The sequence below is a fragment of the Hordeum vulgare genome, chromosome 5H (assembly GCF_904849725.1).
Source record: "Hordeum vulgare subsp. vulgare chromosome 5H, MorexV3_pseudomolecules_assembly, whole genome shotgun sequence".
Classification (NCBI taxonomy): domain Eukaryota; kingdom Viridiplantae; phylum Streptophyta; class Magnoliopsida; order Poales; family Poaceae; genus Hordeum; species Hordeum vulgare.
The window spans coordinates 387,572,547-387,716,725 of record NC_058522.1 but is presented as its reverse complement, the minus strand read 5'-3'; positions in this window follow the sequence as shown (position 1 = coordinate 387,716,725).

The following is a 144,179-nucleotide window of genomic DNA, read 5'->3' as shown; positions in this document are numbered from 1 at the left end:
TGAGAACTGATAAAATCCTTAAGCATGCTCTCTAATTCAGAAGTGGAGTTTCTGGTGCTAGGATAATTGTTATTGTTCCCATAGTTGTTGGATTGGAACGGTATAGGATTGCTACCAAAATTACTCCTACAAGCATTGTTGTTGAAGTTGTTCCTAGAAATAAAATTAACATCCACTTGGTCTCTTTCTTGAGCAACCAAATAAATTAAAGGAACATCATGAGGAGCAATAGGAGCTTGCTTAGTAAGTAGAGTCATGATCATGTCAACCTTATCATTAAGGGAGGAGATCTCCTCAACATAGTTTACCTTGCTACCTGTTGGAGTTCTCTCGGTGTGCCATTGAGAATAATTTGTCATCATTTCATCCAATAACTTTGTGGCAGCACCAAATGTAGTTCACATAAAGGTTCCTCCCGCGGCCGGGTCTAACAGATTCCGCGAGGTAAAGTTCAATCCTGCATAGAAAGTTTGGATAACTATCCAAGTAGTCAAACCATGAGTAGGGAAATTCTTAACAAGAGATTTCATACGTTCCCAAGCTTGAGCAACATGTTCATTATCCAGTTGCCTAAAATTCATAATGTTACTCCTCAACTGGATAATCTTAGCAGGCGGGTAATACTTCCCAATAAAAGCATATTTGCACTTATCCCAAGAATCTATGCTATTCCTAGGCAAAGATTGAAGCCACACTTTGGCTCCTCCTCTCAAGGAGAAAGGAAAAAAGCTTAAGTTTAATAATATCACCATCTACTTCTTTATATTTTTGCATATCACAGAGCTCAACAAAATTGTTCAAGTGCAAGGCAGTAGCATCTCCACCACAGGAGAATTAATCTTTCATAACAAGGTTCAGTAAAGCAGGTTTAATCTCATAGGATGTGGCCTCGGTGGCAGGAGCAGCAATAGGAGTGCAGATAAAATCATTCTTGTTGGTGTTTTCAGTGGAACCCGTAGCAGCAGCAATAAGCAAGAACAAAGCAACTAATATTTTTTTGGTTTTTGGTATAGGACTCTAAAGAAAAAACTAGAAAGCAAACTAACAAGACTAAAAAGCAAAAGGTAAAAGATGGAGTGCAACTCCCCTATCTTGAAGAGTGGAGTCCCCGGTAACGGTGCCAGAAATTCGCTTGATGACGAGTTCATAGATATACTTCTAGCCCCTCATTTGTTACCCCAAGTGGAAGTTGGAGATGTAGTCAACAACAAATGTCCTTTACACGGAGACTGTAAGGTTTATCAAACCAAGAGAACTCCTATGCTGGACAAGTAGGTGCCTCCCACCCTGGCACTAGCAAAAGACGTGGACCTACACACACAACAAATAACTTTGCTCCCAACGAGTACAGAGAGGTTGTCAATCTCTTTGGCCTTGTAGTTTGCAAAGGATCAAAACACAAGCTGGAAGGTAATAGTGATTGCAACGGAAAAGTAAATGAAAGCGGTAAATGATGGAGGTGTAAACAATGATGGTGATATGGACCGGAGTCCAATGATGTTCACTAGTGATGTCTCTCTCTCAAAAGACGATAAACAATTATGCTAGGGTAAACAAATCACAGTTGGGCAATTGACAGAATTATGATTGCACCGCAATGCTAATTATGCTCCTTGATAGTTAGAGGTTTAATAGTAATGGGCAGTACGCCAAGACAAGTAGACCATTTATTCATCAGCATCTACTTACTAATAATCCACCTTGAGATATATATCCGAAACATATCTCCAGTATTAAGTTGCGAGCCCCACCCAAAGGGTAAACTCAAAGCAACGGACAACTGCATTAACAAACTATGCGTAAGGTAAACAATCCTTGCAACCATGGTCACAAGCATCGTTGTTTTCTCCCTGGTGACATCAAGCACATCCCCTAGTCTCATGTTTCTGTCACTCAAGCTAGACATCGAGGGGCCCGAACCCACAATCATGCATGATGCTCCCTCTTGGAGTTGCAATCTACTACTTGGCCAAAGCAATAAAAAGCAACGGAGAACATGCATGAATCACTAAGGAACATAATATAAAAGGATAATCAAATATATAACTCATAACAATCTGAACATAATCTCATAATCCATCGGATCCCAACAAACCGAGCATAGCTAAAGCAAGAGAATTACAAAGATGCCTTGATCATGTAGGGCAGCTCACAAGGACTAAATGTTGGGGAACGTAGCACGGGAAACAAAATTTGCCTATGCACACGCAATATCTATCCATGGTGATGATCATCTACAAGAGGGGAGAGTGAATCTACATACCCTTGTAGATCACTAAGCAAAAGCGTATATAACGCGGTTGATATAGTGGAACATCTTTGCGATTCAAATTGCAGCCCGTCTCGCGATCTCATCACAATCCGTCCCGCGATCCCATCCCGATCTAGTGCCGAACGGACGACACCTCCCCGTTCAGCACATGTACAGCTCGATGACGACCTCCGCCTTCTTGATCCAGCAAGAGGGTCGAAGAGGTAGATGAGTTCTCCAGCACGTCGGCATGGTGGTGGTGGTGGTGGAGCTATTCCAGCAGGGCTTCGCCTAAGCACCACTAAAACTAGACTAGAGGAGAAACAAATCTAGAGAGAGAAGGCAACTCGTGGTTGTTTATCTGTGTCTCAAAAACCCTCAATACCTCTAGTATATATAGGAGGGAGGGAGGGAAGGAGGCAGCCTCAAACCCTCCAGGTTTGGCCGAAATTGGAGGTGGAGGAGTCCTACTCCAATCCTACTATGAGTAGGATTACTTGTTTCCACTTGGAAACCCTTTCCACCTTTTCCACCTTTGGGGTTTTTGCCTCTCAAACCTCATGGGCCTTAGTGGGAGCTTATGTCAGCCCACTAGGGGCTGGTTTGTATCCTCCCACAGCCCATAAGGCCCCTCGGGGCGTGACACCCCTCCCGATGGTCCCCGGTACCCTCCCGGCGCTCCCGGTACACTACCGATGAGCCCGAAACTTTTCCGGTGACCAAAACAGGACTTCCTATATATCAAATTTACCTCCGGACCATTTCGGAGCTCCTCGTGACGTCCGGGATCTCATACGGTACTCCAAACAACTTTCAGTTACCAACACCTATAACTCAACTATACCAAAACGTCACCGAACCTTAAGTGTGCACACCCTGCGGGTTCGAGAACTATGCAGACATGATCTGAGACACTCTCTGGTACATAACCAATAGCGAGACCTAGATGTCCATATTGGTTCCCACATATTCTATGAAGATCTCTATCGGTTCAACCTCTATGTAAAGGATTCAGTAAATCTTGTATGTTGTTCCCTTTATCCTTCGGTATGTTACTTGCCCGAGATTCGATCGTCGGTATCTCCATACCTAGTTCAATCTCGTTATCGGCAAGTCACTTTACTGGTTCTACAATACAATATCCCGTGACTAACTCCTTAGTCACATTGCTTGCAAGGCTTATTGTGATGTTGTATAACCGAGTGGGCCCCGAGATACCTCTCTGTCACACGGAGTGACAAATCTCAGTCTTGATCCATGGCAACCCAACAGACACCTTTGGAGATACCTGTAGTGCACCTTTATAGTCACCTAGTAACATTGCGACATTTCATACACACAAGGTATTCCTCCGGTGTCCGAGAGTTGCATGATCTCATGGTCATAGGAACAGATACATTGACATGCACAAAGCAGTAGCAATAAACTGACAGGATCATATGCTATGTTTATAGTTTGGGTCTTGTCCATCACATCATTCTCCTAATGATGTGATCCCGTTATCAAGTGACAACACTTGCCTATGGTCAGGAAAACTTGATCATCTTTGATCAACGAGCTAGTCAACTAGAGGCTCACTAGGGACAATGTGTTGTCTATGTATCCACACATGTATTTGAGTTTCCAATCAATACAATTCTAGCATGAATAATGAACGATTATCATGAACAAGGAAATATAAAAATAACCAATTTATCATTGCCTCAGGGCATATTTCCAACAGTCTCCCACTTGCACTAGAGTCAGTAATCTAGTTCACATCACTGTGTGATTGTAATGAATCTAACACCCATACAGTTCTGGGGTTCAGTCATGTCTTGCTTGTGAGAGAGGTTTTTAGTCAACGGATCTGAACCTTTCACATCCGTGTGTGCTTTACAAATCTCTATGTCATCCTATAGATGTTGCTACTACGCACCATTTGGGACTATTCCAAATGACTACTCACCTATATGAATCCGGTTTACTACTCAGAGTTATTCGGATTAGTGGCAAAGCTTGCATCGACGTAACCCTTTACGACGAACTCTTTAATCACCTCCATAATCGAGAAAAATTCCTTAGCCCACTATTTTAGATTCCTAGCTCACTCTTTGTACCCCTTGACTGACTCATGGCAAGGCACACATCAGGTGCTGTACACAGCATGGCATACTTTAGAGCCTACGGCTAAGGCATAGGGGACGACCTTCGTCCTTTCTCTTTCTTCTGCCGTGGTCGGGCTTTGAGTCTTACTCAAATTCACACCTTACAACACAGCCAAGAACTCCTTCTTTGCTGATCTATTTTGAACTCCTTCAAAAACTTGTCAAGGCATGCATTTCATTGAAATTTCTATTAAGCCTTTTGATCTATCTCTATAGATCTTGATGCTCAACGTTTCAAGTAGCTCTATCCAGGTTTTCCTTTGAAACACTCCTTTCAAACAACCCTTTATGCTTTCCAAAAATTCTACATTACTTCCGATCAACAATATGTCAACCACATATACTTATCAGAAGTTTTATAGTGCTCCCACTCACTTGTTTGGAAATACAAGTTTCTCATAAACCTTGTATAAACCCAAAAGCCTTGATAATTGATGGGGTTATAGTCCCAGGGTAGGGTCATAGGCCTGCCCTATAGGTCCTACCCAAGGACTAACCTTCATAGAGGGAAAGGCCCTTAGACAGTTCCGACTGAACTAAGGACCCCCATCATCCAGTCGGTGACGAGCATTCGGAGCATATTTATCGTACCGACTGAATTCCACTGTGTACATCGTAACCTCCCAGGAGGGCAACGGTCATACGTTTTCATACACCATTATTAGCATTTAAGGCATACGTTACCTGTAACGTAGGCATTTATTCGCCACTATTCCACCCCTGTCCACCGGGCCGTTGTGGAGGGCAGCGCACTCTATATAAGCCGCTCTTCCCCACTGGTGCAGGGGTTGGCATTTACTGTAATCCTCTATTCCACTCGACACTAAGCTCCCAAGAGCACTGAGACGTAGGGCTTTTACCTCCATCGTAGAGGGGCCTGAACTCATACAACCTCGCCGTAGCTAAGGCTCTGCCCATCCTTTCGTACCCTACACATCTACTGTCAGACTTATACCCACGACAGTTGGCGCCCACCTTGGGGCACGCGTCTAAGCGACTTCCGGCGAGTTTGCAACTTCATCTTTTCATCATGTCGTCCGGCGGAGATTTATGCATGGGTCGTGAGATCCTCTTCGGCGCACTCTCCTTCATCGTCGATGATTCGGCATGGCTTCAGGATGCGCCTCTCGACGTCGAGGCGCTCCCCAGTCGCGAGGCTACGCACTTCCGTGCCGGTTCCCGTGGCATCCTTCTTCTCCAGCAATCGGCCCCGGTGTCGATCTTCTCCCCCGTCACGCGCCACAACAAGCGGTCCTGCCGTCCGTGGCTTCAGCATTGGGTGCGACACGCCCAGGCACGACAGAGCGCGTCTTCTCAAGTGGTGGTCCTCGAGTCGGTTGTGGTCGCGTCGCCGTCCTAGTGCTTGGACTCAGTTCCGGCTGAGTTACCTTCCGAGTACTTGGGTCGCAGGCCTCCAGCCGAAGTTCTCATGGCAAATTCCCATGAAAGTCCCCACCGGACTGGTCGGAACGAGCACGAGGTGGGCGAATCGTCCGGCACTCGCCGTCAACACCACCGTTCTGCCAGTCGACGCACTCGTCAGAGCAACGTCAAGGTGTTCGGTACACCCGTCCTCAACCTAGCTGCCGCTGCCAAGATAGCCGATTCCCTCCAACCGACTGATTCGGAGGCTGGTAGAGGGATCGAGCAGATCCGTGCCCTTTTGCACACGGCGCAGCAGCAGAATTCGGCAGTCTCCTAGTCGCACAACAGGATCCACAACAGTTCTGTTCACGCGAACACGCATCAGTCAGTTTACAGCCCCCACTCTCATCAGCGATGCAGAGGGGGCAGCCGTTCCACGAATCCCGAAGATCGTCGCCGTTCACGCACCCCTCCGCGGGGTGGGCCTTACGGGCCCCGACATCATGATGATCGGCGTTCAGTCGGTGACACGTATGATCCAAGGCCCAACGCAAGAGGGTACATCGCCCAGAGGAAGGTCGACAGGAGTCGAGCCCACCATGATGGTCACGATAGAGACCGTCCGAGTGGAAGCAGGACCATCGTCTCTAGCCCCGAGTGCTTCAGTCGGGCCATCCGTTCAGCTGACATCCCTCCCAACTTCCGATTGGCGACGGGGATCAGCAAGTTCACAGGAGAATCCAAGCCAAAAACATGGCTGGACGATTACTGAGTGGCGGTCCAGATCTGTAGCGGAGATGACCAGGTCGCCATGAAACATCTCCCCCTGATGCTCGACGGCTCGGCATGAGCGTGGCTGAACCAGTTGGCTCCATCAAGCATCTACAGCTGGGCAGATCTGTCCCGAGTGTTCATCAGGACCTTCGAGGGCACGTGCAAACGCCCTGCTGGTCTCGTGGAGCTCCAGCACTGTGTCCATAAGCAGAATGAGCCCCTGCGCGATTTCATTCAGCGCTGGACGACCCTCCACCACACGGTGGAGAACGTCACAGAGCACCAAGCAGTCTGCGCCTTCAAGGCAGGCGTGCGGTACAGAGATCTGTACCTGAAGTTCGGTCGGAGAGGCGACATCTCCATGAGCAAGATGATGGAGATAGCCGCACGCTATGCAAATGGCAAAGAAGAGGACCGCATACGTAGCGGCAAGCACAAGGCAGTCGCTGAAGGAGATGGGAACAGCAATCGGAAGCAAAAGCAGAAAGCTCCGTCCACTCCGCAGGCAGAGGCAGCAGCCGTTACCAATGCCAAGTTCAAGGGCAAGGGGAAAGCTCAGTACTCCCCCAAGAAGAAGCAGTTTGGGAACTCCATCCTGGATCAGCCATGTCCAATCCACACAAAGATGGACGAGGAAGGCAACACCATATTCCCGAAGTACACCACTTGGCAATGTCGCCTCCTGATCCAAGGGTTCGGCGAAGGGCAGCCGAGTGAAAAGGACAATGAGCAGGATGATGAGGACAAGGAGGATCCGTTCCCCCAAGTCCATGCAACATTGATGATTTTTGCTGATGTAGAAAGCAAGAGTCGACTGAAGCTGGTGAACAGGGAGGTGAACGTGGCCACCCCAACCAACCCCACGTTCCTCAAATGGTCTCAGACTACGATCACCTTTGATCAGTCGGATCATCTAGCACACGTGCCCACCCCGGGGAGGCAGGCTCTGGTAGTCGACCCGGTGGTGGAAGGAGTCCGACTGCGCAAAGTCCTCATGGATGGCGGCAGCGGCTTGAACATCATGTACGCTGACACTCTCAAGGGGATGGGCATTCCGATGTCCAAACTTAGCGAGAGCAGCATGCAGTTCCACGGAGTCGTCCCAGGACGAAAAGCCAAGTCACTCGGCCAGATCACGTTGGACGTTGATTTCGGCTCCGACAAGAACTTCCGCAAGGAAAAGCTGATATTCGAGATGGTGGACTTCCAGAGTGCATACCATGCAATTCTGGGCCATCCGGCGTATGCACGTTTCATGGCCCGTCCATGTTACGTGTATTTGAAGGTGAAGATGCCGGGTCCCAAAGGTGTGATCACGATCACAAGCAATCGGCAGTGGGCCGAAGAGTGTCTGCAGCAGGGGTCGCGGATTGCCGATCAGCAGATGGCTATCCTCGAGCTGGATGAGTACAAGAAGACAGCCGACCCCGCTGACTCGATGCGTTCGAAGAAGCCAGCTTTGGAGTCCGCATTCCAGTCGGCGGGCGACACGAAGAAAGTCAGCATCCACCCGACGGACGACACCGCCGCCCCGACGAACATCTCCACCACCCTGGATCCAAAATAGGAAGCCGAGCTCATCCAATTCCTCCGTGAGAACTGGGACAATTTCGCATGGAAGCCCGCTGACATGCTAGGTGTACCCAGGGAGTTGGCTGAGCACCGACTGCATGTGGATCCTGCTGCTCGGTCCGTCCGAGAACGCCTGCGTCGGTCCGCCATGCACAAAAGGAAGGCAATCTGAGAGGAGGTGGCTAAACTTTTGGCAGCCAACTTCATTCGCGAGGTACACCACTCTGAGTGGCTCGCCAATGTTGTCATGATGCCCAAAAAGGACAAGTCCCTCCGTATGTGCATCGACTTCAAGCATCTCAATAAGGTCTACCCGAAAGATCATTTCCCGCTCCCCCGCATTGATCAAATTGTCGATTCGACTGCGGGTTGCGAGCGTTTATCATTCCTTGATGCCTATTCGGGCTATCATCAGATCCGTCTGTATGGTCCGGATGAATTAAAAACAGCCTTCATCACCCCATTCGGGTGTTTCTGCTACATCACTATGCCATTCGGTTTGAAGAATGCAGGAGCAACTTTTATGCGCATGATCCAGAAATGCCTCCTTGCGCATGATCCAGAAATGCCTCCTTGACCAGATCGGTCGAAATGTGGAGGCCTATATGGACGATATTGTAGTCAAGTCACACAAAGGTTCCGACCTGCTGACTGACTTGGCAGAAACATTCGCCAACCTTCGTAGGTACGATATCAAGCTCAACCCTGCCAAGTGTTCATTCGGTGTTCCGAGCGGAAAGTTACTCGGTTTCTTCGTTTCCGAACGAGGAATCGATGTCAACCCTGAAAAGATCGGGACCATCGTCCGAATGGAGCGGCCGGTCAGAATACATGATGTTCAAAGGCTCACAGGTTGCCTAGCGGCTTTGAGCAGGTTTATCGCTTGACTCGGCGAGAAGGCGTTACCTCTGTACCGACTCATGAAGAAATCAGATACTTTTGAGTGGACAGACGAAGCCCAGATTGCATTCGATGACCTCAAAGCCCTACTTTCCACCCAGCCGGTTCTTACTGCCCCGCTTAGTAAAGAACCCCTTCTTCTGTACATCGCGACTACAAATCAAGTCGTCAGCACTGTTCTCACAGTCGAACGTGAAGAAGAAGGCAAAGCGTACAAGGTTAAGCGGCCAATATATTACGTCTCCGAAGTCCTGACTCCTTCCAAGCAGAGGTATCCCCATTATCAAACGCTTATTTATGGGATCTACATGACTGCAAAGAAGGTGGCTCATTATTTCCAAGACCACTCGGTGTCTGTCGTTTCTGATGCTCCGTTGTCGTAAATCCTCCACAATCGAGACGCATCAGTCCGAGTGGCGAAATGGGCTATGGAGATGTTATACTGCGACATCAAGTTCGAAGCCAAGAAGGCTATAAAGTCTCAAGCTCTGGCTGACTTCATAGCAGAATGGGTAGAACAACACCAACCGACTCACATCTACTCGGCTCATTGGACTATGTTCTTCGATGGGTCCAAGATGTTGAATGGCTCCGGCGCTGGCATAGTGATCATATCGCCAAAAGGTGATAAGCTAAAGTATGTGTTGCAGATACATTTCGATTCCTCCAACAATGAGGCAGAGTATGAAGCTCTCCTTTACGGATTGCGCATGGCCATCACACTCGGCGTCCGTCGCCTGATGGTCTATGGCGATTCAGATTTGGTGGTTAATCAAGTGATGAAGGAGTGGGATGTCAGGAACCCCACCATGACTGCATACTGCAACACAGTAAGGAAGCTCGAGAAGAAGTTTGAAGGTATGGAACTTCACCATGTTCCGCGACTAAAGAACCAAGCAGTCGATGAGTTGGCAAAACTCGGATCCACTCGGAGACCAGTCCCGAGTGATGTCTGCCTCGAGCACCTAGATCTTCCTTCGATGAAAGAAGATCCTTTTACAAAGGAACTGGTACAACCGAAGAGTTCAACAGATCCGACTGAAGTCGAGGTCCCTGCTGTGGTTGATTTGATCATGGAGATTCTTGCTATCATCCCCGATTGGACAGTGCCGTTCATTGCGTACATCCTAAGGCAAGAATTACCAGAAGACAAAGTCCAAGCGAGGCAGATCGTCCGCAGGTCGAAGTCCTTCACCGTCATTGATGGCCAGTTGTACAAGGAAAGTGTTTCAAGAGTCCTTCAGCGATGCATCTCCCCTGAGGAGGGACAGTTAATCCTGGAAGAAATTCACTCGGGAACTTGCGGCCATCATGCCTCCTCAAGAGCAATCGCCGCCAAAGCATTCAGAGCTGGCTTCTTCTGGTTGCAGGCGAATGAAATGGCAAAGGATATGGTCGACCGATGCGAAGGCTGTCAGTTCGATTCAAACAAATCCCACAAGCCAACGTCTGCGCTGAAGACAATCCCTCTTGTTTGGCCATTCGCAGTGTGGGGATTGGATACCGTCGGTCCATTCAGAACAGGCCAAGGGGGGTTCATCTGTTGGTAGCAGTCGACAAGTTCACCAAGAGGATTGAAGCAAAGCCCATCAAGAAGCTCGACGCCCTTACGGCCATCAAGTTTGTGAGAGACATCATCGCCAGATTCGGGGTCCCGCACAGCATAATCACTGACAATGGCACATACTTTGACTTGGACAGATTCAAAGGTTTTTGCACAGGCCAAGGTATCCGAGTGGATTTTGCATCTGTGGTGCACCCCCAAACAAACGGGCAAGCAGAGCGGGCGAATGGACTTATTCTTCAAGGGTTGAAGCCTCGACTCCTGCGAGAAGTTGGACATGCCGTCGGTGCATGGGTCACCGAGCTGCCTTCGGTGCTGTGGGGTCTCCGCACAACTCCAAATAGATCTACAGGGCGATCCCCGTTCTTCCTCGTTTATGGAGCCGAGGCAGTCCTTCCGAGTGACTTGCTTCACAACTCTCCACGAGTCGAACTCTTCTCCGAAGCCGAAGCAGAGCAAGCCAGGCAAGACGGAGTGGATCTACTAGAAGAAGAGCGCGAGATGGCACTGACTCGCTCAACAATTTATCAACAAGATCTGCGGCGATTTCACGCGCGGCACGTCAGGAGTCGCACATTCCAAGCAAGCGACCTGGTGCTCCGAGTGGACCAGCAAAGACCTCACAAGTTGGCTCCCGCCTGGGAAGGACCCTTCATCATCTCTAAGGTGCTGAACAACGGAGCATATCGACTCTACAATCTCGACAGGGAGACAGACGAGCCGCGAACATGGAACGGAGATCTCCTGAAGTGCTTCTACACATGACCGCCGACGGAGGCAATGTAAAGAACAAGTATCATTGAAGTAATACAAAGCAGACTGATTTTTTGCGCTCTTCGAGTGTGCGCTAACTGCTGCGGTCCAGAATCGCCTAAGTACAAACTTGCTCCGAGTGTGCACTAACAACTGCACTCGGGGACTTAGCTGCGATTCAGAATCGCCTAAGTACAAAACTCGCTCCGAGTGTGCACTAAAAGCCGCACTCGGAGACTTAGCTGCGATCCAGAATCGCGTAAGTAAAAAGCTTCCTTCGAGTGTATCCTCGAGATCCACTCGGAGGCTTCGCAGACCCTCATTGAGGCTCATGTGGATGTGAGGACAACTGACAACTACATGAGTATCAACTCACTCCGAGTGCGCACGAGATGCCGCACTCGGGGACTTAGCAGCGATCCAGAATCGCCTAAGTAAAAAAGCTTCCTTCGAGTGTATCCTCGAGATCCACTCGGAGGCTTAGCAGACCCTCATTGAGGCTCATGTGGATGTGAAGAGAACTGACAACTACATGAGTATCAACTCACTCCGAGTGCGCACGAGATGCCGTACTCGGGGACTTAGCTGCGATCCAAAATCGCCTAAGTAAAAAAGCTTCCTTCGAGTGTATCCTCGAGATCCACTCGGAGGCTTAGCAGACCCTCATTGAGGCTCATCTAGATGTGAAGACAACTGACAATTGCATGCTCCGCATGTTTTCCATTGGCTTCACCAAGAAACGCCAAACAAAAACCACGAGCCAAAATCGTGTCAAAAACAACTTGGCGAAAGAAGAGCAAAATATTCGATTCGAATTCAAAGTTGGATCTACGATAGTCGGCTCGGTGTGGATCAAGCTTATCCACACCGAACCACGAATGTGACGGCCAACAGCAGTGGCCCAAGTTTGATACAGATACCACTCGTCATACCGAGGTAAAGTTTTTCAAGCGTCATCAGGACTGGCACCGGGACTGGCAGGCTCCACAAAGGTCTCAAGGTCGATCCCATCCGTGATACGAGTGGCTGTCTCCAGGAAGGTCTCCATGAAATCTTCGAATCGAAGCTTCTTGGTGTTGGCGACCTGCAACGCCTTCAGTTTTTCTTCGCGAGCTTCCTTGCAGTGCACTCAGACCAGCAATAGCGCCACGTCCGCACCACAACGAGCGGCAGAATTCTTCCATGCCTGCACTCTGTTCGGGACGTCCTCTAGCCGAGTCATCAACCCTTCTATTTCCTGCCGGGAAACATCTTCGGGCCACAGCTCCTTGTCGATCCGGCCGATGACTTCTCTCAGACGGCCGATGAAAGGTCCCACTTTGCCAAGGCGAATATATGCTCGGAGCATGTCCCGATTGGCTTCGTCGCCGAGTGGAACGTTCGGAACAATCAACCGTTCAATGTCGGCTGCTTCAGCCTCAGCGTCCAAACAAAAATCTGCAAAGAAAAGACGAGCAGAAAGTAAGCATGGAATGAATTACAAAGTCAAGAAGCACTTGGCAAAAAGCTTACCACCGAGCAGTGCAATCATCTTCCTTGCCCAGTCGTTGACATACTTCTCCTGCGAAATGCATCGACGGTTCATCACCTTCATCTGACCCATCAGTTCAGTTCTTTGCTTGCCCATTTTCTCAATTTTGGCCACCAATGCCTTGTTGGTCTCCCGGGACTCCTCCAAAGACTTCTCTCGGTCAGCAAGAGCCCCCTTCACACCAGCCAAGTCATTCACAGCCGCCTCCAATTCCGCAGCAAGCTGAACCTTTTCAGCCTTCAGAGCATTGTACGTGGATCCCATTTCACAAATATTCTGCCAAATCAGCACAAAGGGAAGCTCAGACACATTCAACAAGGAAAACAAACAAAGCTCAAAGTTCTTCAGACCCCTGCCGATGCCAGCACTCGACAGCGGTCTCGGGGACTACACCCAGTGGGTTCACTAAGAGTGACCCCACTGGCATGAAGCTCGAACAGGCCGACCCTATTGAGCTACATGACAAACAGACAAATCTACGAGAATGCTATTACCTGACCTGAGTAACACTACTCTCGGGGACTACATCTAGTGGATGCACTCCGAGTGCCCCCACTGGTAATATTCGGGTAGACCAGCTCTGATCTGCTCAAATAACGGGAAATACATATAAAGAAAACTGTCAGTGCAAGCACTCGACAGAAGTCTCGGGGACTACACCCACTGGGTTCACTCTGAGTGAACCCACTACAAAATAATCCTACTATATCCGAGTATATCACTTAAACCCCAGTGGGTTACAAGAGGAAAGTAAACATTTACTAGCGCACTTACTCGGATATCGTCTCGGAGCTCCAAGCTTCTCTTGTACAAAGACGCGATGGAGTCGTACGCTCCCTTCGCATCACCCACCATCAACTCCACCTGCACCATGGCCTCCTTGGCGGCTCCCACTTGGTCTTCCGGGAGGTGTCGGGCGTCGTACTGGACGTTCGATGGACCTGGCACGACAGAAGACTCCTTGGGCATCCCAAGTCCCACTCCAGTCGTTTCCGCACCGAGGCGTACCGCCTCAGTCGACGACATCGGCTCGGTCGGCGGCGCGTCCATGGTGGGAGCAGCAGCAGATGGAACAACCTCAAGGACAGGCGCAAAAGTTGGCCCTGATCCCCTTTGGTCGTCCTCCTCAGATGAATGACCTCCGAAGGAAGCCCGACTGAACAATATGAGGTTGGAGAAAAAGGGCAAGATTAAAGACAGCACTCGCGAAACAATAATGCAAACTCTCGGAGTCGTCACAACGTACCTTGCTGGGATGTGGCAGTGTTATCCATATCCATGGGATCATCGTCCTGGCGCGGAAGAGAGGTGGCGGTGGTAGCAGCTCTGTCGAGTAAAATCCACTTGACCGATAAGCATGAGTTCAACCAAATACTGAAAGAAGATGGGAGAGGCAACTGGAACAGCGATCCTCATCCGAGGCAAAGCTTTCCGAGGCTTGGACCCACTCGGTTTGGCCACCTTGGACGGTTGGTTCGTGGGCTCGGCACCAGCGTCCCTGGTCCTCTTCACGCTCTGAGCACTCGGAGCCATGGGTGGAGCTGGCAGAGCACTCGGAGCCACGGGAGAAGCAGGCGGAGCACTAGGAGCTGCTGGAGGAGCCGGTGGAGCCGCGGGTTCGTGGCGGCGCTTAGTTCGAGGCTCTGATGGTGGAGGTGGCGAGCTCTGCTCCCCAACCTCCCCCTCCTCCTCTTCAGTCTCCTCCTCCATCTCCCCACTGTCGGAGACGTACTCGGCGCTATCCACGCTGCCCTCCTGGCTGCCCTCCTCTTCCTTAGCGGGATTCCCGTTCGAGATGGGAGAATGCCAGTTGGTCCACTCCTGCACAAAACACAGTCGGCAACGTCGAACGTCAGGCGGTGATACAAGAAAACCGATAGATCTAAGAAGATTGAAGGCACTCGACAAGATGCACTCACCTCATTCGGAGGAGGATTGTCGGTGCGGAAGGGCCTCACTCGCCGGGCTCCTTGGGGGTTGTCGCATGCGCCTGTAATGCCGTGGACCCACGCTGTCACGGTAACCCCGGTCACGCACTCTAGATGAGTCCGAGTGGAATCCTCGGGCCCCACGTAGTGCCACATGGTGTGGTGTTGGGATTGCAGCGGCTGGATGCGCCGACCCAGAAAAGTCTGCAGAAAATCTGTGTCGGTGACTCCCTTGCGGACGACAGCTATCAGCGCGTCGACCAGAGGTTGGATAAGGATCTTTTCCAACTTTGAGAGCGCAAGCTGTCTGGGAGGGGCCGGACGGTCTAGGCTAAAGGGCGGCAACCCAGTCGCGGCATTCGGACAAGCTATGTCCTGGCAGTAGAAACAGGTCGACTGCCAGTTCCTAACTGACTCGGACAGCTGGAGAGGTGGGTAGCTACTCTTTGTTTTCTTTTGGAAGCCTAAGCCCCCGCAGAGCTAGAGGAGATGGGTTCTATCGTCCGACTGGCTAAGCTTTTTGACAGTCTGAGACCTAGCGGAGAAGATGTACTTAAAGAGCCCCCAATGGGGGGACATCCAATAAAGCACTCGCATAGTGTGACAAATGCGGCGAGAAGGGCTATCGCGTTGGGAGGAAAATGATGGAGCTGCGCCCCGAAGTGATTCATAATACCTCTCAAGAAGGGGTGGGGAGGCAAGGAGAAGCCCGTGTACATGTGGCTGAGCAGCAAGACGCGCTCTCCCTCCTGCTGCGCCGGCTCTGTCTCGCCCTCCACCGGCAGCCTCCACGACTTGTTGGCAATCATGACTTGCTCTACCAGCTCCAGCAGGTCGTCCGCCATCACCGTGGAGGGGAGGAAATCCCCCTGGATCCAACCCGCCGCTAGTGCTCGCTGTCGCCGCTGAGCAGGGGCCACCGCCTTCTTCTTCTTCTTCTGCGACTCGAGCTTGCTCGTCTGCCCCTTCGTCATGGTGAAGGAAGCAGATCCGCAGAGGAGGAGAGGAAGGAGGAGGCTTGGAATGCGCAGGGAGCTACGGGAGAACCGAGGCGAGTGCGAGTAACAAGGGCAGCGCAACAAGAAACCCCCGCCGGAGAGGCTTAAATAAGGTTCCGACTGGGTCACTAACAGGTGGCCCCGAAATCTTATCTCCCGACCGGCTGCTGCGATATTAGTGGAGAAGATAAAGGTGCGGTAATCGAGGTGGCAGAAACTACTCGATGACGATGTCGACATCCCCGCTGAGCGCGCGGCAACCGAAATTTGAAGATCCCAGAAAATCCGCCGTTGTCAGTTTGACCGGTCACATCGAAAGATTCCGCGGAAGCACTCGGTCCCTGACGGTTCGTTTCACTGGTATATTCACTCGGATCACTGGTCGAAAGGATAAAATGGATCGAGGCAAACAACGCCAAAGTCGCATCCATACCAGTCGGATCCGTACTCCAGGCACCACTTCGTCATTCCAACCCCGACCCATTCGGGAACTAATGATGGGGTTATAGTCCCAGGGTAGGGTCATAGGCCTGCCCTATAGGTCCTACCCAAGGACTACCCTTCATAGAGGGCAAGGCCCTTAGACAGTTCCGACTGAACTAAGGACCCCCATCATCTAGTCGGTGACGAGCATTCGGAGCATATTTATCGTACCGACTGAATTCCACTTTGTACATCGTAACCTCCCAGGAGGGCAACGGTCATACGTTTTCATACACCATTATTAGCATTTAAGGCATACGTTACCTGTAACGTAGGCATTTATTCGCCACTATTCCACCCCTGTCCACCGGGCCGTTGTGGAGGGCATTGCACTCTATATAAGTCGCTCTTCCCCACTGGTGCAGGGGTTGGCTTTTACTGTAATCCTCTATTCCACTCGACACTAAGCTCCCAAGAGCACTGAGACGTAGGGCTTTTACCTCCACCGTAGTGGGGCCTGAACTCATACAACCTTGCCGTAGCTAAGGCTCTGCCCATCCTTTCGTACCCTACACATCTACTGTCAGATTTATACCCACGACAATAATCTCATCAAAGCGTATATTCCAACTCCGAGATGCTTGCACCAGTCCATAGAAGGATCACTGGAGCTTGCATACATGTTAGCATCCTTACGATTGACAAAACCTTCTCTTTGTATCACATAAAACCTTTCCTCAAGGAAACCGTCGAGGAAACAATGTTCTGACATCCTATGTGCAATATTTCATAAATAATGCAGCAACTGCTAACATAATTCCAACAGACTTTTAGCATCGCTACGAGTGAGAAAGTCTCATCATAGTCAACTCTTTGAACTTGTCAGAAACATCTTTGTGACAAGTCGAGCTTTTCTTAATAGTGACTTGTCACCATTATCGTCTGTCTTCCTTTTAAAGATCCATCTGTACTTAATAGTCTGACGACCATCAAGTAGTTTTTCCAAAGTCTACACTTTGTTTTCATACATGGATACTCTCTCGGATTTCACGGCCTCTAGCCATTTGCTGGAATCCGGGCCCACCATTGCTTCTCCATAGCTCGTAGGTTCATTGTTCTTCAACAACATGACCTCCAAGATAGTGTTACTGTATCACTCTGGAGCAGTACGTGACCTTTTCGACCTACGAGGTTTGTAGTAACTTGATCTGAAGCTTCATGATCACTATCAACAGCTTCCGCTTCAATTGGTGTAGACGCCACAGGAACAACTTCCTGTGCCCTGCTACATACTCGCTGAAGCGACAGTTCAATAACCTCATCAAGTTTCCAGCATCCTCCCACTCAATTCTTTTGAGAGAAACTTTTCCTCGAGAAAGGACCCGTTTCTAGAAACAAACACTTAGCTTCCAGCTCTGAGATAGGAGACATATGTTGGAAATATGCCCTACAAGCAATAATAAATTAGTTATTATTATATTTCCTTGTTCATAATAATTGTTTATTATCCATGCTAGAATTGTATTAATTGGAAACTCAAATACATGTGTGGATACATAGACAACACACTGTCCCTAGTGAGCCTCTAGTTGACTAGTTCGTTGATCAAAGATGGTCAAGGTTTCCTGGGCATAGGCAAGTGTTGTCACTTGATAACGGGATCACATCATTAGGAGAATCATGTGATGGACAAGACCCAAACTATGAATGTAGCATATTGATCGTGTCGTTTTATTGCTATTGTTTTCTGCGTGTCAAGTATTTGTTCCTATGACCATGAGATCATATAACTCACTGGCACCGGAGGAATACCTTGTGTACATCAAACGTCGCAACGTAACTGGGTGACTATAAAGGTGCTCTAAAGGTATCTCCGAAGGTGTCAATTGAGTTAGTATGGATCAAGACTGGGATTTGTCACTCCGTGTGACAGAGAGGTATCTCGGGGGCCACTCGGTAATACAACATCACACACAAGCCTTGCAAGCAATGTGACTAAGTGTAAGTCACGGGATCTTGTATTACGGAACGAGTAAAGAGACTTGCCGGTAAAGAGATTGAAATAGGTATGCGGATACCGACGATCGAATCTCGGGAAAGTAACATACCGAAGGACAAAGGGAATGACATACAGGATTATATGAATCCTTGACACTGAGGTTCAACCAATAAGACCTTCGGAGAATATGTAGGATCCAATATGGGCATCCAGGTCCTGCTATTGGATATTGACCGAGGAGTGTCTCAGGTCATGTCTACATAGTTCTCGAACCTGCATGGTCTGCACACTTAAGGTTCGGTGACGTTTCGGTATAGTTGAGTTATAGGTGTTGGTAACAAAAAGTTGTTCGGAGTCCCAGATGAGATTCAGGACATCACGAGGAGCTCCGGAATGGTCTGGAGGTAAAGATTGATATATAGGAAGTCCTGTTTTGGTCACCGGAAAAGTTTCGGGCTCATCGGTAGTGTACCGATAGTGCCGGGAGGGGTGTCGGGGACCATCGGGAGCGATGTCACGCTCCAAGGGGTCTCATGGGCTATGGGAAGAGATAAACCAGCCCCTAGTGTGCTGGAATAAGTTCCCACTAAGGCCCATGTCGTGGGTATAAGTCTGACAGTAGATGTGTAGGGTACGAAAGGATGGGCAGAGCCTTAGCTACGGCGAGGTTGTATGAGTTCAGGCCCCTCTACGGTGGAGATAAAATCCATACGTCTCAGTGCTCTTGGGAGCTTAGTGTCGAGTGGAATAGAGGATTACAGTAAATGCCAACCCCTGCACCAGTAGGGAAGAGCGGCTTATATAGAGTGCGCTGCCCTCCACAACGGCCCGGTGGACAGGGGTGGAATAGTGGCGAATAAATGCCTACGTTACAGGTAACGTATGCCTTAAATGCTAATAATGGTGTATGAAAACGTATGACCGTTGCCCTCCTGGGAGGTTATGATGTACATAGTGGAATTCAGTCGGTACGATAAATATGCTCCGAATGCTCGTCACCGACTGGATGATGGGGGTCATTAAATCAGTTGGAACTTTCTAATGGCCTTGCCCTCTATGAAGGGTAGTCCTTGGGTAGGACCTATAGGGCAGGCCTATGACCCTACCCTGGGACTATAACCCCATCATTAGTCCCCGAATTGATCGGGGTTGGAATGACGAAGTGGTGCCTGGGGTACGGATCCGACTGGTATGGATGTGACTTTGGTGTTGTTTGCCTCGATCCATTTTATCCTTTCGACCAGTGATCCGAGTGAATATACCAGTGAAACGAACCGTCAGGGACCGAGTGCTTCCGTGGAATCTTTCGATGTGACCGGTCAAACTGACAGCAGCGGATTTTCTGGGATCTTCAAATTTCGGTTGCCGCACGCTCAGCGGGGATGTCGACATCGTCATCGAGTAGTTTCTGCCGCCTCGATTACCGTGCCTTTATCTTCTCCACTAATATCGCAGCAGTCGGTCGGGGGATAAGATTTCGGGGCCACCAGTTAGTGACCCAGTCGGAACCTTATTTAAGCCTCTCCGGCGGGGGTTTCTTGTTGCGCTGCCCTTGTTACTCGCACTCGCCTCGCTTCTCCTGTAGCTCCCTGCGCGTTCCAAGCCTCCTCCTTTCTCTCCTCCTCTGAGGATTTGCTGCCTTCACCATGACGAAGGGGCAGACGAGCAAGCTCGAGTTGCAGAAGAAGAAGAAGAAGGCGGCGGCCCCTGCTCAGTGGCGACAGTGAGCACTACCGGCGTGTTGGATCCACGGGGATTTCCTCCCCTCCACGGTGATGGCGGACGACCTGCTGGAGCTGGTGGAGCAAGGCATGATTGCCAACAAGTCGTGGAGGCTGCCGGCGGAGGGCCAGACGGAGCCGGCGCCGCAGGAGGGAGAGCGCGTCTTGCTGCTCAGCCATGTGTAAAGGAGCTTCTCCTTGCCTCCCCACCCCTTCTTTAGTGGTATTATGAATCACTTCGGGGCGCAGCTCCATCATTTTCCTCCCAACGCGATAGCCCATCTCGCCGCATTCGTCACTCTGTGCGACTGCTTTATTGGATGTCCCCCCATTGGGGGCTCTTTAAGTACATCTTCTCCGCTAGGTCTCAGACTGTCAAAAAGCTTAGCCAGTCAGACGATAAAACCCATCTCCTCCAGCTCTGCAGGGGCTTAGGCTTCCAAAAGAAAACAAACAGTAGCTACCATCTATCCAGTTGTCTGAGTCAGTTAGGAACTGGCAGTCGACCTGGTTCTACTGCCAGGACATAGCTTGTCCGAATGCCGCGACTGGGTTGCCGCCCTTTAGCCTAGACCGTCCGGCCCCTCCCAGGCAGCTTGCGCTCTCAAAGTTGGAAAAGATCCAGATCCAACCTCTGGTCGACGCGCTGATGGCTGTCGTCCGCAAGGGAGTCACCGGCACAGATTTGCTGGAGACTTTTCTGGGTCGGCGCATCCAGCCGCTACAAGGCCGACACCACGTCATGTGGCACTACGTGGGGCCCGAGGATTCCACTCGGACTCATCCAGAGTGCGTGACCGGGGAGACCGTGACAGCGTGGGTCCGCGGCATTACAGGCGCATGCGACAACCCCCAAGGAGCCCGGCGAGTGAGGCCCTTCCGCGCTGACAATCCTCCTCTGAATGAGGTGAGTGCATCTTGTCGAGTGCCTTCAATCTTCTTAGATCTATCGGTTTTCTTGTATCACCGCCTGACGTTCGACGTTGCCGAGTGTGTTTTGTGCAGGAATGGACCAACTGGCATTCTCCCGTCTCGAACGGGAATCCCGCTGAGGAAGAGGAGGGCAGCCAGGAGGGCAGCATGGATACCGCCGAGTACGTCTCCGACGGTGGGGAGACAGAGGAGGAGGGGGAGGTTGGGGAGCAGAGCTCGCCACCTCCACCATCAGAGCCTCGATCTAAGCGCCGCCACGAACCCGCGGCTCCACCGGATCCTCCAGCAGCTCCGAGTGCTCCGCCTGCTTCTCCCGTGGCTCCGAGTGCTCCGCCAGCTCCTCCCATGGCTCCGAGTGCTCGGAGCGTGAAGAGGACCTGGGACGTTGCTGCCGAGCCCACGGACCAACCGTCCAAGGTGGCCAAACCGAGTGGGTCCAAGCCTCCGAAAGCTTTGTCTCGGATGAGGATCGATGTTCCAGTTGCCTCAGCGTAAGTGTCTTGTTCTCCCATCTTCTTTCAATATTTGATTGAACTCATGCTTATCGGTCGAGTGGATTTTACTTGACAGAGCTGCTACCTCCGCCACCTCTCTGCCGCGCCAGGACGATGATCCCATGGATATGGATAACGCTACCACATCCCAGCAAGGTACATTGTGATGACTCCGAGAGTTTGCATTATTGTTTCGCGAGTGCTGTCTTTAATCTTGCCCTTTTCCTGCAACCTCATGTTGTTCAGTCAGGCTTCCTTCGGAGGTGATTCATCTGGAGGAGGACGACCAAAGGGGATCAGGGCCAACTTTGGCGCCTGTCCTTGAGGTTGTTCCATCTGCTGCTTCTCCCACCATGGATGCGCTGTCGACCGAGCCGATGCCGTAGACTGAGGCGGTGCCCCTCGTGGTGGAACAAACTGGAGCGGGACTTGGGAGGCCCAAGCAGTCTTCTGTCATGCCAAGTCCATCGACCATCCAGTACGACGCCCGACACCTCCCGGAAGACCAAGTGGGAGCCGCCAAGGAGGCCATGGTGCAGGTGGAGTTGATGGTGGGTGATGCCAAGGGAGCGTACGACTCCATCGCGTCTTTGTACAAGAGAAGCTTGGAGCTCCGAGACGATATCCGAGTAAGTGCACTAGTAAGTGTTTACTTTCCTCTTGTAACCCACTGGGGGTTTAAGTGATATACTCGGATATAGTAGGATTATTTTGCAGTGGGTTCACTCAGAGTGAACCCAGTGGGTGTAGTCCCCGAGACTTCTGTCGAGTGCTTGCACCGACAGTTTTCTTTATATGTATTTCCCGTTATCTCAGCACATCAGAGCTGGTCTGCCCGAATATTACCAGTGGGGGCACTCGGAGTGCATCCACTGGATGTAGTCCCCGAGAGTAGTGTTACTCACGTCGGGTAATAGCATTCTCGTAGATTTGTCTGTTTGTCATGTAGCTCAATAGGGCCGGCCTGTTCGAGCTTCATGCCAGTGGGGTCACTCTTAGTGAACCCACTGGGTGTAGTCCCCGAGACCGCTGTCGAGTGCTTGCATCGGCAGGGGTCTGAAGAACTTTGAGCTTTGTTTGTTTTCCTTGTTGAATGTGTCTAAGCTTCCCTTTGTGCTGATTTGGCAGAAGACTTGCGAAATGGGATCCGCGTACAATGCTGTGAAGGCTGAAAAGGTTCAGCTTGCTGCGGAATTGGAGGCGGCTGTGAATGACTTGGCTGGTGTGAAGGGGGCTCTTGCTGACCGAGAGAAGTCTTTGGAGGAGTCCCGGGAGACCAACAAGGCATTGGTGGCCGAAATTGAGAAAATGGGCAAGCAAAGAACTGAACTGATGGGTCAGATGAAGGTGATGAACCGTCGATGCATTTTGCAGGAGAAGTATGTCAACGACTGGGCAAGGAAGATGATTTCACTGCTCGGTGGTAAGCTTTTTGCCGAGTGCTTCTTGACTTTGTAATTCATTCTGCGCTTACTTTCTGCTCATCTTTTCTTTGCAGATTTTTGTCTGGACGCTGAGGCTGAAGCAGCCGACATTGAACGGTCGGTTGTTCCGAACGTTCCACTCGGCGACGAAGCCAATCGGGACATGCTCCGAGCACATATTTGCCTTGGCAGAGTGGGACCTTTCATCGGCCATCTGAGAGAAGTCATCGGCCGGATCGACAAGAAGTTGTGGCCCGAAGATGATTCCCGGCAGGAAATAGAAGGGTTGATGACTCGGCTAGAGGACGTCCCGAATAGAGTGCAGGCATGGAAGAAGTCTGCCGCTCGTTGTGGTGCGGACGTGGCACTATCGCTGGTTCGAGTGCACTGCAAGGAAGCTCGCGAAGAACAACTGAAGGCATTGCAGGTCGCCAACACCAAGAAGCTTCGATTCGAAGATTTCATGGAGACCTTCCTGGAGACAGCCACTCGTATCGCAGACGGGATCGACCTTGAGACCTTTGTGGATCCTGCCAGTCCCGGTGTCAGTCCTGATGACGCTTGAAAACTTTACCTCGGTATGCCGAGTGGTATCTGTATCAAACTTGGGCCACTGCTGTTGGCCTTCACATTCGTGGTTCGGTGTGGAGAAGCTTGATCCACACCGAGCCGACTATCGTACATCCAACTTTGAATTCAAATCGAATATTTTGCTCTTCTTTCGCCAAGTTTTTTTTTGACACAATTTTGGCTCGTGGTTTTTGTTTGGCGTTTCTTGGTGAAGCCAATGGCAAACATGCGGAGCATGTAATTGTCAGTTGTCTTCACATCCACAGGAGCCTCAATGAGGGTCTGCTAAGCCTCCGAGTGGATCTTGAGGATACACTCGAAGGAAGTTTTTGACTTAGGCGATTTTGGATCGCAGCTAAGTCCCCGAGTGCGGCATCTCGTGCGCACTCGGAGTGAGTTTATACTCATGTAGTTGTCAGTTGTCTTCACATCCACATGAGCCTCAATGAGGGTCTGTTAAGCCTCTGAGTGGATCTCGAGGATACACTCGAAGGAAGCTTTTTACTTAGGTGATTCTGGATCGCAGCTAAGTCCCCGAGTGCGGCATCTCGTGCGCACTCGGAGTGAGTTGATACTCATGTAGTTTTCAGTTGTCTTCACATCCACATGAGCCTCAATGAGGGTCTGCTAATCCTCCGAGTGGATCTCGAGGATACACTCGAAGGAAGCTTTTTACTTAGGCGATTCTGGATCGCAGCTAAGTCTCCGAGTGCGGCTTTTAGTGCACACTCAGAGCGAGTTTTGTATTTAGGCGATTCTGAATCGCAGCTAAGTCCCCGAGTGCGGCTGTTAGTGCACACTCGGAGCGAGTTTGCACTTAGGCGATTCTGGATCGCAGCTAAGTCTCCAAGTGCGGCTTTTGGTGTGCACTCGGAGCGAGTTTGTACTTAGGCGATTCTGGGTCGCAGCTAGGTCTCCGAGTGCGACTATTAGTACACACTCGGAGAGAGTTTTTTACTTAGACGACTCTTGGTCGCAGCTAAGTCTCCGAGTGCGACTGTTAGTGCACACTTGGAGAGAGTTTTTTACTTAGGCGACTCTGGGTCGCAGCTAAGTCCCCGAGTGCGGCTGTTAGTGCACACTCGGAGAGAGTTTTTTACTTGGGTGACTCTGGGTCGCAGCTAAGTCCCCGAGTGCGGCTTTTGGTGTGCACTCGGAGCGAGTTTGTAATTAGGCGATTCTGGATCGCAGCTAAGCCCCCGAGTGCGGCTTTTAGTGCACACTCGGAGAGAGTTTTTTACTTAAGCGACTCTGGGTCGGAGCTAAGTCCCCGAGTGCGGCTTTTTGTGCGCACTCGGAGCGAGTTTGTACTTAGGCAATTCTAGATCGCAGTTAAGTCCCCGAGTGCGGCTTTTAGTGCACACTCGGAGAGAGTTTTTTACTTAGGCGACTCTGGGTCGCAGCTAAGTCCCCGAGTGCGGCTGTTAGCGCACACTCGGAGAGAGTTTTTTACTTAGGCGACTCTGGGTCGCAGCTAAGTCCCCGAGTGCGGCTGTTAGCGCACACTCGGAGAGAGTTTTTTACTTAGGCGACTCTGGCTCGCAGTTAAGTCCCCGAGTGCGGCTGTTAGCACACACTCGGAGAGAGTTTTTTAGACCGGAGTCTGCAAATGCGGAAGAATTTTGGACCTTGAAAAAATAAGTCTACTTTTATTACTTCAATGATACTTTTTCTTTACATTGCCTTTGTCGGCGGTCACGTGTAGAAGCGCTTCAGGAGATCTCCGTTCCATGCTCGCAGCTCGTCTGTTTCCCTGTCGAGGTTGTAGAGTCGATAAGCTCTGTTTTTCAGCACCTTAGAGATGATGAAGGGTCCTTCCCAGGCGGGAGCCAACTTGTGAGGTCTTTGCTGATCCACTCGGAGCACCAGGTCGCTTGCTTGGAATGTGCGACTCCTGACGTGTTGCGCGTGAAATCGCCGCATATCTTGTTGATAAATTGTTGAGCGAGTCAGTGCCATCTCGCGCTCTTCTTCTAGTAGATCCACTCCGTCTTGCCTGGCTTGCTCTGCTTCGGCTTTGGAGAAGAGTTCGACTCGTGGAGAGTTGTGAAGCAAGTCACTTGGAAGGACTGCCTCGGCTCCATAAACGAGGAAGAACAGGGATCGCCCTGTAGATCTATTCGAAGTTGTGCGGAGACCCCACAGCACCGAAGGCAGCTCGGTGACCCATGCGCCGGCGGCATGTCCAACTTCTCGCAGGAGTCAAGGCTTCAACCCTTGAAGAATAAGTCCATTCGCCCGCTCTGCTTGCCTGTTTGTTTGGGGGTGCGCCACAGATGCAAAATCCACTCGGATACCTTGGCCTGTGCAAAAACCTTTGAATCTGTCCGAGTCAAAGTTTGTGCCATTGTCAGTGATTATGCTATGCGGGACCCCGAATCTGGCGATGATGTCTCTCACAAACTTGATGGCCGTAAGGGCGTCGAGCTTCTTGATGGGCTTGGCTTCAATCCACTTGGTGAACTTGTCGACTGCAACCAACAGATGAGTGACGGTATCCAATCCCCACACTGCGAACGGCCAAACAAGAGGGATTGTCTTCAGCGCAGACGTTGGCTTGTGGGATTTGTTCGAATAGAACTGATAGCCTTCGCATCGGTCGACCATATCCTTTGCCATTTCATTCGCCTGCAACCAGAAGAAGCCAGCTCTGAATGCTTTGGCGACGATTGCTCTTGAGGAGGCCTGATGGCCGCAAGTTCCCGAGTGAATTTCTTCCACGATTAACTGTCCCTCCTCAGGGGAGATGCATCGCTGAAGGACTCCTGAAACACTTTCCTTGTACAACTGGCCATCAATGATGGTGAAGGACTTCGACCTACGGATGATCTGCCTAGCTTGGACTTCGTCTTCTGGTAATTCTTGCCTTAGGATGTACACAATGAACGGCACTGTCCAATCGGGGATGATAGCAAGAATCTCCATGATCAAATCAACCACAGCGGGGACCTCGACTTCAGTCAGATCTGTTGAACTCTTCGGTTGTACCGGTTCCTATGTAAAAGGATCTTCTTTCACCGAAGAGAGATGTAGGTGCTCGAGGCAGACATCACTCGGGACTGGTTTCCGAGTGGATCCGAGTTTTGCCAACTCATCGGCTAGTTGGTTCTTCAGTCACGGAACATGGTGAAGTTCCAGACCTTCAAACTTCTTCTCGAGCTTCCTTACTGCGTTGCAATATGCAGTCATGGTGGGGTTCCTAACATCCCACTCCTTCATCACTTGATTAACCACCAAATCTGAATCGCCATAGACCATCAGGCGACGGACGCCGAGTGTGATGGCCATGCGCAATCCGTAAAGGAGAGCTTCATACTCTGCCTCATTGTTGGAGGAATCGAAATGTATCTGCAACACATACTTTAGCTTATCACCTTTTGGTGATATGATCACTACGCCTGCGCCGGAGCCATTCAACATCTTGGACCCATTGACGAACATAGTCCAATGAGCCGAGTAGATGTGAGTCGGTTGCTGTTGTTCTACCCATTCTGCTATGAAGTCAGCCAGAGCTTGAGACTTTATAGCCTTCTTGGCTTCGAACTTGATGTCGCAGTATAACATCTCCATAGCCCATTTCGCCACTCGGCCTGATGCGTCTCGATTGTGGAGGATTTCCGACAACGGAGCATCAGAAACGACAGACACCGAGTGGTCTTGGAAATAATGAGCCACCTTCATTGCAGTCATGTAGATCCCATAAATAAGCTTTCGATAATGGGATACCTCTGCTTGGAAGGAGTCAGGACTTCGGAGACGTAATATACTGGCCGCTGAAACTTGTACGCTTTGCCTTCTTCTACACGTTCGACTGTGAGAATAGTGCCGACGACTTAATTTGTAGCCGCGATGTACAGAAGAAGGGGTTCTTTACTGAGCGGGGCAGTAAGAACCGGCTGGGTGGAAAGCAGGGCTTTGAGGTCGTCGAATGCAATCTGGGCTTCGTCTATCCACTCGAAAGTATCTGATTTCTTCATGAGTCGGTACAGAGGTAACGCCTTCTCGCCGAGTCAAGCGATAAACCTGTGAGCCTTTGAACATCATGTATTCTGACTGGCCGCTCCATTCGGACGATGGTCCCGATTTTTTCGGGGTTGACATCGATTCCTCGTTCGGAAACAAAGAAACCGAGTAACTTTCCGCTCGGAACACCGAATGAACACTTGGCAGGGTTGAGCTTGATATCGTACCTACGAAGGTTGGCGAATGTTTTTGCCAAGTCAGTCAGCAGGTCGGAACCTTTGCGTGACTTGACTACGATATCGTCCATATAGGCCTCCACATTTCGACCGATCTGGTCAAGGAGGCATTTCTGGATCATGCGCATAAAAGTTGCTCCTGCATTCTTCGAACCGAATGGCATTGTGATGTAGCAGAAACACCCGAATGGGGTGATGAAGGCTGTTTTTAATTCATCCGGACCATACACACGGATCTGATGATAGCCCGAATAGGCATCAAGGAATGATAAACGCTCGCAACCCGCAGTCGAATCGACAATTTGATCAATGCGGGGGAGCGGGAAATGATCTTTCGGGCAGACCTTATTGAGATGCTTGAAGTCGATGCACATACGGAGGGACTTGTCCTTCTTGGGCACCATGACAACATTGGTGAGCCACTCGGAGTCGTGTACCTCGCGAATGAAGTTGGCTGCCAAAAATTTAGCCACCTCCTCTCCGATTGCCTTCCTTTTGTGCGCGGCGGACTGACGCAGGCGTTCTCAGATGGGCCGAGCAGCAGGATCCACATGCAGTCAGTGCTCAGCCAACTCCCTGGGTACACCTGGCATGTCAGCGGGCTTCCATGCGAGAATGTCCCAGTTCTCACGGAGGAATTGGATGAGCTCGACTTCCTATTTTGGATCCTGGGTGGTGGAGATGTTCGTCGGGGCTGCGGTGTCGTCCATCGGGTGGATGCTCACTTTCTTCATGTCGCCCACCGACTGGAATGCGAACTCCGAAGCTGGCTTCTTTGAACGCATCAAGTCAGCGGGGTCGGCTGTCTTCTTGTACTCATCCAGCTTGAGGATAGCCATCTGCTGATCGGCAATCCGCGACCCCTGCTGCAGACACTCTTCGGCCCGCTGCCGATTGCCTGTGATCCTTATCACACCTTTGGGACCTAGCATCTTCAGCTTCAAATACACGTAACATGGACGGGCAATGAAACGTGCATACGCCGGACGGCCCAGAATTGCATGGTATGCACTCTGGAAGTCCACCACCTCGAATGTCAGCTTTTCCTTGCGGAAGTTCTTGTCGGAGCCGAAAACGACGTCCAAAGCGATCTGGCCGAGTGACTTGGCCTTTCGTCCTGGGATGACTCCGTGGAACTGCATGCTGCTCTCGCTAAGTTTGAACATCGGAATGCCCATCCCCTTGAGAGTGTCAGCGTACATGATGTTCAAGCCGCTGCCGCCATCCATGAGGACTTTGCGCAGTCGGACTCCTTCCACCACCGGGTTGACGACCAGAGCCTGCCTCCCCGGGGTGGGCACGTGTGCTGGATGATCCGACTGATCAAAGGTGATCGCAGTCTGAGACCATTTGAGGAACGTGGGGTTGGTTGGGGTGGGCATGTTCACCTCCCTGTTCGCCAGCTTCAGTCGACTCTTGCTTTCTACGTCAGCAAAAATCATCAATGTTGCATGGACTTGGGGGAACGGATCCTCCTTGTCCTCATCATCCTTCCCATTGTCCTTTTCACTCGGCTGCCCTTCGCCGAACCCTTGAATCAGGAGGCGACATTGCCGAGTGGTGTGCTTCGGGAATACGGCGTTGCCTTCCTCGTCCATCTTCGTGTGGATTGGACATGGCTGATCCAGGATGGAGTTCCCGAACTGCTTCTTCTTGGGGGTGTACTGAGCTTTCCCCTTGGCCTTGAACTTGGCATTGGTAACGGCTGCTGCCTCTGCCTGCGGATTGGACGGAGCTTTCTCCTTTTGCTTCCGATTGTTGTTCCCATCTCCGTCGGCGACTGCCTTGTGCTTGCCGCTACGTATGCGGTCCTCTTCTTCGCCATTTGCATAGCGTGTGGCTATCTCCATCATCTTGCTCATGGAGATGTCGCATGTCCGACCGAACTTCAGGTACAGATCTATGTACCGCACGCCTACCTTGAAGGCGCAGACTGCTTGGTGCTCTGTGACGTTCTCCACTGTGTGGTACAGGGTCATCCAGCGCTGAATGAAATCGCGCAGGGGCTCATTCTGCTTCTGGACACAGTGCTGGAGCTCTACGAGACCAGCAGGGCGTTTGCACGTGCCCTCGAAGGTCCTGATGAACACTCGGGACAGATCTGCCCAGCTGTAGATGCTTGATGGAGCCAACTGGTTCAGCCACGCTCGTGCCGAGCCGTCGAGCATCAGGGGGAGATGTTTCATGGCGACCTAGTCATCTCCGCCACCGATCTGGACCGCCACTCGGTAATCGTCCAGCCACGTTTTTGGCTTGGATTCTCCTCTGAACTTGCTGATCCCGTCGCCAATCGGAAGTTGGGAGGGATGTCAGCTGAACGGATGGACCGACTGAAGCACTCGAGGCCAGAGACGATGGTCCTGCTTCCACTCGGACGGTCTCTATCGTGACCATCATGGTGGGCTCGACTCCTCTCGACCTTCCTCTGGGCGATGTACCCTCTTGCGTCGGGCCTTAGATCATACGTGTCACCGACTGAACGCTGATCATCATGATGTCGGGGCCCGTAAGGCCCACCCCGCGGAGGGGTGCGTGAACGGCGACGATCTTCCGGATTCGTGGAACGGCTGCCCCCTCTGCGTCACTGATGACAGTGGGGGCTGTAAACTGACCGATGCATGTTCGCGTGAACAGAACTGTTGTGGATCCTGTTGTGCGACTCGGAGACCGCCGAATTCTGCTACTGCACCATGTGCAATAGGGCACGGATCTGCTCGATTCCTCTACCACCTCCGAATCAGTCGGTTGGAGGGAATCGGCTATCTTGGCAGTGGCAGCCAGGTTGAGGACGGGTGTACGGAACACCTCGACGTTGCTCTGACGAGTGCGTCGACTGGTAGAACGGTGGTGTTGACGGCGAGTGCCGGACGATTCGCCGACCTCGTGCTCGTTCCGACCAGTCCAGTGGGGACTTTCATGGGAATTTTCCATGAGAACTTCGGCTGCAGGCCCGCGACCCAAGTACTCGGAAGGTAACTCGGTCGGAACTGAGTCCAAGAACTGGGACGGCGGCGCGACCACAACCAACTCAAGGACCTCCACTTGAGAAGACGCGCTCTGTCGCGCCTGGGCGTGCCGCACCCAACGCTGAACCGCGGACGGCGGGACCGCTTCTTGCGGCACATGACGGGGGCGAAGATCGACACCGGGGCCGATTGTTGGAGAAGAAGGATGCCGTGGGAACAGGCACGGAAGTGCGTAGCCCCGCGACTGGGAAGCGCCTCGACGTCGAGAGGCGCATCTTGAAGCCATGCCGAATCGTCGACGATGAAGGAGAGTGCGCCGAAGAGGATCTCACGACCCATGCTTAAATCTCCGCCGGACGACATGATGAAAAGATGAAGTTGCAAACTCGTCGGAAGTCGCTTAGACGCGTGCCCCACGGTGGGCGCCAACTGTCGTGGGTATAAGTCTGACAGTAGATGTGTAGGGTACGAAAGGATGGGCAGAGCCTTGGCTATGACGAGGTTGTATGAGTTCTGGCCCCTCTACGGTGGAGGTAAAAGCCCTACGTCTCATTGCTCTTGGGAGCTTACTGTCGAGTGGAATAGAGGATTACAGTAAATGCCAACCCCTGCACCAGTGGGGAAGAGCGGCTTATATAGAGTGCGTTGCCCTCCACAACGGCCCGGTGGACAGGGGTGGAATAGTGGCGAATAAATGCCTATGTTACAGGTAATGTATACCTTAAATGCTAATAATGGTGTATGAAAACGTATGACCGTTGCCCTCCTGGGAGGTTACGATGTACAGAGTGGAATTCAGTCGGTACGATAAATATGCTCCAAATGCTCGTCGCCGACTGGATGATGGCGGTCCTTAGTTCAGTCGGAACTGTCTAAGGGCCTTGCCCTCTATGAAGGGTAGTCCTTGGGTAGGACCTATAGGGCAGGCCTATGACCCTACCCTGGGACTATAACCCCATCAGCCCATAAGGTTTGAGAAGGAAAAAACACAAGGTGGAAAGAGTTTCCAAGTGGGAAGGTGTAATCCTACTCCAAGTAGGATTGGAGTAGGACTCCTCCACCTCCAATTTCGGCCAAACATTGAGGGTTTTAGGCTGCCTCCTCCCCTCCCTCCCTCCTATATATACTAGAGGTATTGAGGGTTTTTGAGACACAACTTTGCCACGTGCTGCTCCACACTATACCACGCAGTTTTTCCTCTCGATCGTATTTCTATGGAGCTTAGGCGAAGCCCTGCCGGAGTAGATCATCACCACCACCGGCGCGCCGTCACGCTGCCGGAGAACTCTTCTACCTCTCCACCCCTCTTCCTGGATCAAGAAGGTGGAGATCGTCATCGAGCTGTACGTGTGTTGAACGCGGAGGTGTCGTCCGTTCGGCACTAGATCGGATCGGTTCGTGCGACGGATCGCGGGACGTTTCGTGGGACGCTTCACGGGGCGGATCGAGGGACGTGAGGATGTTCCACTATGTCAACCGCGTTTCTTAACGCTTCCTGTTGTGCGATCTACAAGGGTACGTAGATCCAAATCTCCTCTCATAGATGGACATCACCATGATAGGTCTTCGTGCGTGTAGGAAAATTTTTGTTTCCCATGCGACGTTCCCCAACAGTGGTATCAGAGCTAGGTTCATGCGTAGATGTTATCTCGAGTAGAACACAAAAGTTTTTGTGGGCGGCGATGTGCGATTTGCTGCCCTCCTTAGTCTTTTCTTGATTCCGCGGTATTGTTGGATCGAAGCGGCTCGGACCGACATTACTCGTACGCTTATGAGAGACTGGTTTCATCGCTACGAGCAATCCCGTTGCTCAAAGATTACTGGCGAGTGTCGGTTTCTCCAACTTTAGTTGAATCGGATTTGACCGAGGAGGTCCTTGGAGAGAGGTTAAATAGCAATTCATACATCTTCGTTGTGGTGTTTGCGTAAGTAAGATGCGATCCTACTAGATACCCATGGCAACCACGTAAAACATGCAACAACAATTAGAGGACGTCTAACTTGTTTTTGCAGGGTATGCTTGTGATGTGATATGGCCAACGACGTGATGTGATATATTGGATGTATGAGATGATCATGTTGTAATAGTTAATATCGACTTCCACGTCGATGCTACGGCAACCGGCAGGAGCCATAGGGTTGTCTTTAAACTAACATTTGTGTGTGCAGATGCGTTTACTATATTGCTAGGACGTAGCTTTAGTAGTAATAGCATAGCATACACGACAACCTCGATGGCGGCACGATGATGGAGATCATGATGATGGGGATCATGGTGTGGCGCCGGTGACAAGAAGATCATACCGGTGCTTTGGTGATGGAGATCAAGGAGCACTTGATGATGACCATATCATGTCACTTATGAATTGCATGTGATGTTAATCCTTTATGCACCTTATCTTGCTTAGAACGACGGTAGCATTATGAGGTGATCTCTCACTAAAATTTCAAGACGAAATTGTGTTCTCCCCAACTGTGCACCGTTGCGACAGTTCGTCGTTTCGAAACACCACGTGATAATCGGGTGTGATAGACTCAACGTTCACATACAACGGGTGCAAAACAGTTACACATGCGGAACACTCGGGTTAAACTTATCGAGCCTAGCATGTGAAGACATGGCCTCGGAACACAAGAGACCGAAATGTCGAGAACGAATCGTATAGTTGATATGATTAGCATAAAGATGCTTACCACTGAAACTATTCTCGACTCACGTGATGATCGGACTTGAGATAGTGGATTTGGATCATGTACCACTCAAATGACTAGAGAGATGTATTTTTTGAGTGGAGTTCTTAAGTAATATGATTAATTGAACTAATTGTCTTGAACATAGTCTAATGGTCTTTACGAATTATGATGTGGCTTACGCTATAGCTCTACAGTTTTTTTTATGTTCCTAGAGAAAATTTAGTTGAAAGTTGATAGTAGCAACTTTGCGGACTGAGTCTGTAAAACTGAGGATTGACCTCGTTGCTGCGGAGAAGGCTTATGTCCATAACGCACCACTCGGTGTGCTGCACCTCGAGTGTTGTCTGTGGATGTTGTGAACATCTGACATACACGTTTCTGATGACTACGCGATAGTTCAGTACAAAATACTTAATGGCTTAGAAGCAAGGCGCCGAAGACGTTTTGAAACGTCACGGAACATAAGAGATGTTCTAAAGAGATGAAATTGTGATTCCATGCTCGTGCCCTTGTTAAGAGGTATGAGACCTCCGACAAGATTCTTTGTCCACGAAGTAAAGGAGAAAAGCTCAATCGTTGAGCGTATGCTCAGATTGTCTGAGTACGACAATCGCTTGAATCAAGTGGGAGTTAATCTTCCAGATGAGATAGTGATGGTTCTCCAAAGTCACTCCCACCAAGCTGTGAGAGCTTCGTGATGAACTATAACATATCAAGGATAGATACAATGATCCTGGAGCGATTCGTGATGTTTTGACACTGTGAAAGTAGAAATCAAGAAGGAGCATCAATAGTTGATGGTTAGTAAAACCAGTAAGTTTAAAGAAAAGGCAAGGGCTAGAAGGGATACTTCGTGAAACGGAAAAACAGTTGTTGCACTAATGAAGAGACCCAAGATTAAACCCAAACCCGAGACTAAGTGCTTCTGTTATGAGGGGAACGGTCACTGAGGCGGAGCTACCCTAGATACTTGGTAGATAAGAAGGCTCGCAAAGTCGACAGAAGTATATTTGATATACATGATATTGATGTGTACTTTACTAGTACTCCTAGTAGCACGAGGGTATTGGATGCCAGTTCGGTTGCTGAGTGATTAGTAACTCGAAATGAAAGCTACAGTATAAACGGAGACTAGCTAAAGGCGAGGTGACGATACGTGTTATAAGTGTTTCCAAAGTTGATGTGATCAAACATCGCACGCTCCCTCTATCATCGGGATTGGTGGTAAAACCTAAATAATTGTTATTTGGTGTTTGCGTTGAGCATGAACATGATTGGATCGTGTTTATTGCAATACGATTATTCATTTAAAGAGAATAATAGTTATTCTATTTGCTTGAATAATTACCCCCAATGGTTTATTGAATCTCGATCGTAGTGTTACACATGTTCATAATATTGGTGCCAAAAGATACAAAGTAATAATGATAGTACCACTTAGTTGTGGCACGGCCACTTGAGTCATGTTGGTATAAAATGCATGAAGAAGCTCCATGCTGATGGATCTTTGTACTCATTCATTTTGGAAACGTTGGAGACATGCAAACCATACATGTTGGTATAAATGCATGAAGAAGCTCCATGCTGATGGATCTTTGTACTCACTCATTTTTGAAACGTTTGACACATGCAAACTGTACCTGTTGGTATAAATGCATGAAGAAACTCCATAGAGATGGATCATTTGGACTCACTTGATTTTGAATCACTTGAGACATGCAAAACATGCCACATGAAACAAGAGAGTAACTTGTTGGGAGTAATGCATTTTTGATGTGTGCAGTCCAATGAGTGCTAAGGCACGCAGTGGATATCATTATGTTCTTACTTCACTGACGATTTGAGTAGATACAGGAGTATTTACTTGATGAATCACAAGTCTGAAATATTGAAAAGTTCAAAGCATTTCAGAGTGAAGATCGTCGTGACAAGAGGATAAACTGTCTACGATATGATCATAGAGAGAAATATCTGAGTTACGAGTTTTGGTACGCAGTTAAGACAATGTGGAAGTTGTTTCGCAGTTCATGCCACATGGATCACCATAGTGTGATGATGTGTCTGAACGTCATAGCCACGCCCTATTTGATATGGTGCATACTATGATGTCTCTTATCGAATTACCACTATCGTTTATGGGTTATGCATTAGAGACAACCGCATTCTCTTTAAATAGGGCACCATGTATTTCCGTTGAGATGACACAGTATAGACTGAGGTTTAGAGAAATCTAAACTGTCGTTTCTTTAAAGTTTGGGGCTGCGAAGCTTATGCAAAAAAGTTTTAGTCCGACAAGCTCGAACCCAAAGCGGATAAATGCATCTTCATAGGATATCCAAAACAATTGGATACATCTCCTATCTCAGTTCCGGAAGCAAAGTGTTTGTTTCTAGAAACGGGTCCTTTCTCGAGGAAAGGTTTCTCTCGAAAGAATTGAGTGGGAGGGTGGTGGAACTTGATGTGGTTAGTGTACCGTCACTTCAACCAGTGTGTAGCACGGCGCAGGAAGATGTTCATGTGGCGCCTACACCAATTGAAGTAGAAGCTGATGATGGTGATCATTAGAGCTTCGGATCAAGTTACTACAAACCTCGTAGGTCGACAAAGGTCACGTACTACTACATAGTGGTACGGTAACCCTGTCTTGGAGGTAATGTTGTTGAACAACAATGAACCTACGAGTTATGGAGAAGCAATGGTGGGCCCGGATTCCGACAAATGGCTGGAGGCCATGAAATCCGAGAGAGGATCCATGTATATAACAAAGTGTAGACTTTGGAAGAACTACTTGATGGTAGTAAGACTATTAAGAAAAGATGGATCTTTAAAAGGAAGACAGACGATGATGGTGATAAGTCAGTATTAAGAGAAGCTTGACTTGTCGCAAAGATGTTTTGGACAAGATCAAAGAGTTGACTATGATGTGACTTTGTCACTCGTAGCGATGTTAAAAGTCTGTTGGAATTATGTTAGTAGTTGCTGCATTATTTGTGAAATATTGCAAATAGGAAGTCAAAACATTGTTTCCTCTACGGTTTCCTCGAGGAAAGATTGTATGTGATACAATCAGAAGGTTTTGTCGATCCTAAAGATACTAACAAGTATGCAAACTCCAGCGATCCTTTTATGGACTGGTGCAAGCATCTCGGAGTTGGAATACACGCTTTGATGAGATGATCAAAGCTTTTGGGTTTGTGCAAGATTTATGAGAAACTTGTATTTCCAAAGAAGTGAGTGGGAGCACTATAGAATTTCTGATAAGTATATGTGGTTGACATATTGTTGATCGGAAGTAATGTAGAATTTCTGTAATGCATAAAGGTTGTTTGAAAGGGGGTTTTCAAAGGAAGACCTGGATAGAGCTACTTAAACATTGAGCATCAACATCTATGGAGATAGATAAAAAATGCTAAACAGAACTTTCAAATGAAATGCATGCCTTGACAAGTTTTTGAAGGAGTTCAAAATAGATCAGCAAAGAAGGAGTTCTTGGCTGTGTTGTAAGGTGTGAATATGAGTAAGACTCAAAAGCCCGACCACGACAGAAGAAAGAGAAAGGACGAAGGTCGTCCCCCATGCCTTAGCCATAGACTCTACAGTATGCCATGTTGTGTACCGCACCTGATATGTGCCTTGCCACAAGTCTATTAAGAGGTACAGAGAGTGATCCAGGATTAAATCATTGAACAACGGTCAAAGTTATCCTTAGTGACTAATGGACTAAGGAATTTTTCTCCATTATGGAGGTGGTTAAAGAGTTCTTCGCAAAGGGTTACGTCGATGCAAGCTTTGACACTAACCCGAATAAGTATGAGTAGTGAAACGGATTCGTATAGTAGAGTAGATATTTGGAGTATTTCTGAATAGCACGTAGTGGCAGCATCTATAAGATGACATAAAGATTTGTAAAGAACACATGGATCTGAAAGTTTCAGAACCATTGACTAAAACCTCTCTCACGAGCAAGACGTGATCAGACACCAAAACTATATGGGTGTTGGATTCGTTGAAATCACATGGTGATATGAACTAGATTATTGACTCTAGTGCAAGTGGGAGACTGTTTGAAATATGCCATAGAGGCAATAATAAATTAGTTATTATTATATTTCCTTGTTCATAATAATTGTTTATTATCCATGCTAGAATTGTATTGATTGGAAACTCAAATACATGTGTGGATACATAGACAACACACTGTCCCTAGTGAGCCTCTAGTTGACTAGTTCGTTGATCAAAGATGGTCAAGGTTTCCTGGCCATAGGTAAGTGTTGTAACTTGATAATGGGATCACATCATTAGGAGAATCATGTGATGGACAAGACCCAAACTATGAACGTAGCATATTGATCGTGTCATTTTATTGCTATTGTTTTCTGCGTGTCAAGTATTTGTTCCTATGATCATGAGATCATATAACTCATTGGCACCGGAGGAATACCTTGTGTGCATTAAACGTCGCAACGTAACTGGGTGACTATAAAGGTGCTCTACAGGTATCTCCGAAGGTGTCCATTGAGTTAGTATGGATCAACACTAGGATTTGGCACTCCATGTGACGGAGAGGTATCTCGGGGCCCACTCGGTAATACAACATCACACACAAGCCTTGCAAGCAATGTGACTAAGTTTAAGTCACGGGATCTTGTATTACGGAACGAGTAAAGGGACTTGCCGGTAACGAGATTGAAATAGGTATGCGGATACCGACGATCGAATCTCGGGCAAGTAACATACCGAAGGACAAAGGGAATGACATACGGGATTATATGAATCCTTGACACTGAGGTTCAACCGATAAGATCTTCGGAGAATATGTAGGATCCAATATGGGCATCCAGGTACGGCTATTGGATATTGACCGAGGAGTGTCTCGGGTCATGTCTACATAGTTCTCGAACCCGCAGGGTCTGCACACTTAAGGTTCGGTGACGTTTCGGTATAGTTGAGTTATAGGTATCGGTAACCGAAAGTTGTTCGGAGTCCCAGGTGAGATCCAGGACATCACGAGGACCTCCGGAATGGTCTGGAGGTAAAGATTGATATATAGGAAGTCTCCTGTATTGGTCACCGGAAAAGTTTTGGGCTCATCGGTAGTGTATCGGGAGTGCCGTGAGGGGTGCCGGGGACCATCGGGAGGGGTGTCACACCCCAAGGGGTCTCATGGGCTATGGGAAGATATAAACCAGCCCATAGTGGGCTGGAATAAGTTACCACTAAGGCCCATAAGGTTTGAGAAGGAAAAAACACAAGGTGGAAAGAGTTTCCAAGTGGGAAGGTGGAATCCTACTCCAAGTAGGATTGGAGTAGGACTCCTCCACCTCGAGTTTCGGCCAAACATTGAGGGTTTGAGGCTGCCTCCTCCCCTCCCTCCCTCCTATATATACTAGAGGTAGTGAGGGTTTTTAAGACACAACTTTGCCACGTGCTGCTCGACCCTATACCACGCAGTTTTTCCTCTAGATCGTATTTCTGCGGAGCTTAAGCGAAGCCCTCCGGAGTAGATCATCACTACCACCGGCGCGCCATCACGCTGTCGGAGAACTCTTCTACCTATCCGCCCCCTCTTGCTGGATCAAGAAGGTGGAGATCGTCATCGAGCTGTACGTGTGCTGAACGCGGAGGTGCCGTCCGTTCGGCACTAGATCGGAGTTGTTCGTGCGACAGATCGCGGGATGGTTCGTGGGACGGTTCGCGGGGTGGATCGTGGGACGTGACGACGTTCCACTACATCAACCGCGTTTCTTAACGCTTCCTGTTGTGCGATCTACAAGGGTACGTAGATCCAAATCTCCTCTCGTAGATGGACATCACCATGATAGGTCTTCGTGCATGTAGGAAATTTTTTGTTTCCCATGCGACGTTCCCCAACAACATACCCAACTGTTTTGGGTATCCTATGAAGATGCATTTATCCGCTTTGGGTTCGAGCTTACCAGACTTCAATTTTTTCACATAAGCATCATAGCCCCAAACTTTTAAGAAACGACAACTTAGGTTTCTCCAAAACATAGTTTATACGTTGTCATCTCAGCGGAATTTTGTGGTGCCCTATTTAAAGTGAATGCGGTTGTCTCTAATGCCTAACCCAAAATGAATGTGGTATTTCGATAAGAGGCAACAAATTATGTGCTATATCCAATAGGGCGCGGCTAGGACGTTTGGACACACCATCACACTATGGTGCTCCAGGTGGCATGAGTTGCGAAACAATTTCCACATTGTCTTAACTGTGTACCAAACTCGCAACTCAGATATTTGTCTCTATGATCATATCGTAGACACTTTATCTTCGTGTCACGACGATCTTCACTCTGAAATAGCTTGAACTTTTCAATATTTCAGTCTTGTGATTCATCAAGCAAATACTCATGTATCTACTCAAATTGTCAGTGAAGTAAGAACATAACGATATACACTGCGTGCCTCAGCACTCATTGGACTGCACACATCAAAATGTACTACTTCCAACAAGTTACTTTCTTGTTCCATCTCACTGGAAAACGAGGCCATCAGTCATCTTACCCATGTGGTATGATTTGCATGTCTCAAGTGATTCAAAATCAAGTGAGTCCAAACGATCCATCTGCATGGAGTTTCTTCACGCGTTTATACCAATAGGTATGGTTTGCATCTCTCAACGTTTCAAAAATGAGTGAGTACAAAGATCCATCAGCATGGAGCTTCTTCATGCATTTTATACCAACATGACTCAAGCGGCAGTGCCACAAGTAAGTGGTACTATCATTACTACTTTGTATCTTTTGGCATCAATATTATGAACATGTGTAGCAGTACGATCGAGATTCAATACACCATTGAAGGTATTTATTCAAGCAAATAGAATAACCATTATTCTCTTTAAATGAATAATGGTATTGCAATAAACACGATCTAATCATGTTCATGCTCAACGCAAACACCAAATAACAATTATTTAGGCTTAACACTAATCCCGATGGTAGAGGGAATGTGGGATGTTTGATCACATCAGACTTAGAATTACTTCCAACACACATCGTCACCTCACCCTTGCTAGTATCCATTTAATCCGTAGCAACTGAACCGGTATCTAATACCCTCGTGCTACTAGGAGTACTAGTAAGGTACACATCAATATCAGGTATATCCAATATACTTTTGTCTACTTTGCCAGCCTTCTCATCTACCAAGTATCTAGGGTAGTTCCGTCTCAGTGACCGTTCCCCTCATAACAGAAGCACTTAGTCTCGGGTTTGGGTTCAACCTTGGGTTTCTTCACTAGAGCAACAACTGGTTTGCCATTTCATGAAGTATCCCTTCTTGCCCTTCCCCTTCTTGAAACTAGTGGTTTTACTAACCATCAACAATTGATGCTCCTATTTGTTTTCTACTTTCGCGATGTCAAACATCGTGAATAGCTTAAGGATCATCATATCTATCCTTGATATCTTATAGTTCATCATGAAGCTCTAGTAGCTTGGTGGCAGTGACTTTGGAGAACCATCACTATCTCATCTGGAAGATTAATGATACGTCCATTTTGCATCATGCTATCATGTTGACATTTATTGCTTTTTGGTCTATTGTTTCACTTCACGGTACAATACTTATGCCTTTTCTCTCTTATTTTGCAAGGTTTACATGAAGAAGGAGAATGCCGGCAGCTGGAATTCTGACTTGAAAAAGGAGCAAGTTTGAGATGCCTATTCTGCGGAACTCCAAAAGCCATGAAAATCAACGTGGATTTTTTTGGGAATATACAAAAAATACTAGGTCGAAGAAGTGCCAGAGGAGCGCAACCAGGGGGCCACAAGCCTGGTAGGTGCGGCCACCCCCCTGGCCACGCCTAGGGGGCTTGTGGGCTCCCTGCTGGCCCGGTGGCTCCCCTCTTCTGCTATATGAAGGGTTTCGTTCCAAAAAAAATCAGGACGAGGCTTTTTCGAGGATTCACCGCCGCCACGAGGCGGAACTTGAGCAGAACCAATCTAGAGCTCCGGCAGGACGATCCTGCCGGGGAAACTTCCCACCCGGAGGGGGAAATTGTCGCCATCGTCATCACCAACACTCCTCTCATCGGAGGGGACTCATCACCATCAACATCTTCATCAACACCATCTCATCTCCAAACCCTGGTTCATCTCTTGTAACCAATCTCCATCTCGCGACTCCGATTGGTACTTGTGAGGTTGCTAGTAGTGTTAATTACTCTTTGTAGTTGATGCTAGTTGGATTATTTGGAGGAAGAGTTTATGTTCAGATACTTGATGCTACTCATTACCTCTTTGGTCATGAATATGATTATGCTTTATGAGTAGTTACTTTTGTTCCTGAGGACATGGGATAAGTCATGCTAATAGTAGTCATGTGAATTTGGTATTCGTTCGATATTTTGATGTGTTGTATGTTGTTTTTCCTCTAGTGGTGTTATGTGAATGTTGACTACATAACACTTCACCATTATTTGGGCCTAGAGGAAGGCATTGGGAAGTAGTAAGTAGACTATGGGTTGCTAGAGTGACAGAAGCTTAAACCCTAGTTTATGCGTTGCTTCGTAAGGGGTTGATTTGGATCCACTAGTTTAATGATATGGTTAGACTTTGTCTTCATTCATATTTCGTAGTTGCGGATGCTTGCGAGAGGGGTTAATCATAAGTTGGATGCTTGTCCAAGTAAGGGTAGTACCCAAGCACCGTTCCACCCACATATCAAACTATCAAAGTAACGAATGCGAATCATATGAACATGATGAAAACTAGCATGACAGAAATTCCCGTGTGTCCTCGGGAGCGTTTTTCCTCCTATAAGACTTTGTCCAGGCTTGTCCCTTGCTACAAAAGGGATTGGGCCACTTTGTTGCACCGTTGCTACTTTCGTTACTTGTTGCTTGCTACGAATCATCTCACCACACAACCACTTGTTACCGATAATTTCAGTGCCTGCAGATATTACCTTGCTGAAAACCAGTTGTGAGATCCTTCTGCTCCTCGTTGGGTTCGACACTCTTACTTATTGAAAGGACTACGATAGATCCCTTATACTTGTGAGTCATCAAGACTCTTTTCTGGCGCAGTTGCCGGGGAGTGAAGCGCATTTGGTAAGTGGAACTTGGTAAGGAAACATTCATATAGTGTGCTGAAATTTATTGTCACTTGTCACTATGGAAACTAATCCTTTGAGGGGCTTGTTTGGGGTATCTTCACCTCGAACGGAAGCACAAAGAGTTTCTCCTCAACCTGCTGCACCTACTCAAAATATTTGCTTTGAATTTCCTTCGGGTATGCTTGAGAAACTGCTGGCTAATCCTTTTACACGAGATGGAACATCACATCCAGACTTGCATCTAATCTATGTAGATGAAGTTTGTGGTTTATTTAAGCTTGCAGGTTTGCCCGAGGATGAGGTCAAGAAGAAGGTCCATCCCTTATCTTTGAGGGATAAGGCGTTGAGATGGTATAGGCTATGTGATGATACTGGATCATGGAAGTACAATCGGTTGAAATTGGAATTTCATCAAAAGTTTTATCCTATGCATCTAGTACATCGTGATCGGAATTATATTTATAATTTTTGGCCTTGTGACAGAGAAAGCAGCGCTCAAGCTTAGGGGAGGCTTAAATCAATGTTATATTCATGCCCCAACCATGAGCTCTTGAGAGAAATTATCATTCAGAACTTCTATGCTCGGCTTTCTCATGATGATCGCACCATGCTTGACACTTCTTGTACCGGTTCTTCTATGAAGAGAGATATTGATTTCAAATGGAATTTATTGGAGAGAATTAAACGCAACTCTGAAGATTGGGAGCTTGATGAAGGTAAGGAGTCAGGTATGAATTTCAAGTTTGATTGCGTTAAATCCTTTGTTGAAACAAATACTTTTTGTGATGCTAGCGCTAAGTATGGACTTGACTCTGAGATAGTAGCTTCATTGTGTGAATCTTTTGCTGCTCATATTGATATCCTCAAAGAGAAGTGGTTTAAATATCATCCTCGTTTAGAAGTCAATGTAGTTAAACCCAATCCAGTTGAAGAGAAAGTCATTGCCTATAAAGATCCTATTGTTCCTAGTGCTTACATTGAGAAACCACCTTTCCCTGTTAGGATAAAGGATCATTCTAAAGCTTCTACTGTGATACGTAGAGGCTACATTAGAACACCTACACCCCCTGAGAAAATTAGAGTTGAACCTAGCATTGCTATTATCAAAGATCTCCTGTCCGATGATGTTGAGGGACATAATATTCACTTCTCTGAAGATGCTACTAGAATTGCTAAACCTCACGCCAGAGACAAACATAGGCATGTTGTTGGCATGCCTGTTGTTTCTGTTAAGATAGGAGATCATTGTTATCATGTTTTATATGACGTGGGTGCTAGTGTTAGTGCAATACCTCAATCCTTGTATGATGAAATTAAAGACGAGATTGCACATGTTGAGATAGAGCCTATTGATGTCACTATTCAGCTTGCCAATAGAGATACTATCTGCCCTGTGGGAATTGTTAGGGATGTTGAAGTCTTGTGTGGTAAAATGAAGTATCCTGTTGATTTCCTCGTTCTTGCTACCACTCAAGATAGCTTTTGTCCCATCATATTTGGTAGACCTTTTCTCAATACCGTCAATGCTCATATTGACAGTTGGCTTTGAAGGTGTGTCACATGAGTTCAATTTCTCCAAGTTTGATAGACAACCTCATGAAAAAGAGTTGCCCAGTAAGGATGAAACTATTGCCTTGGCTTCTATTGTCGTGCCTCCTACTAACCCCTTAGAGCAATACTTGCTTGAGCATGAAAATGATATGCATATGGATGAAAGGGATGAGATAGATAGGGCTGTCTAAGAACAATATCCTATCCTTAAGAATAATTTGTGTGTTGAACTGCTTGGGGATCCACCCCCACTAAAGGGTCATCATGTGTTCGAGCTTAAACAGTTGCCTGATATAAGTATGCTTATCTTGATGAAAAAGAGATATATCATGTTATTATTAGTGCTAGTCTCTCAGAGCATGAAGAAAAGAAGTTACTAAAAACTCTGAGAAAGCACCGTGCTACTATTGGATATACTCTTGATGATCTTAAGGGCATTAGTCCCACTCTATGCCAGCACAAGATTAAAACTGATCCTGATTCCAAAGCAGTTGCTGATCATCAACGGAGATTAAATCCTAAGATGAAAGAAGTAGTGAGAAAAGAAATACTAAAGCTCCTGGAAGCAGGTATTATCTATCATGTTGCTCATAGTGATTGGTTGAGTCTGGTGCATTGCATCCCTAAGAAGGGAGGCATTACCGTTGTCCCTAATGATAAGGATGAATTGATCCCACAGAGGATTATTACTGGCTATAGGATGGTGATCGACTTTAGGAAGTTGAATAAAGCCACTAGGAAAGACCATTACCCTTTGCCTTTTATCGACCAAATGCTAGAAAGACTGTCTAAACACACACACTTCTGCTTTCTAGACGGTTATTCTGGTTTCTCCCAAATACCAGTTGCACAATCTAATCAGGAGAAAACCACTTTCACCTGCCCTTTCGGTACCTTTGCTTATAGACGTATGCCTTTTGGCTTATGTAATGCACCTTCCACCTGATATGTCTCCAACGTATCTATAATTTTTGATGGTTTCATGCTATTATCTTGTCAAACTTTGGATGTTTCGTATGCCTTTTATATCTTTTTTGGGACTAACTTATTAACTCAGTGCCAAGTGCCAGTTCCTGTTTTTTCCATGTTTTTGACCCCTTTCAGAGTAGTATTTTAAACGGAGTCCAAACGGAACGAAACTTCCAAAAATATTTTTCCCGAAACAGAAGATCGAGAAGCCTGAGAATCAGGGCAGGGGGCCAGTAGGGACCCCACAAGCCCCCTAGCCGCGGCCAGGGGGCCCGCGCCTCCCAGGCTTGTGGGCTCCCTGGGCCACCTCTGCCCTAGGCCTTTCGCTTATATATTCCCTAAAATCCCTGAAAAAATCAGGAGATCATCGAAAGTACTTTTCCGCCGCCTCAAGCTTCTGTCTCCGCAAGATCCCATCTGGGGCACGTTCTGGTGCCCTGCCGGAGGGGGATTCGAATACGGAGGGCTTCTTAATCAACACCATGACCTCTATGATGATGTGTGAGTAGTTCACCATAGACCTACGGGTCCATAGCTAGTAGCTAGATGGCTTCTTCTCTCTCTTGGATCTTCAATACAAAGTTCTCCATGATCTTCATGGAGATCTATCTGATGTAATCTTCTTTTGCTGTGTGTTTGTCGAGATCCGATGAATTGTGGATTTATGATCAGATTATCTGTGAATCTTATTTGAGTTTCTTCTGATCTCTCTTATGCATGATTTCATATCTTTGTAATTCTCTTCGAGTTGTGGGTTTTGTTTGGCCAACTAGATCTATGATTCTTGCAATGGGAGAAGTGCTTGGTTTTGGGTTCATACCGTGTGGTGACCTCACCCAGTGACAGAAGGGGTAGCGAGGCACGCATCGTGTTGTTGCCATCAAGGGTAAAAAGATGGGGTTTTCATCATTGGTTTGAGATTATCCCTCTACATCATGTCATCTTGCTAAAGGCGTTACTCTGTTCGTCATGCACTCAATACACTAGATGCATGTTGGATAGCGGTCGATGTGTGGAGTAATAGTAGTAGATGTCGAAAGTATCGGTCTACTTGTCTCAGACGTGATGCCTATATGTATTATCATTGCCTTAGATATCGTCATGACTTTCCGCGGTTCTATTAATTGCTCGATAGTAATTTGTTCACCCACCGTATTATTTGCTATTTCGAGAGAAGCCTCTAGTGAACACTATGGCCCCAGGGTCTACTCCACACCATATTTTCAGCCTTACTCTTTTTCTTCGTTGCACTTTCCGCCTTCAGATCTCACTTTGCAATCAATCTTGAAGGGATTGACAACCCCTTTATAGCGTTGGGTGCAAGCTCGTTTGTGTTTGTGCACGTACTCTGGACTTGACGAGATTATCCTACTGGATTGATACCTTGGTTCTCAAACTGAGGGAAATACTTACTGCTCCTGTGCTGTATCACCCTTACCTCTTCAAGGGGAAAACCAACGCAAGCAAGTCTCCGTCAACGTGTCAAATTTTGGCGCTGTTGTTTGAGAAGTAGAAGAAGGATTTCTAGCACCGTTGCCGAGGAGGATCAAGTCAAGAATTCATCCAAGTAAGTGTCGCAAACTCATCTCTTGCATTTACCTTTTTTGCCTCTCGTTTTCCTCTCCCCCACTTCTGAAAAACAAAAATTTACAAAAAAATATTTGCCTTTTTCGTTTGCCCTTTTCTCTCGCTTGCTCTTTGTTCGCTTGTGTGCTTGCTTGCTTGCTTGCCGAAGTCACCATGACTGAAAACATCAAACTTTGAGACTTCTCGAATACTAATAATAATGATTTTATTAGTACTCCGATTGCTCCCGCCACTAGTGTAGAGTCATACGAAATCAATGTCGCTTTGCTGAATCTTGTTATGAAAGAGCAATTTTCCGGCCTTCCTAGCGAAGATGCCGCATCCCATCTTAATACCTTCATAGAGCTTTGCGATATGCAAAATAAGATAGATGTGGATAATGATGTGATTAAATTGAAGCTTTTTTCCTTTCTCGTTGCGAGATCGAGCAAAAACTTGGTTTTCGTCTTTGCCCAAAAATAGTATCGATTCTTGGGATAAGTGCAAAGATGCTTATATATCCAAGTATTTTCTGCTAGCTAAGATTATCTCTCTCCGTAATGATATCATGAATTTTAAGCAACTTGATCATGAACATGTTTCACAATCTTGGAAGAGAATGAAATTGATGATTAGAAATTGTCCCGCTCATGGCTTGAGTCTTTGGATGATTATACAAATATTTTATGTTGGCTTGAATTTCGCTTCTAGAAATATCTTAGACTCCACCTCAGGTGGAACGTTCATGGAAATCACGTTAGGAGAAGCCACAAAACTCCTAGATAATATCATGACAAACTACTCTCAGTGGCACACTGAAAGGTCACCTACTAGTAAGAAGGTACACGCTATAGAAGAAATTAACTCGTTGAGTGCTAAGATGGATGAGTTAATGAATTTGGTTGCTAGTAGAAGTGCTCCTTTAGATCCTAATTATATGACCTTGTCTTCCTTGATTGAGAGTAGCAACTCTAACTTGGACGTTAATTTTGTTGGTAGGAATAATTTTGGCAACAACAATGCTTTTAGAGGAAACTATGTTCCTAAGCCTTTTCCTAGTAACTCCTCTAATAACTTTGGCAACTCCTACAACAATACTCATCGAAATTACAATAGATTACCCTCTGATCTAGAGAGTAATATCAAAGAGTTTATCAACTCGCAAAAGATTTTCAATGCGTCCATAGAGGAAAAACTACTCAAAATTGACGATTTGGCGAAGAGCGTTGATAGAATGTCTAGTGATATTGATGCTTCGAAAGTTAGATGTGCTCCTCCCAAGATCAATATGGATGAAACTTTAAAAGCTATGCGTGTTTCCATGAGGGAGAGCAAAGAAAGAACCGCCCAAATTCATGCTAGACATGAATGGCTAAAAAAGGCGTGTTCCCGTGATAAGAATCACGAAGATCTTAAAGTTCTTGGTGTGACTCCCATTGAATCTTTGTTTTCTTGTGTCAAACCTAATGATGATGGGGCTGGATATGAATCCACCTTGGTTGAAAAACGCCCCAATGATTCGGAGTCCATCTATCTTGATGCTAATAGCATTGAAAGTGGAGTAGAAAATATTAAAACTTTGAGTAGTAATGAAATTACTACTTTGGATTTCAAGGAATTCAATTATGATAGTTGCTCCTTTATTGAATGCATTTCCTTGATGCAATCCATGCTAAACTCTCCGCACGCTTATAGCCAAAACAAGGCCTTTACCGATCATATCGTCAAAGCTATGATAAAATCTCTTGAAGAGAAACTTGAATTGGAAGTCTCTATCCCTAGAAAGCTTCATGATGAGTGGGAACCTACTATCAAAATCAAAATCAAAAACTATGAATGCAATGCTTTCTGTGATTTGGGTGCTAGTGTTTCCGCGATTCCAAAGTCTTTATGTGATGTTCAGGGTTTTAATGAGATTGAAGAGTGTTCTCTTAATTTGCATCTTACGGATTCTACTGTCAAGAAACTCATGGGAAGGATCAATGATGTTCTTATTATTGCAAATAGGAACTATGTACCCGTGGATTTCATTGTGCTTGACATTGATTGCAATCCTACATGCCCTATTATTCTTGGTAGACCTTTCCTAAGGACTATCGGTGCTATCATCGATATGAAGGAAGGGAATATTAGATTTCAATTTCCTTTAAAGAAGAACATGGAACATTTTACTAGAAAGAAAATAAGATTGCCTTATTAATCCATGATGAGGGCTACTTATGGTTTGAGCACCAAAGACGACGATACGTGATTCTATCGCCTTATGCCTAGCTAAGGGCGTTAAACAATAGTGTCTTGTTGGGAGGCAACCCAACAAATTTATTTCTTTTTATTTCTGTTTTTTTGCATCCACACTATCATAATTCTGTTATGATTGTGTATTTTGTGTTTCTTTTTGTGTTTGAGCCAAGCAAAACCTTTATGACTAGTCTTGGTGATGGTTGTTTGATCCTACTGGAAAAAGACAGAAACATTTCTCTCACGGGATGATTTTTCATTTTTATTCAGAAAGAGCTTTTGAGTTGATTCTTCTTGCTGCTGGTTGATATGCCTTTTCCCAGGAAGTCACAATTTTTCAGAATTGTTTAGGTACCAGAAGTATACGAAGTATACAGATTGCTACAGACTGGTCTGTTTTTGATAGATTCTATTTTTGTTGAGTTGGTTGCTTGTTTTGATGAAACTATGGATAGTATCGGGGGGTACTAGCATTTGAAAAGTGAGAATACATTAGCCTAACACCTATATAAATAGAAATCAAGATTGCTACAGTACCTAAAGAAGTGGTAGTTTGTTTTCCTGTGCAAATGTTATCACGAGTTTGTGTCTAAGTTTTGTGTTGTGAAGTTTTCAAGTTTTGGGTGATGTTCTCATGGACAAAGAGATAAGGAGTGGAAAGAGCTCAATATTGGGGATTCCCAAGGCATCCCAAGCCAAATTAAGGACACCAAAAATCCTAAGCTTGGGGATACCCCGGGAAGGCATCCCATCTTTCGTCTGCAATCCATCGGTAACATTACTTGGAGCTATATTTTTATTCACCACATGATATGTGTTTTGCTTGGATTGTCTTGTATCGCAGGAGTCTTTTCTTTTTGTTGTGTCACAACCATCCTTGCTGCAAACCTTTAGAGAGAGACATGCTCTCATCGTGATTTTGCTAGAATGCTCATAGTGCTTCACTTATATCTTTTTGAGCTAGATAATTTTGCTCTCTGTGCTTCACTTAGATCTTTTAGAGCACGTCGGTGCGTGACTTGGTAGTTGACTTATGCTATGAAACTAGTCCCAAAGGTGATAGGTACCCAAAGAGGATACAAAAACCTCCATCTTCATGTGCATTGAGTAGAAAGAGAAGTCTCGATTCCTCTCAATTAGTTTTGAGACTTGGATTTGGTAATATTAAGAGTCATGTTAGTAGGGTGTTGTGAATCTAGAAATACTTGTGTTGAAGTTAGTGATTCCTCTAGCATGCACGTATGGTGAACCACTATGTTAGGAAGTCGGAGCATAATTGATCTATTGATTGTCATCCTTTGTGTTGAGGTCGGGATCGCGCGATGGTTAACACCTACCAACCCTTCCCCTAGGAGTATGCGTTTAGCACTTTGTTTCGGTTACTAATAAAAAACTTTGGGAACAAGTATGCGAGTTCTTCATGACTAATGTGAGTCCATGGTATAGATGTACTTTCACCTTCCACCTTTGCTAACCTCTCTAGTGCCACGCAATTCTCGCCGGTACACAAAACCCACCATATGCCTTCCTCAAAATAGCCACCATACCTACCTACTATGGCATTTTCATAGCCATTCCGAGATATATTGTCATGCAACTCCCACTGTTCCGTCTCATGACTTGTGTCGTCACTCTCATATTTCCATTGCATGATCGTAAGATAGCTAGCGAGATGTTTCAACGTCATACGCCAAGCTAGATCATTGCACATCTCGGTACACTGCCGGAGGCATTTCCTATAAAGTCATCATCGTTCTAAGCTTTGAGCTGTGAGTAAATAAAATGGTGATGATCATCATTATTAGAGCATTGTACCATGTGAGGAAAAAAAAGAGGCCAAGCCCAAATAAAAAAAGAGAAAAAAAAAGAGGCCCAAGAGCCCATAAAAAATAAAAAATAAAAAAGAGAGAAAAAGAGAGAAGGGACAATGCTACTATCTTTTTCCACACTTGTGCTTCATAATAGCACCATGTTCTTCATGATTGAGAGCCTCTCATTTCGTCACCACCATATGCTAGTGGGAATCTTCATTATATAACTTGGCTTGTATATTCCAATGATGGGCTTCGTCAAAATTGCCCTAGGTCTTCGTGAGCAAGCAAGTTGGATGCACACCCACTAGTTCTCCTTTTCAGCTTTCGCATACTTATAGCTCTAGTGCATCCTTTGTATGGCAATCCCTACTCATTCACATTCATATCTATTAATGGGCATCTCCATAGCCCTTTGATACGCCGAGTTAATGTGACCATCTCCTCCTTTTTGTCTCACAACCACCACCACACTCTATTCCACCTATAGTGTTATATCCATGGTTCACACTCATGTATTGTGTGATAGTTATAAAAAGTTTGAGAAAGTAAGAGTGTGAAAACAATTACTTTGCCAATACCGGGGTTGTGCATGATTTACATTAGTTGTGTGAGGATGATGGAGCACAGCCAGACTATATGATGTTGTAGGGATAACTTTCTTTGGCCTTGTTATTTTGAAAGTTCATGATCACCTTGCTAGTTTGCTTGAAGTATTATTCTTTTCATGTCAATAGCAAACTATTGTTTTGAATCTTACGGATCTGAACATTCATGTCACATGAAAGAATTTACAAAGGACAACTATGCTAGGTAGCATTCCACATCAAAAATTCAGTCTTTATCACTTCCCTACTCGAGGACGAGCAGGAGTTAAGCTTGGGGATGCTTAATACGTCTCCAATGTATCTATAATTTTTGATGGTTTCATGCTATTATCTTATCAAACTTTGGATGTTTTGTATGCCTTTTATATCTTTTTTGGGACTAACTTATTAACTCAGTGCCAAGTGCCAGTTCCTGTTTTTCCATGTTTTTGACCCCTTGAAGAGGAGGATTTTAAACGGAGTCCAAACGGAACGAAACTTCCAAAAAGATTTTTTCCGAAACAGAAGAAGACCGGGAAGCCTGAGAATCAGGGCAGGGGGCCAGCAGGGACCCCACAAGCTGTTGGAATTATGCCCTAGAGGCAATAATAAATATAGTTATTATTATAATTCCTGTATCAAGATAATCGTTTATTCTCCATGCTATAATTGTATTGAATGAAGACTCATTTACATGTGTGGATACATAGACAAAACACCGTCCCTAGCAAGCCTCTAGTTGGCTAGCCAGTTGATCAAAGATAGTCAGTGTCTTCTGATTATGAACAAGGTGTTGTTGCTTGATAACTGGATCATGTCATTAGGAGAATCACGTGATGGACTAGACCCAAACTAATAGACGTAGCATGTTGATCGTGTCATTTTGTTGCTACTGTTTTCTACGTGTCAAGTATTTATTCCTATGACCATGAGATCATATAACTCACTGACACCGGAGGAATACTTTGTGTGTATCAAACGTCGCAACGTACCTGGGTGACTATAAAGATGCTCTACAGGTATCTCCGAAGGTGTTAGTTGAGTTAGTATGGATCAAGACTGGGATTTGTCACTTCGTGTGACGGAGAGGTATCTCGGGGCCCACTCAGTAATACAACATCACACATAAGCCTTGCAAGCAATGTGACTTAGTGTAAGTTGCGGGATCTTGTATTACGGAACGAGTAAAGAGACTTGCCGGTAAACGAGATTGAAATAGGTATGCGGATACTGACGATCGAATCTCGGGAAAGTAACATACTGAAGGACAAAGGGAATGACATACGGGATTATATGAATCCTTGGCACTGAGGTTCAAAACGATAAGATCTTCGTAGAATATGTAGGATCCAATATGGGCATCCAGGTCCCGCTATTGGATATTGACCGAGGAGTCTCTCGGGTCATGTCTACATAGTTCTCGAACCCGCAGGGTCTGCACACTTAAGGTTCGACGTTGTTTTATGCGTATTAGAGTTATATGGTTGGTTACCGAATGTTGTTCGGAGTCCCGAATGAGATCACGGACGTCACGAGGGTTTCCGGAATGGTCCGGAAACGAAGATTGATATATAGGATGACCTCATTTGATTACCGGAAGGTTTTCGGAGTTACCGGGAATGTACCGGGAATGACGAATGGGTTCCGGGAGTTCACCGGGGGGGCAACCCACCCCGGGGAAGCCCATAGGCCTTGAGGGTGGCGCACCAGCCCTTAGTGGGCTGGTGGGACATCCCGAAAGGGCTCTATGCGCCAAGGAGAAAAAATCAAGAGAGAAAAGAAAAAAAAAGGGAGGAGGTGGGAAGGAAGGGGGACTCCCTCCCACCAAACCAAGTCCAACTCGGTTTGGGGGGGAGTCCTCCCCCCTTGGACTCGGCCGACCCCCTTGGGGCTCCTTGATCCCCAAGGCAAGGTCCCCTCCCTCCCACCTATATATACGGAGGTTTTAGGGCTGATTTGAGACGACTTTTCCACGGCAGCCCGACCACATACCTCCACGGTTTTTCCTCTAGATCGCGTTTCTGCGGAGCTCGGGCGGAGCCCTGCTGAGACAAGGTCATCACCAACCTCCGGAGCGTCGTCATGCTGCCGGAGAAATCTTCTACCTCTCCGTCTCTCTTGCTGGATCAAAAAGGCCGAGATCATCGTCGAGCTGTACGTGTGCTGAACGCGGAGGTGCCGTCCTTTCGGTACTAGATCGTGGGACTGATCGCGGGATTGTTCGCGGGGCGGATCAAGGGACGTGAGGACGTTCAACTACATCAACCGCATTCACTAACGTTTCTGCTTTACGATCTACAAGGGTACGTAGATCACTCATCCCCTCTCGTAGATGGACATCACCATGATAGGTCTTCGTGCGCGTAGGAAATTTTTTGTTTCCCTTGCGACGTTCCCCAACAGTGGCATCATGAGCTAGGTTCATGCGTAGATGTCTTCTCGAGTAGAACACAAAAGTTTTTGTGGGCGGTGATGTGCGTTTTGCTGCCCTCCTTAGTCTTTTCTTGATTCCGCGGTATTGTTGGATTGAAGCGGCTTGGACCGACATTACTCGTACGCTTACGAGAGACTGGTTTCATCGTTACGAGTAACCCCGTTGCTCAAAGATGACTGGCAAGTGTCGGTTTCTCCAACTTTAGTTGAATCGGAATTGACCGAGGAGGTCCTTGGATGAGGTTAAATAGCAACTCATATATCTCCGTTGTGGTGTTTGCGTAAGTAAGATGCGATCCTACTAGATACCCATGGTCACCACGTAAAACATGCAACAACAAAATTAGAGGACGTCTAACTTGTTTTTGCAGGGTATGCTTGTGATGTGATATGGCCAATGATGTGATGTGATATATTGGATGTATGAGATGATCATGTTGTAATAGAAATATCGACTTGCACGTCGATGGTACGGCAACCGGCAGGAGCCATAGGGTTGTCTTTATACTAACGTGTGTGCTTGCAGATGCGTTTACTATTTTGCTAGGATGTAGCTTTAGTAGTAATAGCATGTGTAGCACGACAACCCCGATGGCAACACGTTGATGGAGATCATGGCGTGGCGCCGGTGACAAGAAGATCGTGCCGGTGCTTTGGTGATGGAGATCAAGAAGCACGTGATGATGGCCATATCATGTCACTTATGAATTGCATGTGATGTTAATGCTTTTATGCACCTTATTTTGCTTAGAACGACGGTAGCATTATGAGGTGATCTCTCACTAAAATTTCAAGACGAAATTGTGTTCTCCCCGACTGTGCACCGTTGCTACAGTTCGTCGTTTCGAGACACCACGTGATGATCGGGTGTGATAGACTCAACGTTCACATACAACGGGTGCAAAACAGTTGCGCAACCGGAACACTCGGGTTAAGCTTGACGAGCCTAGCATGTGCAGACATGGCCTCGGAACACATGAGACCGAAAGGTCGATCATGAATCATATAGGTGATATGATTAGCATAGGGATGCTTACCACTGAAACTATACTCAACCCACGTGATGATCGGACTTGAGCTAGCGTAAGTGGATCATGAACCACTCAAATGACTAGAGAGATGTACTTTTTGAGTGGGAGTTTAGCGAATAATTTGATTAAGCTAAACTCTAATTATCTTGAACATAGTCTAAGTCCACTTTGAATATATTTGTGTTGTAGATCATGGCTCACGCGACAGTCATCCTGAATTTTAATACGTTCCTAGAGAAAGCTAAGTTGAAAGATGATGGAAGCAACTTTGTAGACTGGGCTCGTAATCTTAAGCTAATCTTACAAGCTGGGAAGAAGGATTATGTCCTTAATGCTGCGTTAGGAGATGAACCACCCGCTACGGCTGATCAGGATGTTAGGAACGCTTGGTTAGCACGTAAGGAGGACTACTCAATAGTTCAATGTGCAGTCTTGTATGGCTTAGAACCGGGACTTCAACGTCGCTTTGAGCGTCATGGAGCATTTGAGATGTTCCAGGAGTTGGAGTTTATCTTTCAGAAGAACGCCCGGATCGAGAGGTATGAGACCTCCGATAAATTCTATGCTTGCAAGATGGAGGAAAACTCGTCTGTCAGTGAACATGTGCTCAAAATGTCTGGGTACTCAAACCGTCTAGCTGAGCTGGGGATTGAACTCCCGCAAGAGGCTATCACTGACAGAATCCTTCAATCACTGCCGCCAAGCTATAAAGGCTTTGTGTTGAACTACAACATGCAAGGGATGAACAAGTCTCCCGGCGAGTTGTTTGCGATGCTGAAAGTCGCAGAGTGTGAACTCCGTAAAGAGCATCAAGTGTTGATGGTGAATAAGACCACTAGTTTCAAGAGAAACGGCAAAGGCAAGAAGGGTAATTCGAAGAAGAGCGGCAATCCTGTTGCCAATCCGCCGAAGGAACCCAAAGTTGGACCTAAGCCTGAAACGGAGTGTTACTATTGCAAGGGTATGGGTCACTGGAAGCGCAATTGCCCCAAGTATCTGGCAGATAAGAAGGCGGGCAAAGAAAAATCAGGTATATTTGATATACATGTTATTGATGTGTACTTAACCGGCTCTCGTAGTAGTGCCTGGGTATTCGATACCGGTTCTGTTGCTCATATTTGCAACTCGAAACAGGAACTGAGGAATATGCGAAGGCTGGCGAAAGATGAAGTGACGATGCGCGTAGGAAATGGTTCCAAGGTTGATGCAATCTCCATCGGCACAGTGTCACTTCAGCTACCGTCGGGATTAGTTATGAACTTGAATACTTGTTATTTAGTGCCTGCGTTGAGCATGAACATTATATCTGGATCTTGTTTATTGCGAGACGGTTACTCTTTTAAGTCAGAGAATAATGGTTGTTCTATTTCTATGAGTAACATCTTTTATGGTCATGCACCGAATGTGAGAGGATTGTTCATATTGAATCTTGATAGCGATACGCATATACATAACATTGAGACCAAAAGAGTTAGAGTAAACAATGATAGCGCCATATTTTTGTGGCACTGCCGCTTAGGTCATATTGGTGTAAAGCGCATGAAGAAACTCCATGCTGATGGACTTTTGGAGTCACTTGACTTTGATTCACTTGACACGTGCGAACCATGCCTCATGGGCAAGATGACTAAGACTCCGTTCTCCGGAACAATGGAGCGTGCAAGTGACTTGTTGGAAATCATACATACCGATGTGTGTAGTCCGATGAGCATGGAGGCACGCGGCGGATATCGTTATTTTCTCACCTTCACTGACGATTTGAGTAGATATGGTTATGTCTACTTGATGAAACACAAGTCTGAAACATTTGAAAAGTTCAAGCAATTTCAGAGTGAAGTGGAAAATCATCGTAACAAGAAGATCAAGTTCCTACGGTCTGATCGTGGGGGTGAATATGTGAGTTTCGAGTTTGGTGATCACTTAAGACAATGTGGAATTGTTTCACAGTTAACACCGCCTGGAACACCACAGCGTAATGGTGTGTCCGAACGTCGTAATCGTACTTTATTAGAGATGGTGCGATCTATGATGTCTCTTACTGATTTGCCGTTATCGTTTTGGGGCTATGCATTAGAAACAGCTGCATTCACTTTAAATAAGGCACCATCAAAATCCGTTGAGACGACACCATACGAACTGTGGTATGGCAAAAGGCCAAAGTTGTCGTTTCTTAAAGTTTGGGGATGTGATGCTTATGTCAAAAAGCTTCAGCCTGAAAAGCTGGAACCCAAAGCGGAGAAGTGCGTCTTCATAGGTTACCCAAAAGAGACAGTTGGGTACACCTTCTATCTCAAATCCGAGGGCAAAGTGTTTGTTGCTAAAAACGGAGCTTTTCTCGAGAAGGAGTTTCTCTCGAGAGAATTGAGTGGGAGGAAGATAGAACTTGACGAGGTTGTCGAACCTCTCATCCCTCTCGATGGTGGCGCAGGGCAAGGGGAAACCTCTGTCGTTGCGACGCCGGTTGAGGAGGAAGTTAATGATGATGATCATGAAACTCCAGTTCAAGTTTCTGTCGAACCACGCAGGTCGACGAGACCACGTGCTGCTCCAGAGTGGTACGGTAATCCCGTCTTATCAATCATGTTGTTAGACAACAATGAACCTGCAAATTATGAAGAAGCAATGGTGGGCCCAGATTCCAACAAATGTCTAGAAGCCATGAAGTCCGAGATAGGATCCATGTATGAGAACAAAGTGTGGACTTTGGAGGTACTACCTGAGGGCCGCAAGGCTATTCAGAACAAATGGATCTTTAAGAGGAAGACGGACGCTGACGGCAATGTGACCGTTTATAAAGCTCGACTTGTGGCAAAGGGTTTTTCACAAGTTCAAGGAGTTGACTACGATGAGACTTTCTCACCCGTAGCGATGCTTAAGTCCGTCAGAATCATGCTAGCAATAGCTGCATTTTTCGATTATGAAATCTGGCAGATGGATGTCAAAACGGCGTTCCTTAACGGTTTCCTTAAGGAAGAGTTGTATATGATACAACCCGAAGGTTTTGTTGATCCTAAGAGTGCTAACAAGGTGTGCAAGCTCCAGCGATCCATTTATGGACTGGTGCAAGCATCTCGGAGTTGGAACAAATGCTTTGATGAGGTGATCAAAGCATTTGGGTTTATACAAGTAGTTGGAGAATCTTGTATTTACAAGAAAGTGAGTGGGAGCTCTGTGGCGTTTCTAATATTATATGTGGATGACATATTGCTGATTGGAAACAACGTGGAGTTCTTAGAGAGCATAAAAGGTTACTTGAATAAAAGTTTCTCTATGAAGGACCTAGGAGAAGCTGCTTACATTCTAGGCATTAAGATCTATAGGGATAGATCAAAACACCTGATAGGACTTTCGCAAAGCACATACCTTGATAAAGTCTTGAAGAGGTACAAAATGGAACAGTCCAAGAAAGGGTTCTTGCCAGTTCTACAAGGTACGAGATTGAGTAAGACTCAGTGCCCAGCAACTGATGAAGATAGAGAGCATATGCGCTCCGTCCCCTATGCATCAGCCATAGGTTCTATCATGTATGCGATGCTGTGCACTAGACCGGATGTTAGCCTGGCCATAAGTATGGCAGGTAGGTTCCAGAGTAATCCAGGAGTGGATCACTGGACAGCGGTCAAGAATATCCTGAAGTACCTGAAAAGGACTAAGGAGATGTTTCTCGTGTATGGAGGTGACGAAGAGCTCGCCGTAAAAGGTTACGTCGATGCAAGCTTTGACACAGATCCGGACGACTCTAAGTCGCAAACCGGATACGTATTTATTCTTAATGGGGGTGCAGTAAGCTGGTGCAGTTCCAAGCAAAGCGTCGTAGCAGATTCTACATGTGAAGCGGAGTACATGGCTGCCTCGGAGGCGGCTAAGGAGGGTGTCTGGATGAAGCAGTTCATGACGGATCTTGGAGTGGTGCCAAGCGCACTGAATCCAATAACCTTGTTCTGTGACAACACTGGTGCCATTGCCTTAGCAAAGGAACCACTGTTTCACAAGAAGACCAGACACATCAAACGACGCTTCAACCTCATCCGCGACTACGTCGAGGGACAGGACGTGAATATATGCAAAGTGCACACGGATATGAATGTAGCAGACCCACTGACTAAACCTCTTCCACGGCCAAAGCATGATTAACACCAGAACTGTATGGGTGTTAGATTTATTACAATGTAATTCACATGGTGATGTGAGGGCTAGATTATTGACTCTAGTGCAAGTGGGAGACTGTTGGAATTATGCCCTAGAGGCAATAATAAATATAGTTATTATTATAATTCCTGTATCAAGATAATCGTTTATTCCCCATGCTATAATTGTATTGAATGAAGACTCATTTACATGTGTGGATACATAGACAAAACACCGTCCCTAGCAAGCCTCTAGTTGGCTAGCCAGTTGATCAAAGATAGTCAGTGTCTTCTGATTATGAACAAGGTGTTGTTGCTTGATAACTGGGTCATGTCATTAGGAGAATCACGTGATGGACTAGACCCAAACTAATAGACGTAGCATGTTGATCGTGTCATTTTGTTGCTACTGCTTTCTGCGTGTCAAGTATTTATTCCTATGACCATGAGATCATATAACTCACTGACACCGGAGGAATACTTTGTGTGTATCAAACGTCGCAACGTAACTGGGTGACTATAAAGATGCTCTACAGGTATCTAGGAAGGTGTTAGTTGAGTTAGTATGGATCAAGACTGGGATTTGTCACTCCGTGTGACGGAGAGGTATCTCGGGGCCCACTCGGTAATACAACATCACACATAAGCCTTGCAAGCAATGTGACTTAGTGTAAGTTGCGGGATCTTGTATTACGGAACGAGTAAAGAGACTTGCCGGTAAACGAGATTGAAATAGGTATGCGGATACTGACGATCGAATCTCGGGCAAGTAACATACCGAAGGACAAAGGGAATGACATACGGGATTATATGAATCCTTGGCACTGAGGTTCGAAGCGATAAGATCTTCGTAGAATATGTAGGATCCAATATGGGCATCCAGGTCCCGCTATTGGATATTGACCGAGGAGTCTCTCGGGTCATGTCTACATAGTTCTCGAACCCGCAGGGTCTGCACACTTAAGGTTCGACGTTGTTTTATGCGTATTAGAGTTATATGGTTGGTTACCGAATGTTGTTCGGAGTCCCGGATGAGATCACGGACGTCACAAGGGTTTCCGGAATGGTCCGGAAACGAAGATTGATATATAGGATGACCTCATTTGATTACCGGAAGGTTTTCGGAGTTACCGGGAATGTACCGGGAATGACGAATGGGTTCCGGGAGTTCACCGGGGGGGCAACCCACCCCGGGGAAGCCCATAGGCCTTGAGGGTGGCGCACCAGCCCTTAGTGGGCTGGTGGGACAGCCCAAAAGGGCTCTATGCGCCAAGGAGAAAAAATCAAGAGAGAAAAGAAAAAAAAAGGGAGGAGGTGGGAAGGAAGGGGGACTCCCTCCCACCAAACCAAGTCCAACTCGGTTTGGGGGGGGAGTCCTCCCCCCTTGGACTCGGCCGACCCCCTTGGGGCTCCTTGAGCCCCAAGGCAAGGTCCCCTCCCTCCCACCTATATATACGGAGGTTTTAGGGCTGATTTGAGACGACTTTTCCACGGCTGCCCGACCACATACCTGCACGGTTTTTCCTCTAGATCGCGTTTCTGCGGAGCTCGGGCGGAGCCCTGCTGAGACAAGGTCATCACCAACCTCCGGAGCGCCATCACGCTGCCGGAGAACTCTTCTACCTCTCCATCTCTCTTCCTGGATCAAGAAGGCCGAGATCATCGTCGAGCTGTACGTGTGCTGAACGCGGAGGTGCCGTCCGTTCGGTACTAGATCGTGGGACTGATCACGGGATTGTTCGCGGGGCGGATCGAGGGACGTGAGGACGTTCCACTACATCAACCGCGTTCACTAATGCTTCTGCTGTACGATCTACAAGGGTACGTAGATCACTCATCCCCTCTCGTAGATGGACATCACCATGATAGGTCTTCGTGCGCGTAGGAAAATTTTTGTTTCCCTTGCGACGTTCCCCAACACAAGCCCCCTAGCCGCGGCCAGGGGGGTCGCGCCTCCCAGTCTTGTGGGCTCCCTCGGCCGCCTCTGCCCTAGGTCTTTCGCCTATATATTCCCTAAAATCCCAGAAAAAATCAGGAGATCATCGAAAGTACATTTCCGCCGCCGCAAGCTTCTGTCTCCGCAAGATCCCATCTAGGGCACGTTCTAGTGCCGTGCCGGATGGTGGATTCGGATACGGAGGGCTTCTTCATCAACACCATGACCTCTCCGATGATGCGTGAGTAGTTCACCGTAGACCTATGGGTCCATAGCTAGTAGCTAGATGGCTTCTTCTCTCTCTTGGATCTTCAATACAAAGTTCTCCATGATCTTCATGGAGATCTATCCGATGTAATCTTCTTTTGTGGTGTGTTTGTCGAGATCCAATGAATTGTGGATTTATGATTAGATTATCTATGAATCTTATTTGAGTTTCTTCTGATCTCTCTTATGCATGATTTCATATCCTTGTAATTCTCTTCGAGTTGTGGGTTTTGTTTAACCAACTAGATCTATGATTTTTGCAATGGGAGAAGTGCTTGGTTTTGGGTTCATACCGTGCGGTGACCTCACCCAGTGACAGAAGGGGTAGCGAGGCACGCATCGTGTTCTTGCCATCAAGGGTAAAAAGATGGGGTTTTCATCATTGGTTTGAGATTATCCCTCTACATCATGTCATCTTGCTTAAGGCGTTACTCTGTTCGTCATGAACTCAATACACTAGATGCATGTTGGATAGCGGTCGATGTGTGGAGTAATAGTAGTAGATGCCGAAAGTATCGGTCTACTTGTCTCGGACGTGATGCCTATATGTATGATCATTGCCTTAGATATCGTCATGACTTTGCGTGGTTCTATCAATTGCTCGACGGTAATTTGTTCACCCATTGTATTATTTTCTATTTGCAATCAATCTTGAAGGGATTGGCAACCCCTTTATAGCGTTGGGTGCAAGATCGTTTGTATTTGTGCACGTACTCTGGACTTGATGAGATTCTCCTACTAGATTGATACCTTGGTTCTCAAACTGAGGGAAATACTTACTGCTCCTGTGCTGCATCACCCTTTCCTCTTTAAGGGAAAAACCAACGCAAGCAAGTCTCCGTCAACATGTCAAATTCTGGCGCTGTTGTTTGAGAAGTAGCACCACCTTTCAAAGATGTATGATGGCTATATTCTCTGACTTTTGTGAATAGATTGTTGAGGTTTTCATGGATGACTTCTCCGTTTATGGGTCTTCCTTTGATGATTACCTCAGCAACCTTGATCGAGTCTTGCAGAGATGTAAAGACACCAATCTTGTCTTGAATTGGGAGAAGTGCCACTTTATGGTTAATGAAGGCATCGTCTTAGGACATAAAATTTCTGAAAGAGGTATTGAAGTCGATAAGGCTAAAGTTGATGCAATCGAGAAAATGCCATACCCCACAGATATCAAAGGTATAAGAAGTTTCCTTGGACATGTTGGTTTCTATAGGAGGTTCATTAAAGACTTCTCTAAGATTTCTAGGCCTCTTACCAATCTCTTGCAAAAGGATATTCCTTTTGTTTTTGACGATGATTGTGAGGAAGCCTTCGAAATACTTAAGAAGGCTTTGATAACTGCACCTATTGTTCAAGATTGGAACTTACCTTTTGAGATCATGTGTGATGCTAGTGATTATGTTGTTGGTGCTGCCCTAGGGCAAAGAGTTGATAAGAAGTTGAATGTTATTCACTATGCTAGTAAAACTCTAGACAGTGCCCAAAGAAACTATGCTACTACGGAAAAGGAATTTTTAGCAGTCGTGTTTGCATGTGAAAATTTCAGGTCTTACATAGTTGATTCCAAAGTCATTATTCACACTCATCACGCTGCTATTAAGTACCTCATGGAGAAAAAGGATGCTAAACCTAGACTTATCAGATGGGTTCTCTTGCTACAGGAATTTGATTTGCACGTTGTCGACAGGAAGGGTGCTGATAACCCCGTAGCATATAATTTGTCTAGGTTAGAGAAGGTTCTTGATGACCCACAACATATTGATGATAGCTTTCCCGATGAGCAATTGAGTGTCATCAATGCTTCACGTAGTGCACCGTGGTATGCTGATTATGCAAACTATATTGTTGCCAAATATATACCACCTAGTTTCACATACCAGCAAAAGAAGAAATTCTTCTTTGACTTGAGACATTACTTCTGGGATGATACTCACCTTTATAAGGAAGGAGTAGATGGTGTTATTAGACGTTGTGTACCTGAACATGAACAGGGACAGATCCTACAGAAGTGTCACTCTGAGGCCTACGGAGGACACCATGCGGGAGACAGAACTGCACACAAGGTATTGCAATCAGGTTTCTATTGGCCCACTCTCTTCAAGGATGCCCGTAAGTTTGTCTTGTCTTGTGACGAATGTCAAAGAATAGGTAATATCGGTAAACGTCAGGAAATGCCTATGAACTATTCACTCGTCATTGAACTATTTGATGTCTGGGGCTTTGATTATATGGGACCAATTCCAAAATCCAACGGGTATACTCATATCCTAGTTGATGTTGATTACGTCACTAAGTGGGTAGAAGCTATCCCCAATAGTAGTGTTGATCACAACACCTCTATCAGGATGCTTAAAGAAGTTATTTTCCCTAGATTTGGAGTCCCTAGATATCTAATGACCAACGGTGGTTCACATTTCATTCATGGCGCTTTCCGTAAAACGCTTGCTAAGTACGATGTCAACCATAGAATTGTGTCTCCCTATCACCCTTAGTCAAGTGGTCAAGTAGAGCTAAGCAATAGAGAGATTAAATTGATTCTGCAAAAGACTGTCAACAGGTCTAGACAGAATTGGTCTAAGAAGCTCGATGATGCATTGTGGGCTTATAGAACTGCCTATAAGAATCCCATGGGCATGTCTCCATACAAAATAGTGTACCGTAAAGCATGTCATTTACCTCTTGAGCTAGAGCATAAAGCTTATTGGGCAATCAAAGAGCTCAACTTTGATTTCAAACTTGCTGGTGAGAAGAGGATATTAGACATTAGCTCGCTTGATGAATGGAGAGCTCAGGCATATGAAAATGCCAAGTTGTTCAAAGAAAAGGTTAAGAGGTGGCATGATAAGAGGATACAAAAGCGTGAGTTCAATGTAGGTGATTATGTCTTGCTATATAATTCTCATTTAAGATTTTTTGCACGCAAGCTTCTCTCTAAATGGGAAGGTCCCTATATTGTTGAGGAAGTATATCGTTCCGGTGCTATCAAGATCAACATCATGGAAGGTAATTGTACGAGAGTTGTAAATGGGCAGAGAATCAAGCATTATATCTCAGGTACGCCCAAAATGTTCAAAGCAATATCATCAATACCATAACTCCGAAAGAATACCGAAGGGATATTTATCAGGCTGTTTTAGACTCCGAAAACGAAGAGGTATGTGATTCGGTAAGAAAACAGACTCCAAAACTTTTCCAGTAGGAATTTTTATCCGTTTTGTAATATTTGAAAAAATAGAAAAATTGGAAGTAGTCCGTAAAGCGCGCGAGGAGGCGACAAGCCTGCCAGGCGCGTGCCCACCCCCTGGCCGCGCCTGCCTGGGGGGGCTTGTGGCCACCTCGTGTGCCTCCCGGACTCCGTTTTCTTGCGGAGTACTCCTTCTAGTCGAAAAAAATCATTATATATTCTCCTGTAAGGTCTGACCCTCGTATCACGCAAATTTCCTCTGTTTTCGTTTCGAGCTTGTTTTCTGCCGCAGATTTAGAGCAAGATGTCGTCCCAGGAATCTGTGGGGGAGAACAATCTCCCTCAAGTCTATGGAGAAGAAAATGCTGATCTGAAAAGAATGGAGGCCAAGGAAAGGCTACCTAAAGAAACCAAGGGCAAAAATAAAGGAAGACAACTAAGCATGGGTATGGGCAATCCCCTTGGCTTGTGCCAAGCTTGGGGGAGTTGCCCCGGTATCGTATCAGCATCACATCTTTTGCCTTTACCTTTGTTTTAGTTTGTTCTTTTTCAGTTTTCTCTTTCTCTAGTATAATAAAAGTCTTAGTGTTTTAGTCTTGAGTTTTTCTTTGTGTCACCCCCGATGTATTCGAGCTCGTGATCCATATAATAAAGAGTGTCTTAGTTGAGGGATTTGCCTCTTGCCATGATCAAAAGAGTGAGAAAAGAACAAAAGCATGAAAGATCATGTAATGATTTTATGGGAAGTGATGGCTTCACATATAAAAAGAATGTTGATTGAAACTTGTTGAGGGTAGACAAACGTAGACCTTGGTCATTGTTGCAATCAATAGGAAGTGATAAAGAAGGAGAGGTTCACATACAAATATATCATTTTTGACACCATCTATGATTGTGAACACTCACTAAACTATTGCATGCCTAGAAGTAGAAGTTGGACAAGGAAGACAACATAATGAATTTTGCTTGCTTCGTTCCGAACAATGTTATATGATTAGAGATCCCTTAGCATGTGACGATTGCTTCCACCTCATATTAGCCAAAACTCCCGCACCAAGTAGAGATACTACTTGTGCATCCTTAAACCATCAAATCAGTTTTGCCTTGAGAGTTCACCATACCTACCTATGGACTGAATAAGATCCCTCAAGTAAGTTATCATCGGTGCAAGCAATAAAAATTGCTCCCTTATATGTATGATCTATTAGTGTGTGGAAAATAAGCTTTGTACGAACCTGTGATGAGGAAGACATAAAAGCGACAGACTGCATAATAAAGTTCTTTATCACAGGAGGCAATATAAAGTGACGATCCTCCACACTAAGAGGACACGCATCCAAAACTCAAAAGCGCATGACAACCTCTGCTTCCCTCTGCGAAGGGCCTATCTTGTACCTTTACTTTTTACCCTTGAAAGAGTCATGGTGATCTTCACCAATTCCTTGTTTCGCCTTTATCTTGGCTAACGTCATATGCTTGGGAAATATCTATATTCATATGTCAACTTGGAAGTAAGTATTCATGAATTATTATTGTTGACATTACCCTTGAGGTAAGCAGTTGGGAGGCAAAACTATAAGCCCCTATCTTTCTGTGTGTTCAGTTGAAACTTTGATCTCATAAGTACCACGTGAGTTGTAGCAATTCTAGAGAATGAAAAGATGATTGAGTATGTGGATTTTCTTTACAAGCTCTTATCTGACTCTTTTTGATGTTGTGATAAATTGCAATTGCTTCAATGACTAAAGGCTATCGGTTGTTAATTCTCGGTAAGGTTCTTGATCCATACTTTACTTTGTGAAGGAATTATCACTTTAGCATGAGAGATTATATGTTGGTATTGTTGTTCTGATCATGATCATGATTCCTGCATGTTCGTATCTTGTTTTGTCGACACCTCTCTCCCTAAACATGTGGTCATATTTATTGAGCTCGGCTTTCACTTGAGGACAAGCGAGGTCTAAGCTTGGGGGAGTTGATACGTCCATTTTGCATCATGCTTTCATGTTGATATTTATTGCTTTTTGGGCTGTTATTTCACTTCACGGCACAATACTTATGCCTTTTCTCTCTTATTTTGCAAGGTTTACATGAAGAGGGAGAATGCCGGCAGCAGGAATTCTGGCCTGAAAAAGGAGCAAGTTTGAGATGCCTACTCTGCGCAACTCCAAAAGCCGTGAAAATCGACGTGGACTTTTTTGGGAATATATAAAAAATACTGGGCCGAATAAGTGCCAGAGGAGCGCAACCAGGGGGCCACAAGCCTGGTAGGCGCGGCCACCCCCCCTGGTCGCGCCTAGGGGGATTGTGGGCTCCCTGTTGGCCCACTGGCTCCCCTCTTCTGCTATATGAAGGGTTTCGTTCCAAAAAAAATCAGGAGGAGCCTTTTTTGAGGATTCGCCGCCGCCACGAGGCGGAACTTGAGCAGAACCAATCTAGAGCTCCGGCAGGACGATCCTGTCGGGGAAACTTCCCTCCCGAAGGGGGAAATCGTCGCCATCGTCACCACCAACACTCCTCTCATCGGAGGGGACTCATCACCATCAACATCTTCATCAGCACCATCTCATCTCCAAACCCTAGTTCATCTCTTGTAACCAATCTCCATCTCGCGACTCTGATTGGTACTTGTAAGGTTGCTAGTAGTGTTAATTACTCTTTGTAGTTGATGCTAGTTGGATTATTTGGTGGAAGAGTTTATGTTCAGATCCTTGATGCTACTCATTACCTCTCTGGTCATGAATATGATTATGCTTTGTGAGTAGTTACTTTTGTTCCTGAGGACATGGGATAAGTCATGCTAATAGTAGTCATGTGAATTTGGTATTCATTCGATATTTTGATGTGTTGTATGTTATTTTTCCTCTAGTGGTGTTATGTGAACGTCGACTACATAACACTTCACCATTATTTGGGCCTAGAGGAAGGCATTGGGAAGTAGTAAGTAGATGATGGGTTGCTAGAGTGACAGAAGCTTAAACCCTAGTTTATGCGTTGCTTCGTAAGAGGCTGATTTGGATCCACTAGTTTAATGCTATGGTTAGACTTTGTCTTAATTCTTCTTTCGTTGTTGCGGATGCTTGCGAGAGGGGTTAATAATAAGTGGGATGCTTGTCCAAGTAAGGATAGTACCCAAGCGCCGGTCCACCCACATATCAAACTATCAAAGTAACGAACGTGAATCATATGAACATGATGAAAACTAGCATGACAGAAATTCCCGTGTGTCCTCGGGAGCGTTTTTCCTCCTATAAGACTTTGTCCACGCTTGTCCCTTTGTCACACCCTGTTTTTGCTATCACCTGTCTGTGTTGTAAAATTCTGAGCTTGTTAAAACTTTTTCCAAACTAATGTTGTGAGTGCCATGATTAGCATTGTATGCATGTATGCTTGATCATGTGAGGTTTTAAAACCCTAAATTCCTTTTTGTATTTTACTGATTTCCAGAAACCTTTGATAACCAAAGTAAAACCACCTTGAGTTGCACTGCATGTATTTGATAAGAAGCAGAGCTAGTACTCATATTTGGTAATCTGATATTTACCTATCTTTATATTTCAAAACCACAAGAATAATTATTTTTGTGAGTATTTTCCTAATTAAATAAGCTATCCATTTCTAAGGCTAGAATTGGTATTCCAACATGGAAAAATACTTTTCTGCCTTGGAAAAATCTGATTAAATTTAGAGATGATCAGAAGGACATATATTTTCCATACATAAGATTTTAAACCCCATTTTATATTATATTTATTGATTAAAACTATAAAAGCTATTTCTGTCTGTTTTGGCATTTTGAAATATTTCCAAAGGAAGTATTCTCAATAAATTCCTAGAAAATTCCAGTGTTGTACCTAAGCCTTGTTTGGTGTCCACATAAAGTTTCACCTTGATCAAATGTGGATAAGGACCCCAAATAACCTAGTAACCCTGTCTGTTCACAATCAAGTTAGAGCAACTCTACATAGAAAAGTTTGTCCAATGAGGCTAAAACTTTGCAGGAGTGTCTAATACCTCAAATGAGGTTTCTACACCAAAATTGGGATTTGTGGGACTTAGTTTGCCCACACTCCCTTTGGAAGGAACAGATCTGGTCATATTGGAGTGATTTCAAGTTTACAAAGCTAAACTTGTCCTTTGGAACTCAAATTTGGTGGAACTCCATGGTTTACCACCAAAACCAAACCTGTTAAGTCTCAGCACGAGTGGTGGGGTGCAACCCCCTGTGCCCACTGTCGAACACCTTCTGACAGATAGGAAAAAGCCACCTTAGCCACAGTTAAACCAAACTCCTTTGCTTCAAACTCCTAGATTAAGTAGCCAGCACCTGTATCTAACCCCAGTCAACTGGCTCTTCACTGGTTCAAAGTGGAAAGGCCAAAAACCCCCATTTAGAGCTTAGTTAATGACTGACAGCACCAGTATTTCTTGCCTCCTTTGACCAGCTGTTGGGGATATTACCTTTGGTGTGACCCGCCCTAGTTGGGCCGGGTCACTAAGTGGGCGACTCATCCTTTGGCGAAGCAGGCTTTGGCCAGAAGGCCCAGGAGCTGGATGGTTGTTCCAAATCTACACAGAGGATAAGTCGTCGAGGAGGTTTCCAGTCTTGGAAAGCATGGCGACTTAGAGATAGAAAGAATCATGGTTTGTATTAAGGCATGGACTCTTGTAAACCCTAGGGTCTCGACCTGTATATAAAGGCGAGTCCCTGGAGAGGAGAGGCGGGTTAGAAATCATCGAGAGCTAGGTCAGGCGAGTTACGCCCTCCTTGTAATCAAAACATCATCAATACAACACAAAGCAGGACGTAGGCTTTTACCTCTTCACGAGGGGTCGAACTGGGTAAATCTGAGTCCCGCTCCTGCTCAACCCCTTTGAGTCGCCACCAAGGTGCGATGGCTCCATCATTAAGTCCTTTCACTAGGACATCTGCCGTGACAAAACCACGACAGTTGGCGCCCACCGTGGGGCTGACGCACGGTGGAGTTGAGTTCTCGAAGGGAGCCCTACCAGGGTGAGGGAGCTACGCGGCTGGGCTCATGACCCGGAGCCGCCGCGGAAAGTACTACATCGACAACTCGCTGTGGGGACCCGAGGCCGATTCAATCGAATCCGGCTACAGAGTCCCTTTTGGCAAGGTCAACATCTTCATCGGCATGGTCGGAGCACCCATGCCTGAGCCGGACATCTTCATCGACACCGTCAAGCCGGCCAGGTATGTCCATCTCGTCGCGCCGCCAAGCCTGACGCGCCCAGTTTTCGTCGGCTTCACGCCGGGATCTGATGAGCCAGAGCGATCGGCGACTCGGGAGGCCACACCGGTCAACTCTGACGACGAGTCATCCATGGGCGACACCGATTCAATCCAGTCCCTACATGAAGGCCGCCTCGGAGACCTATCGCTGGCGATGGATCCCGAAGTCCTCGACCGAACCCGTCGTCAGATCATTATATACATGGCGGGGGCAACACAGTCCTAGCAAAACCTTGCATGCAACAACGAGGTTGGCGAACCATCCAAAAGCCCAGCAGCGGTCCTGGTGGACCTGTCGGCAGAGATAACGAGGCTCATGGCGACCCCTGTGACGGCAGAAAACCAGGGAACAATAAACGCCGAGTTGGCAAAGCTACGAGATGAGATGGCGAAGGCCCAGCGAGATGCAGAGGCAGAAGCCGCTAGGATTGCGACCCGGCAAGCTCAGATCACCGCGGAGACGGCCCGCTTGAACACTGAGAACTGGCGACTTGAAAGACAGCAGTGCGCGTCCGACGTTGTCCATCAGAGGAGGCACCAGGGGCGTTTACCCCCTGATCTGAACCCTACCCGCCTTTTTGACACTCCGTGTACCCCCGGGGCGGGAACCGTTCCAGGGAGAGGGCCGGCTCAGCCGCCAAACCCGCCGCCTCAGCCAGCGGATGATCGCATTCCCCGTTTTCAGACGCCTCAGGGCCACTTCTCCAACCCCATGGACAACGTGCTCGCAGCGACTCGCCACGTGGAGTCCCTTCCGATTTATGGAAACACCCCGGCTGAAATAGAAGCGAGAAATGCCATTGAGATGTTGAAAACGGCGGTGGTCCAGAACGCGCAATTCTCACACAGCCTCGACCGGCTACACTCCACTCCCCAGGCGAGCCGCACCAGAAGCCGGCCGGAGGATCCACCCGCCGTAACCAGCGGACCGCGGCACCTACCTCGGGGTAACTCGCCCGACCATCGGGACCCTCCCACCTGCAACACTATTGGTGCGACGGTCTAGGATCATCAAGGCCACATCCAAACTCACCCAGCATCACTCGGCGGAGGTGGTAGGCACGTCGGGGTGTCGTGTCTGGCCCTTGCCCTGCGCAACGAGCGAATGCCGAAGGACTTCAAAGGACCAAGGAAGGTGCCCAACTATACCCCGGATCTTGAGCCGGCGTCATGGGTTTAGAGTTATGAACTCGCGATGGACATGCTCGACGTGAGTGAAGCGGTCTGTGCCATGTCCTTCACAATGATGCTCGAAGGGACGGCGCGCACTTGGTTGAAAAATCTGCCACCCAACTCCATCCAGACTTGGGCTGAACTAAAGGAGTGTTTCATCAAAAACTTTCGGGGAACTTGCAAACGCCCAATGGCGATCGTCGACTTACAGCATTGCATTCAGCGGCCTCACGAGTCGGCTCATCATTGGACGCAGCGGGTTGCAGAAATCATCCACTCGTCGGACGGCATCACGGTGGCCCAGGCCATGCTGATTCTGGAGCAAAACTGCCACTACGAGCCCCTGGTGCAGAAGCTCAGGAGACTCTAGCGCAAGGTCCAGGATATGGGCGAATTGATGGACACCCTCACTCGATACGCCGAAGCAGACAATAACAAAGATCCAGGAGAGGAGGGTAGCAAGGCCAACCCACAAGGAAAGGCGAGTCATCCAAGAATCACTCCCAGTTTCAAGGACGTGCCCACCATAATCATGGCGGAAATGGCAAGAGAAGGCAGCAGGAAGGACCCACGGACTTCGTCGCCAATACCAACGCCAACAATGATAACCAGCGCCAGAAGAAGAGGGGCTACAGTGGCAACAAGCCGCGCAATTATAACGAGATTCTTAAGGGCCCCTTCCGCATCACGCTACAGCGGAAGGACCGGTGACCCACTCTTGGGAAGACTGCTACGTGATGCAGGAATTCCGGGAGGAGGCGCTCAAGAAAGGCCAAGCCAGCAACCAGAGCCAACGGCAGGAACAGTTCGGTGCACCTAATCAACTTCAGAACCCATTCGGCGGCTTTCCCGAACCAGGACCCCAGGGCGGCTCGCAACCAAGCAGTGGCCAGTACCCTGTGCATAACCAGCAGCGGTATAACCCGCCCGGAGTGTTTCAGCAGCCGCCCCCGCAGGGGGCTCCCCAGGGGCAAGATGACAATGGCGGATTCCGCACCAATCCCAAGCAATTAAACAGCGGACAATACCATGTATTCACCACTAGTGCTTGTAAGCGAGACAAGAAGGTGAAGCACAGGACGTATAGCGTGTCCGAGTCGGTGCTCCCCAGGTACCTCCATTGGTCTAAGCAAACTATCTCTTGGAGCAGGGAGGACCACCCGCCCAGAATCGACAATCCCGATGACTTGGCCTTGGTCATGGCCCCCCAAGTCGGGGGATATACCCTCTCAAAGGTTCTTATGGACGGCGGCAGCAGCATCAACATATTATATTTCGACACCTTTCGAAGGATGAACCTCTTGGAGAAGGACCTAATGTCGTCAACCACGGTTTTCCATGGTATTGTTCTGGGTAAGTCGCATACCCAATTGGGCGAGTCAAACTTAACGTGGCTTTTGGTACAGCATCCAATTACAGGAGCGAGTCGCTTATATTTGAGCTGGTCAAGCTAAAGAGCCCTTATCATGCATTGTTCGGGCGACCGGCTTACGCCCGGTTCATGGCTCTCCCCTGCTATGTCTACCTTAAACTCAAGATGCCCGGCCCAAAGGGACCCATCACGGTCGATGGTGACAGGAGGATAGCAAAGGAGTGTGAGGAAGGAGATGCGGCTTATGCAGAAATCGCCTGTGCCGCGGAAGAGCTCAAGTATCAACAAGCCAATGTTGACCCAGCGGATATTTCGCCTCCCAAGAAGCCAACAACTGATGCTGAGCCACTCCTCAAGTTTAAACCGACGGATGACACTAAGATGGTGGACTTCACTCCTGGCGACTCGTCCAAGCAGTTCACTATCGGGGCGGGTCTGGACCCCAAATAGGAAAGCGCGCTCATCGAATTGATCCGTGAGAATCGGGACATCTTCGCATGGAAACCATCTGACATGCCTGGTGTACCGAGAGAATTCGCTGAGCACAATCTTAATGTTGACCCTAAAGCGAAGCCGATTCAGCAATATCTTTGCAGGTTTAATGAGGAGCGACGCAAGGCGATCGGCGAAGAAGTCGCCCGTCTTTTGGCCGCCGGATTCATCGTTGAGGTCTTCCACCCTAAATGGTTGGCTAACCCGGTCCTGGTGCTCAAGAAGAACGGCACTTTTCGCATGTGCATTGAGTACACCGACCTCAACAAAGCTTGCCCAAAAGATCATTTCGCCCTTCCCCGCATTGATCAAATCATTGACTCGGTTGCGGGATGCGAGCGTTTATATTTCTTGGACGCCTACTCCGGATATCACCAAATCAAGATGGATGTGGAAGATCAGGAGAAGACGGCCTTCATAACCCCGTTTGGGGCTTTTTGCTATGTATCCATGTCGTTTGGGCTCAAGAGCGTTGGGGCGACTTACCAGCGTTGTATTCAAAACTGTCTCCGCGGCCAAATCGGACGCAACGTCCATGCTTACGTTGATGACATCGTGGTTAAATCTTGCAAGAAGGAGACGCTCTTGGAGGATCTCAAGGAAATCTTTGACAATCTACGTGCGCATCAGATGAAGCTTAACCCACCAAATGTGTCTTTGGCGTTCCTGCAGGAAAGCTTTTGGGTTTTCTGGTGTCCGAACGCGGCATTGAGGCCAACCCGGACAAAATCGAGGCAATCACCTCGCTCGGGAAACCAGCGAATATTAATCAAGTTCAACGTATGGCGGGTCGTATTACGGCTTTGAGTCGCTTTATAAGCCGCCTGGGGGAGAAAGCCATTCCCCTCTATCAGTTGCTTAAAAAAGCTGATCAGTTTGTTTGGACGGACGAGGCCAACGAAGCTTTTGAAGCCCTAAAGCAGCAACTGGTCAACCCACCGGTTTTGGCCGCCCCAACTGAAAAAGAGCCTATGCTTTTGTACAACGCGGCGAATACCAAGGCAGTGAGTGTGGCAGTGGTTGTTGAACGGAAGGTAGAAGGAAAGGAATACTCGGTACAGTACCCGGTGTATGTTATCAGCAAGGTGCTAACCCTCTCCAAAAACGTTATCCACATTGGCAGAAGTTGGTTTATGGGGTGTTTATGGCGAGTCGGAAGCTAAAACATTATTTCCAAGAACATCCTATCACGATGGTTAGCTCCGCCCCTCTTGGGGACATCATCCAGAACAGAGAAGCAACGGGCCGAATCGCCAAATGGGCAATTGAGCTTGGGCCAGACCACGTGCGGTATACGCCTTGCACAGCTATCAAGTCCCAGGCATTGGTCGACTTCATCAATGATTGGACCGAGTTGCAGATTCCCGAAGACAGGCCTGATCTCACGTACTGGACCATCTACTTTGACGGGTCTAGGCAATTGGAGGGCTCGGGGGCTGGCGTGGTGCTGATTTCACCCCAGGGAGACAAGTTCTGTTTTGTTCTCCGACTCATGTTCCCGTGTACCAATAACGCTGCGGAGTATGAAGCCCTGCTTCATGGTTTGCGACTCGCCAAGGAGATGAACCTCACACGCGTCACGTGCTTGGGCGACTCCGATCTGGTGGCACAACAAGTTTCAGGTACATGGGATTCCCGGACCCCCTGATGGCGGCTTACAAAAGGGTTGAGTCTGAGGTAGCGCGTCATTTCCATGGTTATCAAGTCGATCATATCGACCGGCGACTCAACGAAGCAGCTGATGCCCTCTCGCGTCTCGGCTCGCAACGTAAGCCGGTTCCTCCTAATGTCTTTCTGGATATTCTACATAATCCTTCTGTGAGGTTGCCTTCAGAAGAGTAGTTGGCGATACCAGATCCTGAGTCTCAGTTTGTGGCGGCTCTGCGTGTTGCGCCGGATTGGTTTCTTCCTTACTTGGTGTACCTCACGCGAGGCGAGTTACCTTCGGATGAGGTGTTGGCCCGTCAAATCGTTCATCGGAGCAAATCCATGGTCGTCATCAATGGCGAGTTATACAAGCGAAGTGCTTCTAGGGTATTTCAAAGATGCGTTTCTTCTGATGAAGGGTACACGTTCCCTGGTTTCCAAGGCGTTCCGTCATGGGTTCTTTTGGTTAACGGCTCATGCGGATGCAGAAGAGATAGTTCGTCGATGTGATGGTTGTCAACGTTTTGGACGACAGGTTCATGTGTCGGCTCAAGAATTAAGGATGATTCCCATCACTTGGCCTTTTGCGGTCTGGGGGTTAGATCTGGTTGGTCCCTTTAAGATGTCATTCAATAAAAAGACTCATCTCCTGGTGGCGGTGGATAAATTCACCAAGTGGGTCGAAGCAGAGCCTCTTGGAAGCTATGACGCGGAAACGGCCGACAAATTCTTGAAAAAGTTTACATTCTGGTTTGGATACCCACACAGCATTATCACTGATAATGGTACCAACTTATCACAAGGGGCGATGCAGGAGTTTTGCAACCGGGAGCATATCCGGCTTGATGTGTCTGCGGTTGCTCATCAACAATCTAATGGGCAGGCAGAACGGGCGAATCAGGAAGTGCTGCGGGGAATCAAGCCCCGACTTATGGTTCCCCTAGAACGCACCCCAGGGTGTTGGGTTGAGGAGTTTCCTTTGGTATTATGGAGCATTTGAACCACCCCGAATCGTTCTACGGGTTTTACTCCTTTCTTCTTGGTGTACGGAGTAGAAGCCGTTCTTCCCAGTGACATTAGGCATGACTCGCCCCGAGTCGCTGCTTATGTGGAACAGGATAATGAGTTGGCACGTCAGGATTCTTTGGATGCTTTGGAGGAAGGACGCGATTTGTCTGCCTCCCGATCGGCTATTTATCCACGAATCTTGGGTCTTCCTGCCACTTCATCTTCTTGAAAGCATGGATCTTTATTGTTCTTCGACAAGTCGCCCAAGCATGGACGCTATCAATACCAGAGAGCATAAGTCGCCATGTTGCACTTATTACAACACTGGGTATCGATAAGCCAAAGAGGATCAAGTCGCTACAAGCGCACGATTCAAACATGGGCGCCTTATATGACTCTGAGGATTAGGCCGGCTTACTTGGGGGCTATCAGCTCCCAAGTCGTTTTGTGGTAAGAGCGTATACGCTTCTACAATCCTATGACCAGTCTTTCCCCTAATCGTAGGTCACTTGGCGGCTTCCTCTCACTGAGATCAGCCTAACTACCCATTTGGCTAACGAGAAATTACCGCACTACAAATGGTTATAGTAGACTGTGTGTTGGCCAAATCGCCATATGGACCCATGAACTCTTGGCGAGTCAATCCGCTATATGGACCCTGAACTCACCTTAGTTAAAACATGCATGGTACCGGCTAGTGCCCCACATGGAAAATAGAGAAACCATTGGTTCATTGAACCTGCTTCACTGAAGCTTGACTCGCGCCTGATCAGCCGGTCTAAATACTTGAGCTTTTTTACACAAAAAATCTCCTTTTGGGTAGCACTTGAGTTTTTCTAACTCGTCCTATCCTGTCGCGACTTGAACGAGCCGACCAAATTCTTATTATCACCTTCGTGACACTGCCACAAGGTTTTCATAGATTTATGAGACTCGTCGTGTCTCATTGAGTCGGGTTCTTCATATAATCCGCCAAGACACCTTAAGTCGGTTATTATTTATCAGCATCTATTACTCATTGAGATGGTTTGATATATGCTTTTGCTAGCCAAACAGGTTGGTGATTGAATCTTTACTGACATGGCGGGTCAGGCATCATGGCACCCCAAGGGCGGCACAAGGTTTTTTTTCAAAGATCACAAAGAGTTCCACAACAGACATAAGTTAAGGATTGTTCTCTACAATGACCTATTACATGGCTCAGATGGCCAAATCAGTAAGGTCTATTATGTTGGTTCCTCCGGGTCAACTTGCCTCGAGCTCGGGCCGACTTCAAGTTGCAAATCGCCCAGTACCCAATTACACTTGGATAGAGCGGCAAATTCGTCTTCATCGTTCAAAAATGCCGAGAGATCCGACTCCGAATCCAAAGGGTTCTTGGGCCGACGAGGAGTTAGGCTGGTTGTCACAAATGCAGGCGGGTTTACTTTCTTGTTCTTGTCATCATAAGCGGCTTGGTACTTTGATAAATCCAAGCTTGCTGCTAGCTGAGTCGTCGCCGAGCGTGATTCCCTGATGACACGCTGATAATCATCTTGAGTAAACTCTGACTCGTCATCCTTGAGCTATGGGAAGCCTGCTGCTACCTCTTCGGGCTTTAGTTCTGGAGCATACGCCAAACACCGACTCAACGTAGTCAGCGCCCCTTTCCGGGCGGCTGATCGGGTTAGCTCACCTATTTGAGGCGGAAGGGTGGATAAGCAGCCAAGCATCTTTTTGATTGATGTGATTGGTTCCTTGGTGCCCATTACTGCCTTCATAGTCAGCATGCTCCCAGTATACAGCTGCTGAGTGAGTGTGTAAATTGCCTTTAACTTCAAGATACAGTCGTCCTGAAGGTTGGCGGCTCTCGGGCCTGCGTAAGAAAGACAATAATGGTTAGTGCTTTGTTTTTTCCCAATAATTTTTTCTTTTAGAGATACAAAAACAGGAATTCATTCTTACCAAAGATGCATGTGTCATGCTGGAAATATGTTTCTTTAAACCAGCCAGCTCTTGTTGCACGGCTCCCAGTTTTGTTTCAGCCATTTCAGCTCGCTTTAGCGCGGTGGCTTGATCAGCTTGAGATTTTTTGTTGGCGGCTTTCAGCTTTTCCATATCAGCTAAGATCGCCTAGTATTTTTCTTCTACTTGAGCCTGCGCATCTTGCTGGTCGGCTAAACTTTTCTTTAAGTCGCCCAACGTCGACTCGGCTTGGGCCAGAGATTCCTGTCAACATATTTTAGAGAGACAAGTCTCAGAATTGTTGCAAGCAACATCCCTGACACTAGGGGGCTAATGTATAATTTTTTTTAAAAAACATACAAACTTATACCACAAGCAAGACCCGGCTCATCTTTCACAAGATGACCCGGCCCTTGGGGGTTATAGGTCGAAGATTTTTCTACATCAAGACCCGTCTCATCTTTCAAAAGATGACCCGACCCTTGGGGGTTACAGGTCAAAGATTTTTCTACATTAAGACCCGGCTCATCTTTCCAAAGATGACCCGGCCCTTGGGGGTTACAGGTCGAAGAGTTTTCTACATCAAGACCCGGCTCATCTTTCCAATGATGACCCGGCCCTTGGGGGTAGGGGTCGAAGATTTTTCTACATCAAGATCCGGCTCCTCTTTCAAAAGATGACCCGGCCCTTGGGGATTACAGGTCGAAGGATTTTTCTACATCAAGACCCGGCTCATCTTTCAAAAGATGACCCGGCCCTTGGGGGCTAATGAGGAGGGTATGCATTAAGGCGTACCTCATGTTTATTCTTCATCATATGGAGCAGGTTCTTCTCCATTTCATAACTTGTTTCCAGGCGACTTGCGAAACCAGAGCAGAGTTCATCAAACTCAAGTTTTTCATATTGAGGAAGTTTGGCCTTGGAAATTTCATGTCTGGTGGAAGGATGGGACGATGTTGATACATGCTTCGATAAGATTGCCGATGTCGGCTTAGAGAAGCCAGTACCAGTAATGACCACAGCATCAGGATCTTCAGCCGCCTTCAACGGACTTGGCGGGTTGGGCGCTTCCATGCCTTTCTTGGGAGAACTTGGAAGGTCAACTCGGTCATCAGGTATAACTTTTGCCGGGTCAGCACGAGTCGGTGTTGGGTTTTCCTTAAGTTCTGGAGCAGGAGTGGAAGTTGAGCCGCCGGTTTTCCTCTTCTTCGCTTGCGCTCTAAGAAAAAGAGGGTCATGTTTAAAGCAAGCATCATTATCATCAGGAAAAGACAAGTATTATAAGGACTTACCCTTGTACGCGAATCATTGGCGGAAGGGCCGACATCACTGAGTCGCCCGATGAAGGGGGAGAAGTCTGCAAAAGTAATATCTCAAAATGTGAGCGAGTTACAAGTGTGATCCAAAAGAAAACGAACGTAGAAATTGATAGAGGGTACCTAATTTTGCCGTTTCTTGGTAGGGGTTTTACTGGTAACCCGGACATCAAATCCCCTGAGTGGCTTCGAGTTTTTCGAAAGGAAGTGTGTTGCGCCTTCTTCAAGAGGAAATTAGGGTCCAGACAAGCATTCGGGTGAGACATGGGAACTTTCCCACAAACTCGCCTGGCCGGCTTAGGCGAGGCAGAAGTTGAGTCGGAAGAAATGGAAATTACCTCTACGACGTCATCCTGGCTTTCGTTATCATCATTCTATACATGGAAATGCAGAGATATAAGCACAAATTAGAGTAAAAGGGCGTCAAGACAGAAAGGATAAAAATTTACCTCTGAAGATGCTTCGCCGACTTGGGATTCGTCCACATCAGATGATTCGGCGATAGCGGTTTTGCTTTTACTCTTGGACTTCTTTTTTGGAGGCGGTTTGGTTTGCTTCAGGGCAATCTTTTTAGGCCTTCGTGACCCGAATCGATCACCTTTCTGAGGTGGAATTGTCATTATGCAAGTCAGAATTCCAATAAGTCGGAAAGAGTGAACCAAGGGCGGGTCAAATTATTTACCTTAGGAGCCGGGTTAATTTTGCAAAATGGCTTAAGCCCTATTTGGCTACACTTGGCCAAAGGCTCGCCGATTTGCTTTTTGATGATGCTCACAATGTCTTCCTCTATGAGTGTTGTGTGGAAGTAGCATTGGGGATGGTTCAAAGTACCATCAAATTTGCACATCAAGCTGTCTCGGTGACTCAAGGGAAGGATACGCCATTCCACCCAGCAGCGGATCAGATCAACTCCAGTAAGACCATTGTTTGTTAAAGATCGTAACTCGGATAGCACTGGAATGAAATCCGATTCTTCTTCTTCGGTGAGCTTGTCAGGAAGTTTGAAGTTTGTGAGCAGACGCTCCTTCCTGTAACCTAGGAGTTTGTTTTCACCCGGGGGAGAAGTGTCCCGACAATAAAACCAAGACTCGCCCCAGCCTTTGGGGTGGCTGGGCATGGCGAGTGATGGGAATGGGATGTCTCTGCATCATTGAACTTCAACCCCTCCCAGTTCTAAGCTAGGGCCATTGGAGAACTCTGTCTGGCGATTCAGGTGGAAGAAGTACCAAAACAAATTGACCAACAGTTCCATTCGTAGGTAAGCTTCACAGAATACCTAGAATTGTCACATGTTGCTAATCGAGTTGGGGCCCAGGTCTTGGAGGCGGACGTTCATGAAGGACATAGCAACTCTGAGGAACTTTGATCCTGGCGGCTTAAACCCTCGTTCGAGGTGTTCAGCAAAAACAACTATTTCCCCTTCGGCCGGGTTGGGAATTTGATCGCCTAGTCCAGATCGCCATCCGATAACTTCCTTTAGATCAAGGTTCCCTGTCTTTACGCAATCCTCGAGGAAGGCGTTGTCAACTTTGGTCGGGAGCCAGTCGGCCTTGAAGACGGTACCCATAGCTACAGAGGAAAAGGTCATGTGTAAGTTAACCCGCCAAAACGCTTATCGAGTGGCTGAGAGAATTTATTAACTCGCCAATAAGGGACCAGGTTTGGGCACGAGGGTGATTTAGGATTTTCTTGTTACCCAAAGGAGGTATCCCAGGGCATTCGATGATAAGCAGTGAAGTGTGGATCTACAAATAAACTTATACGCGACAAGTGGTGAGGTGTGGATCTACAAACAAATTTCTACGCGGCAAGCAGAGAGATATAGATCTACGAACAAAGCTAAAATGAGCAAAAAGAAGGCATGGATAAGGTGAAACAGGCCATGGCTAAAAGTAACTACGGCAAGGGTGATTAGACCAAAACCTTCTTGGTTCTTCAAACTGGAGTTGATTGATTGGGGATATGGCCAGTACTACCATGCTTGTTACCGCTATGAATCAATTGGCATGCAAAAAGAGGCGCTCGAGGAGTTCTAAGAAGCAGCAAATGACGAACACCGAGGAGTTGAGATATGTTTGTAATGGCGAAGGGCTAACCTGTTGATGGCGTCCGGAAGTAGGTGTGGGGGACCCACGGCAAGGATAGCATCCTCGTTTGGTTCGGAGATGCGTCGGGTGCGACGGCCGGTGGCGGCGTTCTTCGGGCGGCGACGGAGCTCCTCGGGCGGCGGCGGAGTTCTTCGCGTGGTCACGAGGAAGAAGGGACAGACGAAATGGGTAGGTGGAGATTCCTTTCACTCCCCTTCCCGAGCCTATTTAATGGGTCAGGTGCTGGAATCGAGGCGCCTCGCGCGGGAACCGAAAGGACAAGTTAAAGATTAACAATTATGGCTCCAAGATTTTCGGGATATCTGTGTCGCGGGATCCGTTGGAGATTGTGTCATCATTTTCCGAAATTAAAGGGATAAGGCGACGTCATCGGAAACGGTTCGGCGGCTTAGGTGTTTTCATGAGGAATGGCGGCTTAAGCATAAGGTGCATGAAAGGAGTGGAATGAGTCGCTCCTAAACTGAATAAAAGTTTATTGGCGTGAACAGGTTCAAGTCAATCTGGGGCCTAATGTTGGGGATATTACCTGCGGTGTGACCCGCCCTAGTTGGGCCGGGTCACTAAGTGGGCGACTCATCCTTTGGCGAAGCAGGCTTTGGCCAGAAGGCCCAGGAGCTACATGGCGGTTCCAAATCTACATAGAGGATAAGTCGTCAAGGAGGTTTCCAATCTTGGAAAGCACGGCGACTTAGAGATAGAAAGAATCATGGTTTGTATTAAGGCATGGACTCTTGTAAACCCTAGGGTCTCGACCTGTATATAAAGGCGAGTCCCTGGAGAGGAGAGGCGGGTTAGAAATCATCGAGAGCTAGGTCAGGCGAGTTACGCCCTCCTTGTAATCGAAACATCATCAATACAACACAAAGCAGGACGTAGGCTTTTACCTCTTCACGAGGGGTCGAACTGGGTAAATCTGAGTCCCGCTCCTGCTCAAACCCTTTGAGTCGCCACCAAGGTGCGATGGCTCCATCATTAAGTCCTTTCACTAGGACATCTGCCGTGACAAAACCACGACACCAGCCAAAGCTCCCACTAAAACCAAATGGCTAGCCACACCCCTCGGCAAGTGCCAGGACATGCTAGACACATCCAAAGTGCCTCAGACCGCACCAGCATGTCGTGGCATGCCAAAACTGTGCGGGCTACAGGGAGTCACCGAGGTGGGGGCGACGCCCTCGGCCAGTTCCGGCCTCCCCTCAGATAGCTTCGCCGCATCCGCTAGCACCTCCCTAGCCACCCCAGCAAACCAGCAGAGCCCCAGTGCTCGAGATCGGCCGAGGCCCCTCCTCCTCGGAGCTCCGGTTGATCTCCGGCTACACGACGGCTCCTGCACCCCTCGACCCACCAAACTGACCCCCTTGACCCTAGGAAGCTTTCCCCCAACTCGCCTGAGCTTTTACGTTTCTCTAGCCACCCCCTCGACCACTTCCCGAAACCCCTCCGCCACGGCCTCCTCGTCGCCGGCGAACCCCTGCCTCCCCGTCATTGTTTCGACCACCAGCAGGTAGGCGACGGTCAGGTGGACCCATTCCCGTGTTCATTAGGGCTTGAGCACGTCGGCAACCTCGTCGGTGTCCTCCTCCTCCTCTCTGGCTGGAGGTAGGAGACGACCCCGACAGGTGTGCCCCACCTGTCGGTGGCCCAACCTCTGACCGCAGGGCTCCGCGCGTCAGGTTCAAACCTGACGGCGTGCGCGCCTGGGCAGGCCGTCGTTTGGCCATGGGCCAGCCCAGCTCTGGGCCGAGCCAGGCCAGGAGCTGGCATGTTTTTCTTTTTATTTAAAAACCTGGATTTCTAAGATTTTTATAAAAACATTTAACCAGTGTAAAAATATAATTTTCCACTATTATTTTTCTGAAAATGTGTAGTATTTAATGGTATGCTTAGATGATTTTTTCCATCAACTATTCTATTTTACAATATTAAAAGGGGCTAAAATGGAATAGTTTTGCTTCTGCTTGGTTGTTTTCAAAAATATTCCTTCAAGGAAAATTAAGGCAAGTATTTTTAAAATGATATCTTAGATTTATCAGTAATAGGGAACATTTTAAAAATGACTTTGTGGACTATTTCTGTGTGAGCTATTCCTTATTTATAGTTTTATCGACGATAGAAAATCCGTGTGACGAGGGAATCGGAGCGGAAGACCTTGAAGACCCCGAATACTTAGCTGACCAAGGCAAGCAGCTCTTTGACCATGACTGAGCATATGTTACTTTGCATGTTATAATAACAAGTATTCCTGTTGCATATGATCATAAGTGTCGGTAATCATTTGATGTGATTTTACCGAAGGCTCCCCCGGAGCACATGCATTGAGCTTGACTCTACCCCTTAGGGTCATGCTAGTACCATGTTGACAAGTAAAGATAGAAGTAGTATTATTCATGCGCATGTGATGTTGTCATAAAGCAAGAGTTTATGAAAACCCCGTCGGGTGCCACTAATGCCCGAGGGTGATGATGAGTTAGGTGGTCATTTTTGGTGAAGTGATGCACCCGGTATTTGTTGAGTAAGGTTTCAGAAATGGGATTAGATTTACTATATGTCGACCGTCCCAACCTTACCAGTACGACCACATTACCCCTTATGGGGCGGGGCTATGTTAATTACTCTGGTCGGTGCTAGGAAAGAGCCACATTACTAGTGCCGGGTAGGACGACTATGGCATTTTTATGAGTTCCAGTCACACTGTTGATCCCCGCATGGTTGGTACTGTCCAGAGTTGGTGCTCGTAAGACGTACAACATGTGGGCTGGGTACCAATCGAGTGGACCTCTTTGTCTAGTATCGCCAGGGGAAAGGCATTGATCGGGGTACTTACCTCGGGTATGTGATATACCGCGAGTCGTGGATGACACAGAAGTTTCCCGGATCTCGTGGGTCCAGCGTACTACCTCTGCAGAGTGTAAACTATTCGAATAGCCGTGTCCACGATCAAGAACAGTTGGGTAATCCTGCATAAACTACGTCCTGATATTTCCGCATAAACCAAGTGTGCGTGAGTTGTGTGTGGTGATAAGAAAAGTACTGCTATGATAGCAATGCTATGACCAAGTTTGGTGACTTGGCATATAGGGTGAACTCGGATGGTTCAGCCCTCAACAGATATGTTGATATCTGTAACCTGTTCTTCAAGAGTAATTCTTTAACTTGATGCATATTCATGATCATTCCACCCCGATGAGTTATACTAGAAATGCATGATATTGTTATCCTTCACTTTCATTGTTCATATCATGGGTTGTTTGCGAGTACATTCAAAGTACCCATTGGCTTGCCACTGGTTAGGTTATTGACCAGACATGGAAGGACCTGAGTTTGGAGATGAGTATGTCTTCGGCGACACCCCTGCGAACTAGGACGCTTCCGAGTCAGAATGCCTGTCACTGTAGGTTGATGGCATGGGCACCCGCTTAGCCCCTTTGTTTTCCGCTATTAGTGTACTCGTGTGATTTGGCAGTAGGCCCTGTCTTGTAAACTTGACCCTTCGGTCACGTGTTGTAATAATAATCGTTACTCGGATGTAAGACTCTTTATTCAGTATCTCTGTTCGGTGAGCATTGATCTCTGGGATCACTGAGCACGGCGATTCTTGACTAGTAAGTCGGGGTCCCCACAGAGCTGGTATCAGAGCCATCCTGACTATAGGAAGCCTTAGGTAGCATGGGCGATAGCCAGACAATTAGTGCACATAGATTGACCGAGAACCGCACCCACTATATATTTCTAACCCTCTCCTCTACACCTTGTAGATGGCCGCCATACCCGAGACGCTTCTGGAAACGAGCTTTGCTCTGCTTTTGAGTGATAGCCTCGAGAAGTGTCAAGTGTGTCGTACGCCCGTCTTTCTCTACCACGAACACTGGGTCAACGCCGACACCAAGGAGTATCACGTGGACGTGATAGTGAAGGCTAATGACTCCCCAACTAGCTGGTTCTTTGAAGGTCCACAAATGGAGGATCTGATGTTGGCCGTGGAGACTGCAGCACGAGAAGCACTCGTGCGAATCTGCGACATCCTTCGTGAGATGGAAAACGAACCCGCTACTCGTCACCTACCTTTTGTTAAGGATAAGATAGACGGAAGCTGGACACTCAACCCCTCATCTGAGTACGGGATGCCATTAAGGTTTCAGACCTACTTCAGCCTCTCCTCAGACACCTTGACGCATCTTTTGATCAAGGAGTCAACTAGGATTTGCCAAGAGCTGCACCAAGTTAAGGACCTATTTCATATGGAGAAGATGAAGAATAGCAAGGTGAAGAAAGAAGGAGCACCTGTGATATCACCTCGCTTTGCTTTCGGAGGAGGAATACCACCGCTTCTGGTTGTTCCTCTTCAGAGTCGATGTTTAACCGTAGAAGAGTACATCGAGCTTTTTGCTACCTCACCAACCAAGAGACGTCGGGATGGTCTACTTCCTTCCCCTACTCCTTCGAGGAAGGGAAGCACTAATGAAGATGAAGACAGAGATGAAGATGAAGACGAAGATCCCACAGATCCGGCTTATGAGACCGCACAGTCGATCGCTTAGCAGCGTAGGATGTACCAAATGTAGGAGTTCTTGTATCAGGATTTTATGACCTGGATGTTGTGTGAACCTGTTGGATGCAAGTCGCATTCTGCCTTGTGCAGCTTGTGAGAGACTGCATCGCTTGCTTTTAAACTAATGCGGTAGTTCTTTTCAAAAACCTTTGTCATAAAACCTTGCACACTAGCACACACCAGACCCCCTCTTTACTAGAACGTCGTCCCTTTCGAGTACAACCGGTTCAGCAGAATTTGACATGTCTACTCCCCTGACAGGATGGTGAATGCAACTCGCAACAGCACTTTCGGCAACCCCGGCTCTGCCTCTTCAGGACAGCAGCAGGGAACCGGAGGGGAAGCTCAAGCTGGAGATCACCATGAGCAGCAAGACGATGTTCCTCCGCCGCCACCTCCCCCTGAAAGCTTGACCATAGCTCAGTTCCTTCAAGCTCAACTCACTCTGAGTTTATGCGGACTACGCCGCAGAACTTTGGTGAACCACCCACCGCAGAACGGGAATGGCAATGGTCGCTCAACTCACTCTAAGTTTATGCGGACTACGCCGCCCATATTCACGGAGATGACTGAGCCCTTGGATGCCGATGACTGGATCCGCACTATCGAAGACCTTCTTGCGTTGATCAAGTGCACTGATGACAACGAGAAAGTTCTCTATGCAACCCACTGTCTCGGAGGCACAGCCAGAGCCTGGTGGGACGGATTTCAGATCATGCGAGTCGGGCAAGTCATCACTTGGGTCGTGTTCAAGGATGGATTCCGCGCCGCTCACATCCCTCCGAGAATGATGACCATTAAGAAGCGGGAATTCCGAGCCTTAAGGCAAGGTAGTGGATCAGTCAAGGAGTATTTGCAGAAGTTCAACCTTCTATCAAGGTATGCACCTGAAGATGTCAGCACTGAGGCTGCCAAAGTGGACCGCTTTATGGAAGTACTGCAGCAATCACTCCAGTATCAACTTGTCGTTTATGAATGTCGGACCTTCAGTGACCTGGTTAATAAGGCTCTTATGTTGGAAGACAAGCGTCGTGCAATGGACGACACCCGTAAGCGCAAGCTAATAAGTAGTGGAGGACCGATCAACTCGAAACCACGACCATGGCAGTCAGCCCCAGCAAGACCCAACTATCAGCAGCAGCAGTACAAGCATCCAACATTCTACCAGAATTACCAACCTCAGCAAGTCAGCGTCAAGCCAGCAAGCACTCCGCCAAACAACGGTGGGAGCAAGACCAACCTTCCAGCGCAAGTTACATGTTTCGGGTGTGGACAACCAGGGCACTATTCCAGGCAGTGCCCCAATAAGAAACCCGATGTTCCGCACCCCAATGTGCCAAATCCAGGCCAAGGAGCACCAGGTAGGAACCAGGCTCCCCGCAATCAGCAGTATCACAGAAAGGGCGGATTAATCATATTTCCACGGAAGAGGCACAGGAAGACCCGGACTGCATTCTGGTACGTTCCTCATCAACTCTACCCCAGCAACAGTATTGTTTGATTGTGGTGCTTCGCATTCCTTTGTTATGCAAAAGTTTGCGGAAAAGTGTGGACTAGAACCTACCTTGCTTCGTGGGCATATGGAAATTCAAACCTCGGGGGCAGTTTTGAAAACCAACCTAGGGTGTAGAAAGGTTGGGATAGTTATCAATGGGACGAGCTTCTCAGCAGATCTCATTGTGCTTAAGTCGCAAGGCCTAGAAGTAATCCTTGGTATGGACTGGTTGGCCAAGCATCAGAGTATCTTGGACTGTGCTAATAGGGCCATTACCATGACAAGTGACCAAGGGGTCAAAGTCAAGTATCTCTCTGAGCCAGTACCCACTCGAGTGCCACGAGTTAATAGCCTATCAGAGGAAGGGCTCGACCGAGTGCCAATAGTCTGTGAGTACCCCGGATGTCTTTCCTGATGAGCTACCAGGGATGCCTCCTGACCGAGACATCGAGTTCATCATCGAACTCATGCCCGGATCAAGTGCTATCTATAAGAAGCCTTACAGGATGGGATCCGAATAGCTAGCGGAGTTGAAGAAGCAACTGGATGAGCAGCTGAGGAAAGGTTTTATTCGTCCAAGTGCGTCACCTTGGGGATCGCGTGTTCTCTTCGTGTCCAAGAAGGATGGGACAATCCGACTTTGTGTCGATTACCGTTCATTCAATGAGGTCACGATCAAGAACAAGTATCCACTCCCCAAGATTGAAGACTTGTTCGACCAGCTTAATGGAGCAAGGGTATTCTCCAAGATCGACCTCCGATCTGGATATTACCAACTAAAGATTCGACCCGAAGACATTCCGAAGACAGCATTTGTGACCCGGTACGATCTGTACGAATGCACTGTCATGTCCTTCGGATTGGCGAATGCCCCAGCTTACTTCATGTACCTCATGAATAAGGTCTTCATGGAATATTTGGACAAGTTTGTTGTCGTATTCACTGACGACATATTAATCTTTTCCAAGTCTGAAGAAGAGCATGAGCAACACTTTAGGTTAGTATTGGAAAAGCTTCGAGAGCACCAACTATATGCCAAGTTCAGCAAATGCCAGTTTTGGCTGAACGAAGTTGGATTCCTAGGTCATACCATGACGGCAAGTGGATTGGCAGTTGATCCCTCTAAGATTACCACGGTAACCAACTGGGAATCGCCAATCAACGTGAAGGAAATCATGAGCTTCCTCGGACTCGCGGGATACTACCACAAGTTCGTAGAAGGATTCTCCCGCATCACGCGACCTATGACTCAGATCTTGAAGAAAGGCAAGAAGTTCGAATGGACGCCAGAATGTGAGGCAAGCTTCCAAGAGTTGAAGAAGAGGTTAACCATCGCCCCGGTATTGGCCACTCCAGATATCAGCAAGGAGTTCGTGATATATTGCGATGCCTCAAGGACCGGGCTAGGTGGGGTTCTAATGCAGGATGGCAGGGTCGTGGCATACTTGTCGCGGCAACTGCGCCCGCATGAGGAGAATTATGCCACCCATGATCTCGAGTTGGCAGCATTAGTGCATGCCTTGAAGACATGGCGACATTACCTTCTGGGGAAGCGATGTGAAATATACACCGACCACAAGAGTCTGAAGTATATCTTCACCCAAAGGGAATTGAATATGAGGCAACGGAGATGGTTGGAGTTGATCAAAGACTACGACCTCAGCATTCAATATCACCCCGGTAAGGCAAATGTGGTGGAAAATAAGCTTTGTACGAACCTGTGATGAGGAAGACATAAAAGCGACAGACTGCATAATAAAGTTCTTTATCACAGGAGGCAATATAAAGTGACGATCCTCCACACTAAGAGGACACGCATCCAAACCTCAAAAGTGCATGACAACCTCTGCTTCCCTCTGCGAAGGGCCTATCTTGTACCTTTACTTTTTACCCTTGAAAGAGTCATGGTGATCTTCACCAATTCCTTGTTTCGCCTTTATCTTGGCTAACGTCATATGCTTGGGAAATATCTATATTCATATGTCAACTTGGAAGTAAGTATTCATGAATTATTATTGTTGACATTACCCTTGAGGTAAGCAGTTGGGAGGCAAAACTATAAGCCCCTATCTTTCTGTGTGTTCAGTTGAAACTTTGATCTCATAAGTACCACGTGAGTTGTAGCAATTCTAGAGAATGAAAAGATGATTGAGTATGTGGATTTTCTTTACAAGCTCTTATCTGACTCTTTTTGATGCTGTGATAAATTGCAATTGCTTCAATGACTAAAGGCTATCGGTTGTTAATTCTCGATAAGGTTCTTGATCCATACTTTACTTTGTGAAGGAATTGTCACTTTAGCATGAGAGATTATATGTTGGTATTGTTGTTCTGATCATGATCATGATTCCTGCATGTTCGTATCTTGTTTTGTCGACACCTCTCTCCCTAAACATGTGGTCATATTTATTGAGCTCGGCTTTCACTTGAGGACAAGCGAGGTCTAAGCTTGGGGGAGTTGATACGTCCATTTTGCATCATGCTTTCATGTTGATATTTATTGCTTTTTGGGCTGTTATTTCACTTCACGGTACAATACTTATGCCTTTTCTCTCTTATTTTGCAAGGTTTACATGAAGAGGGAGAATGCCGGCAGCAGGAATTCTGGCCTGAAAAAGGAGCAAGTTTGAGATGCCTACTCTGCGCAACTCCAAAAGCCGTGAAAATCAACGTGGATTTTTTTGGGAATATATAAAAAAATACTGGGCCGAAGAAGTGCCAGAGGAGCGCAACCAGGGGGCCACAAGCCTGGTAGGCGCGGCCACCCCCCTGGTCGCGCCTAGGGGGGTTGTGGGCTCCCTGTTGGCCCACTGGCTCCCCTCTTCTGCTATATGAAGGGTTTCGTTCCAAAAAAAATCAGGAGGAGCCTTTTTCGAGGATTCGCCGCCGCCACGAGGCGGAACTTGAGAAGAACCAATCTAGAGCTCCGGCAGGAAGATCCTGTCGGGGAAACTTCCCTCCCGAAGGGGGAAATCGTCGCCATCGTCACCACCAACACTCCTCTCATGGTGTGTCAGCAAGTTAAGGCTGAGCATCAGCGACCCGCAGGACTGTTGGAAATATGCCCTAGAGGCAATAATAAAATAGTTATTATCATATTTCCTTGTTCATGATAATCGTCTATTGTTCATGCTATAATTGTATTAACAGGAAACATTAATACATGTGTGAATAAATAGATCACAATGTGTCCCTAGCAAGCCTCTAGTTGGCTAGCTCGTTAGTCAGTAGATGATCATGGTTTCCTGATCATGGGCATTAGATATCATTGATGACGGGATCACATCATTGGGAGAATGATGTGATGGACAAGACCCAATCCTAAGCATAGCACTAGATCGTATTGTTCGTATGCTAAAGCTTTTCTAATGTCAAGTATCTTTTCCTTTGACCGTGAGATTATGCAACTCCCGGATACCGTAGGAGTGCTTTGGCTGTATCAAACGTCACAACGTAACTGGGTGACTATAAAGGTGCACTACAGGTACCTCCGAAAGGGTCTGTTGGGTTGGTACGAATCGAGATCGGGATTTGTCACTCCGTGTGACGGAGAGGTATCTCTGGGCCCACTCGGTAGAACATCATCATGAGCTCAATGTGACTAAGGAGTTAGTCACACGATGACGCGCTACGGAACGAGTAAAGAGACTTACCAGTAACGAGATTGAACAAGGTATTGGTATACCGACGATCGAATCTCGGGCAAGTTCTATACCGACAGACAAAGGGAATTGTATACGGGATTGATTGAATCCTTGACATCGTGGTTCATCTGATGAGATCATCATGGAGCAAGTGGGAGCCACCGTGGGTATCCAGACCCCGCTGATGGTTATTGGCCAGAGAGGTGTCTCGGTCATGTCTGCCTGTCTCCCGAACCCGTAGGGTCTACACACTTAAGGTTCGATGACGCTAGGGTTATAGGGAATTGTTATATGAGGTTACCGAAAGTTGTTCGGAGTCTCGGATGAGATCCCGGACGTCACGAGGAGCTCCGGAATGGTCCGGAGGTAAAGATTGATATATAGGACGGATGGTTTTGGACACCGGAAGTGTTTCGGGCGTCACCAGTAACGTATCGGGACCACCGGGACCACCGGAGGTGGCCCCGGGGTCCAACGAAGGGGAGAAACGACCCCAAGAGGCTATATGGGCCAATTGCGGGAGGGAACCAGCCCCTAGGTGGGCTGGTGCGCCTCCCACACCCAGCCTAATGCGCAAGTGGTGGGGAGAGGGGGCAACCCTAGGCGCAGGTGGGCCTTAGGCCCACCAGGTGGTGCACCACCCCCTCCCACCCTAGCCGCCCCCCCCCCCCCATCCCATCTGGTGGCCGCCGGCCCCTAGGGGTGGCGCAGCCCCTCCCCCTCCTCCTATAAATAGAGAGGGGTTTTTGCCCTTGGGAGACAGACTTCTCCCTCTCCCTCGGCGCAGCCCTGCCCTTCTTTCTCCTCCTCTCTGTCGGTGCTTGGCGAAGCCCTGCCGGGAGACCTCGTCTCTCCATCGACACCACGCCGTCGTGCTGCTGGAGTTCTTCCCCAACCTCTCCCTCCTCCTTGCTGGATCAAGGTGTAGGAGACGTCAACGGGCTGCACGTGTGTTGAACGCGGAGGTGCCGTAGTTCGGCACTAGATCGGAATCACACCGCGATCTGAATCACTGCGAGTACGACTCCATCAACCGCGTTCTAGTAACGCTTCCGCTTAGCGATCTTCAAAGGTATGAAGATGCTCTTACACCTCTCTCGTTGCTGGTCTCTCCATAGGAAGATCTGAATATGCGTAGGAAAATTTTGAATTTATGCTACGTTTCCCAACAATGGTATCAGAGCCAGGTTTTCTATGCGTAGATTCTATGCACGAGTAGAACACAAAAGTTGTGGGCGATGATTTGTCAATTTGCTTGCCGCTACTAGTCTTATTCTTTTCCGGCCGTATTGTGGGATGAAGCGGCCCGGACCGACTTTACACGTATGCTTACGTGAGACTGGTTCCACCGACAGACATGCACACCGTGCATAAAGGTGGCTAGCGGGTGTCTGTCTCTCCTACTCTAGTCGGATTGGATTTGATGAAAAGGGTCCTTATGAAGGGTAAATAGCTTTGGCATATCATCGTTGTGGCTGTCACGTAGGTAAGAAAGCGTTCTTGCTAAAACCCAAATCAGCCACGTAAAACTTGCAACAACAATTAGAGGACGTCTAACTTGTTTTTGCAGGGTTTGACATGTGATGTGATATGGCCAAAGTTGTGATCTTGCATGTATGATGTATGAGATGATCATGTTATTGTAATAGGTTTCACGACTTGCATGTCGATGAGTATGACAACGGCAAGAGCCATAGGAGTTGTCTTAAGTTATTGTATGAGATGCAACGCCATGTGCTTACTACTTTTACTTCATTGCTAACGGTTAGCTATAGTAGTAGTGATAGTAGTAGTTGGCGTGACGACTTCACGGAGACACGATGATGGAGATCATGATGATGTTGATCATGGTGTCACGCCGGTGACGATGATGATCATGAGATGCCTGAAGATGGAGATAGAAAGGGCAAAGATGATAATGGCCATATCATGTCACTATATGATTTCATTGTGATGTTTATCATGTTTTTCATCTTATTGCTTAGAACGACGGTAGCATAATAAGATGATCCCTCTTAAAATTTCGAGAATGTATTCCCCTAAGTGTGCACCGTTGCGAAGGTTCGTTGTCTCGAAGCACCACGTGATGATCGGGTGTGATAGATTCTAACGTTCGCATACAACGGTGTAAGCCAGATTTACACACGCGAAACACCTAGGTTGAATCGACGAGCTTAGCATGTACAGACATGACCTCGAATACAAGAGACCGAAAGGTCGAACATGAGTCGTATGGTTGAATACGATCAGCATGAAGTTGCTCACCATGGTGACTAGTCTGTCTCACGTGATGATCGGACATGGGTTAGTCAACATGGATCATGTATCACTTAGATGACTAGAGGGATGTCGATTTAAGTGGGAGTTCATACTTAATTTGATTAAATGAACTTAGTCTAAAAGTTGTCTTTATAAATATTGTAGATGGCCAACGTCAACCTCAATTTCAACGCATTCCTAGAGAAAAATAAGCTGAAAGATGATGGTAGCAACTATGCGGACTGGGTTCCCAACTTGAAGCTCATCCTTGAAGCAGCTAAAAAGGCTTATGTCCTTGATGCGCCGCTAGGTGACCCTCCCACTCCCGTAGCAGCCCAGGACATTCTGAACGTCTGGCAAATGTGGAGTGATGACTACTCTCTGGTTAGGTGTGGCATGTTATACAGTTTAGAAACGGGGCTCCAAAGGCGTTTTGAGCAACACGGAGCATATGAGATGTTCCAGGAGCTGAAGCTAGTTTTTCAAGCTCATGCCTATGTCGAGAGATATGAAGTCTCCAACAAGTTCTTTAGCTGTAAGATGGAGGAGAATAGTTCTGTCAGTGAGAACATACTCAAAATGTCTGGGTTACACGGTCGTCTGACTTCACTTGGAGTCGAACTTCCGGATGATGCTATAATCGACAGAATCCTCCAGTCTCTCCCACCAAGCTACAAAGGCTTTGTGCTTAACTACAACATGCAAGGGATGGAAAAGACCATTCCCGAGTTGTACTCGATGCTCAAGTCTGAAGAATTAGAAATCAAGAAAGAGCATCAAGTGTTGATGGTCAACAAGACCACTAATTTCAAGAAAGGCAAGGGCAAGAAGAACTTCAAGAAAGACGGCAAAGTTGTTGCCACGCCCGATAAGCCAGATGCCGGGAAGAAGAAAAGGAATGGACCCAAGCCTGAGACTGAGTGCTTCTATTGCAAGGGAAAAGGTCACTGGAAGCGGAACTGCCACAAATACTTAGCGGACAAGAAGGCCGGCAACGTTAAAGGTATATGTGATATACATGTTATTGATGTGTACCTTACCAGTGCTCGTAGTAGCTCCTGGGTATTTGATACCGGTGTTGTTGCTCACATTTGCAACTCAAAGCAGGAATTGAAGAATAAGCGGAGACTGGACAAGGACGAGGTGACGATGCGCGTCGGGAATGGTTCAAAGGTCGATGTGATCGCCGTCGGCACGCTACCTCTACATATACCGTCGGGATTAGTCTTAAACCTTAATAATTGTTATTTAGATCATCTTTAAGCATGAACATTGTATCAGGGTCTTGCTTAATGCGAGACGGCTACTCATTTAAGTCAGAGAATAATGGTTGTTCTATTTATATGAGTGATATGTTTTATGGTCATGCTCCGCTGGTGAATGGTTTATTCTTGATGAATCTCGATCGTGATGTTACACATATTCATAGTGTGAGTACCAAAAGATGTACAGTTGATAATGATAGTCCCACATACTTGTGGCACTGCAGCCTTGGTCATATCGGCGTTAAGCGCATGACGAAGCTCCATACTGATGGACTATTAGAGTCTCTTGACTTTGAATCATTTGACACATGCGAACCGTGCCTCATGGGCAAGATGACTAAGACTCCATTCTCAGGAATAATGGAGAGAGCAACCGACTTATTGGAAATAATACATACTGATGTGTGTGGTCCAATGAACGTTGAAGCTCGCGGTGGCTATCGTTATGTTCTCACTCTCACCGATGATTTGAGTAGGTATGGGTATATCTACTTGATGAAGCACAAATCTGAGACATTTGAAAAGTTCAAGGCATTTCAGAGTAAGGTCGAGAATCAACGTGACAGAAAAATCAAGTGTCTACGATCTGATCGTGGAGGAGAATATTTGAGTCACGAGTTTGGCACACACCTAAGAAAGTGTGGAATCGTTTCACAACTGACGCCGCCTGGCACACCGCAACGCAACAGAGTGTCTGAACGTCGTAATCGCACTTTATTAGATATGGTACGATCTATGATGTCTCTTACCGACCTACCGCTATCATTTTGGGGATACACATTAGAAACTGCAGCATTCACGTTAAATAGGGCACCGTCTAAATCCATTGAGACGACACCGTATGAACTATGGTTTGGCAAGAAACCTAAGTTGTCGTTTCTTAAAGTTTGGGGCTGCGATGCTTATGTGAGGAAACTTCAACCAGAAAAGCTCGAACCCAAAGCAGATAAATGCGTATTCATAGGATACCCTAAAGAAACTATTGGGTATACCTTCTACCTTAGATCCGAAGGTAAAACCTTTGTTGCCAAGAACGGATCCTTTCTAGAGAAAGAGTTTCTCTCGAAAGAAGTAAGTGGGAGGAAGGTAGAACTTGATGAGGTAATTACACCCCCTCTCGAACAGGATAGTAGCGCAGCGCGGGAAGTTGTTCATGTGGCGCCTACACCAACTGAAATGGAAGTTAATAATGATGATCATGAACCTTCGGATCAAGTTACTACTGAACCACGAAGGTTCACAAGGGCACGCTCCGCACCAGAGTGGTACGGCAACCCTGTGATGGAAATCATGTTGTTAGACAACGGTGAACCTTCGAACTATGAAGAAGCGATGGCGGGCCCGGATTCCAACAAATGGCTTGAGGCTATGAAATCCGAGATAGGATCCATGTATGAGAACAAAGTATGGACTTTGGTGGACTTGCCCGATGACCGGCGATCCATAGAAAATAAATGGATCTTCAAGAAGAAGACTGATGCAAACGGTAATGTAACCGTTTACGAAGCTCGACTTGTCGCAAAGGGTTTCCGACAAATTCAAGGAGTTGACTACGAAGAGACTTTCTCTCCCGTAGCGAAGCTAAAATCAGTCCGAGTCATGTTAGCAATTGCCGACTTTTATGATTATGAAATTTGGCAAATGGACATCAAAACAGCGTTCCTTAACGGGAACCTTAAGGAAGAGTTGTATATGATGCAACCAGAAGGTTTTGTCGACCCTAAGGGTGCTAACAAAGTGTGCAAGCTCCAGCGCTCGGGTGCAAGCATCTCGGAGTTGGAACATTCGCTTTAATGAGGTGATTAAAGCGTTTGGGTTCATACAGGCTTACGGAGAAGCCTGTCTGTACAAGAAAGTGAGTGGGAGCTCTTTAGCTTTCCTCATACTGTATGTGGATGACATATTATTGATGGGGAATAATATAGAGATGTTGGAGAGCATAAAGGCCTATTTGAACAAAAGTTTTTCAATGAAGGACCTTGGAGAAGCTGCATACATATTAGGCATCAAGATCTATAGAGATAGATCAAGACGCCTCATAGGTCTTTCGCAAAGTACATACCTTGACAAGATATTGAAGAAGTTCAATATGGAAAACTCAAAGAAAGGGTTCATGCCAGTTTTGCAAGGTATGAGATTGAGTAAGACTCAGTCGCCGACCACGGCAGCAGATAGAGAGAAGATGAGTTCTGTCCCCTACGCATCAGCCGTGGGCTCTCTAATGTATGCCATGATGTGTACCAGACCTGTTATAAACCTTGCCATAAGCTTGGTAGGGAGGTACCAAAATGATCCCGGTATGGAACACTGGACAACGGTCAAGAATATCCCTAAGTACCTGAAAAGGACTAAGGAAATGTTTCTCGTTTATGGAGGTGACGAAGAGCTCGTTGTAAAGGGTTACGTCGACGCTAGCTTCGACACAGATCCGGATGATTCTAAGTCATAGACCGGATACGTATATGTGTTGAATGGTGGGGCAGTGAGCTGGTGCAGCAAGCAAGAAAGAAGTCGTGGCAGCATCTACATGTGAAGCGGAGTACATAGCTGCTTCAGAAGTAGCTCATGAAGGAATTTGGATGAATGAGCTCATCACCGGCCTTGGAGTGGTTCCAAGCGCGTCGGGTCCAATGACACTCTTCTGTGATAACACTGGGGCCATTGCCATAGCCAAGGAGCCCAGGTTTCACCGGAAGACGAAGCACATCAAACGCCGCTACAACTCCATCCAGGACCATGTCCAGAGTGGAGTGATAGATATTTGTAAAGTACACACGGATCTAAATATTGCAGACCCGTTGACTAAACCTCTTCCACGAGCAAAACATGATCAACACCATAATTCTATGGGTGTTCGATACATCACAATGTAACTAGATTATTGACTCTAGTGCAAGTGGGAGAATGTTGGAAATATGCCCTAGAGGCAATAATAAAATGGTTATTATCATATTTCCTTGTTCATGATAATCGTCTATTGTTCATGCTATAATTTTATTAACAGGAAACAGTAATACATGTGTGAATAAATAGATCACAATGTCTCCCTAGCAAGCCTCTAGTTGGCTAGCTCGTTAGTTAATAGATGATCATGGTTTCCTGATCATGGTCATTAGATGTCATTGATGACGGGATCACATCATTGGGAGAATGATGTGATGGACAAGACCCAATCCTAAGCATAGCACTAGATCGTATTGTTCGTATGCTAAAGCTTTTCTAATGTCAAGTATCTTTTCCTTCGACCGTGAGATTGTGCAACTCCCGGATACCGTAGGAGTGCTTTGGGTGTATCAAACGTCACAACGTAACTGAGTGACTATAAAGGTGCACTACGGGTACCTCCGAAAGTGTCTGTTGGGTTGGTATGAATCGAGATCGGGATTTGTCACTCCGTGTGACGGAGAGGTATCTCTGGGCCCACTCGGTAGAACATCATCATGACCTCAATGTGACTAAGGAGTTAGTCACACGATGACGTGCTACGGAACGAGTAAAGAGACTTACCAGTAACGAGATTGAACAAGGTATTGGTATACCGACGATCGAATGTCGGGCAAGTTCTATACCGACAGACAAAGGGAATTGTATACGGGATTGATTGAATCCTTGACATCATGGTTCATCTGATGAGATCATCATGGAGCAAGTGGGAGCCACCATCGGTATCCAGACCCCGCTGATGGTTATTGGCCGATCTGAATTCCCAGACCTTTTTAGCACCTAGCTTAGGAATCTCGGGGACGAGATTCTTGCAAGGGGGATAGGTCTGTCACACCCTGTTTTTGCTATCACCTGTGTGTGTTGTAAAATTCTGAGCTTGTTAAAACTTTTACAAACTAATGTTGTGAGTGCCATGATTGGCATTGTATGCTTGTATGCTTGATCATGTGAGGTTTTAAAACCCTAAATTCCTTTTTGTATTTTACTGATTTCCAAAAACCTTTGATAACCAAAGTAAAACCACCTTGAGTTGCAGTGCATGTCTTTGATAACAAGCAGAGCTACTACTCATATTTGATAATCTGATTTTTACATATCTTTATATTTCAAAACCACAAAAATAATTATTTATTTGATTATTTTCCTAATTAAATAACCTGTCCATTTCTAAGGTCAGAATTGGTATTCCAACATGGAATAATACTTTTCTGCCTTGGAAAAATCTGATTAAATTTAGAGATGATCACAAGGACATATATTTCCCATACATAAGATTTTAAACCCCATTTTATATTATATTTATTGATTAAAACTATAAAAGCTATTTCTGTCTGTTTTGGCATTTTGAAATATTTCCAAAGGAAGTATTCTCAATAAATTCCTAGAAAATTCCAGTGTTGTCCCTAAGCCTTGTTTGGTGTCCACATAAAGTTTCACCTTGATCAAAGGTGGATAAGGACTCCAAATAACCCAAAAACCCTGTCTGTCCATAATCAAGTTAGAGCAACTCTACATAGCAAAGTTTGTCCAATGAGGCTAAAACTTTGCAGGAGTGCCTAATACCTCAAATGAGGGTTCTACACCAAAATTGGGATTTGTGGGACTTAGTTTGCCCACACTCACTTTGGAAGGAACAGATCTGGTCATATTGGAGTGATTTCAAGTTTACAAAGCTAAACTTGTCCTTTGGAACTCAAATTTGGTGGAACTCCATGGTTTACAGCAAGATCCCGAGATGAACAACCTCCTCCCCGACAGCCCCTCTGCGTCGGGCAAGCCTCAAGGCCCCTCCTCTCTCGCGCTAGAGCTCGCGAGACGCGTGCCCGCGCACTCCAGAATCGGCCAAGCTTGCGCGGCCACGAATGCTCGCCTTCTCTCTCCCTCACTCTGCTGCAGATGGTTCGGGCAGTCCAATACCACGTCCTGAGACCGTGGTTTCAACCCCGACCTCTCTCTGCACCCCCATGTGCGCCACGGTGAGTCATCGGCGCTCCCGAATCTACTCACCGTCGCAGGCCTATAAATAGCCCTCCCCCTCGCTCCAGCACCCCTCAGATAGCTTCGTCGCATCCACTAGCACCTCCCTAGCCACCCCAGCAAACCAGCAGAGCCCCGGTGCTCGAGATCGACCGAGGCCCCTCCGCCTCGGAGCTCCGGTCGATCTCCGGCTACACGACGGCTCCTGCGCCCCTCGACCCACCAAACTGACCCCCTTGACCCCAGGAAGCTTTCCCCCAACTCGCCCGAGCTTTTCCGTGTCTCTAGCCATCCCCTCAACCACTTCTCGAAACCCCTCTGCCACAGCCTCCTCGTCGCCGTCGAACCCCTGCCTCTCCGTCATTGTTTCGACCACCAGCAGGTAGGCGACGGTCAGGCGGACCCATTCCCGTGTTCATTAGGGCTTGAGCACGTCGGCAACCTCGTCGGCGTCCTCCTCCTCCTCTCTGGCTGGAGGTAGGAGACGACCACGGCAGGTGTGCCCCACCTGTCGGTGGCCTAGCCTCCTCCCCCGCGCTGGCCTCGAGCACTGACCGCAGGGCCCCACGCGTCAGGTTCAAACCTGACGGCGCGCGCGCTTGGGCAGGACGTCGGCTGGCCATGGGCTAGCCCAGCTCTGGGCCGAGCCAGGCCAGGAGCTGGCCTGTTTTTTGTTTTTATTTGAAAACCTGGATTTCTAAGATTTTTATATAAACATTTAACCAGTGTAAAAATATAATTTGAATAACCGTGTACTACCTCTACAGAGTGTAAACTATTCGAATAGCCGTGTCCACAGTCAAGGACAGTTGGGTAATCCTGCTTAAACTACGTCCTGATATTTCCGCATAAACCAAGTGTGCGTGAGTTGTGTGTGGTGATAAGAAAAGTGTTGCTATGATAGCAATGCTATGACCAAGTTTGGTGACTTGGCATATAGGGTGAACTCGGATGGTTCAGCCCTCAACGGATATGTTGATATATGTAACCTGTTCTTCAAGAGTAATTCTTTAACTTGATGCATATTCATGATCATTCCACCCCGATGAGTTATACTAGAAATGCATGATATTGTTATCCTTCACTTTCATTGTTCATATCATGGGTTGTTTGCGAGTACATTCAAAGTACTCATTGCCTTGCCATTGGTTATGTTATTGACCAGACATGGAAGGACCGGAGTTTGGAGATGAGTATGTCTTCGGCGACACCCCTGCGAACTAGGACGCTTCCGAGTCAGAATGTCTGTCGGTGTAGGTTGATGGCATGGGCATCGGCTTAGCCCCTTTGTTTTCCGCTATTAGTGTACTCGTGTGATTTGGCCTTAGGCCCTGTCTTGTGAACTTGACCCTTCGGTCACATGTTGTAATAATAATCGGTACTCGGATATAAGACTCTTTATTCAGTATCTGTGTTCGGTGAGCATTGATCTCTGGGATCACTGAGCACGTTGATTCTCGCCTAGTAAGTCAGGGTCCCCACACCCTTCTACAAAAGGGATTGGGCCACTTTGCTACACCGTTGCTACTTTTGTTACTTGTTGCTTGCTACGAATCATTTCACCACACAACCACTTGTTACCGATAATTTCAGTGCCTGCAGATATTACCTTGCTGAAAACCACTTGTCAGATCCTTCAGCTCCTCGTTGGGTTCGACACTCTTACTTATTGAAAGGACTGCGATAGATCCCCTATACTTGTGGGTCATCAATTAAGTCCCACTCGATTCCATTGATTGTAGCACTCAAACAATCTGAGCACATGCTCAACGATTGAGGTTTTCTCCCTTACTTTGTAGACAAAGGATCTTGTCGGAGGTCTCATACCTCTCAACAAGGGCACGAGCATGAAATCCCAATTTCATATCTTGGAACATCTTGCATGTTCCATGACGTTCAACACGTCTTCGGTGCCTCAATTCTAAGTCATTTAAGCATTACACACTGAGCTATCATGTAGTTATCAAAAAACGTGTATGTCAGATGTTCGCAACATCCACATACGACGCTCGAGGTTCAGCACACCGAGCGGTGCATTAAGGGCATAAGCCTTTTGCGCAGCAATGAGGACAATCCTTAGTTTACGGACCCAGTCCGCATAATTGCTACTATCATCTTTGAACTAAATTTTCTCTAGGAACATATCAAAAACAGTAGAGCTACACCACAAGCTACAACATAATTTGCAAAGACTTTTGACTATGTTCATGATAATTGAGTTTAGCTAATCATATTACTAATAACTCCCACCCAAAATAGACATCCCTCTAGTCATTCAAGTGGCGCATGATCCAAATCCACTAACTCAAGTCCGATCATCACGTGAGTTGAGTATAGTTTTAGTGTTGAACATCTCCACGTTGATCATATCAACTATATGATTCATGCTCGACCTTTCGGTCTCTTGTGTTCCAAGGCCATGTCTGTACATGCTAGGCTCGTCAAGTTTCACCCGAGTGTTCCGTGTGTGCAACTGTTTTGGACACGTTGTATGTGAACGTTGAGTCTATCACACCCGATCATCACGTGGTGTCTCGAAACGGCGAACTGTCACAACGGTAAACAGTCGGAGAGAACACAATTTTATCTTGAAATTTTAGTGAGGGATCACCTTATAATGCTACCGTCATTCTAAGAAAAATAAGGTGCATAAAAGGATTAACATCACCTGCAAATCATAAGTGACATGATATGGCCATGATCTTGTGCTTCTTGATCTCCATCACCAAAGCACTGGCATGATCTCCATCATCACCGGCGCCACACCATGATCTCCATCATCATGATCACCATCATTGTGCTGCCATCGAGGTTGTCGTGCTACCTATGCTATTACTACTAAAGCTACTACCTAGCAATATAGTAAACGCATCTCCAAGCACAAACGTTAGTTTAAAGACAACCCTATGGCTCTTGCCGGTTGCCGTAGCATCGACGTGCAAGTCGATATTTAACTTACAACATGATCATCTCATACATCATATCATGTCTTTGGCCATATCACATCACATGCATACCCTGCAAAAACAAGTTAGACGTCCTCTAATTTGTTGTTGCATGTTTTACGTGGCTGTTATGGTTATCTAGTATGATCGCATCTTACTTACGCAAAGCCACAACGGTGATATACAATTTGCTATTTAACCTTCTCCACGGACCGCCTCGGTCAAATCCGATTCAACTAAAGTTGAAGAAATAGACACCCGCCAGTCATCTTTATGCAACATGTTGCATGTTAGTCGTGTTGGGTAACGTAGCATAAATTCAAAATTTTCCTACGCCATATTCAGATCTTCCTATGGAGAGACCAGCAACGAGAGAGGGGAGAGTGCATCTTCATACCTTTGAAGATCGCTAAGCATAAGCGTTGCTAGAAAGCGGTTGATGGAGTCGTACTCGCGGCGATTCAGATCGCGGTGTGATTCCGATCTAGTGCCGAACCACGGCACCTCCGCGTTCAACACACGTGCAGCCCGGTGACGTCTCCCGCACCTTGAACCAGCAAGGAGGAGGGAGAGGTTGGGGAAGATCTACGGAAGCACGACGGCGTGGTATCGATGCAGAGACGAGGTCTCTCGGCTGGGCTTCGCCAAGCACCGTGGGAGAGGAGGAAGAAGAAGAGCAGGGTTGCGCCAAGAGAGAGATGGAAAACCGTATCTCCAATGGCCAAGACCCCCGCTATATATAGGGGGAAGGGAGGGTGGCGCCCAATTTAGGGTTTCCCCCTTGAAGGGGGGCGGCAGCACTAGATGGGGGATCGGTGGCGGACAGGAGGAGAGGAGGGGGTGGCGCAACCCCTGGTGGGCCATAGGCCCACCTGCGCTAGGGTTCCCCCCCCCCTTCCCCCTCTTAGGCGCCATGGGCTGGGTGTGGGGGCGCACCAGCCCACCCAAGGGCTAGTTCCCTCTCACACTTGGCCCATGTAGCCTTCTAGGGCTTGTGTCGTCTCCCGGTGGGCCTCCGGAACCCTTCCGGTGGTCCCGGCACTTTGCCGGTGGTGCCCGAAACATTTCCGGCGTCCAAACCCATCCAACCTATATATCAATCTTTACCTCTAGACCATGCCGGAGCTCCTCGTGACGTCTGAGATCTCATCCGGGACTCCGAACAACCTTCGGTAACCTCGTATAACAATTCCCTATAACCGTAGCGTCATCGAACCTTAAGTGTGTAGACCCTACGGGTTTGGGAGGCATGCAAACATGACCGAGACATCTCTCCGGCCAATAACCATCAGCGGGGTATGGACATCCATGGTGGCTCCCACATGTTCCACGATGATCTCATCGGATGAACCACGATGTCAAGGATTCAATCAATGTCGTATACAATTCCCTTTGTCTATCGGTATAGAACTTGCCCGAGATTCGATCATCGATATACCTATACCTTGTTCAATCTCGTTACTGGTAAGTCTCTTTTACTCGTTTCGTAGCACATCATCCCATGACTAACTCCTTAGTCACACTGAGTTCATTATGATGATGTTCTACCGAGTGGGCCCAGAGATACCTCTCCGTCACACGGAGTGACAAATCCCAATCTCGATTCGTACCAACCCAATAGACGCTTTCGGAGATACCCGTAGTGTACCTTTATAATCACCAAGTTACGTTGTGACGTTTGATACACCCAAAGCACTCCTACGGTATCCGGGAGTTGCACAATCTCACGGTCGAAGGAAAAGATACTTGACATTAGAAAAGCTTTAGTATACGAACAACACGATATAGTGTTATGCTTAGGATTGGGTCTTGTCCATCACATCATTCTCCCAATGATGTGATCCCGTTATCAATGACATCTAATGTCCATAATCAGGAAACCATGATCATTTATTGATCAACAAGCTAGCTAACTAGAGGCTTGCTAGGGACACATTGTGATCTATTTATTCACACATGTATTACTGTTTCCTGTTAATACAATTATAGCATGAAGACAATTATCATGAACAAGGAAATATGATAATAACCATTTTATTATTGCCTCTAGGGCATATTTCCAGCAGTCTCCCACTTGCACTAGAGTCAATAATCTAGTTACAGTGTGATGTATCGAACACCCATAGCATTGTGGTGTTGATCATGTTTTGCTCGAGGAAGAGGTTTAGTCAACGGGTCTGCAATATTCAGATCTGTGTGCACTTTACAAATATCTATTACTCCTCTCTGGATGTGGTCCCGGATGGAGTTGTAGCGGCGTTGGATGTGCTTGGTCTTCCGGTGAAATCTGGGCTCCTTGGCTATGGCAATGGCTCCAGTGTTATCACAGAACAGTGTCATCGGACCCGACGTGCTTGGAACCACTCCAAGGTTGGTGATGAGCTCCTTCATCCAAATCCCTTCATGAGCTGCTTCTGAAGCAGCTATGTACTCTGCTTCACATCTAGATGCTGCCATGACATCTTGCTTGCTGCTGCACCAGCTCACTACCCGGCCATTCACAACATACACGTATCTGGTCTGTGACTTAGAGTCATCCTGATGTGTTTGAAGCGAGCATCGGTGTAACCCTTTACGATGAGCTCTTTGTCACCTCCATAAATGAGAAACATCTCCTTAGTCCTTTTCAGGTACTTAAGGATATTCTTGCCGTTGTCCAGTGTTCCATACCGGGATCACTTTGGTACCTCCCTACCAAACTTATGGCAAGGTTTATATCAGGTCTGGTACACAGCATGTCATACAATAGAGAGCCTATGGCTGAAGCGTAGGGGACAATACTCATCTTCTCTCTATCTGTTGCCGTGGTCGGTGACTGAGTCTTACTCAATATCATACCTTGCAAAACTGGCAAGAACCCCTTCTTTGAGTTTTCCATATTGAACTTCTTCAATATCTTGTCAAGGTATGTACTTTGCGAAAGACCTATGAGGCGTCTCGATCTATCTCTATATATCTTGATGCCTAATATGTATGCAGCTTCTCCAAGGTCCTTCATTGAAAAACTCTTGTTCAAGTAGGCCTTTATGCTCTCCAGTAACTCTATATTATTCCCCATCAATAACATGTCATCCACATATAGTATGAGGAAAGCTACAAAGCTCTCACTCACTTTCTTGTACAGACAAGCTTCTCCATAAACCTGTATGAACCCAAACGCTTTAATCACCTCATTAAAGCGAATGTTCCAACTCCAAGATGCTTGCACCAGCCCATAGATGGAGCGCTGGAGCTTGCATACCTTGTTAGTACTCTTAGGATCACCAAAACCTTTTGGTTGCATCATATACAACTCGTCCTTAAGATACCCGTTAAGGAACGCTGTTTTGACGTCCATTTGCCAAATTTCATAGTCATGAAAAGCGGCAATTGCTAACATGATTCAAACTGACTTCAGCTTCGCTACGGGAGAGAAAGTCTCATCGTAATCAACTACTTGAATTTGTCGAAAACCCTTTGCGACAAGTCAAGCTTTGTAAACGGTCACATTACCGTTTGCGTCAGTCTTCTTCTTGAAGATCCATTTATTTTCTATGGCTCGCCGATCATCCGGCAAGTCCACCAAAGCCCATACTTTGTTCTCATACATGGATCCTATCTCAGATTTCATAACCTCAAGCCATTTGTTGGAATCCGGGCCCGCCATTGCTTCTTCATAGTTCGAAGGTTCACCGTTGTCTAAGAACATGATTTCCATCACAGGGTTGCCGTACCACTCTGGTGCGGATCGTACCCTTGTGGACCTTCGTGGTTCAGTAGAAACTTGATCCGAAGCTTCATGATCGTCATCATTAACTTCCTCTCCAGTTGGCGTAGGCACCATAGGAACAATTTCCCGTGCTGCGCTACTCTCCGGTTCGAGAGGGGGTGTAATTACCTCATCAAGTTCTACTTTCCTCCCACTTACTTCTGTCGAGAGAAACTCTTTCTCTAGAAAGGATCCGTTCTTGGCAACAAAGGTTTTACCTTCGGATCTAAGATATAAGGTATACCCAATAGTTTCCTTAGGGTATCCTATGAATACGCATTTCTCCGCTTTGGGTTCGAACTTTTCTAGTTGAAGTTTCTTCACATAAGCGTTGCAGCCCCAAACTTTTAGAAACGACAGCTTAGGTTTCTTGCCAAACCAAAGTTCATACGGTGTCGCCTCAATGGATTTATACGGTGCCCTATTTAAAGTGAATGCTGCAGTTTCCAATGTGTATCCCCAAAATGATAGCGGTAAGTCGGTAAGAGACATCATAGATCGTACCATATCCAATAAAGTGCGATTACGGCGTTCAGACACTCCGTTGCGTTGCGGTGTGTTGGGCGGCGTCAGTTGTGAAACAATTCCACACTTCCTTAGGTGTGTGCCAAACTCGTGACTCAAATATTCTCCTCCACGATCAGATCGTAGACACTTTATTTTTCTGTCATGTTGATTCTCAACCTCACTCTGAAATTCCTTGAACTTTTCAAACGTCTCAGATTTGTGCTTCATCAAGTAGATATACCCATACCTACTCAAATCATCGGTGAGAGTGAGAACATAATGATAGCCACCGTGAGCTTCAACGTTCATTGGACCACACACATGAGTATGTATTATTTCCAATAAGTCGGTTGCTCTCTCCATTATTCTTGATAATGAAGTCTTAGTCATCTTGCCCATGAGGCACGGTTCGCATGTGTCAAATGATTCAAAGTCAAGAGACTCTAATAGTCCATCAGTATGGAGCTTCTTCATGCGCTTAACACCGATATGACCAAGGCGGCAGTGCCAGAAGTATGTGGGACTATCATTATCAAGTTTACATCTTTTGGTACCCACACTACGAATATGTGTAACATCACGATCGAGATTCATCGAGAATAAACCATTCACCAGCGGAGCATGTCCATAAAACATATCACTCATATAAATAGAACAACCATTATTCTCTGACTTAAATGAGTAGCCTTCTCGCATTAAGCAAGACCTTGATACAATATTCATGCTCAAAGATGGTACTAAATAAAAATTATTAAGGTTTAAAACTAATCCTGACGGTGGATGTAGAGGCAGCGTGCCGACGGCGATCACATCGACCTTGGATCCATTCCCGACGCGCATCGTCACCTCGTCCTTGGCCAGTCTCTGCTTATTTCGTAGTTCGTGCTTTGAGTTGCAAATGTGAGCAACAACACCGGTATAAAATACCCAGGAGCTACTACGAGCGTTGGTAAGGTACACATCAATAACATGTATATCATATATACCTTTAATGTTGCCGGCCTTCTTGTCCGCTAAGTACTTGGGGCAGTTCCGCTTCCAATGACCTTTTCCCTTGCAGTAGAAGCACTCAATCTCAGGCTTGGGTCCATTCTTTTTATTCTTCCCGGTATATGTCTTACTGGGCGCGGCAACGGCTTTGTCGTCTTTCTTGAAGTTCTTCTTACCCTTGCCCTTCTTGAAACTGGTGGTCTTCTTGACCATCAACACTTGATGCTCTTTCTTGATTTCTACTTCTGCAGATTTCAGCATCGAGTACAACTCGGGAATGGTTTTCTCCATCCCTTGCATGTTGTAGTTCAGCACAAAACCCTTGTAGCTTGGTGGGAGAGACTCGAGGATTCTGCCAATTACAACGTCATCCGGAAGTTCGACTCCAAGCGAAGTCAGACGACCGTGTAACCGAGACATTCTGAGTATATGCTCACTAACAGAACTGTTCTCCTCCATCTTACAGCTAAAGAACTTGTCGGAGACTTCATATCTCTCAACAGGGGCATGATCTTGAAAAACTAGTTTCAGCTCCTGGAACATCTCATATGCTCCGTGTTGCTCAAAACGCCTTTGGAGCCCCATTTCCAAATTGTATAACATGCCACACCTAACCAAAGAGTAGTCATCACTCCGCGTCTGCCAGACGTTCTGAATGTCCTGGGCCGCTGTGGGAGCAGGAGGGTCACCTAGCGGCGCATTAAGGACGTAAGCCTTTTTAGCTACTTCGAGGATGAGCTTCAAGTTGTGGACCCAGTCCGCATAGTTGCTACCATCATCTTTCAGCTTGTTTTTCTCTAGGAATGCGTTGAAATTGAGGTTGACAAGTGCGTTGGCCATTCGATCTACAATATTTGTAAAGACAACTTTTAGACTAAGTTCATAACAATTAAGTTAATTTAATCAAATTAAGTATGAACTCCCACTTAAATCGACATCCCTCTAGTCATCTAAGTGATACATGATCCATGTCGACTAACCTGTGTCCGATCATCACGTGAGACGGACTAGTCGTCATGGTGAGCAACTTCATGCTGATCGTATTCAACCATACGACTCATGTTCGACATTTCGGTCTCTTGTATTCGAGGTCATGTATGTACATGCTGAGCTCGTCGAGTCAACCTAAGTGTTTCGCGTGTGTAAATCTCGCTTACACCCGTTGTATGCGAACGTTAGAATCTATCACACCCGATCATCGCGTGGTGCTTCGAGACAACGATCCTTCGCAATGCTGCACACTTAGGGGAATACATTCTCGAAATTTTTATGAGGGATCATCTTATTATGCTACCGTCGTTCTAATCAATAAGATGAAAAACATGATAAACATCACATGCAATCATATAGTGACATGATATGGCCATTATCATCTTTGCTCTTTCGATCTCCATCTTTGGGCATCGCATGATCATCATTGTCACCGGCGTGACACCGTGATCTCCATCATCGTGTCTCCGTGAAGTCGTCACGCCAACTACTACTAATACTACTACTACTACTACTATAGCTAACCGTTAGCAATGAAGTAAAAGTAGTAAACACATGGCGTTGCATCTCATACAATAAATTAAGACAACTCCTATGGCTCCTACCGGTTGTCATACTCAACGACATGCAAGTCGTGAATCCTATTGCAATAACTTGATCATCTCATACATCACACATGTAACATCACAACTTTGGCCATATCACATTACATGTCAAACCCTGCAAAAACAAGTTAGACGTCCTCTAATTGTTGTTGCAAGTTTTGGGTTTCTAGCAAGAATGCCTTCTTACCTACGTGACAGCCACAACGATGATATGCCAAAGCTATTTACCCTTAATAAGGACCCTTTTCATTAAATCCAATCCAACTAGAGTGGGAGAGACAGACACCCACTAGCCACCTTTATGCACGGTGTGCATGTTGGCCGGTGGAACCTGTCTCACGTAAGCATACGTGTAAGGTCGGTCCGGGCCAATTCATCCCACAATACTGCCGGAAAAGAATAAGACTAGTAGAGGCAAGCAATTTAAAAATCAGCGCCCACAACCTTTTGTGTTCTACTCGTGCATGGAATCTACGCATAGAAAACCTGGCTCGGATGCCACTGTTGGGAAACGTAGCATAAATTCAAAATTTCCTACGCCATATTCAGATCTTCCTATGGAGAGACCAGCAACGAGAGAGGGGAGAGTGCATCTTCATACCTTTGAAGATTGTTAAGCGGAAGCATTGCTAGAACGCGGTTAATGGAGTCGTACTCGCGGCGATTCAGATTGCGGTATGATTCCGATCTAGTGTCGAACCATGGCACCTCCGCATTCAACACACGTGCAGCCCGGAGACGTCTCCCGCACCTTGAACCAACAAGGAGGAGGGAGAGGTTGGGGAAGATCTCCGGCAGCACGACGGCGTGGTGTCGATGGAGAGACGAGGTCTCCTGGCAGGGCTTCGCCAAGCACCGTGGGAGAGGAGGAAGAAGAAGAGCAGGGCTGCACCGAGAGAGAGATGGAAAACCGTATCTCCAATGGCCAAAACCCCCGCTATATATAGGAGGAAGGGAGGGTGGCGCCCCTTTAGGGTTTCCCCCTTGAAGGGGGGGCGGCAGCCCTAGATGGGGGAGGGGTTGTGGCCACGAGGAGAGGAGGGGGTGGCGCACCACCTGGTGGGCCTTAGGCCCACCTACGCTAGGGTTACCCCCTTCCCCCTCTTAGGCGCCATGGGCTGGGTGTGGGAGGTGCACCAGCCCACCCACGGGCTGGTTCCCTCTCACACTTGGCCCATGTAGCCTTCTGGGGCTTGTGGCCTCTCTTGATGGGCCTCTAGAACCCTTCCGGTGGTCCCGACACTTTGCCGGTGGTGCCCGAAACATTTCCGGCGTCCAAACCCATCCATCCTATATATCAATCTTTACCTCCGGACCATTCCGGAGCTCCTCGTGACATCCGGGATCTCATCCGGGACTCCAAACAACCTTCGGTAACCTCGTATAACAATTCCCTATAACCCTAGCATCATCGAACCTTAAGTGTGTAGACCCTACGGGTTCAGGAGGCATGCAGACATGACCGAGACATCTCTCCGGCCAATAACCATCAGCGGGGTATGGATACCCATGGTGGCTCCCACATGTTCCACGATGATCTCATCGGATGAACCACGATGTCAAGAATTCAATCAATCCCGTATACAATTCCCTTTGTCTGTCGGTATAGAACTTGCCCGAGATTCGATCGTCGGTATACCTATACCTTGTTCAATCTCGTTACTGGTAAGTCTCTTTTACTCATTCCGTAGCACATCTTCTCGTGACTAACTCGTTAGTCACACTGAGCTCATTATGATGATGTTCTACCGAGTGGGCCCAGAGATACCTCTCCGTCACACGGAGTGACAAATCCCGATCTCGATTCGTACCAACCCAACAGACACTTTCGGAGATACCCGTAGTGCACCTTTATAATCACCCAGTTACGTTGTGACGTTTGATACACCCAAAGCACTCCTACGGTATCTGGGAGTTGCACAATCTCGCGGTCGAACGAAAAGATAGTTGACATTAGAAAAGCTTTAGCATACGAACAACACGATCTAGTGCTATGCTTAGGATTGGGTCTTGTCCATCACATCATTCTCCCAATGATGTGATCCTGTTATCAATGACATCTAATGTCCATGATCAGGAAACCATGATCATCTATTGATCAACGAGCTAGCTAACTAGAGGCTTGCTAGGGACACATTGTGATCTATTTATTCACACATGTATTACTGTTTCCTGTTAATAAAATTATAGCATGAACAATAGACGATTATCATGAACAAGGAAATATGATAATAACCATTTTATTATTGCCTCTAGGGCATATTTCCAACAAGTTGTTGAAACCGGTCTCTCGTAAGCGTACGAGTAAGGTTTGTCCGGGCCACTTTAATCCAACAATAATGCTGAATCGAGAAAAGACTAAGGAGGGCAGCAAATCGAACATCAACGCCCACAAACTCTTTTGTGTTATACTCGAGATATCATCTACGGATGAACCTAGCTCATGATGCCACTGTTGGGGAACGTAGCATGGCAAAGAAAATTGGCCTACGCACACGCAATACCTATCCATGGTGATGATCATCTACGAGAGGGGAGAGTGACTCTACATACCCTTGTAGATCGCTAAGCGGAAGCGTATATTACGCGGTTGATATAGTGGAACATCGTCGCGATTCAAATTGCAGCCAGTCCCACGATCTCATCACGGTCCATCCCGCGATCCCATCACGATCCATCCTGATCTAGTGTCGAACGGACGGCACCTCTGCGTTCAGCACACGTATAGCTCGATGGTGACCTTCACATTCTTGATCCAGCAAGAGGGGCAAAGAGGTAGATGAGCTCTCCAGCACGGAGGTATGGTGGTGGTGGTGGTGGAGCTATTCCAGCAGGGCTTCGCCTAAGCACCGCTGAAGCTAGACTAGAGGAGAAACAAATCTAGAGAGAGAGGGCAGCACGTGGCTGTTTTTCTGTGTCTCAAAAACCCTCAATACCTATAGTATATATAGGAGGAAGGGAGGGGAGGAGGCAGCCTCAAACCCTCAAGGTTTGGCCGAAATTGGAGGTGGAGAAGTCCTACTCCAATCCTACTAGGAGTAGGATTCCTCCTTTCCACTTGGAAACCATTTCCACCTTTTCCACCTTTGGGTTTTTTGCCTCTCAAACCTCATGAACCTTAGTGGGAGCTTATGTCAGCCCACTAGGGGCTGGTTTGTATCCTCCCACAGCCCATAAGGACCCTCGGGGTGTGACACCCCTCCCGATGGTCCCCGGTACCCTCCCGGCACTCCCGAAACTTTTCTGGTGACCAAAACAGGACTTCCTATATATCAATCTTTACCTCCGGACCATTCTGGAGCTCCTCGTGATGTCCGGGATCTCATACGGGACTCCGAACAACTTTTGGTTACCAACACCTATAACTCAACTATACCGAAACGTCATTGAACCTTAAGTGTGCAGACCCTGCGGGTTCGAGAACTATGCAGACATGATCTGAGACACTCTCTGGCCAATAACCAATAGCGGAACCTGGATGTCCATATTGTCTCCCACATATTCTACGAAGATATCTATCGGTTCAACCACTATGTCAAGGATTCAGTTAATCGTGTATGTTGTTCCCTTTATCCTTCGGTATGTTACTTGCCCGAGATTCGATCGTTGGTATCTCCATACCTAGTTCAATCTCGTTACCGGCAAGTCTTTTTACTCATTCTTTAATAAAAGATCCCGTGACTAACTCCTTAGTCACATTGCTTGCAAGGCTTATTGTGATGTTGTATTACCAAGTGGGCCCTGAGATACCTCTCCGTCACACGGAGTGACAAATCCCAGTCTTGATCCATGGCAACCCAACAAAAACCTTTCGAGATACCTGTAGGGCAACTTTATAGTCACCCAGTAAAGTTGCGATGTTTGATACACACAAGGTATTTCTCCGGTGTCCGATAGTTGCATGATCTCATGGTCATAGGAATAGATACATTGACATGCCGAAAACAGTAGCAATAAACTAACACGATCATATGCTATGTTTATAGTTTGAGTCTTATCCATCACATCATTCTCCTAATAATGTGATCCCGTTATCAAGTGACAACACTTGCCTATGGTGAGGAAACCTTGATCATCTTTGATCAACGAGCTAGTCAACTAGAGGCTCACTAGGGACAGTGTGTTGTCTATGTATCCACACATGTATTTCAGTTTCCAATCAATACAATTCCAGCATGGATAATAAACGATTATCATGAACAAGGAAATATAATAATAACCAATTTATCATTGCCTCTATGGCATATTTCCAACAATAACAATCGAAGCACAAGATTGGAGAGAAGACATCACATAGCTACTGGTCATGGACTCATGGTCCAAGGAGGACTAGTCACGGCAGGCCCGTGAAGCGTCCATGGCGGTGTAGAAACTCCCGGAGGTCAATCCTCCCTCCGGCAGGGAGCCGGGAAGAGGTCTCCTGACGCTCCCGATCTTGGAAGCACTGCGGCGGCGGAACAATGGAGAAATTCGCGATTCCAGAAAGTCTGCGAGGGTTTCCTCACGGAACACTGATTATAGGCCAAAGTAGGGCACCGGAGGAGGTGGGACCCACCCAGGCAACCTCCTGGCACGGCCTAGGGCCTGGCCGCGCCAGCTGACCACCTGGGAGGCCCCTGGCCGTCCTTCAGTGATCCCGAAGCTTCTGTTTCGCTGATTTTTATATACTTTTTCTGGATTTTTTCGGGCTTCGGAAAATTGGGTAAAAGCCCCTACAAAATAGACATCAGCACACAGAAACTGGCACTGGGTGCACTGAGTTAGTAGGTTGGTCCAAATATGTGTAAAATGATATAAAGGTGTAGCAAAACATATAATAATGTCACCCAAAAGATCATGGAACAAGCTGAAATTATAGATACCTTTGGGACGTATTAGTAGGGCAAATGGAGCGTGGAGGGGCCCACACAACATCAAGTCGCGCACCCCCCCCCCCAGAGCACGCCCTGGTGTTGTGTGGGGCCCTACGGCAAGATCTTCCTTGGCCTCCAAGTTCCAAGTGATCCTTATCTTCAATTAAAAATCCTCAAAAAGTTTCGGGACGATTTGATCTTGTGTGATATTGATTTCCTGTGAAACAAAAATAGGGCAGAAAACAGAAACTCACACTTGGCACTAAGTTAATAGGTTAGTCGCCAAAAATGATATAAAAAGGTATAAAATGATAATAAAAACATCCAAGAATAATAATATCATAGCATGGAACAAACAAAAATAATAGATACGTTGGAGACATATCAATGTGTACCGCTGCAAATCCTGAAATAAATCCAAGAATAATTAGAGCACCAGGACTTGAACCCTCATGGGATGGGGATACCATTGTCCCTATAACCATCCAGCAACAGGTTGGTTGAGGCTCTTAGCTTGCTGATGTTGCGTGTGCACCAGGGGCATACCTGCACTCTCAATCTCACATTGGAGTCGATGTCGTGGCACGGCTCCACCGGGACGCTTGCACTACTAGGGAAAAGCCTAGTAGTAGTGCGGGTTTAGTGCCTACTAGTAGCATGGGCAATCACGCTACTAGTAAGGCGCTACAGCTATTACTTACCAGCAGCGCGTGTAAGATGCGCTACTGCTAAGACATATAGTTGTAGGGTGTCTCGTAGCAGCGCTACTGCTAAGACAAATATTAGTAGCGTTATTCCAAACCCGCGCTACTTGTAATTTGTTTTTCATTATTTTTATTTTTTACTGTATTTATACGCCGTTATACAAATTTTGATACAGTACCAATTAAGAGGTTGTTATATCATTATGTTCATGATGAATTATTATACATTGTGAGGAAGAAACGTGGATTTTATTCATCCAAATGAACCAAAACTGATCAAAAGTTGAATTAGTAGGACGACGATCCTACTAATTCAACTTTTGGTCACTTTTGATCCATCCACATGAACCTAATCCGCTTTCCTTCCCCCAATGATATAATAACCAATCATGATCATAATAACAAATCATCATGATAATCATGATCAACATCATCATCATATTAATATAAAAACTCTTGCATCATATCATCACCAACAACACTATAGTGAATAATCATCATAGTCATTACCACGAACACTATTTAATCATCATTTTCATCAATGAGACATCATATAACAAGTTGGTCACTAGTCATAATCACAACTCCTCCTCCTCATCATCATCAACTATAACACATTGTAGCACATAATAACACATTGTACCTAGGACCTACTCTACCCTATCTTAGGTAGAATATCATAAAACGAGATAGGCCCTGACTCTCCATTATGGAGAATGGAGATCATCATGTCTCCAATTCTTGGCCTACGCACAATGTTGCTTCCAAGTAGCTCTCTATGATTGACCATACATTTTTCCAATCTTTGATTGTCATTTCATCGGTTTTACAAATCTGATATGGATAGGAGTGATGCATATAAATAGGCTGACCTAGCCGTGCTGGCCGTATGCTCATAACATCAATGCGACCTCTTGGAAACATCAGATGAGGCACACAATCTTGCAGGATTTTTTGTTGAAAAACATAGTAATAACTTTGTAGTTAGCAATGTAGTTTAGTTTTACAAGAATTTATGCAAAAGATGCACGGATGTCGTAATAGTAGAAAATCTTACCATGCAATCTCCATGTATGTTACCGTAGTTCACCACGTGCACTAGTGGCAAGTATTGACCATAATGTGGAGGAGTTTGCTGATAGCTATTGTAATTCTCAAGATCATGAATAAATGCGACAAGAAGATTTTTCTCCTTATAAGTTAATTCTTCTTTATCATTGTAGTAGTAGGTTCTGTCTACCATCTTCCGTACATTTTGTGAAGAATGAAAATAAGTTGTCAACTATTTTTAAATAAACAACATAAGTTACTTAATAAATATGGTTGAGAAACTCACATACTGGTAGAACTGGAGGCGTCTGCACATCGACCCAGATGTCGATATTACCTTCAATTTCATCTTTCGGACGAATATCAAAGGTGATAAGCATATTAGGCTCAAATGCATAAGCCTTGCATAGTGCTACCCAATTTTTTCATTCAAAAAAGGAGTAGGTGTCTGCATTGTACAACTTTACGGCAAAATTATAACCATGCTCGGTCCTCAAGTGAATTGTCTTTACCTCCATAGTTTTTCAGTACTGAAACCAATCTTATCCAAGACATAAATTCTTGCATGGCAAGGGATATGCTAGTAGAATAGTAAAAAATAAAAATTATAAGTCGAAGCAAAAGAAGTCATGCTTAATTACGAAAAAATACTTGTCGTTGTGACTTACTGTATCCACTTCGAAGTCCTCATCCAGCATGATGCTGAAGCGCCTATCATCAACTAGGTGAGGTGTGTCGCACAGGCCGCGCTCGTCTTGGCAGTATTCGCACATAACGAATTTTCTTTCATCGTCAGACATTTCCTATGTTCATAGTTGAAACATTTAAAATCAATCGAATGCAACTACCAGGAAACTTATATGACAAATCACTTTTAACAAATGACATATAACTCATCATCATCTTACTCATTTAACAACTCATGAAACTCATACAAGGAGCAACGACAAACTGAAAGATAACCGATATTATCACTAATACATCTCGAATATTATCATACAATATCACTAATAAAGATCCAGTTGACGTCTCATGGTGCAGGCGGTGGCAACCCAAAGATAAGGAACCATCACCGGATCATAGCTCGGGTGATGTCCCTGGAGAACCTGTCAGGTATTGGAGAACCTGGCATCCAACGCAGCCATGTAGCGACAGACGTGTTTGTCCTCCTCCCTGACACGGCAACGTACCACCTCCGTGGGGGCCGGCTCCCTTGGCACCGATAATGGCCCACGCGACCGCCACCAAAGAACCTCCGGGTCAACGATGAGACCCGGATTCCTCACCAAGGTGAGCACCTCGGAAGGTAGCACCTCCCAGTGCCAGCCCGGCGGAGCCCAGTCCCGCACATGATGGTGCCTATCAAGCAGGTGGTCGCCACCAAGTCGACGACGAGGATGCGGGATGGGCATCGTCGACGTCGAGACAAATTCCTCTGAGAAAATTTTCTTATTGTTTAATGTTTTACTTTCTAATTATCATTTATACAATAATCATCTCATTTGAATTTAGCTAGCGCCCACTACCTATTTTTCTGAACATGCAAGTATGACATCAAATATACAATAATAAAACACAATATATATATATATATATTGCAAATATTTCCGCAACAACATTCGGGGCTTGAGCAAATAAAATGAATAATGGCATAAAAAGGCTTATGTTTTGCACGAACGTTGATTCATTCCCAGTGCGGCAAATCATGGGCACTCGATATGTCCTAGTTTGTAGCACAAGTCATGTCAAAATTCACGAAAAAATTCGGCATGACCTTTGTTAAAAGTGGACAAATCGAGCACCTGAAATTTGTCGGAACGGAAATGAATCAACATTTTCGGCAAAACATAGGCCACTTGGATTCATTCCATGTAAACAACAAAAGGCTCCCTCTCTCACTAAGTATACACCTAAGTAAATTCTATGTTAACCTACTGCCCTAACTAACAACATGACATTATGCCCTAACTAACAACATGACCTTATGCCCTAACTAACAACATAACCTAATTAACCTATTAAACCTAGAACCCTATAACCCTAGAATATAACCTAACTAACATTTGCTAATTTGTTAATTGTACTAACCTATTTAACCTATTTAACCTAGAACTCTAGAACACAACTGATAACCCACAAGTATAGGGGATCAATTGTAGCCTTTCTCGATAAGTAAGAGTGTCGAACCCAACAAGGAGCTAAAGGTAGGACAAATATTCCCTTAAGTTCTATCGACCACCGATACAACTCTACGCACACTTTACGTTCTCTTTACCTAGAACAAGTATGAAACTAGAAGTACTTTGTAGGAGTGATAGGATAGGTTTGCAAGAAAAGAAAGAACACGTAAATAAAACTAGGGGCTGGTTAGATAAAGAAACAATTACGTTAGTTCAACGAGTGTGGAAAAGTGGTGGTAGGAGTTGTGGAATTGTCCCTAAGCAATTGACTACGTTACTAGACCTATAGCAAGTTTTATGTGAGAGAGGCAACTGCTAGCATGTCATCCCTTACTTGGAATTCTATGCACTTATGATTGGAACTATTAGCAAGGATCCGCAACAACTAACGTTCATTAAGGTAAAACCCAACCATAGCAATAAGATATATTGGTCCCCCTTCAATCCCGGTTGCATCAATTTCTATGCTAGGCTGAAGCTTCTGTCACCCTTGCCCTCCAATACATAGTCCTATCAACATACTACTAACCCTATGGTGTGATCCACGCGCGTGCTCATATGATGGGCACCAAAGGACGGCAACATAACCACAAGCAAATTAAACCAATCATAACAATTCATCAATCACCGATAGGGCAACGAAAATCTACTCAGACACCATAGGATGGCAACACATCATTGGATAATAATATGAAGCATAAAGCACCATGTTCAAGTAGAGGGTACAGCAGGTTGCGGGAGAGTGGACCGTTGAATATAGATGGGGGAAGGTGATGGAGGTGTTGGTGAAGATGACGGAGGTGTTGGTGTAGATCGCCGTCACACGATGATGTCCCGGGTGGCGTTCGGGCGCTGCCGAGAGAGAGGGGGAGAGAGCCCCCCTTTCTTCTTCTTCTTCCTTGACCTCCTCCCTAGATGGGAGAAGGGTTTCCCCTCTGGTCCATGGTCTCCATGGCGGCGGAGGTGCGAGAGCCCCTCCGAGATTGGATCTCTCTCTGTGTCCTTCTATTTCTGCCTCCCAAATTCTGGCTTTCACCGTTTCTTAAATTCCCGGAGATCCGTAACTCCGATTGGGCTGAAATTTTAACACGATTTTCTTCCGGATAATACTTTCTTGCGGCGAAAGAAGGGCCCAACCACCTTAGGGATTGGTCACAAGCCTGCCAGACGCGCCCTAGGGGGGCGCGCCTCCTGGGCTTGTGACCCCTCGGGCATCGTTTCGCGTTGATTCTTCTTCCCAAAAATCATAAATATTCCAAAAAAATCCCCGTAGGTTTTTTATTGCGTTTGGACTTCGTTTGGTATGGACAATCTGCGAAACAAAAAGCATGCAACAAACTGGAACTGGCACTCGGCACTGGATCAATATGTTAGTCCCAAAAATAGTATAAAAAGTTGCCAAAAGTATATGAAAGTTGTAGAATATTGGCATGAAACAATCAAAAATTATAGATATGATGGAGACGTATCAGCATCCCCAAGCTTAATTCCTGCTCGTCCTCGAGTAGGTAAATGATAAAAAAAGATAATTTTTGATGTGGAATGCTACCTACCATAATCTTGATCATATAATCTAATCATGGCATGAATACTAAAACACGAGTGATTTGAAGCAATAGTCTATCATTTGACATAATGACAATAATATTTCAAGCATAGTAACAAAGCAATCATGTCTTCTCAAAATATCATGGCCAAAGAAAGTGATCCCTACAAAATCATATAGTCTGGCTATGCTCCATCTTCCCCGCACAACGTATTTAAATCATGCACAACCCCGGTTTTAGCCAAGCAATTGTTTCATACTTTAGTATTCTCAAACTTTTTCAACTTTCACGCAATACATGAGCGTGAGCCATGGACATAGCACTATAGGTGGAATAGAATATGGTGGTTGTGGAGAAGACAAAAAGGAGGAGATAGTCTCACATCAACTAGGCGTATCAACGGGCTATGGAGATGCCCATCAATAGATATTAATGTGAGTGAGTAGGGATTGCCATGCAACAGATGCACAAGAGCTATAAGTGTATGAAAGTTCAAAAAGTGGGTGTGCATCCAACTCGCTTGCTCACGAAGACCTAGGGCAATTTGAGGAAGCCCATCATTGGAATATACAAGCCAAGTTCTATAATGAAAATTTCCCACTAGTATATGAAAGTGACAACATAGGAGACTCTCTATCATGAAGATCATGGTGCTACTTTGAAGCACAAGTGTGGTAAAGGATAGTAGCATTGTCCCTTCTCTCTTTTCTCTCATTTTTTATTATCATTTGTTTTCTCTTTTTTTGGTGGGCTTCTTTGGCCTCTTTTTTTATTTGGGATTCATTGGCCTCTTTTATTACTTCCTCACATGGGACAATGCTCTAATAATGATGATCATCACACTTTTATTTACTTACAACTCGATATTTAGAACAAAATATGACTCTATATGAATGCCTCCAGCGGTGTACCGGGATGTGCCATGATCTAGCGTAGCAATGACATCAAAAAAACAGACAAGCCATGAAAACATCATGCTAGCTATCTTACGATCATGCAAAGCAATATGACAATGATGGCGCGTGTCATAATAAAAGGAACGATGGAAGTTGCATGGCAATATATCTCGGAATAGCTATGGAAATGCCATAATAGGTAGGTATGGTGGCTGTTTTGAGGAACGGTATATGGTGGTTGTAATTCACCGGCGAAAGTTGCGCGGTACTAGAGATTCTAGCAATGGTGGAAGGGTGAGAGTGTGTATAATCCATGGAGTCAACATTAGTCATAAAGAACTCACATACTTATTGCAAAAGTCTATTAGTCATCGAAACAAGGTACTAGACGCATGCTCCTAAGGGAAGGGTTGGTAGGAGTTAACCATCGCGCGATCCCGACTTCCACATAAAGGATGACAATCAATAAATAAATCATGCTCCGACTTCGTCACATAACGGTTCACCATACGTGCATGCTACGGGAATCACAAACCTTAACACAAGTATTTCTACGAATATACAGTTACTCAATAGCATGACTCTAATATCACATCTTCATGTCGCAAAACTATTGCAAGGAATCAAACATATCATATTCGGTGATCTACAAGTTTTATGTAGGATTTTATGACTAACCATGTGAATGACCAACTCCTGTTAACTCTCTAAATAGGTATAAGTGAAGCATGAGAGTTTAATTCTTTCTACAAAATATATGCCCCGCTCTAACAAATATAAGTGAAGCAAAAGAGCATTCTACAAATGGCGGTTTTCTATGTGTAGGGAAACAGGCAATCCAAACTTCAAATGATATAAGTGAAGCACATGAAGAATTCTATAAAGCCAAGGACTATCTCATACCAGCATCGTGCATAAAAGAAAAAGGAAAATAAACACAAAGGACGCTCCAAGCATTTGCACATATCATGTGACGAATAAAAATATAGCTCCGAGTAAAATTACCGATAGATTGTAGACGAAAGAGGGGATGCCTTCTAAGGCATCCCCAAGCTTAGACGCTTGAGTCTTCCTTGAATATTACCTTGGGGTGCCTTGGGCATCCCCAAGCTTAGGCTCTTGCCTCTCCTTATTCCTTCATCCATCGTGGTCTCACCCAAAACTTGAAAACTTCAATCACACAAAACTCAACAAAACCTTCGTGAGATTCGTTAGTATAATAAAGTAAATCACCACTTTAAGTACTATTGTGAACTCATTCCAAAATCCTATTAGAATTATATCTACTGTAATCCAACTTCACCATGGTTCATACCCCCCGATACTACCTATAGATTCATCAAAATAAGAGAATAATGCATAGAAAATAGAATCTGTCAAAAACAGAACAGTCTGTAGCAATCTGAACATCTACCATACTTCAGATACTCCAAAAATTCTGAATAATTATGAAAATTAGGGAAATTGTCATATCAATCAGAAGAAAAAATAATCAACTCAAAATCTCTTTCTGTATAGGAACTAAAAATAATTTCGTGAGCACAAAGTTTCTGTCTTTTTCAGCATGATCAAACAACTATCACCCAAACTAATCATAAAGGCTTTACTTGGCACATTATTTTTATAATACAACGGAATTGTACAAGGGGATAATTATATTTGCGATAAACTTCCATGAAAAATTCTACATTGTTTCCATGAGCATGAACACAAGTGTTCAAGGTCGACCCTCACTTCCGCAATGCATCACCTTTCAATCGCTTCTCTTTTTGAAAAAGTTTTAAGTTCCCCTCTATATTTTTTTTGTTTTTAAACTATATAAAAGCACTCAACAGAAATAAATGACTCTCTAAAACTTCTGGGATGTCTCCCAGGCAGCGCTTTCTTTAAAGCCTTTAAGCTAGACATAAAGTGCTCAAGTAATGGATCCACCCGGATCCCAAGGTACATCAAAGCCAACTTTAATTAACAATGATTTGTAATTTAGTAGTGAGCACAAGGTAACATATATCATGCAATGACGAAGTCTAACTCTCTTCCTATGCAGTGGCATGTCATAAAAGAACAATTCATGCACATCAAGTAAAGGCCAATACATAGCATAAGCAGTTTCTTGCAATTTTATCGTATTGGAAACATAGAGAGGTGGAGATGTAGTTCCTCTCTCATAATAATTGCAAGTAGGAGAATCAAGCACATGCATATTATATTCATCAAAATCATCATGTGTAATAGTAGAAGGCAACCCATCTATGTAATCCCTAATAAGAGCAAACTTCTCCGATATAGTGTAGTTGGGAGAGTTCAAAAAGATAATAGGACTATCATAAGTGGGTGCGATAACAACAATTTAATGTTTAACATAAGGAACTATAGCAAGTTCATCTTCATAAGCATCATTCATATTGGCACCATGGCCACAAGCATAGCAAGCATCAAGTTCATCAAAAAGGGATATTTCAAACGAATCCAAGGGATCATAGCAATCAATATAGCATTCATCCTTCGGTAAGAACGAAGGGAAATTTAACAATGTATGAGTTGAAGAGTTACTCTCATTAGAAGGTGGGCACGGGTAGCTAGTACGCTCTTCCTCCTTTTGTTCTCGCTCTCCTCGTCATCTTTTTCATCCAATGAGCTCACAATTTCAGCATTTTCTTCTTCCATAGTTTCCTGCAAAATATTAGTCTCTTCTTGGGTAGCATAGAATTTCTCCGTAAATCGATAAATATGGGAATTATATTCATAATGAGTATAGAAATAACGAAGCATAACCAAATTTTCAGATCGGTAAGCAGCATCATCATTATCATCACACCCTTTAAATCGAGCTTCAATTTCATAAGCACCCATAAAAGCAACAAACTTTTCTATTTGTTCCACATCATAGTAATCATATATACCATTAGCATAAGAAGCCAAGGTTTCATTAGCATTAAATTTACAAGAAAAGGGAAGGTGTTTAGCCTTCATCCTAGAGCAACAAGTAATATCATATCTTGAGCATAGCTCCCAAGTGTACCATTTCAACATATGAATTTGATCCCATAATAGTTCCCCTTTTTGAGTCAAGCGATAATCCCTAAAGTATTCACGTTGATCCAACGTGTATTTCATTATATAATTGAATGTGGTTTTCTCAGGATTATTAAAGAAGTGCATAATATTTTCCACATAACGAGCATCGAGGGTTTTAGGAGGTTCCCCGTCTCCATGAGTAGCAAGTACACCTAATTTTTTTGGTATTTCGTGTTCCATATCCATAACTAAAGATAGAGAACGACTTGGAACAGCAAATAAATCTACTTAGTGATAAAGCAAACAAGCACACACGAGAATATTCACCCCACGCTATTGCTCCCCGGCAACGGAGCCAAAAAAAGGTCTTGATAACCCACAAGTATAGGGGATCAATTGTAGCCTTTCTCGATAAGTAAGAGTGTCGAACCCAGCGAGGAGCTAAAGGTAGGACAAATGTTCTCTCAAGTTCTATCGACCATCGATACAACTGTACGCACACTTTACATTCGCTTTACCTAGAACAAGTATGAAACTAGAAGTACTTTGCAGGAGTGATAGGATAGGTTTGCAAGAAAAAAAAGAACACGTAAATAAAACTAGGCGCTGGTTAGATAAAGAAACAATTACGTTAGTTCAACGAGTGTGGAAAAGTGGTGGTACAAGTTGTGGAATTGTCCCTAAGCAATTGACTACGTTACTAGACCGATAGCAAGTTTTTTGTGGGAGAGTGATACGTCCATTTTGCATTATGCTTTTATGTTGATATTTATCTCTTTATGGGTTGTTATTACACTTCACGGTACAATACTTATGCCTTTTCTCTCTTATTTTGCAAGGTTTACATGAAGAGGGAGAATGCCGGCAACTGGAATTCTGGCCTCAAAAAGGAGCAAGTTTGAGATATCTATTCTGCGCAACTCCAAAAGCCGTGAAAATCAACGAGGAATTATTTTGGAATTTATAAAAAATAGTGGGCGGAAGAAGTACCAGAGGGGAGCCACCAGGAGGCCACAAGCCTGCTAGGCGCGGCCTACCCCCCTGGTCGCGCCTAGGGGGGTTGTGGGCTCCCTATTGGCCCTCTGGCTCCCCTCATTTTCTATAAGGAGGGTTTCGTTCCAGAAAAAATCAGGAGGAGGCTTTCGGGAGGAATCGCCGCCGCCACGAGGCAGAACTTGAGCAGAACCAATCTAGAACTCCGGCAGGGCCGTCCTTCCGGGGAAACTTCCCTCCCGGAGGGGGAAATCGTCGCCATCGTCATGACCAACACTCCTCTCATCGGAGGGGACTCATCACCATCAACATCTTCATCAACACCATCTCATCTCCAAAACCTAGTTCATCTCTTGTAACCAATCTCCGTCTCGCGACTCCGATTGGTACCTGTAAGGTTGCTAGTAGTGTTAGTTACTATTTGTAATTGATGCTAGTTGGATTACTCGGTGGAAGATTATATGTTCAGATCCTTGATGATATTCAATACCTCTCTGGTCATGAACATAATTATGCTTTGTGAGTAGTCACTTTTGTTCCTGAGGACATGGGATAAGTCATGCTATAAGTAGTCTTGTGAATTTGGTATTCGTTCGATATTTTGATGCGTTGTATGTTGTTTTTCCTCTAGTGGTGTTATATGAACGTCGACTACATAAAACTTCACCATTATTTGGGCCTAGAGGAAGGCATTGGGAAGTAGTAAGTAGATGATGGGTTGCTAGAGTGACAGAAGCTTAAACCCTAGTTTATGCGTTGCTTCGTAAGGGGCTGATTTGGATCCACTAGTTTAATACTATGGTTAGACTTTGTCTTAATTCTTCTTTCGTAGTTGCGAATGCTTGCGAGAGGGGTTAATAATAAGTGGGATGTTTGTCCAAGTAAGGGCAGCATCCAAGCACCGGTCCACCCACATATCAAACTATCAAAGTAGCGAACAGGAATCATATGAACATGATGAAAACTAGCTTGACAGAAATTCCCATGTGTCCTCGGGAGCGCTTTACCTCCTATAAGAGTTTGTCCAGGCTTGTCCCTTGCTACAAAAGGGATTGGGCCACTTTGTTGCACCTTTTTTACTCTTGTTACTTGCTACTTCCTACGAATCTTTTAACCACACAACTATCTATTACCGATAATTTCAATGCTTGCACAGAATACCTTGCTGAAAACCACTTGCCAGATCCTTCTGCTCCTCGTTGGGTTCGACACTCTCACTTATCAAAAGGACTACGATAGATCCTCTACACTTGTGGGTCATCAAGACTCTTTTCCGGCGCCGTTGCCGTGGAGTGAAGCGCCTTTGGTAAGTGGAATTTGGTAAGGAATCATTTATATAGTGCGCTGAAATTTATTGTCACTTGTTACTATGGGAACTAATCCTTTGAGGAGCTTGTTCGGGGTATCTTCACCTCGAAAGGAAGCACAAGGAGTTGCTCCTCAACCTGCTGCACCTACTGAAAATATTTTCTATGAATTTCCTTCGGGTATGCTTGAGAAACTGCTGGCTAATCCTTTTACAGGAGATGGAACATCACATCCCGACTTGCATCTAATTTATGTACATGAAGTTTGTGGTTTATTTAAGCTTGCAGGTTTGCCCGAGGATGAGGTCAAGAAGAAGGTATTTCCCTTATCTTTGAGGAATAAAGAATTGACATGGTATAGGCTATGTGATGATACTGGATCATGGAACTACAACCGATTGAAATTGGAATTTCATCAAAGGTTTTATCCTATGCATTTGGTACATCATGATCGGAATTATATTGATAATTTTTGGCCTCGTGACAGAGAAAGTATAGCTCAAGCTTGGGGGAGGCTTAAATTAATGTTATATTCATGCCCCAACCATGAGCTCTCGAGAGAAATTATCATTCAGAACTTCTATGCTCGGCTTTCTCATGATAATCGCACCATGCTTGACACTTCTTGTACCGGTTCTTTTATGAAAAGAGATATTGACTTCAAATGGAATTTATTGGAAAGTATTAAACGCAACTCTGAAGATTGGGAGTTTTATGAAGGTATGGAATCAGGTATGAATTTCAAGTTTGATTGCGTTAAATCCTTTGTTGAAACAAATACTTTTTGTGATTTTGGCGCTAAATATGGACTTGACTATGAGATAGTAGCTTCATTATGTGAATCATTTGCTGCTCATATTGATCTCCCTAAAGAGAACTGGTTCAAATATCATCCTCCCTTAGAAGTCAATGTAGTTAAACCCAATCCAGTTGAAGAGAAAGTCATTGCTTATAATGATCCTATTGTTCCCAGTGCTTACAGTGAGAAACCACCTTTCTCTGTTAGGATAAAGGATCATTCTAAAGCTTCAACTGTGATATGTAGGGGCTACATTAGAACACCTACACCCCCTGAGCAAATTAGAGTTGAACCTATCATTGCTATTATCAAAGATCTCCTGTCCGACAATGTTGATGGCTATGATATTCACTTCTGTGAAGATGCTGCTAGAATTGCTAAACCACATGCTAGAGACAAACATAGGCGTGTTGTTGGCACGCCTGTTGTTTCTGTTAAGATAGGAGATCATTGTTATCATGGTTTATGTGACATGGGTGCTAGTGTTAGTGTTATACCTCAATCTTTATATGATGAAATTAAAGACGAGATTGCACCTGTTGAGATTGAACCTATTGATGTCACTATTCAGCTTGCCAATAGAGATACTATCTGCCCTTTGGGAATTGTTAGAGATGTTGAAGTCTTGTGTGGTAAAACGAAGTATCCTGCTGATTTTCTTGTTCTTGCTACCACACAAGATAGCTTTTGTCCCATCATATTTGGCAGACCTTTCCTCAGTACTGTCAATGCTCATATTGACTGTGAGAAGCAAACTGTCACTGTTGGCTTTGAAGGTGTGTCACATGAGTTCAATTTCTCCAAGTTTGGTAGACAACCTCATGAAAAAGAGTTGCCTAAAAAGGATGAAATTATTGCCCTAACTTCTATTGTTGTGCCTCCTATTGATCCTTTAGAGCACTACTTGCTTGAGCATGAAAATGATATGCATATGGATGAAAGGAATGAGATAGATAGAGTTATCTTTGAACAACATCCTATCCTTAAGAATAATTTGCCTGTTGAACTGCTTGGAGATCCTGTATTCGAGCTTAAACAGTTGCCTGATACTCTTAAGTATGCTTATCTTGATGAAAAAGAGATATATCCTGTTATTATTAGTGCTAGCCTCTCAGAACATGAAGTAAAGAAGTTACTAAAAACTTCGAGGAAGCACTGTGCTGCTATTGGATATACTCTTGATGATCTTAAGGGCATTAGTCCCACTCTATGCCAGCACAAAATTAAAACCGATCCTGATTCCAAACCAGTTGCCGATCATCAACGGAGATTAAATCCTAAGTTGAAAGAGGTAGTAAGAAAATAAAAACTAAAGCTCCTGGAAGCAGTTATTATCTATCATGTTGGTCATAGTGATTGGGTAAGTCCGGTGCATTCCATCCCTAAGAAGGGAGGTATTATCGTTGTCCCCAATGATATGGATGAATTGATCCCTCTGAGGATTAGTACTGGCTATAGGATGGTGATTGATTTTAGGAAATTGAATAAGGCCACTAGGAAAGATCATTACCCTTTGCCTTTTATCGACTAAATGCTAGAAAGACTGTCTAAACACACACACTTCTGCTTTCTAGATGGTTATTCTGGTTTCTCCCAAATACCTGTTGCACAATCTGATCAGGAGAAAACCACTTTCACCTGCCCTTTCGGTACCTTTGCTTATAGGTGTATGCCTTTTGGCTTATGTAATGCACCTGCTACCTTTCAAAGATGTATGATGGCTATATTCTATGACTTCTGTGAAAAGATTGTTGAGGTTTTCATGGATGACTTCTCCGTTTACGGGTCTTCTTTTGATGATTGCCTCAGCAACCTTGATCGAGTTTTGTAGAGATGTAAAGATACCAATCTTGTCTTGAATTGGGAGAAGTGCCACTTTATGGTTAATGAAGGCATCGTCTTAGGACATAAAATTTCTGAAAGGGGTATTACAATCGATAATGCTAAGGTTGATGCGATCGAGAAAATGCCATGCCCTACAGATATTAAAGGTATAAGAAGTTTCCTTGGTCATGCTGGTTTCTATAGAAGGTTCATTAAGGACTTTTCTAATATTTCTAGGCTTCTTACCAATCTCTTGCAAAAGGATATTCCTTTTGTTTTTGACGATGATTGTGAGGAAGCCTTCAAAATACTTAAAAAGGCCTTGATAACTGCGCCTATTGTTCAACCACCTGATTGGAACTTACCTTTTGAAATCATGTGTGATGCTAGTGATTATGCTGTGGGTGTTGTCCTAGGACAAAGAGTTGATAAGAAGTTGAATGGTATTCATTATGCTAGTAAAACTGTAGACAGTGACCAAAGAAACTATGCTACTACTCAAAAGGAATTTTTAGCAATCGTGTTTGCATGTGAAAAGTTCAGATCTTACATAGTTGATTCCGAAGTCACTATTCACACTGATCACGCTGCTATTAAGTATCTCATGGAAAAGAAAGATGCTAAACCTAGACTTATCAGATGGGTTCTCTTGCTACAAGAATTTGATTTGCATGTTGTCGATAGGAAGGGTGCTGAGAACCCCGTAGCAGATAACTTGTCTAGGTTGGAGAATGTTCTTGATGACCCACAACCTATTGATTATAGCTTTCCTGATGAGCAACTGAATGTCATAAATACTTCACGTAGTACACCGTGGTATGCTGATTATGCAAATTATATCGTTGCCAAAATATATACCACCTAGTTTCACATACCAGCAAAAGAAGAAATTCTTCTTTGATTTGAGACATTACTTTTGGGATGATCCTCACCTTTATAAGGAAGGAGTAGATGGTGTTATTACACGTTGTGTACCTGAACACGAATAGGGACAGATCCTACAGAAGTGTCACTCCGAGGCTTACGCAGGACACCATGCGGGAGATAGAACTGCACACAAGGTATTGCAATCAGGTTTCTATTGGCCCACTCTCTTTAAGGATGCCCGTAAGTTTGTCCTATCTTGTGCCGAATGTCAAAGAATAGGTAATCTCAGTAAACGTCAGGAAATGCCTATGAATTATTCACTTGTCATTGAACCATTTGATGTTTGGGGCTTTGATTATATGGGACCTTTTCCAAAATCCAACGGGTATACTCATATCCTAGTTGTTGTTGATTACGATACTAAGTGGGTAGAAGCTATCCCAACTAGTAGTGTTGATCACAACACCTCTATCAGGATGCTTAAAGAAGTTATTTTCCCTAGATTTGGAGTCCCTGGATATCTAATGACTGATGGTGGTTCACATTTTATTCATGGTGCTTTCCGTAAAACGCTTGCTAAGTATGATGTCAACCATAGAATTGCATCTCCCTATCACCCTCAGTCCAGTGGTCAAGTAGACCTAAGTAATAGAGAGATTAAACTAATTCTGCAAAAGACTATCAATAGGTCTAGAAAGAATTGGTCTAAGAAGCTCGATGATGCACTGTGGGCTTATAGAATTGCTTATAAGAATCCCATGGGCATGTCTTCGTACAAAATGGTTTACGGTAAAGCATGCCATTTACCTCTTGAGCTAGAGCATAAGGCTTATTGGGCAATCAAAGAGCTCAACTTTGATTTTAAACTTGTTGGTGAGAAGAGGTTATTTGATATTAGCTCGTTTGATGAATGGAGAGCTCGGGCATATGAAAATGCCAAGTTGTTTAAAGAAAAGGTTAAGAGGTGGCATGATAAAAGGATACAAAAATGTGAGTTCAATGTAGGTGATTATGTCTTGCTGTATAATTCTCGCTTAAGATTTTTTGCAGGGAAGGTACTTACATTGTTGAGGAAGTATATTGTTCCGGTGCCATCAAGATCAACAGCGCGGAAGATAATTTTCCGAGAGTGGTAAATGGGCAAAGAATCAAGCATTATATCTCAGGTACTCCCATAAATGTTGAAAGCAATATTATCAATACCATAACTCCAGAGGAGTACATAAGGGATATTTATCAGCTTGTTTCAGACTCCGAAAACGAAGAGGTATGTGATTCGGTAAGTAAACCGACTCCAAAACTTTTCCAGTCAGAATTTTTCTCCGTTTTGGAATTTTTAGAAAAATAGAAAAAATTAAAGTAGTCTAGAAAGCGCACGAGGAGGCGACAAGCCTGCCACGCGCGGGCCACCCCCCTGGTCGCGCATGGGGGGCTTGTGACCACCTCGTGTGCCTCCCGAACTCCGTTTTCTTGCGGAGTACTCCTTCTGGTCGGAAACAAATCATTATATATTCTCCCGAAAGGTCTGACCCTCGTATCACGCAAATTTCCTCTGTTTTCGTTTCGATCCTGTTTCTGCTGCAGATTTAGGGCAAGATGTCTTCTCAAGATTCAGAAGGGGAGAGCTATGTGGCCGATTACCTTGCTAACCCCAAGGTATATTGGGACTTGTATCATTATGGTTGGACCACTGATGAGGAAGAAGATTATGATCCCAAGGGGAAGGAAGGAACAAGTTCCGATGAAGAGGAGGCTCTTCTACCCTAACCTGGAGACACACATGTGGAGTTCAAGAAGTCGAGCCTCCCTGACTCAAGGAAGAAGCCTAAGATTTTGTTTATCCCTTCTCGTCTTTTGCAGGAGAGTAAGCAAGAATTATGCCAAAGGGTGTTGAGGCTTGAAGAGGACATTAACGATCTGAAGGAGCAGAATTTTATGCTCAAGAGGAAATTAAACAAGTTCAAGACCTCTGCAACAACTTCACCACCATCACCTCCAAAGGAAGACAACTAAGCACGGGTATGGGCAATCCCCTTGGCATGTGCCAAGCTTGGGGGAGTTGCCCCGATATCGTATCACCATCACATCTTTTGCCTTTACCTTTTCTTAGTTCGTCCTTTTTGGTTTTATCTTTCTCTAGTAGACTAAAGTTCTTAGTGTTTTAGGCTTGAGTTTTGCTTTGTGTCACCCCCGATGTATTCGAGTTCGTGAGTCATATAATAAAGAGTGTTTTAGTTAAGGGCCTTGCTTCATGCCATGATCTAAGGAAAAGAATGATAAAAGAACAAAAGCATGAAAGATCATGTAATGATCTTATGGGAAGTGATGGCTCCACATATAAAAAGAATGTTGATTGAAACTTGTTGTGGGTGAAAAAACGTAGACCTTGGTCTTGGTTGCAATTAATAGGAAGTAATAAAGAAAGAGAGGTTCACATATAAATATATCTTCTTTGACACCGTCTATGATTGTGAACACTCATTAAACTATTGCATGCTTAGAAGTAGATGTTGGACAAGGAAGACAACATAATGAATTATGTTTGCTTGGTTCCGAACAATGTTATATGACTAGAGATCCCTTAGCATGTGACGCTTGCTTCCACCCCATATCAGCCAAAACTTCCGCACTAAGTAGAGATACTACTTGTGCATCCATAAACCTTCAACCCAGTTTTGCCATGAGAGTCCACCATACCTACCTATGGATTGAATAAGATCCCTCAAGTAAGTTGTCCTCGGTGCAAGCAATAAAAATTGCTCCCTAAATATGTATGATCTATTAGTATGTGGAAAATAAGCTTTGTACGAACCTGTGATGAGGAAGACATAAAAGCGACAGACTGGATAATAAAGTTCTTTATCAAAGGAGGCAATATAAAGTGACATTCCTTCACACTAAGAGGACACACATCCAAACCTCAAAAGCACATGACAACCTCTGCTTCCCTTTGCGAAGGGCCTACCTTGTACCTTTACTTTTTGTCCTTAAAAGTGTCATGGTGATCGACACCAATTCCTTATTTCCCCTTTTATCTTGGTTAACGTCATATGCTAGTGAAAGATCTATATTCATATGTCAACTTGGAAGTAAGTATTCATGAACTATTATTGTTGACATTACCCTTGAGGTAAATAGTTCGGAGGCGAAACTATAAGCCCCTATCTTTCTCTGTGTCCGACTGAAACTTTGATCTCATGAGTACCATGTGAGCTGTAGCAATTGTAGAAGACGAAAGGATGATTGAGTAGGTGGATTTGCTTTACAAGCTCTTATTTGACTCTTTCCGATGTTATGATAAATTGCAATTGCTTCAATGACTAAAGGCTATTGGTTGTTAATTCTCAATAAGGTTCTTGATCCATACTTTACTTTGTGAAGGAATTATCACTTTAGCATAAGAGATTATATGATGATATTGCTATTCTAATTATGATCATGATGCCTGCATGTCCGTATTTTGTTTTGTCAACACCTCTCTCTCTCTCTAAACATGTGGGCATATTTATTGATCTCGGTTTCTGCTTGAGGACAAGTGAAGTCTAAGCTTGGGGGAGTCGATACGTCCATTTTGCATCATGCTTTTATGTTGATATTTATCGCTTTATGGGTTGTTATTACACTTCACGGTACAATACGTATGCCATTTCTCTCTTATTTTTCAAGGTTTACATGAAGAGGGAGAATGCCGACAGCTGGAATTCTGGCCTGAAAAAGGAGCAAGTTTGAGATACCTATTCTGCGCAACTCCAAAAGCCGTGAAAATCAACGAGGAATTATTTTGGAATTTATAAAAAATAGTGGGCGGAAGAAGTACCAGAGGGGAGCCACCAGGAGGCCACAAGCCTGCTAAGCGCGGCCTACCCCCCTGGTCGCGCCTAGGGGGCTTGTGGGCTCCCTGTTGGCCCTCTGGCTCCCCTCTTTTGCTATAAGGAGGGTTTCGTTCCAGAAAAAATCAGGAGGAGGCTTTCGGGAGGAATCGCTGCCGCCACGAGGCGGAACTTGAGCAGAACCAATCTAGAGCTCCGGCAGGGCCGTCCTGCTGGGGAAACTTCCCTCCCGGAGGGGGAAATCGTCGCCATCGTCATCACCAACACTCCTCTCATCGGAGGGGACTCATCACCATCAACATCTTCATTGGCACCATCTCATCTCCAAACCCTAGTTCATCTCTTGTAACCAATCGCCATCTCGCGACTCCGATTGGTACATGTAAGGTTGCTAGTAGTGTTAATTACTCTTTGTAGTTGATGCTAGTTGGATTACTCGGTGGAAGATTATATGTTCAGATCCTTGATGCTATTCAATACCTCTCTGGTCATGAACATAATTATGCTTTGTGAGTAGTCACTTTTTTTCCTGAGGACATGGGATAAGTCATGCTATAAGTAGTCATGTGAATTTGGTATTCGTTCGATATTTTGATGCGTTGTATGTTGTTTTTCCTCTAGTGGTGTTATGTGAACGTCGACTACATAACACTTCACCATTATTTGGGCCTAGAGGAAGGCATTGGGCAGTAGTAAGTAGATGATGGGTTGCTAGAGTGACAGAAGCTTAAACCCTAGTTTATGTGTTGCTTCGTAAGGGGCTGATTTGGATCCACTAGTTTAATGCTATGGTTAGACTTTGTCTTAATTCTTATTTTGTAGTTGCAGATGCTTGCGAGAGGGGTTAATAATAAGTGGGATGTTTGTCCAAGTAAGGGCAGCACCCAAGCACCGGTCCACCCACATATCAAACTATCAAAGTAGCGAACGTGAATCATATGAACATGATGAAAACTAGCTTGACAGAAATTCCCCATGTGTCCTCGGGAGCGCTTTACCTCCTATAAGAGTTTGTCCAGGCTTGTCCTTTGCTACAAAAGGGATTGGGCCATTTTGCTGCACCTTTGTTACTCTTGTTACTTGCTACTTGCTACGAATCTTTTTACCACACAACTATCTGTTACCGATAATTTCAGTGCTTGCAGAGAATACCTTGTTGAAAACCACTTGTCAGATCCTTCTGCTCCTCGTTGGGTTCGACACTCTTACTTATCGAAAGGGCTACGATAGATCCCCTACACTTGTGGGTCATTGTTGCGGCAACAAAAGTCCTTCCTTGGCGCTTAGGAATTCTTCTTGTTACTTCTCTGATTTGCATTGGTTTTACCCTTGAAGAGGAAAGGGTGATGCAGCACAGGAGCAGTAAGCATTTCCCTCAGTTTGAGAACCAAGGTATCAATCCAAAAGGAGGGCCTCGTCAAGTCCAAAGTACATGCGCAAACACAAACAAGCTTGCACCCAACGCTTCAAAGGGGTTGTCAATCCCTTCAAAATTGTTTGCAAAGTGAGATCTGAAGGCGGAAAGTGCAACAAAGTAAAAAAAGTGTAAGGCTGAAAATATGGTGTCGAGTAGACCCTGGGGGCCATAGTGTTCACTAGAGGCTTCTCTCATAATAGCAAATATCAAGGTGGGTGAACAAATTACTGTCGAGCAATTGATAGAACCGCGCAAAGTCATGACGATATCTAAGGCAATGATCTAGCATATAGGCATCACGTCCGAGACAAGTAGACCGATACTTTCTGCATCTACTACTATTACTCCACACATTGACCGCTATCCAGCATGCATCTAGTGTATTGAGTTCATGACGGACAGAGTAACGCTTTAAGCAAGATGACATGATGTAGAGGGATAATCTCAAACCAATGATGAAAACCCCATCTTTTTACCCTTGATGGCAACAACACGATACGTGCCTCGCTACCCCTTCTGTCACTGGGTGAGGTCACCGCACGGTATGAACCCAAAACCAAGCACTTCTCCCATTGCAAGAATCATAGATCTAGTTGGCCAAACAAAACCCACAACTCGAAGAGAATTACAAGGATATGAAATCCTGCATAAGAGAGATCAGAAGAAACTCAAATAAGATTCATAGATAATCAGATCATAAATCCACAATTCATCGGATCTCGACAAACACACCGCAAAAGAAGATTACATTAGATAGATCTCCATGAAGATCATGGAGAACTTTGTATTGAAGATCCAAGAGAGAGAAGAAGCCATCTAGTTACTAGCTATGGACCCGTAGGTCTATGGTGAACTACTCACGTATCATCGGAGAGGTCATGGTGTTGATGAAGAAGCCCTCCGTGTCCGAATCCCCCTCCGGCAGGGCACCAGGACGTGCCCCAGATGGGATCTTGCGGAGACAGAAGCTTGCGGCGACGTAAAAGTAATTGCGATCGTCTCTTGATTTTTTTGGGAATATTTGGGAATATATAGGCGCAAGATCTAGGTCAGGGGACCTCCAGGGGGCCCACAAGCCTGGATGGCGCCCCCCTGGCCGCGGGGTGGGGGCTTGTGGGGCCCCTGGGGCTCTTCTAGCTTGGCTCCCAAGTCCTCTGATCTTCTTCCGTTCCAGAAAAAATCTTTTCGAGGATTTTCTTCCGTTTGGACTCCGTTTCAAAATCTCCTCTGAAAGGGGTCAAAAACATGGAAAAACAGGAACTGGCACTTGGCACTGAGTTAATAAGTTAGTCCAAGAAAATAAATAAAAGGCATGCAAAACATCCAAAGTTTGACAAGATAATAGCATGAAACCAACAAAAATTATAGATACGTTGGAGACGTATTAGTCATCAGAGAGGCCACTGCTAACATGTCATCCCTTACTTGGAATTCTATGCACTTATGATTTGAACTATTAGCAAGCATCCGCAACTACTAACGTTCATTAAGGTAAAACCCAACCATAGCAATAAGATATATTCGCCCCCCTTCAATCCCGTATGCATCAATTTCTATGCTAGGCTGAAGCTTGTGTCACCCTTGCCCTCCAATACATAGTCCTATCAATATACTACTAACCCTATGGTGTGATACACGCGCGCGCTCATATGATGGGCACCAAAGGACAGCAACATAACCACAAGCAAATTAAACCAATCATAGCAATTCATCAATCACTGATAGGACAACGAAAATCTACTCAGACATCATAGGATGGCAACACATCATTGGATAATAATATGAAGCATAAAGCACCATGTTCAAGTAGAGGGTACAGCGGGTTGCGGGAGAGTGGACCGCTGAATATAGATGGGGGAAGGTGATGGAGGTGTTGGTGAAGATGACGGAGGTGTTGGTGTAGATCGCCGTCACACGATGATGTCCCGGGCGGCGTTCCGGCGCCGCCGGGAGAGAGGGGGAGAGAGCCCCCCTTCTTCTTCTTCTTCCTTGACCTCCTCCCTAGATGGGATAAGGGTTTCCCCTCTAGTCCATGGTCTCCATGGCGGCGGAGGGGCGAGAGCCCCTCCGAGATTGGATCTCTCTCTCCGTGTCCTTCTGTTTCTGCCTCCCAAATTCTTGCTTTCACTGTTTCTTAATTTCCCGGAGATCCATAACTCCGATTGGGCTCAAATTTTAACACGATTTTCTTCTGAATATTAGCTTTCTTGCAGCGAAAGAAGGGCGCCAACCACCTTAGGGATTGGTCACAAGCCTGCCTACCGTGCCCTAGGGGGGGCGCGCCTCCTCGGCTTGTGACCCCCTCGGGCATCGTTTCGCGTTGATTCTTCTTCCCAAAAATGATAAATATTCCAAAAAAAATCCCCATAGGTTTTTTATTGCATTTGGAATTCGTTTGGTATGGATAATCTGCGAAACAAAAAACATGCAACAAACAGGAACCGGCACTGGGCACTGGATCAATATGTTAGTCCCAAAAATAGTATAAAAAGTTGCCAAAAGTATATGAAAGTTGTAGAATATTGGCATGAAACAATCAAAAATTGTAGATACGATGGAATCGTATCAATGACCTACCTAACATTTGCTAATTTGTTAATTTTACTAACCTATCTATAGAGAAGAGGGGAGGGGAGAGGGACTTGCGGTGGTGAGCTCGACGGCGGCGGGTAGAGGAGGTGGTGTCGACGGTGTAGGAGGAAGGGTGTCGGCGAGGCAGGGGTGTCCGCGTCGGCGAGGCAGGGGCGACGACGAGGCAGGGGGGTCGGTGAGGCAGGGGTGGGGCGGCGACGCGGAGTGGGGAGAGAGGGAGTGCGGGGCGGCGGTGCAAAGTGGGGAGGAAGGGAGCGCGGGGCGGCAACGGGGGCGGACTGTGGAGAGGGAGGGAGTGCGGGGCGGCGGCGGCGGCGGAATGTGGAGAGGGGGAGAGGGAGAGAGTGAGAGAAAGGGGCCTGCGGGGCGACGAAATGATAAGTGCCCCACTTAGAAGTAGCGCGGTTGTAAAAACGCGCTGCTACTATTCTTTTAGTAGTAGCGCCGGTATTCGTGGTGCGCTACTACTAAATCTAGCCCTGTCGGCAACGGTGGGGCAATATTAGTAGTAGCGTGTTTCCTAAAGCCGCGTTACTCATAAGTACTCCCTCTGTAAACTAATATAAGAGCATTTAGAATACTACTTTAGTAATCTAAACACTCTTATATAAGTTTACAGAGGAAGTAGTTAGCAGTAGCGCGTGTACTCGAAGCGTGCTACTGATATGTAGCAGTAGCGCCGAATTTTATACAGCACTACTCTAATTGTTGTGTGTATAAGGTTTTCCCTAGTAGTGTTGGGTTGCATGTGTTTGCATGGATTAGCTGCTCTAGTGCATGGGCCTTCCATGCGTCTCTCCTATGGGTCTCCCTAGAGTCGCCGCTCGCCCGTGGTACACGGTGCATCAGTCACACACTGGTGACAAGTTGATGGATATAATTCTCGCCCCTCGTTGGTTACTCCAAGTGGAAGGTGGAGATGTAGTCAGCAGCAAATTTCCCTTACACGGGGACTGTAAGGTTTATCGAACCAGAAGGATTCCTAGGCTCAACAAGTAGGTGTCTTCCGTCCTGGTCAGCAGAAGACGTGGACATGCACGCACAACAAATAGCTTTACTCCCAACGAGTACACAGAGGTTGTCAATCTCTCCGGCCTTGTAGTTTGCAAAGGATCAAAACACAAGCGGGAACGTAATAGTGATTGCAACGGAAAAGTAAATGAAAGCGGTAAATGATGGAGGTGTAAACAATGTTCGTGATATGTACCGGAGTCACATGATGTTCACTAGTGATGTCTCTCACCCAAAAGACGATAAACAACTATGCTTGGGTAAACAAATCACAGGTGGGCAATTGACACAATTATGATCGCAACGCAATGCTAATTAAGCTACTTGATAGTTATAGGTTCAGTAGTAATGGGCAATACACCAAGTCAAGTAGACCGTTTATTCATCAGCATCTACTTACTAATCATCCACCTTGAGATATCTATCCAAAACATCTCTCCGGTATTAAGTTGCGGGCCACACCCAAAGTGTAAACTCAAAGCAATGGACAACTGCATTAACGAACTATGCGTAAGGTAAACAATCCTTGCAACCGTGGTCACAAGCACCGTTGTTTTCTCCCTGGTGGCAACAAGCACATCCCCTAGTCTCATGTTTCTGTTAGTCAAGCTAGACATCGAGGGGCCCGAACCCACAATCATGCATGACGCTCCCTCTTGGTGTTACAATCTACTACTTGGCCAAAGCAATAAAAAGCAACAGAGAACATGCATGAATCACTAAGTAACATAATATAAAAGGATAATCAAATATATAACTCATAACAATCTGAACATAATCTCATAATCCATCGGATCCCAACAAACCGAGCATAGCAAAAGCAACAGAACTACATAAATGCCTTGCTCATGCAGGGCAGCTCACAAGGACTAACCATTGAAGCACAAGATTGCAGAGAAGACATCACATAGCTACTGGTCATGGACTCATGGTCCAAGGAGGACTACTCACGGCACGTCCGGGAAGCGTCCATGGCGGTGGAGAAGCTCCTCGAGGTCAATCCTCCCTCTGGCAGGGTGCCGGGAAGAGGTCTCCTGACGCTCCCGATCTTGGAAGCGCTGCGGCGGCGGAATGATGGAGAAATTCGTGATTCCAGAAAGTCTATGAGGGTTTCCTCTCAGGACCCTAAATATAGGCCAAAGGAGGGCACCGGAGGAGGTGGGACCCACCCAGGTGACCTCCTGTCGCGACCTAGGGCCTGGTCGCGCCAGCAGGCCGCCTGGGAGGCCCTTGGCCCCCTCTGGCCCTCCTTCGGTGATCCGAAAGCTTCTGTTTCGTTGATTTTTTATATATATTCTTTGGATTTTTCGGGCTTCGGAAAATTTGGTAAAAGCCCCACAATTTAGACATCAGCAGACAGAAACTGGCACTGGGTGCACTGAGTTAGTAGGTTAGTCCAAATATGTATAAAATGATATAAAAGTGTAGCGAAACATATAACAATGTCACCCAAATGATGATGGAACAAGCACAAATTATAGATACCTTTGGGACGTATCATACACTCATGTCTATGTGACCGCCTTTCACCGTCGAATCTGCTAAAGCTTGAAGTCCATGTTGGGCTGGAGAATGACTCGATCTGATCGAGTTTCTGCGACGTCGATGTTGCTGCAATTGCACAAGATGTTTGAGGATCAAAGGATTATTTGGTGGCTAAGAAAAAAAACTACTAGAGAAAATTTCGAAATTGATCTAATATAAACTAAAAAATCGATCTAATCTCTAATTCATTAGGTGCCCCGCCACCGGGATGAGGAGATAATCTTCCCGGAGGCGGCGTGTTGTAGAAGTGGTGAAATGTCCAAGGATTGGTGTCGTTAGACAAATTGATCTAATACCATGTAGAAATTGTAAGATGGCTAAACTTTTTGGTGTTATTTTTTGTGTTGCAATAACCATCCTAGAGGTATATATAGAGTACATGTGAGGGAGAGAGACTTGGAGTACAAGACAAGTCATACAAGGTTTAAGCTATTCTATCTCTATCTCCTTAGATCTATCTTTAAAACGTTTATATTCTAACAAACACTTCAGGTTAAAGTGGCTAATCGAGAACTTCTTACTTCCACTTAAGTTGTGGAAGATTTATGCACGGCCATACTTTCACCCATCATATGGAAGTACTGAACATGTGTTGTTATGATAGTCTGTTAAGCAGGGATTGGTTGTCTCTTTTGATTGGAAACAGAAATGGATGTAAGTTGTCCAGAATGGTGAGATAGCAAGACTTCAAAATAATTATGCCTGTAAGAAATGGTAGTATTCAGGAAGTTCCCCTTGATGAAGTGTACAAGTGGCACAAAGGTAATGGACTATGGGTCATTGTCCTCTGAATTCATCTAGCAAACATGCTAGTGCTTGAGAAATCCTTGAAGTTCAAGCACATTTGGACAAGTTTCGAGTGTTCTTATCAAGAAACATCCACACTACCTCCTCATAGAAGTTTTGATCATGTTGTTTCTCTTCTACTAGGTACCCCTCTAGTTAACTTTGGGCCCTATAGGTATTCTCCATATAAAAAGGTGAGATAAAGAAACAAGTAGCTGCTATGATATAGGTTGATACGGGGATTTCAAATGCGAGTCATTTTGCTTCTCGTGTTTGTTGGTCACGAAAAAAGATGGAAGATGGCATTTCTGTGTGGATTATAAAATGTTGAACTTGGTGAAAGTAAAAAATAAGTTCCCTATTCCTTTGGTAGATGAATTTCTTGATGTACTAGCTGGTGCAAAATATTTTTCTAAGATAGATTTACATAGTGGTTACCAGCATATCGGAATGGTACTCGAGGATGAGATGAAGAATGCATTTAAAACACATTAGGGGCATTTTCAGTTTGAGTCACGCCTTTTGGGCCTACCAATGCCTTTGTGACTTTTTAGTGCTTAATCAATTCTACTTTCGCAAAGTACATGAGAAATTTTCTTCTAGTGTTCATGGATGGCATTATGGTGTATAGTCCAACTATGGATGCTCATATCAAACATTTGGAAGAAGTGTTTCAAACTTTACAAGGCAAGGAGTTATTGTTGGAAATATGCCCTAGAGGAAATAATAAGTTAGTTATTATTATATTTCTTAGCTCATGATAATCGTTTATTATCCATGCTATAATTGTATTGATTGGAAACACAGTGCATGTGTGGATACATAGACAAAACACTGTCCCTAGTAAGCCTCTAGTTGACTAGCTCGTTGATCAAAGATGGTCAAGGTTTCCTGACCATAGGCAAGTGTTGTCACTTGATAACGGGATCACATCATTAGGAGAATCATGTGATGGACTAGACCCAAACTAATAGACGTAGCATGTTGATCGTGTCATTTTGTTGCTACTGTTTTCTGCGTGTCAAGTATTTGTTCCTATGACCATGAGATCATATAACTCACTGACACCGGAGGAATTCTTTGTGTGTATCAAACGTTGCAACGTAACTGGGTGACTATAAAGATGCTCTACAGGTATCTCCGAAGGTGCTCGTTGAATTGTATGGATCGAGACTGGGATTTGTCACTCCGTGTGACGGAGAGGTATCTCGGGGCCCACTCGGTAATACAACATCACACACAAGCCTTGCAAGCAATGTGACTTAGTGTAAGTTGCGGGATCTTGTATTACGGAACGAGTAAAGAGACTTGCCGGTAAACGAGATTGAAATAGGTATGCGGATACTGACGATCGAATCTCGCGCAAGTAACATACCGACGGACAAAGTGAATGACATACGGGATTATATGAATCCTTGGCACAGAGGTTCAAACGATAAGATCTTCGTAGAATATGTAGGATCCAATATGGGCATCCAGGTCCCGCTATTGGATATTGACCGAGGAGTCACTCGGGTCATGTCTACATAGTTCTCAAACCCGCACGGTCTGCACACTTAAGGTTCGACGTTGTTTTATGTGTATTTGAGTTATATGGTTGGTTACCGAATGTTGTTCAGAGTCCCGGATGAGATCAAGGACATCACGAGGGTTTCCGGAATGGTCCGGAAATGAAGATTGATATATAGGATGACCTCATTTGATTACCGTAAGGTTTTCGGAGTTACCGGGAATGTACCGGGAATGATGAATGGGTTCCGGGTGTTCACCGGGGGGGCAACCCACCCCGGGGAAGCCCATAGGCCTTGGGGGTGGCGCACCAGCCCTTGGTGGGCTGGTGGGACAGCCCAAGAAGGCCCTATGCGCCAAGGATAGAAAATCAAAGAGAAAGAAAAAAAAAGAGGTGGGAAAGGAGAGAAGGACTCCACTTTCCAATCCTAGTTGGACTAGGATTGGAGGAGGACTCCTCCTCCCTTGGTGGCGCAGCCCTTGGGGCTCCTTGAGCCTCAAGGCAAGCCTCCCCTCCCCTCCTCCTATATATATGGAGCTATTAGGGCTGATTTGAGACAACTTTTGCCACGGCAGCCCGACCACATACCTCCACGGTTTTTCCTCTAGATCGTGTTTCTGCGGAGCTCGGGCGGAGCCCTGCTGAGATTAGATCACCACCAACCTCCGGAGCGCCGTCTCGCTGCCGGAGAACTCATCTACCTCTCCGTCTCTCTTGCTGGATCAAGAAGGCCGAGATCATCGTCGAGCTGTACGTGTGCTGAACGCGGAGGTGCCGTCCGTTCGGCACTAGATCGGAGCGGATCGTGGGACGGATCGCGGGACGGTTCGTGGGAATGTTCGCGAGGAGGATCGAGGGGCGTGAGGACGTTCCACTACATCAACCGCGTTCACTAACGCTTCTGCTGTGTGCTCTACAAGGGTACGTAGATCGGAAATCCCCTCTCGTAGATGGACATCACCATGATAGGTCTTCGTGCGCGTAGGAAAATTTTGTTTCCCATGCGACGTTCCCCAACAGTGGCATCATGAGCTAGGTTCATGCGTAGATGTCTTCTCGAGTAGAACACAAAAGTTTTTGTGGGCGGTGATGTGCGTTTTGCTGCCCTCCTTAGTCTTTTCTTGATTCCGCGGTATTGTTGGATCGAAGCGGCTCAGACCGACATTACTCATACGCTTACGAGAGACTGGTTTCATCGCTACGAGTAACTCCGTTGCTCAAAGATGACCGGCGAGTGTCGGTTTCTCCAACTGTAGTTGAATCGGATTTGACCGAGGAGGTCCTTGGGTGAGGTTAAATAGCAATTCATATATCTCCGTTGTGGTGTTTGCGTAAGTAAGATGCGATCCTACTAGATACCCATGGTCACCACGTAAAACATGCAACAACAATTAGAGGACGTCTAACTTGTTTTTGCAGGGTATGCTTGTGATGTGATATGGCCAACGATGTGATGTCATATATTGGATGTATGAGATGATCATGTTGTAATAGTTAATATCGACTTGCACGTCGGTGGTACGGCAACCGGCAGGAGCCATAGGGTTGTCTTTAAACTAACGTTTGTGCTCGCAGATGCGTTTACTATATTGCTAGGACGTAGCTTTAGTAGTAATAGTATGAGTAGCACGACAACCCCGATGGCGACACGTTGATGGAGATCATGATGATGGAGATCATGGTGTGACGCCGGTGACAAGAAGATCGTGCCGGTGCTTTGGTGATGGAGATCAAGAAGCACCTGATGATGGCCATATCATGTCACTTATGAATTGCATGTGATGTTAATCCATTATGCACCTTATCTTGCTTAGAACGACGGTAGCATTATGAGGTGATCTCTCACTAAAATTTCAAGACGAAATTGTGTTCTCCCCGACTGTGCACCGTTGCGACAGTTCTTCGTTTCGAGACACCACTTGATGATCGGGTGTGATAGACTCAACGTTCACATACAACGGGTGCAAAACAGTTGCACACGCGGAACACTCGGGTTAAGCTTGACGAGCCTAGCATGTGCAGACATGGCCTTGGAACACATGAGACCGAAAGGTCGAGCATGAATCGTATAGTTGATATGATTAGCATAGAGATGCTTACCACTGAAACTATTCTCGACTCACGTGATGATCGGACTTGAGATAGTGGATTTGGATCATGTACCACTCAAATGACTAGAGAGATGTACTTTTTGAGTGGGAGTTCTTAAGTAATATGATTAATTGAACTAATTGTCATGAACATATTCTAATGGTCTTTGCGAATTACGATGTAGATTGCGCTATAGCTCTACTGTTTTTATATGTTCCTAGAGAAAATTTAGTTGAAAGTTGATAGTAGCAAACTTTGCAGACTGAGTCTGTAAAACCGAGAATTGTCCTCATTGCTGCGCAGAAGGCTTATGTCCTTAATGCACCACTCGGTGTGCTGCACCTCGAGCGTCATCTGTAGATGTTGTGAACATCCGACATACACGTTTCTGATGACTATACGATAATTCAGTACAAAATACTTAATGGCTTAGAAGCAAGGCGCCGAAGACGTTTTGAAACATCACGGAACATAAGAGATGTTCTAAAGAGATGAAATTGTGATTTCATGCTTGTGCCCTTGTTAAGAGGTATGAGACCTCCGACAAGATTCTTTGTCCATGAAGTAGAGGAGAAAAGCTCAATCATTGAGCGTCTGCTCAGATTATCTGAGTACGACAATCGCTTGAATCAAGTGGGAGTTGATCTTCCAGATAAGATAGTGATGGTTCTCCAAAGTCACTGCCACCAAGCTGTGAGAGCCTCGTGATGAACTATAACATGTCAAGGATAGATACAATGATCCTTGAGCGATTCGCGATGTTTGACACCGCGAAAGTAGAAATCAAGAAGGAGCATCAATAGTTGATGGTTAGTAAAACCACTAGGTTTCGAGAAAGGCAAGGGCTAGAAGGGATACTTCGTGAAACGGCAAAGCAGTTGCTGCACTAATGAAGAGACCCCAGATTAAACCCAAGCCCGGGACTAAGTGCTTCTGTTATGAGGGGAACGGTCACTGAGGCGGAGCAACTCTAGATACTTGGTACATAAGAAGGTTGGCAAAAGTCGAAATAAGTATATTTGATATACATGATGTTCATGTGTACTTTACTAGTACTCCTAGTACCACGAGGGTATTGGATACCGGTTCGGTTGCTAAGTGATTAGTAACATGAAATGAAAGCTACGACATAAACGGAGAC